The sequence below is a fragment of the Eschrichtius robustus genome, chromosome 5 (assembly GCF_028021215.1).
Source record: "Eschrichtius robustus isolate mEscRob2 chromosome 5, mEscRob2.pri, whole genome shotgun sequence".
Classification (NCBI taxonomy): Eukaryota; Metazoa; Chordata; class Mammalia; order Artiodactyla; family Eschrichtiidae; genus Eschrichtius; species Eschrichtius robustus.
Genome location: NC_090828.1, coordinates 12,458,034 through 12,602,212, shown reverse-complemented (window position 1 = coordinate 12,602,212; position 144,179 = coordinate 12,458,034). Strand labels below are relative to the sequence as shown.

The 144,179-nt window shown below is 36.2% G+C and overlaps 1 long non-coding RNA gene across 1 annotated transcript; it reads right to left on the bottom strand.

Annotated features, from left to right (window-relative positions):
• Positions 1–32,512: 32,512 nt before the first annotated feature.
• Positions 32,513–134,888, bottom strand: LOC137764711 (uncharacterized). The gene is made up of 3 exons (XR_011074046.1): positions 134,723–134,888; positions 101,651–101,782; positions 32,513–32,669 (listed from the first exon to the last, which is right to left on the bottom strand). It is a non-coding gene; the product is annotated as an uncharacterized lncRNA (long non-coding RNA).
• Between the last annotated feature and the right edge of the window lie 9,291 nt (positions 134,889–144,179).

Genomic DNA, 144,179 nt, shown 5'->3' with positions numbered 1-144,179 from the left:
AGAGCCTGAGAAGCCCCATGATTTGCTGTCTGCAAGCTGGACACTGCAAGGAAAGCCAGTGGTGGGATTTAGTCAGTTTGAAGGCCCAAGAACCAGGAGGGTGGATGTCTGAGGGTGGGAGAAGATGAATGTCCCAGCTCAAAAAAGAGAACAAATTCACCCTTTCTCTGTCCTTTTGATCCATTCAGCCTCTCCAAGCATTGTATTATGCCCACCACATTAGTGAGGAACATCTTCTTTTTCAGTCTACTGATTCAATACTAATCTCTTCTGGAAACACCCTCCAGAATAAAATAAAGTTTTATTCATTTAGTAATGCCCAACCATCTGGGCATCCTTTGGTCCAGTCAAGTTGATACATAAAATTAACCATCATGCTCGCTAAAATGGTATACTGTCTAGAAAAATACAAACATATAATGTTTATTATACGGGACTTCATGAAACAGCAGAATCACTTTTTATACCATTTTCTGAAAACATAATCAGCAACCTTTTTAATAATTTAATTTGATGGAAATACATTCTTGAATCAAATTTCCTCACTTTAAATCATTTACCCTCTGTCTGGCTTCGGTTATATTAAAGTGATTCAGTGTTTCAGATTCTTTTCCCTTATAGGTTATTATAAAATACTGAGTATAGTTCCCTGTGCTTTACAGGGAACTATAGGTCCTTGTTGGTTATTATTTTATATATAGTAGGCCCTTGTTGGTTATTATTTTATATATAGTAGTTGTATTATGTTTTATATATAGTAGTTTATATCTGCTAATCCAAAACTCCTAATTTATTGCTCTCCTACCCCTTTCCCCTTTGATAACCATAAATTCGTTTTCTATATCTGTGGTTCTATTTCTGTTTTGTAAATAAGTTCATTTGTGTATTTTTTTTAGATTCCACATATAAGTGATATCATATGATATTTGTCTTTGTCTGGCTTACTTCATTCTTTTTTATGGCTGAGTAATATTCCATTGTATATAACTACCACATATTCTTTATCCATTCCTCTGTCAGTGAACATTTAGGTTGTTTCCTTTGGTTATTTGTTTAAACTCTCTACACCTCAGTTTCCAAATCTGTAGCATAGGGATTATAACAGAACCTAACAGCAATCTCATGAGCATAAATAAAAATATATACATACCAAAATAATGATAACAAATCTAAAATAATGTATTAGAAAAGTTAGGTTTATTCAGTAAATGCAAGATTAGTTAACATTGTAAAATCAGTCAACATGATTAACTATATCATCAGAAAAAGAAAGAAAAATCATATAGTCATCTCCACATTTGCAGAAAAAGCAATCAACACCCTTTAATTAAAAAATCAAACAATAAAAAGACAAAAAGGAGTTTTCTTAGTCTGATAAACTACAAAAACTAAAAACTTAGGGCTATCGCTATAGAGGAGACAAAACTATTCGTTATCTTTATATATAATCAAAATTGTACTGGAGGTCCTTGACAGTTCAAAAAAGGACATTTAAAAACAGAAAGAAAGAAATTAAAGGCCATTATTTTCATATGGCATAATTGAGGATATAGAGAATTCAAAATTTCAATTAATAACTAAATGTAGAAAATTATAGGATGATCAAATACAACAATTCCTATATAGCAGTAAGACAATTTAAAAAAATTTTAAAGTAACATTTACTATAGCATTAAAAAACACCAAATACCTAAAAATAAATCTAACTAACAACATGTACATTACTTCTGGACAGAAAACTACAAAAATCTACTGAAGGAAATTAGAGAAGACTTAAATAAATAGAGGAATACACCATGTGCACAGACTGGAAGACTCAATATTGTAAAAATGTAGACTCTGCAGATTGTTCTATACATTCAATGTATCCCAACCAAAATCTTGACAGGAATTTTTGTGGCAACTGACAAGTGAATTCTAAAATATATATGGAAAGGTGAAAGGCCAATATAGTGAAGACCAACATTTTGGAGGACTTGCACTACTAAACATTAAGACTTCTTATTAAATCACAATGGTCATATTCTATCACATTTCCTGTACAGTCACATGTTTTACCACAAAAGTGCCAGAGAAAGAATGTTCTCTGTTGCTTTGTTGTTGCTTTTAACAAATGATGCTGAATCAAATGGGTATTAATATGGGAAAAGTATTCATTTCAGTGCCTATTTAAACCACATAAAATCCATTCCAGAGAGATCGCAGATCTAAATTTGAATAATAAACAATAAGTTTTCTGTGAGATAAGATAGAAAAATATCTTCATGATTATGAGAGGGTATTTAGAAGACAAAGTAAAGTGACAGTCATATCTCTTATTCTCTGAAGGCAGCACAGGGCACGGACACTGGGGCAATTCATGAATATTGTCACGTATCTGCCAGCTCACTGGGTTAACCTGGGACAGCAATCAGGGCTTCAGCGCCTTCTGCTGCCACCGTCAGCGGAAGCTGATCACTTTCCTCTGGCAGGGCCAGTAATGCAGGACCATATTAAATCTCCATCCCCCTGCCATAATCTAGTCTACAAGAACTTCTAAGGCATCTTCATTTCACAAAGCATCATTATATTGATAATTCGTTACATTTATGGTATAATGCTGATTAGACCAGATCCACAGGAAGCAGGAACTAAGCTAGACTTCTTGGTAGGATACTTGCATGAGAGAGGAAGAGAGAGAAATCCCACAAAGATTCAGGAACTTGTCACCTAGTGGAATTTCTAGGGGTACAGTAGGTCTGAGGCATGTTAAGATAGTCTATCCAAAGTAAAAGACTAATCGCTGCATCTGCTTCCTTTTACTATTAAAAAAGAACCAAAATGCCTGGTGTGCCACTTTAGATTTTACAAAAACCTAAATCTCATTTGGTTGTGCCACTCTGACCTATTTATTGAGTACTCTGATAATCTGCCAGATTTGAGTAGGGCCCAGAAAAAAAAAAATAATTCTTCAGCTGCCCTACCACTTGGAACATGTGACCCTGTATGTTCTGATAATGCTTGACAAGTCTGTGGCAGATAAGGATGTTTTACAGAGATCTTATAAGTACATCACAATGCAAACATTTAGGATTTTGGATCAAAACTAAAAATTATTCATCAGTATCTTCTAAAGCTGAACATATGCATGCCCTATGATTGAGCAACTCTAGTCCTAAATATCCACCCACAGAAACAAGTACCTATGTGCACAAATATACACGAACAAGAATGTCTATAGTTCTTATTTATGAAAACAAAAAACTTGAAATAATCAAGTGCCCATTAATAGTAGAAAAGATAAACCCCATCATGGTATAATCACACATTAAAATAATGTACCTCAATGAAAAAGGACAAACTTCTGCCTCATGCAACAACGGGATGAATCTCAAGATAAAACATTGAGAAAAAAGAAGCCTAACTTAAAAGAATGCATACTCACATGAAATTTCTCAATTAGATGTAATAAAAGTCAGAAAAGTGGCTACTGTTGGGAGAAGGTACTGAGTGGAATTGGGACAAGGGTGTTTTCTGAGAGCCGATAATGTTATATTTTGTGTATTCACTTCATAAAAACTGGTTAAGTTGTACATTTAAAATTTCTACACTCTATTACTTGGATGTTATACTTGCAAAAAATGATTAAAAATAATATAACAAACAATAATAAAACAATCCTAAAATAAAACCACTACAAAACCCAAATAGCCAAAGCAATCTTGAGAAAGAACAAAGCAACACACTTTGTGATTTCAAACTATATTAAAAGCTATAGTAATCAAAACACCATGGTACTGATATAAGAACAGTCACATGGATCAAGGGAATAGAATAGAGAGCTTAGAAATAAACCCAGGCCGGTATGGTCTATTAATTTACCACAAAGAAGCCAGGAATATAAAATAAAGAAAGGATAGTCTCTTCCATAAATGGTGTTTAGAAACCTGGATAGCCACATGCAAAAGAATCAAACTGGACTCCTATCTTATACCATGCATAAAAATCAACTCAAACTGGATTAAAGAAATATTTAAGACTTGAGACCATAAAATTCCTAGAAAAAAAACATAAAGGATAAGTTCTTTAACATTGGTCCTTGTAATGATTTTTGCATTTGACATCAAAAACAAAGCCAACGAAAGCAAAATCAACCAGTGAGACTACATCAATCTCAAAAGCTTCTGCACAGCAATGGAACCAATCAACAAAATTAAAGGCAAGTTATGGAATGGGAGAAAATATTTACAAATTGTATGTCTGTTAAAGGGTTAATATCAAAAATATATAAAGAACTCACACAACTCAATAGCAAAAAAAAAAAAAAAGCCTATCTGTTTAGAAAATGGACAGATAAACTAAGCAGACATTTTTCCCAAAGAAGACGTACAAATGACCAACATGTACATAAAAAAATGCTCAACGTCTCCAGTCATAAAGGAAATGTATATCAAAACAACATTAAGATATCACCTCATACCTGTTAGAATGGTTATTATGGAAAAGATAAGACATAGCAAGTGTTGGCAAGGATGTGGAGAAATTGGAACAATTGTGCACTGTTGGTGGGAATGTAAATTGATGTAGTCACTATGGAAAACAGTATGGAGATTCCTTAAATAATTAATATTAGAAGTACCATATGACCCAGCAATCCCAGCCTGTTATATATCCAAAGGGAATAAGAAGAGGATTTTGAAGAGATATATGCACCCCCATTTTTATTGCAGCATTTTTCACAATAGCCAAGATATAGAAGCAACTTAAGTGTCCATCAATGGATAAATGAGTAAAGAAGATGTGGTATATCTATACAGTGGAATATTATTCAGCCATGGGAAAAAAAGGAAATCCTGCTCTTTGTGACAACACGGATGGACTTTGAGGGCATTATACTAAGTGAAATAAACCAGACAGAAAAAGATAAAATACAGCGTGCTCTAACTTACATGCAAAATCTAAAACAAGAGTCAAACTCGTAGAAATAAAGAATAGAAAAGTAGATGCCAAGAGCTGGCGGTGGGTTGGGGGAATATAGAATTTTAGGTATAAAATGATAAGGTCTGAGGATCTAACATACAACATGGTGACTATAGTTGATAACACTATTATATAAATGAAATTTACTTAAAAAGTGTGAACGTAAAAGTTTAATAATAATAATAATAATAATAAAACCTTACAGTCTGTGAAGTTATGAATAACATAACTCATGCTTAGGATAAGAGTTTAATAAATACTATGTAACATAATTTTGTTATTACAAAATCAGTAATTGGAATTGAAATATTGCCTACATCCAGGTAGCTATTATTGCCTTTGAGAAGAGTGATCATTTTACAGCAGGGGAAAAGTTAGACCTAAACCCACATCATTAGAGGCACAATGTCTATTGTTTATATAATATCACAACCTCACCCTTTCTAATTTGAAAGGGTATATTACAGCAAACTTGGGACAGAGCAACTGGAGATTTGTACAGGAGAGTGTTTTCAACCACAGTTCTCTATATTTCCTTTACCAGAACTCTTTACAAAAAAAATTTTTTTAATTTATTGTCTGACTTGTCTCATTAGTATGTAAACCCCATGAAGACAGTTGCCTTCTCTGTTTTCTTTATTTTTTCCCAGTACTAAGGGCAATGGCTGGCACACTGTAGGTTTCCAATAAATATTTATTAAGTGATATAGAGAGCATGAATGTCCATGAATTGGGCATAAAGAGTTGGCATGTGGCATTCGGGGCTAACTTCTGCCCTAGTTCCTTTCTTGTAGAAAGCCATCCTGCTGTAATTAAATTTTTGCTCTGTGGAGTTATGAGTGTTTCAAGTTCGCCGATTTCTGAATACTTGACATTTCTGACACAATTGCCCTTGCACTTTTCTTAATGAAATGACAACACTACAAATCCTTTCCAAATTGAAGTGGAAAATGAAGGTGAATAAATAAATAACTAATGAAGGGACTACAGTCCAACTAATTATGGTCACAATATCAGGAAGTTCATGTTAATAAGGAGTGTGTGTCTTTTACTTTGCATTTATTCATAATCCAGAAAATGGTGACAGTAAATCCTTTTGTCGTAAAAAACTCTCTAATAATCAGTGAGACATAACCACTATAAATAATTTAAATTCTATCAAGGAAAAACAAAGATTTAACTGAGTTTTGCCAACTAGGCTTGGGGCACTTAGACATCCCCACAGCAGATGGGAACTGTCAAAGCCCATAAACATTTAAAATTGTAAGACATGACTTTCAGATGACAGAAACCAGAAGAATTCATGCAAATCAACGAGCCAAACACACCTTATTTAAAGAGAGTGCTTGACAGTTAAAAGAACAGATCGCGTTAAATCTGCACCTTTGAAATACCTCAGGTTTTAATTAGTCAAATGTCACCATATCCTAAATGGAAGGTTTTCCATTGATAATCCTTTTTAAAATCTGTTAAAAAGAGGGGTTTTCTTTCTACTGATTTTGGTGCTAATTCTATGCCAAATTATGGGATTGAAAACATCATTCAAAACTTCTCGTCAATGATATCCAATAATAGAATACAGCGACCAAAAAAATCTTCCTAATATGTCTGGCCAATTTAATTTTACGAAAATCCATTTGGAATGGGTTTTGATTGCTATATGCTTGTAGCTATAAGAGACTTGCAAGTTAAGATCGCAGTGCCTCTGGAATTTCATCATAGGAGGAGCAGAAATGTATTTGGAATTAGCAGCTCAGGGCTTAGGGCAATGTATTTGCATAGCAAGCATACTGCTTTTACTTAGTTTGTATGTCCATTTGTTGTTGCTGTTGATAGTTGCTGACAGAGCTTAAGAAGTGACAACCAACCACCACTAAGTGTTACTCATGAGGCTTCAGCTGAAATGTGGACAATAAAATAGCTGACACTTACGAGGCACTTCATCACTTCAAAAAATGCTTTCATATACACGGCCTAATTTATTCCTGAAGTTAAACTAAGGAGGGTATTTTTATTGGTCCCATTTACAATTGAAGAAACTGCAGGTCGGGGAGTTTGAGTAACTCATTACAGAATCACATCCACAGTAAATACAGGACCCAAGGGCCAGAACCTCTTGGCTCCAAATCTCTTGGTCTTTCCTACATACCATATTGAGGAAGAATAAAATTCATTTTCTGAAAATATAACGTTCAAAAGGAATTTGCATGATATCCGCCATTACATATTCAATGTAGACCTTCTGTATATTAGGACCTGGCGATGCAGAGGAGAATGAAAGACTCAGTTTCTATCTGCTATCCAGGTAGACAGGTGACTGTGCTGTTATCACTGTGAAGAGTGCTTTGATGTGATTCCTGAAGGAACTGGGAGGTCTCAGCCTGGACTTCAAATGTGAGTAGGAGTTTGATAGCAGAAGGGGCAGTTCCAGGCACAGGGAACAGCATTTACAAAAGAACTGAAACAAATCCAGTTTAATCTGAACATATTGAGGAGTTAGAGAACCAGTACAGATGCGACAAGTGCGGCAAGCAAAGGCCAGACCACGGAGGACCTTATAAATCATTTTTAAAATCTAGATTTTACTCAAAGAGCAATGGGGAGCTTCTTAAGAAGTTTAAGTATTTCATGTGCATTGATAATGTATTTCAAAGTTTATATGCAATCCTAAATATAAGGGAAGATCTGTTTTGGAGTATGTTACATCTTCTTTGGAAACTTGCCAGTGAGTAAAATTGCAAATGGCCAGATGGACCTTAGAAGAAATAAGATTTCTACTCCAGGCCAATATAAATTTCATTCTCGAGGGAAACAAATATGTATATGCATAATTGGCCCTAGTAAGAATTAATAATATAAAAACACACAGGTTTTTTTTGTTTATAATGAACTGACCTATTCTTACTTGGGATAGATTTTTTTTTTTACTCTACTTGGTTCTATAGACTAAATGGTATTGGTTGTTTGAAATAACTTTAAATAATCTCTCAAACCTGAGCAAGAGCCCCTGGGCCATTAGAAGATGAGCTATTTGCATGCCAAACTGCAAGGTTCAGCATATGGTCCCTCGTATTTGCATAAATAAAATCTTAAGAAAGCATTTTCAATGAGGTGCGTTTTATACTTGTCTTTCATCCACAATACCTAAATTGTGTTTTTTCATGAATAAATTACTTCCTTGTACATTGTCCTAAAGTAATATTTAATTTGTAATTTTTCCTTATACAAACAATGCATATTTAGTGTTAAAAATAGAAATAAGCAAAAAGGAAAAGGTTAAAGTATCTCGTAAGAGGCAAATACTTCTTTTTGTTGATTGTTTTACAAAAATGAACTTATATCCTGTATCCTGATTTGTGTTGGTTATTAATATTTTTCCATTTAACCACATTTTTAACATGATTCTTCACCTAAATATATTTTAGTGAGTGTTGCACTCCATCTTATGAATAAAAGTGTTTTAATCAATCCCGTATTGCTAGACATTTCAGTTACTTTGTTTTTAAAAACTGTAAGTAACACTCTAACTTATGAGTTAGGATTAAATAACATCTAGTGGCATAGTAAGACTAGAAATATACTAGCCACCAAATATATTTATCAGCCCTAAACTTATTCCAAATTAATATGATCAGAACAAAGGAGTATCCTTTGGTTGTGAGTAAGCCTTCATAGAGAGATTAATATCAGATATTTAGTTATTTTAAGAAATTGTATTTGTACATACTCTGAGGTCATCTAACTCCAGGGCAAACCTCTGTCAGTCTGTGTGAATTTCTGTGGCTGCCATAAACAATCAGTGCAAGCAAAGTAACCTTTAACATTGCTTATGGGGCTAAATAAATAGACTAAAAAGAAAGAGCTCTTTTTCTTTTAATATAGTCACTTAGTTCCCAGCATAGAACATCTTGAGCTTCAGGACAGATAAAAATTTCCCCAAAAGACAACCCTGAAACCACAGCTAGAGGAGTAAACAGGCTGTTGGAATTTGATCTAAATGGACGTCCTCAGTCTTGGCTGGAGTCTGCAGGAGTCTCTTGCAGTGGAGAAATGTGGCCAGTGGTCACAATGAAATGTGTCTGCAGGCCATTGCAGTGATCCAGAAATACTGGTTTCCCACCTGCAAAGTTGAAGTACTGAGCCTCAGTGACCTTGACTGGATGTAGTGTCCACATTTACAGTCTGGTCTCTGAGCTCAGACCACTTGCATTTGAATCAGAGCTCCACCTCTTCCTAACTGTTTGACCTTAAGCAAGTTCTTCAGGCCTCAATTTCTACAGGAGACTGTAAGAACATCTTATTAGGCTTGTTGAGAGTCTTAAATAAAATAATCCATTTAAAGCACTTAGTTCAGTACCTGGCTCATCATGCATACTTGGTAAATGTGTTATTAATTTCTGGAATTTGTGAAGCCACGTAGGATCAAGAACCACATGCTAACTCTCTATCAAGACCATTTTTCATTTATTTCACTTGTTACCAGTTCAAAAAGGAGGAAGACAAAATCTTCAAACACCTTGGTATGTCAAACCTTATTTAAAAAAGAATTTGTGTGGGTGTTTATTTAAACCATTTAAGTGTGTAATTCTGAGAGCAGAATTCTACAATTACCTCCAAATGAAAGGATATGTTTATAGATTTTAACAGAGTGAAGTTGTGAAAGTAGAATTTTTCCTCCAAAATTAACTGGTGGTTACTTGCAAATGAACATAATGACGAGGATTTATTACTCAAATAACTTTTAAAAACTATAACAAGTAAATATGGAAGAAGTATACACATGTAAAATATGGTTCCTCGTGAGATATGGGTTAAAGTCCATTTATCACCAGGTTTTGTCTGAAAAGAAGAGGGGAAAGATACACTGGTGAACAGTTTGTAGTGTTAAAAGATGATGACTACATATGTGCATTAATATGTGATATTTGTTTTTCTCTTTATGTGGAATCCAGAAAAATAGTACAGATGAACCTATTTGCAGGGTAGGAATAGAGACACAGATGTAGAGAAGGACATGTGGACACAGCGTGGGAGGAAGGTGGGGTTAGGATGAATTGGGAGATTGGGACTGACACATATACACTACCATGTGTAAAACAGATAGCTAGTGGGAACCTGCTGTATAGCGCAGGGAGCTCAGCTCGTGCTCTGTGGTGACCTAGATGGGTGGGCTTGGGGGATGGGAGGGAGGTCCAAGAGGGAGGGGATATATGTATACATATACAAAGTGAATCTGCTGATTCACTTCGCTGTACAGGAGAAACTGATACGGCATTGTAAGGCAACGATACCCCAATAAAAAATAAAATAAAATAAAGTAAAATATATAATCAACAAGGACCTACTGTATAGCACAGGGAACTCTACTCAGTACTCTAATAACCTATATGGGAAAAGAATCTGAAAAAGAATAGAAATATGTATATGTATAACTGAATCACTTTGCTGTACACCTAAAACTAACTCAACATTGTAAATCAACTATACTCCAGTATAAAATAAAAAATTTAAACCCCCCTCCCAAAAAAAGATTATGACCAAAACAAAGTGTTCATTTCTATTTGGATGAAAGGAAAAATGTTAAATGTGTACAAAAAAAGTGTTCTGTGTTTTTCCACTCCAGTGTTGTCTCAGCTAAATTAAGAAAGCCCTAAAATCCTATTGGAGAGAAAACAATTATTTAAGTTGTTTGCTACCATATCAGCCTAAATATATTTTTTTCATTCTGATATGATTTGCCTTTCTTCAGTGGATGGTTGAAGGAAGTGACCTTCGGGATAATAAAAATGAATTAGGAACATTATCACAATTCCAGACTTTCTATTGAATTGATGTGTTTTAACAAATATTTGGAATTGTTCATGACTATGTAAAATAATTCTGACCGGTGCTTCCTTGTAATATATAATATGTGGAGCTAGTTTCTGAAATTTAGGTCTTTCGATGTTGCATCTATTTTTAAATGTTCATTATTACATGGTGCACAAGTGGTACTCCATATACTCCACAAATATTTTCCTTTCTGTATTATTATGAAAACAATTCAATACATTAGAGTAATTTTTTCAGTAATTAGTAATTTTAGCTTGAACTGAAGATTATGCAGAAGGAACAAGCTTATCACAAAGGACCATCATCAGTATGAGCCACATCTGGTTCAAATACGTAAAACTTAGGAGATTATTCATCCTTTGTTAATGTTATGGCTCTATTGTCCCCTTAAAAGAAGAATAAATAGTTTCATTCTAAAAAAAAAGGAGAAAGAAAAAGAAGGGAAGAAAGAGGAGGAAAATGAGGAGCAGGAGAGGAGGACAGAAAGAGGAGGGAGAGGAAGTACATTTGATAATGTACAATTGCTTTTAGATATATTAGAATGTAAAAATGCCTAAGAATCAATCACAGCTGTTGAAATACTGTCATTGAGAGCAGAAGTATCTGAGATCCTAAGATAAATCACAGTATACAAAACTACTTTCTTCTCAAAAACAGACCAGCTTGAAAGTGGTCTTTGGTAACCTAACATCTCTAGGTCTTCGTCGTATCATTTGAAAAGTGAGAGATTCAGCTAATTACCTTTTAAAGAATTTAATTATCTGTAATGCCTATGATTTTATGAACAATATGAAATATGATAAATTTCAATAAAAGCAAAGAAATTGGAGCACCTCTAGGACATTTTTTTTTACTAAAAGTGTGTTTTACTTAAAGAAAGATAAGAATAAGTATTTTTTCCTTCTGCTTATATAAAGATCAATGAAGTTAAGATTAGCACTAATTTAAAAGAAAAGTTACATCAAGGGAAAATGGTAAGGAAATGAGAAAACGTTGTATGTTACAAAGAAATGAGAAAATTCCATAGAATTTCATATCTGAAAACAGGCGATATACATAACACTCAAATCCATTTTTGTGTGTATTGCCCTTTTATTATAAAAAAAATACATTCTCACTGCAAAGTAATCCATTTGGGAAGTGGAAAATAAGATGGTAGTTCAGAGTTCTAAACACTGTAATTAAATATCAAACCATTAACAATTTTCACTTGTAGTGATTAGAACATTCCTCTGTCTGTGAAAAAAATCATTATTCTCTAAATGTAAAACATATATTAAAAAATGAAGTCATCTATGGTCCCACTTTCCACAGATAATCATTAGTAAGAGTTTTGTGTATATCCTGGAGCTAGCTTGCTTTTTTCTCTCTCTCTTTCTCTCTCTCTCTCTCTCTCTCTCTCACACACACACACACACACACTTTTTTGTTGTGAATTCTTACTTTTCATGAAACCTTTCAATTACAAGTAAATTATTAACTTAAAGAGATAAGGATTTTTGAAAAATGGATATTCCAGAAAACCCAAGTGTAAAAGAGCAGGTGGGTATCAAGACATACTGGAATCAAGAAGATCATCAGAGACCCCACCATATTTTTCTCTTTTTCTGTGGGGCCATTAAGTCTCATGTTTGCTTCTTTCTGCACATCTGCTTTTTTATTTCCCTCACAGTTTTGGCTTCCTCACAGTTCTGGAGTTTAAAAGTTCAGTTCTTGTAACCATCCCAAATAAAACTAGCATCTCTTAAACTCAATTCCAAACTCTTGGAAAAGAGAATCTTGGCTCTATTTGTGTGAGTTGGATAGGGCATGCTGTAGTTCTCAAGAAAAGGGGCATGTGGGTTGGGTAGACATCATAACATTAGTCTGCTGTACTATGGACATCTTTTGTGTCAATAAATATAAATCTACCTCACTATTTTAGAGGCTTCAAGATAACCCCATTACTTGAATTCTTTACTTTCTTCTTGATAGGGTATTTAGAATGTTTGGGCATCTTTGTAAGCACAACTTTATTTCCTTAGGAATAGTACCCTTAAATGGTTCAAAGAGTGTATATATATATATATATATATTCTTTTTGCCCAATTACTTTCCAGAAAATTTAAATCAATGTTGTGCTTAGTTGGTGGCTGATGATGAATGAAAGTGCTTATTTTTCCAATCTCACTATATAGTAAAGGTGAGTTCTATCCATGGAAATGAAAGGTTTTAAGTGGGAAATATTGGTAAGCAGTAACCATTTACTTTTTTGCACATTCTTTCATTGAAATATAATTAACATAGATTAAAATTCACCTTTTTGCGTATAGTTTAACAAGCTTTAACAAGTGAATGCAGTCTACTGTACACAATCAAGGTATAGAACAGTTCTGTCACTCCAAAATGTGTCCTCCAGATCTTGTGTACCCTTCTCTACTTTAGCCTCTGGGAACGACTGATCTGTTTTCTGTGCCTACAGTTTCGACTTTCCAGAAAGTCACATAAATGGAATGATAGGATAGGTAGCATTTTTAGTCTGGATTCTTTCTCTTAGCATAATGCATGTGAGGTTTGTTATGGGTCGAATTGTATCCCTACAAATTCACATGTTGAAGTCCTAACCCCTCGGTACCTCATAATATGACCCTGTTTGAAAATAGGGTCATAGTAGATAAAATTAATTAAGTTAAGATGAGGTTATACTGGAGTAGGATGAGCCCCTAGTCCAAAATATATATCAGGTGTCTTTATAAAAAGAGGAAATTTGGACATAGTCAGGGAGAATACCATGTGAAGATGAAGACAGAGATTGAAGTGATGCTTCTACAATTCAAGAAACACCAAAAGTTGCCAGCAAACCAGCAGAGGCTAGGAGAGAGGCAGGAAACAGATTCTTCCTCACAGTCCCCACATGGAACCAACCCTGCTGACATCTTTATTTCAGGACTCCCAGCCTCTAGTATTGTGAGAAAATAAATTGTTGTTTAAGCTACCCAGTTTGTGATATTTTGTTAAGACGGCCCTAGCAAACTGATACACGTTATTTTTTCCATGTCATTGTATGCATTCACAGTTTGTGTCTTTTTATTGCTGAGTTTTAGTCTATTGTATGAATGTACCACACATTGTTCACCCATTCATCAACTGAAGGGCATTTGGTTTGCTTCCAGTTTTCACTGATTATGAATGAAACTGTGGAAAACATTTGAGTACATATTTTTATGCAAATGTAATTTTTCATTTCACTTAAGCAACTAGGATTGCTGTGCAATATGATAAGTGTATGTTAAAGAATATAAGAAATTGCCAAACAGTTGACTAAAGAATCTTCCACATTTTGCAGTCGTACCAGCAATGTATCAACATTTTACTCACTCTGCACCTTCACTAGAATTTGGCATTATCATTCTATTTTGCTTTGTTTTGTTTTTAAATATCATTATAGGTGTGGAGTGGTATCCCACTTTGGTTTTAATTTGTTTTCCTGTATTTATTAATGATGTTGCATATCTTTTCATATGCTTATTTGCCATCTGTATTATCTTGGGTAAAAGATCTGTTTAAATCTTATGCTCATTTCATTATTTGATTGGTTGTTTTCTCATTGTTGAATTTTGAAAGATCTTTATATATTCTGGATATAAGTCCTTTACGAGATATTCAACTTGCCACTGTTTTCTCCTACTCTGTAGCATGTCTTTTCATTTTCTTAAGAGTGTCATCCAAAGAACAGAAGTTCTTACTTTAATAAAGTTCAACTTGTAAACTTTTCTTTTATGGATTGTGCTTTTGGTCTTGAATCTAAGAAATCTTTGCCTAATTTAAGGTCACAAAGATTTTCTCATGTGTTTTCTTGCAGACATTTCATAATTTTTAGCTTTATATTTAGGTTTATAATCCAATTGGAGTTACTTTTTTACATGGTGCAAGGTATGAATTGAAGATTTTTTTGTTTTGGAGTTTTGTTTGTTTTGCATATATGTATGCAATGGTTTTAGCACCATTTCCTATTAAATTTTAAAAGTTTTGTCATCTACCTTCTTGTTAAATAGTGGTCTGTGCTTTTCTTTTAATGTTTTTGTTTGGTTGTAATATCAGACTCATAAAATAAGTTTGGAAATACTTTCTCCTCATTAACTTTTTGGAAAAATTTGTGTAGAATTGGCATTATTTCTTCTCAAATGTTACGAAGAATTCACCAGTAATGTCCTCTGGGTCAGAAGTTTCCTTTCTAAGATAATTTGTAACAGTAAATTCAGTTTCTTTAATAGATACAGGCTGTTCATGTTATCTATATTTATCTATCATTTCTTTCTCGACCTCAATATGTCTATCTCTATCTTCTTGGGGTGGGATGTTCTAGTAGTTTGTGTCTTTCAAAGAATTTTTCCATTTTAACTAAATTATAGAATAAATTGACATAAATTTGTTTATATTATTTCTTATCATACTTTCCCATCTCTGTAAGTTCTGCAGTGATCGTCTTTCTGTCATCCCTGATACTGGCAATTTGTCTTATCTTTTTTCTTGTTTATCTGACTAAGGATTTATAAATTTTATTGATTCTCTCTGAGAATCAGGTTTTGATGTCCTTGGTTTCCTCTATTGTTATTGTTTTATGTTTCATTGGTTTCTTTTCTTATATTTATTATTTCCTTTGTTCTGCTTACTTTAAGTTTAATTTGCTCTTTTTTTTTTAAGTTTTAAAAGATGAGATAAATTTTCTGAGGTTTTTTTTTAATTGCTATAAATTTCCTTCTAGGAAATGTTATGGCTTCACAGCACAATTTTTGATATATTATTTTAATTTTCATTCAGCTCAAAATATTTTCTAATCTTCCTTTTGCATTACTCTTTAGCTTTTACTCTTTGTAAGTTATTTAGTTCCCAAACTTTGGAACTTTTTAAAGATATCTTTCTATTATTGATTGTTAATTTAATTTCATTATGGTCATATTTTGTATTATTTGAATAATTTAAAATGTATTGAGACTTGTTTCATGACTTGGAATATGGTTTGCTTGAAAACATCTGTATGCACTTGAAAAAATGTATACCTGCTGCTGTTGGGTGAAGAGATAATCTCTGTCAACTAGATTAAGTAGATGATAGTATTCTTCCAGTCTTCTGCATTCCTATGGATCCAATTTTCATTGTATATTTTCTACCAATTATTGAGAGAGTGGTGTTGACATATTTGGCTATAATTTTGAATTGGTTTATTTATCCTTTCAGTTATGACAGTTTTTGCTTCATGTATTTGGAAGTTTGTTGTTAGGAACATAAACGTTATTATGTTGTATCCTCATGATTAATTGACCACTTTATCCTTATGAAATGACCTTCTTAATCACTAGTAAATTCTATAAGTTACATACAAGCATTCCAACTTTCCTCCCATTAGTGTTAGAATGGTATATCCTTTTCCACCATTTTACTTTCAACTTCCTTTTGTGATTAATTTAAAGTCAGTTTCTTCTAGGAAGCAAATAGTAGAGTATTACTTTTATATATGATCAGACAAATTGATAATCTCTACCATTTAATTGAAGTATTTAGGCCATTTATATATAATGTGATTATTGCCATGACTGGGTTTAAATCTACCATCCTATTATTTTTCTTTCTATGTTCCATTTGCTCCTTGTTCCTTTTTTCCCCCATTTTCTGCCTTGTTTAGAATTAATTATCTTTTATGATTTCATTTTATCTCTAGTTTATTAGCTCTAATTTCCTGTGTGTGTTTGTTTAGCACTTGCTTCCAGGGATTCTGCTATATATCTTTAACTTACTATGATCTACTTTCAAATAATATTATACTACTTTGTATAAAGCTGAATATTTCCGTTTCACCTATCCCAGCATTTTTAATACTATTGTCATAAATTTTACTTCTGCATTTGTTATAACCTCCCACAATGCAATGTTATTATTTTTACTTAAATAATTATCTTTTAAACTGATTTTTTAATTAAAAAATTAATTTATATGTATCTATATGCTACTAATTCTTGTGCTCTTCTTTCTTTTTTGTAGATCCAGATATCTATCTGGTATAATTTTCCTTCTACATGAAGGACTTACTTTGACATTCTTATATTGCATGTCTAATAGTAGTTATTTTTTTCATATTTTGTATCCTAGAAAAATTATTTTGTCATAGTGTTTGAAAGGTTTTATACTGGATATAAACTTCCAGATTGACAATTTTCTTTTCTTTCAGTATATTAAAAATATTGTTTCACTCCCTTCTGGCTTGCATTGTTTCCTGAGAAAAACAATTTGTCACCCTGATCTTTGTTTCTTTATATGTACAATTTCTTTTTCTCAAGCTGTCTTTAAGATTTTTCTCTTTGTCACTGGTATTATTAATCAATGTGATTAATGCTGTGCCTTATTATAGTTGTCTTAATTTTCCTGTTCTTTGTTCATTGAGCTTCTTTTTTCATTTCTGGAAATTTTTCTGATTATTTCTTTGAATATTCTTGTATTTTTTAAAGTACTCTTGAACTTTTATTTCTGGAACTCTCAAGTAATGTGGAAATAGTTTGATCTTTTATGAAACTTGCTTCTGAACTTTGCTAGGTGGGAACAAAAAGCCTTTAGTCCAGGGCTAATTTTTCTCCACTACCTAGGCAATGCCTTTTTCTAACACTTTACTCAGTCATCCGTGTTTTATACGGTTTTTCTGTCCTGACTGTTGAGAATATCAACTCTTAAGGATTTTTCTGTCTGCACTTTACAAGTAGTTTTTTCCCTGGCTTGGCAGTTTTCTCAGATTCATGCGCTGATCAGTATTTGGCTGAAAACTTAAGAGGAGGGAACACTTGATAGATCTCTGGAGCTCATTCTCTTTCTCTGCAACTTTCTCCCCACCATTATTCTTTCCTTGTTCTACCAAATCTTCCAATTCTGTCTCCTTGGTGCAAGGTAACTGCATGGTTTTGCTTGCATTCTCTCTGTACTGTGGCTTGGAAACTCCTAAGGCAGTAAGTTGGGGCAACTGTAGGACTAAGGTTGCTTATTACCCTCTTCTCCAATATCACAAATTTCACTGTCAGTTGTCCAATATCTGAAAACCATAGTTTTTTTTTTTTTTTCCCTAAACAACTAAAATTTTGTTTAAGACTGGATGGTAAAACTTGTCCCTTTCACTTCAAAGTAGAAGTCAAGACATTTACTTTACAGACACTATTCTGTGTCTTGCAAACTCTGTAATATAGAAACCAAGGAGCTTTAATAATTGATTGCACACACAATTGCTGTGTAAATGAGGCCACACACAAAAATGGGTTTCTTTTCTTAAAAATATTTTGTTAATGTCAAAAAGTTTAGTGACCAAAAACATTTCATTCATTAAGTCTGTAAACATTCTTCATGTTGAACATCTGTTTGGATTTTAGTAGAATCTTTTGGTTCCAAGGATTGAAATTTAAAATGATATTATGTGATCATTTGCAATTCAAATACAATTAATATTACTTGCAGGGAAAAAGTCTGAAATCATCTGAATTGAATGAATTAAATGTAATCTTTTACTAGTGGAAAGCAACAAAACTATAGAGAAAATTATCCCAAATTTGAGCATAAATATTGTCTCTGCCTATAACTAACTTACATCAAATTTCTTTTACGTGTGCCTCCAAATGATCCATCATATACAGTCAAGAGAATTCATTCAGGAGATGTTGGAAAAACACATAGACTCACAAGTATACTTTTAGTGTATTTGTTTTCCCCTTTTGACCAGTAGTTTTCAGAGAAACTGCTAAATTTAATTTGTTTAATTAGTAATTATGGAGCCTCACAACTTTTGTTCAGGAATTTCTTAGCTTGTTTGTTCTGAGAAAAATTTGAGAGAGATAAGTAAGGCCAAGCTCTGGAGGTGAAAAAAAAAAGACAGTTTGATCCAAATCAGGCACATTCTGAGGGTGGCTTGGGCTTGGTGAAAATGGGTCTAGCATATATATTTGGATCTGAAATGTAACAGTACATCATGTCAACCTTTCCTTTCTCAGACACAAATTTCTTTGATCTACCCTGAAAAGTCTAGTTTTGCCAACATTCCACATTGCTATAAAAAATTTTTGCCAGAATTAATGGTGAAAACATAACTCTAAATTCAGTGGGTGTTGAGTTTACCTAGACACAACTATGTGAATTGCGTTGATGATTTAGAAGTAGGCAAGAGATCAAACTTATGACCAAGTCAGTCCCCCAAAAGCTAGCTAGCCCCATACAAAAAGTTGAATGAATTCGTGAAAATTATCCATTTAAAAAAACCCAGAGGTCAGCTTGGGAATTGAAATATTGCAAAGCGCATATATTTCAACTGAGAGAATTAAGAATTGTGAGAGCTACCAGAGTTGCTTTATGATAGCGAGTCTTAGTTAATAATGCCATTTCTGGTAGCCAAAGTTGACAAACAGAATGTTAGCCCTCAAAAAGTATTTGATACTATGTCTTCTGTGTTTTCCTATTTCCCTGCTAGAACTGGATAGTCAACATTTTTAATGCTTCTTTCAAAAAAATTTAAAAAGGACAAACCTGGAGACCTTGGGATATTTATTACCTTCCTCAAAATGTAAAAAACACTTAATGATAACATTTCTGTTAGCTGTGGTGGCAGAATTATGTATTTACATCTAACACTTTTTTTCTGTATAACAGGGATTACTTAATTACATAGTACTCACATCCAAGGAAATTAAAGTTATTTTGAAGTATGAAGAACATCTTTTTAAGTGAAAGTTTCATTTACTGTTTCTGAAACATATATTCAACTCAGAGTTACCAACTTTTTAAGAATTGTGAATACATTTCATACACAGTTTAAATGTCTGTATATATAACGTATATATAAAGTAATTTTACCTTTAAAAATCTAATGAATGTATCACTTGCAAGGAAGAATCAAAAAGTATGATTCTAAGACAGTGCACTCCTTAGTTCAAATAACTGAAAACCTGTTACAGCTATAATTACATAGGTGGAAAATTGGCAGTCCGTAAACCATGGACCTAACGTGAGTTGGTATAAATAATTACATGTTTATATAGCCCAATTTAACAAGGCTACTCTGGCAAAAGTCATTTAGAAAATACAAAATAAAAAGTTCAATTCTAAGCAACTGTTCTAGTTAATTCAGTATTAAAATCCACGTTGATCACAAATGATCCAGAAATAGTATTAAAGAGCAAACCTGTAGAAAAATTACACATCAGTGCCCTTTTAGACATATATGGATGATTAAATTAGAAATTGAAAGAGGGTTTATGAATCCTGGTCACTTTTTAAATGTATAAAGCCGTATGATATCAGTGACTGTCATTAAATAATTACAATATGTGGTAATTTATATTATATAAATAATATAATTTATATGTTTATCTATGTTACAATGTTGCTGTACATTTTATAGTCCCATAGAATTTACAGACCAGTTTCACATAAAACTTCTCATTCAATTCCCTTAGCAAGTCTACAAGGCTGCTGTTAACTCAATTATTATTATTCCCATTTTCCAGTTGAGGAAACTGAGTCTGAGAGGTTGTACCTGGCTCATATAGTTGGACTTCTGAGTGGCAGAGGTTAGTAAAAATCCAATCATCTAAGCTGATTACTTAATAACAAAATAAGAGACTTCATACAAAATAGGCAATTCTATTATATGGCTGTTATTATCTAAATAGTACTTCTTAACGGAATGAAAAAGAGGAGAAAGAGCATGCTTTTGTAAATGGTTTTAATGAAGGTTCTGTTAGAAGGAATTGGTTATTTTTCTGGTTGCATTCATCATAGCACAATTAAAAAACTGACATGAATTAGAAAAAAACATTCTCTTTGTTATTGTATATTCTGCAATTAAAAAATATTTTTAAGAAGTCAACCATTGCTTTCCATCCAGGTGTAAACAAAATAAAACTGTCAATGAGCAACTTCAGAAATAGTGTTTTTTAAATGATGCCATTTTGTATTTTGACACTTCTGCAACAGAAAGGGGAGAACATTTTGGGTTAAACAATGATGATGTGTCCTTAGTTTCCTTCTCTGAGCTTTGCCATTTGAATTTGCCTTTGTTTTATGTACATACAACTCCAGACATGTGCTAAGACACAACCTTCAGACACTATTTGCTAGAAAGACGCAAATTGAAGACCTGAAATCTAACATGCAATAAATCAAAAATAAGCAGCACAAGCAGCACATAAGGGGACACCTTCTTTCCTTAATCTGTAAAAGTCAAATGTCACGGTTGATGCATCGAGCGAACTGCAATGGAAAATGTGTTCATTTCAGTTGCTGAGTCAGGAACACCAAGGCTGTGTGAGCAGAGGATGACAGATGGAGACTCCCAACTTCTAACTCCATCTTGGGAAAGGAATAAATGGAATTTTCTCAGGACTCACCCACAAGGGTGACTTTTTTTAAGGCTTTGGGAGATTTAAAAATGGAAGTTGAAAATTTCAGAAAATGCCTCCCTAAGAGTTGGGTATAGGACATCCAAACCTACAGGCAACTGTAAATGTGTTGCTTTTGCTGGAATTAAAGTTTAGGGGCTTCCCAAGGGATGGTCAAAATAAAGCAATGCTTTCCAGCATGTGAGACAGGTCCACTGATGAACAATTATTCTAAGTATATGCGGAAAAACTTCATTGTTCGTTTGCTTGTTTTCATTTTACTTGCTAACATTTTGAGTATGCATTTGATGAATATAAAATCCTTCGGTATCTGCAGGAGATTGGTTCCAGGACCCCCAGGGATACCAAAATCCATGGATGCTCAAGTCCCTTATAGAAGATGGCATATTACAGTCAGCCCTCTGTATCCTCAGATGGGGAATGGGGGATACAGAAGGCTGCCAGTACATAACAAATATAGCAAGCATATTAAACTTGTAAGATTGGGGGTTATTAGGACAAAAGTAAAATAAAGGAAAATAGTAAGAAATAATGATCCAGATAACACAAGGATTTGATTCCTTTAGACTTCTTGTATAGACACTAATCCCATCATGAAGGGTCCATCCTTCTGACCTAATTACCTCCCAGAGACCCCATCTCCAAACACCATCGCATTGGGAATTAGGGCTTCGGTATATGAATTTCCGTGGGGCACAAACATGCAGTCCATAACATTGCCTGCCCAAAGGTACATAAGTAGTAAGTGACACAGCTCACGGAAAGGCAATCACTCTTAAATGCTAGGATATTCTGCATAAGCATGGAAACTGGGCAGTCCTACTCCATGCTGATCTCTTCATCAGAATCATCTGACTTGTGAAAATGCACTGACTTTGAATCACAAGGGATATGGTCAGGGTATCCACATTTTTATTTAAGTGTATTGGGTACTTCCTATGTTTAAGACTCAAAGCTATAGACTGTATCTTTACAACAGAGATACATGTACAGCCCCTGAGAATAGAGATTGTTCAAAAGTTCAAATGATTTAGTTCCCTTTCTGTGAATGTATGCTTTCTTGGCTTTTCCAGAGATGTTTTCTAGATCAATGAATTCAAATTAGCTATTAATACAATTGTAACCCCACACCTTCCACCTGCATATTATTTGGTAGCTGCTAAAGAACTTTTGTATATATTCTCTCATCTAAGCCTGTGAGACTTCCCTGAGACCAGCAAGCCAGGTACAAATTTACAAGTGAGAAAAGGAAGGCTCTGGGACATGAAATTACTCAGTTATTAACACATAGAAAGTAGTTGGTCAGCTGTCTAGAGAGTCTAATTCTTAGTCTTGTCTTATTTTTGGCAGCTTCTCCAGTTCCATCAAGAGTTGAAAAAGTATACTGTAAGCCAAACCTTTGAGACAACTTGCCCTGAGCAAATGTCCAGCTGATATCTGAGAATTAAACCTGAGCAGAGGTAGCCATTGCTATAGTAATTCCCCCAGTTCACGTTTGGCTGTAACCTCAGAATTGTTGCTTTCACCTAAAACTCTCCTTTAAAATCAAAAGTTGGAGCCATGGTGATATAGAGGGAAAGGCCTGCCAAGGTGAAAAGGGAGGGCTTTTCGCCCATCTTTTATCATCCTTCACCACACATGACCCAGGTCAGTGTCACCTGACATCTCTAGTCAACTACAGGGGCAGCCAATGTAGCAAACATGGAGAATAAACTCTCCAACACACTGGGATATAATTCCTGCCATTATTTTTTATTGATTTGAGTTTGCTTTAGTTTTATTGTTTTTCTCCCTTTCTTTTTTCTCTTTCCCTTTCTTCCTTTCTTCCGCTCTTTCTTTCTTTCTTTCTCTTTCTTTCTTTCTTTTTCTTTCTTTCTTTCTCTTTCTTTCTTTCTTTCTTTCTTTCTTTCTTTCTTTCTTTCTTTCTTTCTTTCTTTCTTTCTTTCTTTCTTTCTTTCTTTCTTTCCCCCTTTCTCTCTTCCTCCCTTTCCTTTCCTTTCTGTTTATTTATTTTCTTTACTCTTTACTCCTTTCTTACAATGAATTTTACTTTTAGTGGAACAGGATTTTGAGATGTGCTAATTAAGAGTTTTGAAATTAAGGATATTATATTCACTTTCAATCCTCTATTTAAGATCCAGAAACATATGAAAAACCCACTCCTTTTTATTAAAGTAGAAAAATGGTTTATTTTGTAAGTTATTTTAGATTGTATTTTATCATAGAAATTTAAACATCAATTAAAAGCAAATTATTTACATTATGAATTATCACAAACCTAAAATAAACACCTCTCTAGATAGCATTTACATATCTCCCTTGGACAAACATGTAATATACAATACCAATAGGAGAAAGTTTGTATTCAAAATAGGCATTGTTTATGTTTCTTACTGTCTTTAACACATCAAAATTAGTTTGTTTCCAACAACAAATAAGTAGCCATATATCTTCAGAATTAGAGGTTGAAAAATACTGTCAAAGGATGTTCTCATTAATTCTCTCAGCTCCTGCTAAAATTTACAGGAGTAAAAATGTGAAAATTGAATAAGAGAATATCCCATGGAACATTCTTATAAAAAGTGAAAGTGCCAAAGAAGAATAGTAGCTATGTTATTTTTGATTTTTAAAAATATATTAGAGAGATTGTTATTCCCTCATCACCACAACATCTGACTACATTCAAAGAGCTTAATGAAAGAGATGAGTCTATGTGTTACATTAAAAAAAGAATTTTGTACAAGCATGTACTGTGAAAGAGATAAACAAATTACTTTCACACAGTGCTCTGTCAAAGAGATTAATTCTGGCACAGATGTACTTGTTGGCACTGGCTATAATACAAGTATTGTATATTTCCCTCAAAATTGCTAGTATTCTACCAAATAAATAAATGCCATTTTTAAAAGGCCAAGGACCTTGAGGAAACTAATAAACATCAGAAAGCAAGAATGCATGTATTTATCTGGTCGTTTATCTTAAAACTCAGAGTTAACATGCATTACATATTAGGTAGTATCACTGTTTAACTGTTTTTATAGGTCAAAGTGGGTAACTATCAGCAATTCATATGGTTCAACCTAATAGAATATCTATATCAGGTAACAGCATTCTTGATTAATTGTCCAAGTAACATAGATGACATAGTACAAGCTCAAAACTGCAAAGTAATAGGAGGTTGACCTACAATATTCAAAAGTGTTCCAAGGTAGAAATAAATCTTATACTCTAGTTCCAAAATCTTTTATTGGATATTATCCACTTTGTTGGTTTCTTGCCTGTTATTCGATTGTTTTGTCCAAATCAGGTTCACCTGTGGCTTAAAACATTTATAGGCATACATGTGATATCATGTACACAACAGTAACTTTCTTTTAGTCATGGTGATACCAATTCCATGTTGGTCATGGCTTCATAAAAACTTATTTCTGTTTCAAGTGGTGGTGCTATGAAAAAAGTTTCCGTAAAAGGAAAATTACATTTTATGAGTTGTCCTTAATGACATATGTTCTTATTAAGTCATCTCACCTCCCTAGTTTAGTGTGGTATGGAAAGCATCTAATAAAATAATGATTAAGGGTCTTACTTGAAATGAGAGAACTAAATTCTGTTAGGCTATCTAAAAGAGACAAAGCCACAGACATTAAAACAAGAGGAGTTATAAGTTAGGGACCATCTTTACACAATATGAAAGAAAGGAGGTGTGCTGGGTGTTCTCTGAAGCTCTCTCACCTACCTAAACTCTATCTGGCAGAGTACTCTCTACTCTTTTCTACCCTGCTCTCACCAATGTCCTCGGGTTTCATGTTGGTTTAGACCCATGGCAGGCATCGGGAAGAGACTAAAGGACAGTAATGTGGGAGAGGGTGAAGGAATTATCTCTCCACGCCGCCTGCTGCTGGTCCCTTCCAGGCTTGCTGCACTTCAGCAGAATCTGTTCTCTTCCATGTCTCAGCTTCAAGTGAAAGGCCCCTCTTCCACAAGTTTAATTTATGTAAGGTTCTAATGACACTGTCCCCTGCCCTTCCCACTTCAGCCCTAAGAATGATAATGGCTTCATTCTGGTGCGAGTTTCTGAGTGTGTCACCAACCTTTGTTTGTTTCCTTATCCCTACTCATACCTCTGTAATTTAGATTCTTTACAGCTAAACTCTTTGATGATGTTATGTATTTATTTACAATACTTGGAAAGCACAGCTTTTTATTTGTTTGTTATAAGCTTCGAATACTGTTTGCAATATTTATAATATTATAAGTAAGCAGGCAAACAAACAAATACATACATTAAAAGAAATTGACATTACAAGCAGTTGAGAAGACTTCTGGAAATGCTTTAGTCTGACATGTGGGAAAACTTTTAAAGCAGTGGTTTTACTGTATTATTTTCAGAGAATTTTTGGGTTTAATTTTAGTAATATATTTTATTTAACCAAGTATTCCAAAAATATTACTATTTCATCATGTAAAAATCAGTATAAAATTATTAATGAGGTATATTACATTTTTTACATGAAGTCTTTGAAATCCAGGATGTATTTTATACTTACAACACAACCTCTGGAGGGCTTGGTAAGACAGTTGTATTACAGAGAGAGAAATAAATCCTGAACATTGAGAAATTTGCCATTTCAGTTTTGGAGGTCCACTGGTCAGAGGTATACCATGACATCCCCTCCGAAGCAAACAACAAATTGCTATATCCTGCCTCCTTTACCACAAAGTAAAAAATATCAACACCTACTATGCCTCAGAGTAATGTTTTTATTGAAGTATAATCGATTCACAATATTAGTTTCAGGTGTACAACATATTGATACAATATTTTTATAGATTATACTACATTAAAAGTTATTACTAAATAACAGCTATATTTCCCTGTACTGTACAATATATCCCTGTTGCTATTTATTTTATGCATAGTAGTTTGTGTCTCTTAATCTCATACCCCTATCTTGCCCCTCCCCAGTTCCCTCTCCTCATTGGTTACCACTAGCTTGTTCTCTATATCTGTGAATCTGTTTCTGTTTTGTTAAATGCATTTGTTTGTTTAATTTTTAGTTACACATATAAGTATTAACAAAGAGTATTTGTCTTTCTTTATGGATGAGTAATATTCCATTTTGTGTGTGTGTGTGTGTGTGTGTGTATATATGTGTATATATATATATATATATATATATATATATATATATATATATATATATATCTCACATCTTCTTTATCCATTCATCTGTTGATGGACACTTGTGTTGCTTCCATATCTTGGATATTATAAATAATATAATGCTGCTATGAACATTGGGGTTCATGTATCTTTTTGAATAAGTGTTTCCATTTTCTTCTGTTACATACCCAGCAGTGGAATTGCTGGATCATATGGTACTTCTATATTAGTTTTTTGAGGAACTTCCATGCTGTTTCCCATTGTGGCTGCATAAATTTACATTCCCACTAACAGTGTACTAGGATTCTATTTTTTCTACATCTTCACCAACATTTGTTATTTGTAGACTTTTTGATGTTAACCATCTTGACAGGTTTGAGGTGATATCTCATTGTGGTTTTGATTTGTATGTCTCTGATGATTAGAGATTTTGAGCATTTTTTTTTTTTTTGGTATATACTGAATGTATACTTTATTTATTTATTACAAATATTACCATGTATACGTCTTTATTCTTAATTAATACTTAGGGCATTTTTTTTAAATTTTAACATCTTTATTGGAGTATAATTACTTTCCAATCGTGTGTTAGTTTGTGCTTTATAACAAAGTGAATCAGCTATATATATACATATATCCCCATATCTCCTCCCTCTTGCATCTCCCTCCCTCCCACCCTCCTTATCCCACCCCTCTAGGTGGTCACACATCACTGAGCTGATCTCCCTGTGCTATGCGGCTGTTTCCCACTAGCTATCTATTTTACATTTGGTAGTGGATATGTGTCCATGCCACTCTCTCACTTCGTCCCAGCTTACCCTTCCCCCTCCCCGCGTCCTCAAGTACATTCTCTATGTCTGCATCTTTATTCCTGTCCTGCCCCTAGGTTCTTCAGAACCTTTTTTTTTTTTTTTTAGATTCCATATATATGTGTTAGCATAAAGTATTTGTTTTTCTCTTTCTGACTTACTTCACTCTGTATGACAGACTCTAGGTCCATCCACCTCACTACAAATAACTCAATTTCGTTTCCTTTTATGGCTGAGTAATATTCCATTGTATATATGTGCCACATCTTCTTTATCCATTCTAGAGATTTTGAGCATTTTTTATGTGCCTGTTGCCATCTGTATGCCTTCTTTGGAAAAATGTCTTTTCAGGCCCTCTGATCATTTTTTAACTGGGGTGTTTGTTTTTTTTAATATTGAGTTGTATGAGCTATTTATGGATTTTGGATATTAATCCCTTATCGGTCATATCATTTGTAAATAGTTTCTCCCATTCAGTAGTCTGTCTTTTCATTTTTTCAATAGTTTCCTTTGTTGTGCAAAAGCTTTTAAGTTTAATTAGGTCCAGTTTGTTTATTTTTGCTTTTCTTTCCCCCACCTTAGGAAACAGATCCAAATAAATATTGCTACAATTTATGTCAAAAAGTGTTCTGCCTATGTTCTCTCCTAGTTTTATGGTTTCAAGTCTTACATTTAGTTCTTTAATCCATTTTGAGTTCATTTTTTGTATATGGTGTAAGAAAATGTTCTAATTTCACTTTTTTCCCATAGCGGTCCAGTTTTATCAGCACTACTTATTAAAGAGACTGTTTTTTCTCCATTGTATATTCTTGCTTCCTTTGTGGTAGATTAACTGATCCTAGGCATGTGGGTTTATTTCTGGGCTCTCTATTTTGTTCCACTGATCTATGTGTCTACTTTTGTGCCAGTACCATGTTGTTTTGATTACTCTAGCTTTGTAGTATAGTCTGACATCAGGGAGTGTGATTCCTCCAGCTTTACTCTTTTATCTCAAGATTGCTGTGGCAAGTCAAGGGTTTTCTCTTGTTCTTTCACCTGAAACAAATTCCTCTATCTTCTCATTTCGCTTAACTTTCTCTGTCTATATGAAATTAGGTGGAACAGTTACCCATTGCAGTCTTGAACGGGTGTCCTTGTATGGGAGCATCCTTATGCAGTCTGTATGTGCCCAGTGGCTTTGGTAGGAGAGCTGGATTTGATGTGAACAAAAGTCACGTCTTTCCTCAGAGTGTGCTGGCGGCTATCGTCTTGGTAGGACGTGGGGCTGGAGATGGTGAGGCTGAGGTCAGAGCTAGGTAGGAACTGGAGCTTCTCCTCTGCCCAGAGGCCATCGCTGCCTATTGGGTATGGGGCCAGGTCTTCAGAGTAGAAACCTTGAGGGTCAGGTCTGAGCTGGTTCTATTCCCTTTAAGTGTGTGCTCTCCCACTCCCAGCACCAGCATCCTCGTCCCAGAGGGAAGCAGTGCTGGAGCAAGAGGGGCTGGTGTGGCTGTTTGGTGTGGGTATGGGTATGGGCTGTGTGGCCCTGGCTGCAGTCAGCGACCCACACTGCTTCTGATGCAGTGCCTGTGTAAGTACCAGTATTGGCTTCCCCCACCCTATTCAGATGTCCCTCTGGGTCTGAGCTGCTTTTGTGCCTCACAGCTGCTTTTAAGCCTCCCCTTAGCCCCTGTGGCCTTCACCCTAGTGTGGAGCTACAGTCAGGAAGCAAGTGGGACCAGAATGGTTGTTTGGGGCAGGCGGGTCATGTGTCAGGGTGGTCACCAGAAACCTACTAGCAACACATGCAGTTTCAATCCTTCCTCTTTGCCCTATTTTGGGAGTAAGGAAGTATGTGTGCACTCCTCACAGCAGAGTCCAGGCTTCCCGCAGCCTTCCTATTAGTACCCCTGGCCCTCCAACCAGAAAAGGAGACTCATATTCCCCCAGGGCTAAGGTGCCCAATATCCCAATATGTGGCTTGAACCACTTACTCCCCAGACAGAGGATGTCTACCCATATAACCCTTCTTCTTCTTAATCTCTCCCCAGGGCACAGGTCCTCAACTCATCACTTCTCTTCCTTTCCTACCTGATCCCATGTGTATCTTTCTTACAGCCTGGGTTGTACAGGAGTCTTTCTTCCAGTCTGCAGTTAGTTTTCAGTGAGAAGTGTTCCACATGTAGATGTATTTTTGATGTATTCATGGAGGGAGGTGAGCTCTGCTTCCTCCTAGACTGCCATATTGATCTCCCCGCTCAGTGATTTTTTTTTTTTTTGATTATAAGATTAGTCAAGAAGTTATCAAAAAGGAGAAATTTGATTATAGTATCTTCATTCATTCAAGAAATAACTAATAATACAGCTGTAAATAAGGTGGACAATGCCTAGCCTCATGGAGGTTATTATCATGCTGGCAATTAAGTCTTTAAACAAATAACTACACAAATAATTACACATATGGCAATTGTTATATGTATTAAGAGAGAAATACAGTGGAAACTAATCTGGGTAGAAGGCAATGACTCATAAACTGAAAACTGAAGGATGTATTAACTAGGTGCAGAAAAAAAGCAAAAGCAGCCCAGATCTGCATGAAGGCTCTGTAATGTGAAGAAGCACAAGGTAAGTGAACCACTGAAAGGAGTCCAAGGTGACTATATCACAGAGAGATAAGTAAGATATGGTAAGATATGAGACTAAGATTGCAATGAGAGTGATATAATTTCAAGACCTTGTGGTTAAAGATTTTAGAGGCTATTCTAGGAGCAATGGCAAACCATTGATGGATATTAGAATAGGGGCAACATGATAAAATCTGAGTTTGTAAAGACAACTGTGGCTGCTTAGAGAAGAAAGAAAAAAGAGGCAGGATGTTGAGGCAGCAACAGCGGATAAGAGGAGACCAAGTAAAATACAATATTGATTTAGAATAGGATGTTACATATGGAGAGATGTAGGTAAAACTGAGGGAATGGCGGTTAACTGAGTATGGTTGGAGATAGAAGGAGACACCAGAGATGATAACCAGGGTTCCACATTGAACAGAATATTTGATGATGGTGTAATCTATTGAGATGGAGAATCCTGGGTAAAGAGCAGGTTTGTGGTGAAAGAGAACTGATTTGATTTTGAAAATTTGAGTTTGAGGCATTTAACACATGGACCAAGTCAGCAGTTGAGTTTGAGAGATGTAAGGATAAGACATTACCTAGAAAAAGAGCACTGAGGGAAGGGTCAAGCTCAGGGTGGAATGTCAACCTTTGAAGATTGAGCAGAAAAGGAAGAGACAGCCAGGGAGAGCAGCAAGGAGTGACCAGGGAGTTTAATGAAAATGAGAAGTTTCTGGTGTCAGTGGAGTCAAAACAAGAAATTCTTCCAAGAACGATCAAATGCCTTGAATGTGGTTGAGATTTTAACTAAGATAATGAAAGATTACTTTTTGGATTTTGTGATACTGCAGTCATTGGTGGCATTAGCGTGGTCAGTTTTGGAGAGGAAAGTGGAAGCAGAAGACAATTTGCAGCTCAGTAAGTGGAGACAATAAGTAGAGACAACTCCTAAAATGCTTGACTGAGAGAGAAGAGTAAAGAGCAGGAGTGGGAAGAGACATAAAATAGAGGGAGGTTTTTTTGGTTTTTTTTTTAAGATAAGAAGTAAGTTTATCTGAGATAAGAATGTTCAAATAGGATAACAAGTTGAAGACTCTGGAGACACCAGGTAATGTAAAATACAGTAGATGAAGTAAAGATTTCTGAGATGGCAGGAAGGGAAGGATTTGAACAAAAGTGAAGCAACTGGGCGTGGACAGAAGATGGTGTATTACCCTCATTGTAATAGATAGGTACATTTGGTTTCAGGAATTGAAAGCCTTCCTCTCTGGGAGCTTATACTTTATCTGTAAGGCAAGAAGTAATCACTTACTGAGAGTGAAAAAGGGTGGAAGGCTAGAGGTTTGACAATACTGTGCAGTAATGAAATAAACATTATGTTAAATGGAATTATAAGTCATTTAGAAAAAAGTAGCAGGACTGCCAAGCAACGCTGAAGTTTCATTTAACTTTAGTGACCATGAATTTAGAAGTACCAATCGGATAAGTTTTGTACAGTGCTTTTTCAACAAAGTTCAGTGTGCCCAAGAAGGGAACACTGTTGCCCCAATGACAGAGGACCTCTCATCTCTTGCTACATCTCTGTGTGAATTTGTGTATATCCCTGTAAATCACCACACCCATCCATGCACCCATGTACTGACACCATATAAAGATGAGTCTCTAAGAGTCTTATCCTCAAAAAGAGTCTCAAAGCCACTTTCCCTAACCCATTTCTTATTCACAAACTATTTATTGGACCTTGGGATCATTTTGTTTGCAGCCATGGTTCATCTCGCAAACACTAATTTACATTGCTTCCACCTGTGATGATCATTCAGATTGTCCTTCAGCGTGTGCTATCTCATGCACCCATGAAGGAAATAGTTTTCATGTGAAAACTAGGAGTGCTCTTTAGTCACTGACTTAAGCCCATGAGCAGGGTAAATAACTCAGTTACACTGTCTGTACAACCCAGACTTCTTGTTTACCTTCTTCCAACACATCTTTCCTGTTATCTTAGGGTTGATAATGTTATTCATTATTTCTAACAGCAAACCCCCCATAGAAATGCCCTATCTAATGTAGATTTTCCAATCCTGAAATCAAATTTGTGACCAATTCAAAGCTTGTCTAATATCGAGTGAGGGAAGGAGACTCTATAGAGGATTTGAATCAAGTTATTCTGAAGTGATCCTCTGGGACTTCACTCACTAAATCCAAGGACTAAAAGGGACCAAGAAAGAGGAGAGCAGGTAAACCTTGTTTCAAGTAGACCCAAATTGTACAAATGTTAGCTTTTCAAGCCTTCTCAAGAAAGTGAACTTTAAACATTTAGGCACCATGGTTTCCTTTTGAAATATGATGAAATTTACAAATACTCTCCCTGAAAAATACGCACACAAACTGCATATGAATTTTTATTACTGTTTTAAGAGTTTCCCAGACATCTTAAATATCATTCATGAGTATTGGTTCATAGCTCTCCAAGCAAATGATCAGTATTCAGAGGAAAATCAGCACATACTTTGAGATTTCTTCAGTCAGGCATTCTAGACCCTAACCCTGCAAACCACTCAGAATTAAATTTGTCCCAAGGGGTGTGGGGGAGAAAAATAATCACCCTCCACATTTTAATAATACCTGTCCTAACAAGGTAGCATGTTTCTCATAATCCAGAACTCAAAAATTAGAGTAAACCTTTACATTTTTTAATGATACATATTGAAATTTTAACATGTTATTTAAATTAATTATCATAATTCAGGAGTTACTCCATTGAAAAACTTGTAGAGATGGAAATGAAATTAGAGAATCACAAATTCATGCTGGAGATGTAGATTCTGGGTAGGCTTACCAAGCATCTTGGTTTGTGCAGGTATAAGAAGTGTTCCCAGGAGATAGGATTTTCAGCACTAAACCCAGCAAATCCCTGGAAAACAGAGATGAACCGGTCATTCAAATAGGTAGATGACTTTGTTCACTCTTAACCAATGCAGCATGGCACAGAAAACTAGCCTCTGGCCTAATCAATTCAAATTTGTGCTTAGGAAAAATTACAAGGGGTAATAATAAAATTTATTGTAAGTTTACTTTGTGATAGGCAGAGATTAACACTTCCATGTGGAATATCACTTTTAAATCTAACTTATAATAGAGGTATTATTATTACTACATCTTAAGGATGAGATTCAGTAATTAGTCCAAGTTCATGTAGTGAGCAAGTAGAGAGTCCAGCATTCAAACACAAGAAACCTGACTCCTGGGCTTGAGATTTTTTTTTTAACATCTTTATTGCAGTATAATTGCTTTACAATGTTGTGTTAGTTTCTGCTGTATAACAAAGTGAACCAGCTAGATGTATACATATAACCACTTATCCCCTCCCTCTTGCGTCTCCCTCCCACCCTCTCTATCCCACCCCTCTAGGTGGTCACGAGGCACCAAGCTGATCTCCCTGTGTGATGCAGCTGCTTCCCACTAGCTCTCTATTTTACATTTGATAGTGTATATATGTCAATGCTACTCTCTCACTTCGTCCCAGCTTACCCTTACCCCTCCCTGTGTCCTCAAATCCATCCTCTACGTCTGTGTCTTTATTCCTGCCCTGCCCCTAGGTTCATCAGAATCTTTTTTTTGTTTAGATTCAATCTATATGTGTTAGCATACGGTACAGTACAGTATTTGTTTTTCTCTTTCTGACTTACTTCACTCTGTATGACAGTCTCTAGGTCCATCCACCTCACTACAAATAACTCAATTTCATTTCTTTTTATGTCTGAGTAATATTCCATTGTATATATGTGCCACATCTTCTTTGTCCGTTCATCTGTCGATAGACACTTAGGTTGCTTCCACGTCCTGGCTATTGTAAATAGTGCTGCAATGAACATTGTGGTACATGATTCTTTTTGAATTATTGTTAGATTTCTTGACTATTATTGTTTGAAAATACAATAACTAGCCTATTAAAAACCCAAGGTTGTTTTAAAAACCTTTGAGAACACATGAGGTTATCTAGGTTTGTGCTGAAGACTGGACAGTTTAAATATAAGGACAAAGGTATTCACCTCTATAGAGACAGTAGAGACTATTTCTAATTAATTCTCCCCCCAAATATTTTTTTCTACCAAACACAGCATGAATCTCATGTATATTTTGAAAAACATGTTATTAATGTCCAAGCATAAACTGGACAACCATCTATTGGGCTGTTATATAGTAGATTTATTCATCATGTGAATATGAGTTGATGACTACTTATAACCTTTCCAATTAGAATTTCTCTAAGTCTGTGAATTTCTAAACTTATACAAACTCTTAATTTTCAAAATGTCATTTCCAATTCTGTACATAATTTAAGTGCAGAATTAAACCCTACTGGCATTTATGAATCAGGCTAGGGCATTCCACTTATTTCTACAGCAGCAAGTATTTGAAATGTTGGAAAGGCTTGGGAACTGTGTGAGATGAGGAGCTTCCCCCGACGCAGATAAAATATAAATGTTCTTTTAAAGTAAGGCCAACCAAAAGAAGACACCATCTGTAAAATTTTTAAATCAGGTATTCATCATTTCAATTTTAAGAATATAAAGGCAACCCAGATGGATGATTCATTGGGACAACATCACTGAAGGCAATCTGGTCTTATATTGAATACACCTGCTGGAACTGGAAGGGAGACAGAATAAGTAGAAGAATTTTTATCTTCCAATATTATCCAGAAATATTACAGTAAAAATAGTTGGCAATTTCTTTCTATACAGTCCAAATTGAATGAAGATGTCTGGCTTTGTTTCATTTTATTTCTCTTTGTAGGATGGGTCCACAATGGAAATATCCAAACTGACCTTTCTAGCTACAATAATGGTTCAGTCAAATGGTATGATTCACTAAATAAAAGAAAACAAAGGTTTAAAAGTGTTTGGTTTAATCATTCAAAGATTAAACTCATCAATCACTCAGTAGAATCAATTGTTTATGCATGTAAACATAGCTTTTATTTTAAAAATTCGCAAAGAGAATTGAACTTACATGAGGAAAAAGGATAGGCAACATTGATTATAGTCAAGAAAAAATGCAACTTTTAAGATGAGCAGTAAGTAAAATTATTAGGAGGTGAGAAGGGGGAAAAGGAGGAATTGATTTTAACTTCCAGCTCTGATTTGACTCTCCAATCACTTACCATTTCTCATACTCCTTTCCTTTTTCTATTATATGGAAATTAGAAGGAAAAAATTATAGGTTCAAAAGGAGTAAAGAAGACAAGGTGTCTAAAGAAAGAAAAGGATAAATAAAGTTGGAGCCTTGTCCTGGAGCTCTCTTCCTACATGAAAAGTTTGAGGAGCATCATTTCCTTCAAGGAAACAGGGCATTTTGTCAGCATGGTGCTCCCTGATTTTTTTACTGTTAGAATTTCACTCACCACTGGCACCAGCTGGAGTCAACCCAAAGCATGCTTCCTCCCCAGAACCTGCTAAACTACCATGATGTTCCCAGCATGGCTCATTCTCCTACCATCTCCCTCCATCCTGGGTGTAGATGACTTAGGAGCTTTGGGAAGCTGGGATAGAACCACATTTTCAGTTTTGTTCCTGCTAATCCTTTAAATGATGTCAGTTTACCTGCATTTTCATCTCCTTCTCTTGTGTCAGATTCTTGCTAAAAATGCCACATTCTCAGGGAGATTTTCCCTGACATTTAAAACATCAGCATCCACCACTACTCACCTTCCTACTCTTCATTCTGCTTGTTTTCCTCTCACATTGATTATTATTGAATGTATCATGTATGTTCATAAGTAAGTTTATAAGTAAATTTACCTATTGCTTTTCTCTCCCTACCCTGCTCATTCCATTAAAATCCACAAGGCAGACACTTTCATCTGTCTTGTCTATTGTTGTGTCTGTGAACCTGGCACATAGTAGGCACACAATAAATGTCAATTACTGGAATTAATTATTTGTCTTGTCCCCTATATCTGGGTCATAGCAGAAGCATCCTACTTTGGTTACCTCTATCTCTTTGAGGGCAACAGATAATATAATGATGAATATAGGGCCCATGTGTGACAGTGAGATACAGTCTGGATTTTGGAGGTTGGAGACCTGGTTTTGTATCACTACTACAACCTGAGCTTTGAACCCTGAGCTTTAGCTTCCTCTTCTGTAAAGTGAGAATTAAAATCATACCCTCTTTTCATCTCAAATAATGTATTTGAAAAATGCATACATAGTAAAATTTTATAGAAATATTGGTTATTTCTGTTTAACAAGAAAATCTGCCTGCTTTATCTGAAGTAGTAAGTAGCATATGGGAGCCTACAAACTGTATTAAGACATATCTTTCTTGGATATGATCTATGGTACTAATTGGCTGGACACCTGAAAGAATTTACTTATGTTCCCAAGCAGTCCTCTTTCTCGAGTCTCTAAGTTTAGAGACTTAGTTGGCCATTGTAGCTAAATCATATAATATCATCTATCTTTTCTACATAATGCTATGATGAACTAAAATACTTACAACTTTATATGCAGTATGCATTTTTCATATCATATAACCTGTTCTTTAGCAAATGCACTTTAAAATTTTGAGAAGGAAGTCATTCTTTGGTATGTTTATTGTCACTTGAGAAAAATTGGTGTGGTAAGCTTATTGTCTGGAGAGAAAATTGTTATTTGACGTTATAGAATATCCTACTTTTCATTCCATGGGTATAGCACTTCATTTTAGAAATGTGGCACTCTAATATTGTAGGAGCATGAAAAGGAGGCAATGTCAGTCACTACTTAAGAAGCATGAGCTCAGAGGACATCTAAAAAGTCTTTAAGGAACAAAAAACCTGGAAATGGGGGGGGGCAAAATGGCTGGATTTTTTTTACCTTTTATTTGAAGTCCTTCTGACTTCCCTTCTCACTTGATTTAGATTCATTGCTCAGTATTAATTCTGAGGCTAAGGAAAAATAGGCTGCAGGAGAAGTTACAACAAGCTGAGAAGCAGATAAGTCTATACAACTACACTCTAAAGCTCATGGAAAATTACAGTGTCATTTGCTTTCATGAGTCATGGTGTCTCCTCTGCAAGTTAGTCCCTCAAAACCTGACACAAATAGTGCCTTGCTAGAGCTGTTACTTCTGCTGAGGACTGAATGTAGACTCATTTGATTCTTACCATTATCTTAGTCACTCTTTCTTATTGCTCTAGAAGCTCCTTTCACAAAGCTGATAGAGGCTTCCCATTCTGCCTTGTATTAATCTGAATGGATACAGAGTGACTCAAAGAAAAACAGCCACAGATAGTAGCAGTAGGGTATATAGAGGTCACTGATCCAATCCACTCACCATAAAGAAAAGAAAACTAGGGTCAAAGAAGGATGAGTGATTTGTTCAGAGTGAGACGTGGAGACGAAATGAAGAATGATGTGTCTGTGTCATGTCTAACACTCTTTCCAGATAATATTCTCTACCTTGAGTGTTTCTTTTGACCTACTTGAATATTTCTAAATGTTAGATTGGAGCAACAGAATAATTCGTTTCATATTCATCAAAGAAAGGGCAAACTACAGAGTTGGCGTAATTAGGGCAGACATTTATTCTTTAAATGGGAAAATACGCAGGAAGTATTTAGATCATTGGTTGGCACTTACCAATTACTCAATTAGTGTTAATCAACATACATTTATTAGGTGTTAGATCTGAGTTATTTGTGAACTGTCTTAGAATTGAACAACGGGAATCATTTATATAACCAGGCCTTAGCTCTTGTGACATTGGAAAATCTACATAACTTGTGCAATTCACTTTCCTCATCTATGAAAAGGGAAAGCCAATATGAATCATCCAGCGTTGCAAGAATAATACCTGGAATTTAAAAGATGTTCATAAATGGTGGTTGTTATTATTAAAATCTCTCATATCCTCAGCATGATAGCAACTAATGACTCACTATTTTAATCCATCTTTGATAAATTGAGACAGACTGCAATCGACAAACATCTCACATCCCTCTACCTCCTACCACAGGGAAAGACCATTTCCCTGCCCCCTTGATGTTAGGTGTGACCATGGGACTTTCTGTGACATATTAGCAGAAGTGATATGCATCATTCCTAGGTGGAAGCACATAAGAGCCACTGCATGATTTTTATACTGTCTTTCCTCTATGCTTTGACTGGTATTCTGGATGTTCCCAACCTACATCAACCTAGGGGCCTCAATGAGGACCGCATGGAACAGAGGGACCTGCCATTGAAAGATGGACATGTAACGTGAGCAAAACACAGCTTGTCTTATTTTCTGTCCTTGTAACTTGGAGATTTTATTTTCCTTACTGCAGTATAACCTAGACTATCCTGATAATACAAGAAGACATTTCAAAGTTAAATCTTTGATAATTATTCACCCAATGACATCTATGTAATTCCTTACTATTACTGAACTTTTCCTACAACAATTCCATATAACTTATTAATTCTGTCCCTCATATATGTCAACAGATTCATTCAATAATATTTTCCGAGAGCACACTGTATTCCCTCATTTCTAAGACAGTAGCTTTTGCATAGTAGCCATGTAGTAGATGCTTGTTAAATTAAACTGTCAAATTGAATTAGATCATGCCATTATTACTCAGAAGACCACATATTATTGTTTCTTTTAGGGTAAGTAATAACCAGTCTGCCATTCTGGATCTAGAAGAATGAAACAGATATCCATCAACCTAAAATGTTTAAGCCCAGTTTCACCTGTAGATAGGTACTACTGATGTCCATCAGAATTCCCCTTTGTAAACTTTGAGTGCTATATATGATTGGGCTGAATGCAAAGTGGATATAAAAAACTATATATATATATATATATATATATATATATACACCTTAGGTCAAAGTATGAAATTTATGTTTGGCTCTTGTCTGCCCTTCCAGTGTCACATTCTGCCTTCCTAGTACTCCCCAAACAACTTTGGATGTATATGTAATGGATTTTAACTGTCCATAAAACTATATGGTATTCCAGTTTTTCTTGTCCCTGATCCCCCATTTCAGTCCATGTCATTCAGCCCCAGGATTAGCCAATCAAAGGTTTCTATCAACCTAATCTACATGCTTGATTTAGGAGTGGTCAACTAGAGCCAACCAGAGCCAGTCAGAACCAAGGAGCATAAGTCCTGGGACTCCTGCTATAGTAAACAAGAGTAAGAAATTATCTCTCTGCTGGGGACTGAACTGAGCCTGAAGCTTCTGCTGGCATCTTGCCACAGCAACATAAGAGCCTGCCTACCAAATAAACTAATACAGAGAGAAAGAGAGAGAGAGAGAGAGAGAGAGAGAGGGAGGGATGGAGAGGGAGGGAGAGAGACATTGAAATTATCCTTTTTTAATCTTCTCTCCTTTTTCAGGTCTCACCAATTCCTTTTCCAGACTTGGAGACCTGATGGCTTGGCGATTCTATTTACTGTACAACTTAAATCATTTCCTCTGGAGTCCTTTTGAGAAGTAGGGTTACTCTTCTTGCTACTCATATTGCACAGTAGGAAGGCTAAATTCGAGTCTCACGCCCTCCACTTTCCTGTGACGTTGGCTATTAAGAATGTCTACTATTCTCTCCAAGAACCTCCTTTCTAATTTCACACCTACCTCTCCAGTCCCAGAAAATGGTTTTCTCTCCTAATTCGGATAAAAATATGAATGATTAGGAATGAATTCTTACAAATACCTATTCCCACATTGGATATACTTATGTTTAACCCACCTCTTTTCTTCCTGCCTCAGTGAAAGAATTGTCCCTTCTATTTCAAGTTAATTCTCCTACATGAACTCTAGATTTTATTCCCTCCTATTATTTCTAGGACTCCTCTTGTATTCATATTCTCTGTCTCCCTGTCTCTGTCTCTGTCTCTCTCCCTTTCTCTATCTCTCTCTCTTTCTCTCTCTCAATCTCAATCTCTCTCTGTCTCCATTCCTCTATTAACACATATGCACTCAGCTGTTGTGTTGCTAAACTTAGCCAGTAAAACTAAAAGATCCCCTAGTAAATTTCAGGTAAGCAATGAAAATTTTAATATAAGTATGACCAAAGTATTTCATGATATATTTATACAAAAATTACTTGTTTTTTACTTCAAATTCAAATTTGACTAGATATTCTGCATTTATTCTGGGAATTCTACTTAGCTACAATGCACCACAATCCACAAAAGCAAGTAAGGCAAAGTGTCTCATTGCTTTTTTCTCATCTTCTGTATTGAGTCATTCTGAAAGAATGGTCTTGGCTTCAGTCTGGTATAATCTTACATCTCTACAGAGCTTTCGCTCACAAATATCGACCTCTCAGAGTATAACTGAGGTGTCATCATGTCAAAAGATTCTTTGCTTTTTAGGAATGAAGACTGATAGGAAAGAATAAGGAGACTGAAGGAAGCAGAAAATGTCCTAATGTACATTTACATGCACTCTCTCACTCCACATATAAACTCTCATCATCTCTAGATCTCATTCTGGTCATTGCCCTGTTGTTTTCCTCTTCACAGAATTTTCTTTTACATCATTCAATTCTCAACCCTATGTTATCTGCCATCATTCCCATCATTCTAATGAGTCTAATGAAAATAAGGTTATTAACCAACTTCCAATCATGAAATTCAGCAGGCATATTTAGTCCTCACCTTACTTGTTCTCTGCTTTGCTTATTATGTTTTACTCACCTTTCTTCCTGAAACATTAATTATTATGAATTGAATTGTGCCCCCCCCAAGAAGATATAATGAAGTCCTATTCTCCAGTACCTGTGCCTATCACCTTATTTGGAAAAAGGACTTTGCAGATGTAATTCAGTTATGATGAAGTCATTAGGGCGTGTTCTAATCCAATATGACTGGTATCCTGATAAGAAGAGAGAAATTTTGACCCAGACATACACACAGAGAAGAACACCATGTGAATCTACAGACACAGAAGGTAGACGGCCACATGAAGATGGAAGCAGAGATGGGAGTTATGCAGCCATAGCCAAGGAATAGCTGGAGCTTCCAGAAGCTGGAAGAGCTAAGGAAAGATCCTCCCCTACAGGCTTCAAAGAGAGCACGACTCTTCTCACACTTTGAATTTGTACTTCTAACCTCCAAACTGTGAGAGAATAAATTCCTCCTGTTTTAAGCCTCCCAGTTTATGGTACTTTACCAAGGCAGCCCTAGGAAACTAATAGACTCACCTACCTTAATGCTCATGACATTATTAGATTATTTTCTGATATTTTCTACTTTTTTCAGATTTTTTTCCCTATTCTTCTATTTAATACTTAAATGTTGTTATTCACCAGAGTTGGATGTTCAGCCCTTCTCATTTTACATAATTTATCTAAATGACCTTATCCCTCACAAAGCTTTAACTACCATCTGTGTGCTACCTATCACATATAAATACAACAATTTATTATGATTAATGTTAGTATTATTAGTCAATAAAGAGTTTTTGGTTTTTTTATACCTCTGGGTCCTAAACACAAGTAACACTATCTTGAAAAGAGGTCACATTGAATTCCTCTTGAATTCGTGGAGGAATCCATGACTCAGGAAATGGATGCACCTTGAAAAGCTGTCCATTCTCCTTTTGTGTCCAAGAAGTGTTCCGGTCAGCTTCCTCCACCCTAACTTTCCCAACAGTCATTAAAATATTTAATTCTGAAGTCAGTGTAAATACTTATTCTAACAATTATTGTGGGGCATAACAAGTGATAGAATGAGAAGCTATTGAGAGAGACTGATTCTGGTTTCTTCCTAATACGCAGAAACAGCTGAATTAAGCACCAAAGAATCCAAGTACTAATCATGATTATTTTATTACCACTACCTAAGCAATATTTGTTTACTTATTTACTTATTTTTTATTCTTTTTTTTTTTTTTTGGTGGAGATTTTCCCTCCATTGCCAGGTTTATTTATTTATTTATTTTTTTAGAGTATTAGTCATTTTATTTTATGTATTTATTTATGGCTGTGTTGGGTCTTCGTTTCTGTGCGACGGCTTTCTCTAGTTGTGGCAAGCGGGGGCCACTCTTCATCGCGGTGCGCGGGCCTCTCACTATCGCGGCCTCTCTTGTTGCGGAGCACAGGCTCCAGACGCGCAGGCTCAGTAGTTGTGGCTCACGGGCCCAGTTGCTCCGCGGCATGTGGGATCTTCCCAGACCAGGGCTCGAACCCGTGTCCCCTGCATTGGCAGGCAGATTCTCAACCACTGCGCCACCAGGGAAGCCCTATTCTTTATTTATTTATTTAATTTCCATTTTATCCCTTCAAGGTTTTGAGGTGATTCATAAAAAATATATAAAATAAAATGATAAAATTAATAACCTTATGAAATGCACTTACTAACTAAAGTTCCCAAGAGTGCTATGTTGCTTAAATGAGAAAACATGTGAAACTGGGCTTTATATTATAAAGTAATAAAAACATGTAAGGTGTTATTATTTTGAGAAAAAGAAAGTTGTTTTTTGAAGAAATAAACTATTATCAATGTATTACTACATGAGTTTCCAAAATCTAGTATGTTTACCCAATGTGTGAATCTAGCATGAATTTAACAAATGGCTCAACCTCTCCATTCTTAAAAGACAGAGTGGAACAACCCGAGATCGGCTAACTTCTGGAAATAGGTGGAAGAGAGAATGCAATGAGAACAAACAATAGCCAGATAATGATTCTCTCTTTTGTAGACAACATTCTTGTATTACCACGTTTATGAGGATTATAGAGGCCTCCATAATCCCTAATAGATCAACCTGTTTTTGATTTTTTTTTAATTTGAGGTGGTACTTATTAACCTGATTTATATTTGAAAAATACCATCATAATGGAGCTGATGCACACGAGTCTTCACGGTGGATGCATTCCATCCCAGTCCCCTACTCATACCCCCAAGCACATGACTGCATTGTCTCTGGTGAAACACACCTGTGACTTTCCCGGCATTTGGCATGGAACTTGCCTGGTATAAGCCCATTTCTGAATGGCACATTACCCCTTTGCTCCTTTTCTCTCAAAATGTCTTCTTTTAGGAAAACAGAAAAACACACCTAGACAAATAACAAAGCATGCTGCCATAAAAGACCTTCAGCATGCATGAGGCAGCCAAGATCTGTACGTGTTTGATTACTGCCAGTACATTCATCCAGCAAACAGATGCAAATGGGACTTGAAGGGACACAGAGCAATAAAGTTTTCCATTGTGCTATGCTGCACAACACTGCAATTATAGGCACATCTGCAGTAACTCATATTCTGGGAATCTAATAGAAAGTCTTTGATTTCATTTTTCTACCTGCACTGAAAGCCAAATATTGCTATTTCATACATTTCAGTATCCTGGTTTTATGTTGATCAAAGCTGGTGACAAGGTGACTTCCTATTTTCACGGACTCCCCTCTGTCACTCCCCCATCCCTGTCATGGCCAGCAAATACTGGCCTCTGATCATCAAACCTCTGTTCACAGATTCGGAGAAAATCTGCTGACTGGAGGATATTTCTTCTACAGTAGGCCGAGGAACAAAACAACATAGAGGGAAATAATGAAATAAAGGATAAAGGAATTGGCAACCAGGAGCTTGGCCAGCAGAAAAGAATTTTCTAGTTAATAAATTAAGGTTGAACATGACAGAGCTGAAATGTAACCTTTACAAGTAAAATCCACAAGAATTCAAACTTGAAATTTTGGAAAATACAATGACAGAGCTGTCTTTGTTTAATGGTAACCTCAATGATTTAAGGAGAATTTTAAATTCCAGTGAAACTAGAAGAGAAGGAAAGAATAAAAAGAGTACTTTTTCAATGTTTCTAGAATAAAATGGATTAGAAAAATATTTGTGAGAATGCTCAAACAAATGAATAAGACACATATGTATCTACCTTGAATTGACTTTCATAAAATGACTTCTGAAAACTATACAATTCAAATATATTTCAGATCTGCCTACATTTCTAAATTCTAAAAAATCCTTATATACTAAAGTCAAAGTGTACAGACTTTGAATTACTTAAGCAACTCTTCAGCCTGCTTCTCTTATGTATGGGTTTCCTGTCGACTTTAAATTTGTAATTTTTGTAGATATTTTCCTGCCATCTTGAATAAGTTATAAAGGAATAAAAGAAGGAATTTTAGGTAACAGTCCCTTTACCAAGTGGAAAGATTATATTAATTAATGTTAATCCCATTACTTCACTGTATTAAATCACTGCATATCTTGTCTCAACTGTAAAATCTAAAGTTAATATCAGAACCATGGAAACATGTAATAGTTCATCAGAAGGAAGCAGAATCTATAACCTAATACCTTTATTTCATAGAAGGGGAACGTGAGGCCCAAAAAGAATAATTGTTACACAATACAGCACAACCTCAGACTTGGATATATTTAAACAAAATTGTCCCATCACAGATCCTTCAGAGACCTTGTCCACTAATCTCAGGTTTTATCTGTTTTACTCATGAACTGACAAAAATAAAGATGTCTTAGTATCTCAGAAATGGAAGGCCAATCAGAGGCCAGCTTATCCCGCTGACTAGTAGATGGAAACATGAATAGTTTCAGAAACAAAAAATTATTTCCTATGCAAATCAAAACTACACTGAGGTACCACTTCACACTGATCAGAATGGCCATCATTAAAAAGTCTACAAATAACAAATGCTAGAGAGGATGTGGAGAAAAGGAAACCCTCCTACACTGTTGGTGGGAATGTAAGTTGGTGCAGCCACTATGGAAACCAGTATGGAGGTTCCTCAAAAAGCTAAAAATAAGGTTGCCATATGATCCAGAAATCTCACTCCTGGGCATGTATCCAGACAAAACTATAATTCTAAAAAATACATGCACCCCTATGTTGATAGCAGCACTCTTCACAATAGCCAAATCATAGAAGCAACCTAAATGTCCATCAACAAATGAATGGACAAGGAAGATGTGGTACATATATACAATGGAATACTACTCAGCCATAAAAAATAGTGAAATAATGCCATTTGCAACAACATGGATGTAACTAGATATTATCATACTAAGCGAATTAAGTTTGAAAGACAAAGACAAATATTATATGATATCACTGATATGTGAAACCTAAAATACGACACAAATGAACCTATCTATGAAACAGAAACAGACTCATAGACATGGAGAACAGACTTGTGGTTGCCAAGGGGGAGAGTGAATGAGGGAGGGATGGAGTGGGAGATGATTGGGGTTAGCAGATGTAAGCTATTATATACAGAATGGATAAAAAACAAAGTCCTCTGTATAACACAGGGAGCTATATTCAATATCCTGTGATAAACCATAATGGACTAGAATATAAAAAATAATGTGTGTATAGGTACAACTGAATCATTTTGCTGTACAGCAGAAATTAACACAACGTTGTAAATCAACTATACTCCAATTAAATATTTTTAATTAAAAACAAGAAATTATTTCCTTAAGGCTATGTAATTAGTTAACTAGTTAATAATGGGAATTCATGACCTTTTACCTTCTATTCTGTAGTTCATCTAAGCAAATACAGTTCAGTCTCATTCTAAGTCCAATGAACTCTGGGAAATGTGCTTAGTTTATATGGGGACTTACCTACCTAAACTAGGATCAAAATGCTTTATTATATAATGTGAGACAAAGGGTTCTACCCACCAACTTTGTGGATGACAAAGAAAAAGGGACTGTGGGTGGTAAATCCTCCTTCTTTCATACACACACACACACACACACACACACACACACCCCGAAGTCCTGAACTCATTAAATTGCAGTGGAGAGAGATACTTCATTGAATGCCCTCAAGTTCTTCTTTGTATTTAAACTCCTGCACTGGCACCCTCAACTTCCTCTTTATCAGGTTTGCAGTGCCTCTGCACTGATATCGCCACATATACTCTCAGAAAAAGGATTGCTATTATTCATATCTTAATGGACTTTTAAATATCAGGGTCCAACTTTTTCCAAAGGAATTTGCATTTTAAGCCATATATGTATTTGTAGAAAGAAAGTTGTGGTGTTGTTTTATTTTTTTTTCTCCTAGTAAAATCAGCGACAATTAGGTAGGAAAAGCATTTGGGAGCACGTACAAAGTTTTCCCTGACATCCTCAAAATAACACCATATGGCCCACTTCCTTCGTTGCCTTTGAGTAAGCCAAAATCTGATCCCATACCGCCTGCTGGCTCACCAAGGCTCAGTCACATGGCCACGTATTTGTAGAGTACATCTTCCTAGGTGTGGCCTGAAACCTGAAGGGTCATCTGTTTTTAGTGACCCTCCCAGAATTCCCTTTGTCAATATGTAACAGGTGACTGACTAGCACTGAAGGATTAGTATGACTGCACAGTTTAATTCAACTTTTTTCTTAAAATATCGCTGGAAAGTTTGAGGTGAATGCCTGAAATTCTGTTATAATTACTTTCTGTACAATAACGTATTTTTAGTTTGCAAATATCAATAGCATACCCTTCAATTTGCAAACTACAAAACCGTTACCACCTTATTAAATATGTAAAAGAGAGGCATGTTCTAGAAATATTGTGTTACAATTTAGTTCCAGCTTTGCAACTAATGTATTCACTCATTCATTCGTTCATTTATTCATTCAACAGCCTGTATTGAGCTCAAATTACATCTACCCTGTGGAAGTTGCATTCTAATAGAGGTGACAGCCAACAGAAGTAATGAATAATTAAAACCCATTTTATGTTACAAGGTGATACGTGCCATAGGAAAAAAAAAAAAAAAATTTAAGTACATTAAGAATAGAGGAATGAAGAGAGTCCAGAATTTGGCAAGGTTTCAGGGGAAGTTAAAATTGCAATAACCAGGAAGGAAGGGGTAATTGTGGAAGACAAGACTTAAGGCATAAGTATGAGCTATACTGACAAAGCTCTGAGTTTTCTAATTTTTGAAAGGAGAACATTTAACTTAAAATGATGGCTGAAGGAGAGTAAGAATTATAATTAACATCTATCTATGTAAACCATGTTATGGAATGGGAAAGCTGTAGTTTTCTATCCTCACCAGCCTTACTCCATACCCCACTTCATTTTTAATTATGTGCTTCAAATTTTTTTGTCCCTTTTTTAGTCCCTTTTTTTTAACTCTTTCACTTTATTCTGTACTCAGTGGTTAGATTTACGCTCTTGAAAGATGACTCTGCACATGATTCACATCTTCAAAATGCTTCCATTGCTCCAATTGCCTATAGAAATTCAAAAGTCTGAACTAGTGTGTAGGGTGTCTTAATTGCAACCAAAAGAACTTTGTAAGAAATGCCGCCCATGACTTTCTCAAATTCTGTCCAATTTGGACTGACCACACTTATAATCACCTATGGACTGCCTTGTCATAGAACTTGTTCCATATCCCGCCCACCAAAAATCGTAGCTCAAGTACCACCTCCTCCTAATAAATTTTATGATTTCCTTTGCCCTTAAAGCCAAAAAAACTCTCTCCCTTCTATGAAGTTTGTTCCATTAGACTATTAACTATATTTTGCTATGTAAAATAATTATTTGTGTGCGTGTACATTTTTTTTATCCTCCCAGAGTAAAACATGAAAAAACTAGGCCAAAGTTTGCAAAGCATCTATTTTCAAACTAAGTTGTATAGAGTTTCCCAGAGGGTAATCTGAGAACTACTGAGCACATAACATATTCAATGAAGAGAAAAGGGTGTTATAGTTAAAAATGATTAGGAAATAAATAGATTCAATATGTTTAGGCCCTATGGTTTAAATAGATACACGGTGTATACTTCCTAATATTTATATAGTAGTGCATAAAAAGTTCTGAGTTAGAGTCTTGCTTAACTATGTATATTCCTAAATTCATCTGATCATGGAACCTTTTTTTTTTCTTTGCCTTACTTATATGAACGTATTTTGAAACTATTGTTCAGATAAAAAATTTTTGATAAATATTAAGGTAAAAATCATGAACTATGAGTTACTACACCTCCCATCTCCTTTTGTCTGTTACTTAATTTCTGAAATGCCATACAAATAAAAAATTTTAATTCAGCTGTCTTGAAACTCTGTGTTTCAAGATGACATCAAAATTTCCCAGATGTTAAAACACTCTGTGATCATTTTGTAATGTATAGAACTATTGGGCCACTATGTTCAGCACCTGGAACTAACATAATACTGTGGGTTATTTACACTTCAATTAAAAAAATTAAAATAAATAAAGAAAAATAAAGGAAAAAAGTAAATGAAAGAAAAATTGTAAAGTAACCATCAGTGATAACATAATGCAGTTAGTTTTTATTTGAGGCTCAAATATTGGGTTAAGAATTTTATGTACTTATCATTTGGACACTGAAGTATACTGTCTGAGATTTATAATTTAGGCAATAATAATGTGTCCTAGTAAAATTTCACTGTACAAAGTCTAAGATAGAGGCTCTTTCCAGGGCCAATTTTACCAATAAATTAAAATATATTCAATTTAAAAAGAAAGCACGGCCTGGGCTCTCTGTTTGCCAATGATGACAGGTTGACCTGGTAGATGTGGCTACCTAAAGGTGTTTTATTGGTAAAGACAGCCTCCCCAAAGGATATTAAGTCTGCCAATTGGAGCCAAACACATGCCCAAATAGTGAGAATTGTACAAGTGAATGTAGGAATGAACAAATAAATGAATTCTCTGTGTTTATAAGTGGACAGAGGGGAAGAGGATAAGAAGACACTCTGCTTGTCATGAGTAGTGGCTGATCACTGAGCTGAAAGAAAAAAGTATAAAAAGCAGAGAACAGGGATAAATAAAAGAGGACAAACTTCAGATGTCCCATTTTTGCCTACTTCAGCAGCTCTTAATCAAGGGCAATATTGCCCACTAGAAGGCACTTGGAAATGTCTGGTGAAATTTTTGCTTGTTGTAAGTGGAGTGGGGTAAGGGATGCTACTGACATCTGCTTGTAGACGTTAGAGACGTCATTCAACATCTTCTAATGCACAGGACAGGTCCCCACAGAAAAGAATCATCTGTCTCAAAATGTTAATAGTGCTGCTGTTGAGAAACCCTTGACTATACTGAGTTCAGAAGTTGTGAATTGAGGTATATTTTGTGTAATGGAGAAGGTACATATAACATTGCTTCATGGAATGTATGAAGATTTTCCCTTTGTTTTAGTGTTTCTACACGGCATTTTTTGTATGAAGAGGCTTCTTCTCCAAGGGGATCATTGTTAGAATCAGCACAACCAAACATAAGGGCAAATAGGCACAAAGCAATTAATAATATGAGATACATGCAATGATGCCAGCAGGTTCTCATGGTGATTACTCACAGCTTTGAGGAGAGGTTTTAAATGCTCAGTGAGAGTTTTATAATTCTTCCTTTAATTCATTGCCATTTCCTCAGATTTTCTCCTAAAAAAATTAAAAATGAGTCCTTAAATAATCTTATTGAAAATAAAATATATTTGCTTAATGTTTGTCAAAAGTCTGAATAACATGATCTCCCTTATTTAGGTATTGTGGATGTGTATGAATATGCTATCCTTAAAAATATACCTCTCTTCTCTTGAGTCTTCTAAATTGTTTCATGGTTGAAGCAAAAATTATAACACTGTCTGATGTGTTTCTAAATGTATGTAAAGGGACTCTTTATGACAATTATATTTTAAATAGGCAAGGATACAGAGATGAGGTAAGGTTACTATACTTCATTTGAACTGGTAGTATGGTGACACTAGTAGACTGTGTTATGTATAAAAAGTAATACCGAGAACAACCATTATAAAAGACACACAAAGAGATACTCAAAAATACCATATATAAATCAAAATATTTTTTTAATGTTCAAGTAGTTCACCAAAAGGAAAGAAAAAAAAAAAACAGAGGAAAAAAGTCAGAAAAAACAAATAGAAAACAAAAAATAAAATGGCAGATTTAAGCCCCAACATTTAATTATATTAAATGTAAATAGTCTTAATACACCAACTATAAGACAGATTGGTGGATCATATTTAAAAACATGATCCAACTATGTGCTATCTACAAGAAACTTATTTCAAATATAACAATATAAGCAGGTTGAAAGCAGAAGTGTGGGAAAGATACACCCTGCAAACACTGATTGAAGAAAGCAAGAGTGTGCCTACTAATATCAGATAAAGTAGATTTCAGAGCAAAGAATATTACCAGAGTGGCATTATTATAATGCCATAATGCATTATCATAATCAGAAAAGTGTCAGTCCCCCAAGAAGACATAGCAATCAAGTGCATATGAGCCAAACGACAGAGCTGCAAAATGTGTGAACCAAAACTGATCGAACTGAAAGGAGAAATAGACAAACCTTATACTTGAAAACCTCAACAATCGCCAGAACAACTAGATAAAAAGTCAGCATGGATACAGGACTTAGAAACACCATTAACCAACCGGATCTAATCAACATTTATAGAACACTCCATCTGACAGCAGAATGCACATTCTTTTCAAGCAAGAGAGACCACATCCTGGGCCATAAAACAAAACAAAAAATTTAAAAGAATTCCATTGTGTCTGGACTATATTCTTCAAATATGTGAGATGAAACTAGAAATCAATAACAGGAAGATAACAAAAATGTCCAAATGTTTTATGAATAAACAAGCACTTTTAAATAATGCATTATCAAAACAGAACTCTCAAAGGAAATTAAAAAATACAGTTAACTGATTGAAAATGAAAATACAACATATCAAATTGTAGGACACAGATAAAGCAGTGCTGAGAGAGAAATCTGTAGCACTAAAGGAAATTAGAAAAGGGGAAAACATTGAAATTAGTCATTCAAGCTTCTACTTCAAAAACCAAGAAAACAGAAGATCATAAAAAAACTAAAAGCAAACAGAAGGAAGGAAATAATAAAAAGTAGAAATCAATAAAATTGAAAACAGAAAAACAATAGAGAAAATCAATGAAGCAAAGAGTTGGTTCTTTGAAAAGTTTAGTAAAATTGCCAAGCCTACTATAAGACTGACACAGAAAAAAAAAAGAGTGCAAGAGAGAGGTAACACACATGTTACCAATATCAGAAGTAAAACAGGAGATATAACCACGACCCTGAAGATAGTAAAAGGATACTTCAGGAATACCACAAACAACTCTACACAGGAATTTTAAAATTTAAAATACACAGGAATTTTAAAATTTAGAGAAAATGGATCACTTTCTCAAAAAAAAAAGAAAAATCACAACTCACCCCCTATGAAATAGGTAATTTGACTAATTCTTATAACTATTAAGGAAATTGTATTTGTAATTTAAAAATCCCTGAAACAGAAATCTCCATGTCTATGTGGTTTCACTGTGTAATGTGAGCTATAAAGTTTTTGCAGATGATCTTTATTAAGTTAAGAAAATTCCCCGGTATTCCTAGATTTGCTCTTTGAAAGACCCTGTTAATGAGATCGAAAGACAGGATACAGAGTGGGAGAAAATATTTGCAAACCATAAACCTTGATAATCATCCTATCCAGAATATATAATGAACTCTCAATACTCAACAGCAAAAGAAACCAAACAACCCAACTAGAATATGGTCAAAAACATGAAAACATGGTCAAAAACATGATATACAGATTGCAAATAAGCATATAAAAGATTTCCAATATCATTATCCATTAGAGAAATGCAAATTAGAACATCAATGAGATGTAGTTACACACCTATCAGAATGGTTAAAATTTTAAATATTGACAACACCAAATACTGGGAAAGATATGGGGAAACTAACATTATCCATACATTGTTGGTGGCAATATAAAATAGTATAGCCATCTGGAAAACAGTTTAGCAGTTTCTCAAAAATCTATCATATGCAACTACTTTATGACCCAGCCAATTGCACCTTTAGGCTTTTATCCTAGAGAAATGAAGACATGTGTTTACACAAGTCATGTAAACTACTGTTTATAGCAGTTTTCTTCCTAATATTCCACAACCGGAAACAACTCATATGTCCTTTAATGGGTGAATGATTAAACAAACTGTGGTACATCCATACCATGGAACAATACTCACAAAAAAGAATAAACTATTGACACAGAAACAACCTGAATGAATCTCCAGAGAATTATGCTGAGTGAAAAAGGCCAATCCCAAGTTATATACTGTAAGATATATATATCTTACATTTATATAACATTCTTGAAATGACAAATGCTATAGAAATGGAGAACAGATCAGTAGTTGCTATGGATTAAGGAGGGGGTGGGTATGGGAGAAAAGTGTGAGTGGCTATGAAAGGGCAACATGAGGGATTCTTGGGTTGATAGAAAATTTCTTGTATCTTAATTGCACCAATGTCAATATCTTGGTTGTGATATTGTACCATAGTTTTGCAAGATGTTTCCATTGAACTAAATTGCGTAAAAGGTTCATGGGATCCCTCCATATTATATCTTATAACTGCACATGAATCTACAAATAAATTAAAAGGTTATTTTTTTTGAAAAAGCCATATTTGCCCTCTTTTAGGTTGTTTCCCTTAATCCAATTAATATTTGTCAGGTTTTGACCATCTGTCAATCTCTACTCTTCAGAGACAGTTCAATGACTTACCGGCAAGCATTTATAATCTCCCAAGCCAAATAGTCAGTTAGTGGTGGTTCCCTAGAGTAATTTGGTGAACTGTGTAGCCATCCCACATAGGCCAAGCAGGAAGAAGTGCCATAATTGATTATCAGTGTCTACAGTGGATGTGGAGATAAGGGATGGCAGAAGACATCTTTGATTTGTTGAGCAGCAGAAACACATAAACAGAATATTTACAGTATTAGAGTGTAAATAGCAATAAGCAGAAGTAATAAATAATTCCGCCTGGTGATGTAGAGAAGACACCAAAATCATAGAAGCATTTTAAAAAGGCATAATATAAGGGAAAGAACTTTCCATAGAGAGGAAATCATGCACACAAGCAGAGTGAAAAGCACTCGTTGATTATAACATAGCAATCCTACATAAGGATGGCAGGAAGTGAAGCAGAACAGACAGCTTGGGTTTACCTGGTCTTGGGCTCCTTACAGCATGCTAAGGATTTCAATTATTCATAATTTTTAATGGTACTTAGAATTTAATGGTACTTATAATTTCAAAGATTTTTTTTTCTTTTTAGAAATGTATAGACTAGGTGTTCTTATCTGAAATATCATCATCATTTTTATATACATAAGCAGCATCACTTGCAGAAAATCAGATGGAGGGAATCTACTTCATCCTGGAGTACTGGCACCATTCCCTGAAGAGTCAATCCTTTTTTGAGGACTGCTGGCTTGTTTGAAACTATCATAGGTCAGAAAAATGCTTGAGAAGAATTAAACTGAATTAATTTTTACAATTGGTGCATAAAGATGCAAACACCATGCCTTTGAAGAGTCACATATGGTGCGTCACACACATTAGTCTGGATTTCTTGGTATGCAGCATTTAGATACATGATAGAACAATAGCTCCTAACCTGGTTGACCATCATTCTTATCCAGGGAACTTTAAAAATCTAAACTCCCAGGCCATACTGCCAATTTACTCAGTGAATCGCTTAAAAAGGACCTAACTTCTCAAGTGGTCCTAACTTTGGGCAAGTTTGAAAAGCACCATATTAAAACTTAAAGCTTGTTATGTATGGGCTGAACTGTATCCCCCAAAATTCGTATGTTGAAGCCTTAACTCCTAGAACCTCATAATATAACTGTATTTGGAGACAAGCCCTCTAAAGAGGTAAGAAGTTAAAAATGAAGCCATTAGGATGGGCCCTAAACCAATCTGACTGGTGTCCTTATAAGAAGAGGAAATTTGATGGAGAAACACCACGAATAAACACACACAGAAGGACAACCATATGAACACGTAGCAAGAAGGCAGCCATCTGCATATCATGGAAAGAAGACTAAGAAGAAACCAAACCTGCCAACACCTTGACCTTGGACTCCAGAACTGAGAAAATTAATTTCTGTTGTTTAAGCCACCCAGTCTCTGGTATTTTGTTATGGAAGCCTTAGCACACTAATAAAGGCTGGTTTATGTTGAATAAAATGATGTTAGAGTACTTGGCCTAGTAGGAAAAGTGAAGCTCATGGCAAAAGTAGAGACGATCTAGCAACAGCCAGAAGATAAATGAATAGGGAATCATCTACTAGAACCAGAATGTGCAAACTACAGCCCACTGGACAAATCTGCCTCATCACCTATTCTTGTCAATCAAATTTTATTGGAAAACATAGCCATGCTCATGAACGTCTATGGATGTCTATGGCAGCTCTCAGGTACAATGGCAAAGTTGAGTATTTGAAAAAGAAACCATTTGGCCAATAAAGCCTAAAATATTTACTATTGGGCCCTTTACAGAAAAAAATTTGTCAACTTCACACTAGAATATAAACTACAGGAGGGCAGGGACTTTCTGTCTAGCATAGCATTGTCAATAGAACTTTCTGCAATGATCAAAATATACTATCTGTACTGTCAACCTGGTAGTCACCAGACACATGAGGATATTTAAATTTAAATCAGTTATAATAAATTAAAATTGAGAATTTAGTTCCTCAGTCTCATTAGCCACTATCAAGTTTGCAATGACCGTGTATGTGGCCAGTGGCTACCATCTTGGATAACACAGTTCTAGTCTCACTCCTTATTGTATTCTTGGTGCTTAGATCAGTGCCTGGTAAATAATACACAGGCATTCCAGAAATATTGATAATTGATAAAGGAGTAAATGAATGAATCAGTGAGGAAGGAGAGTTTCTCACGCATATATAAGCATTAAAATTCACACTGAATTAAATTCCAAACTATGCCACTGTGGTAGGCAGAATTATAAAGAGATGTCCCCCAAAACCCCCATCTCATGGTTATTCAACCCTAATCTAGGTACTTTTTTGAAGGGACTTTCCAATTGTAATAATTAAGGTTATAAATCCTAAGATAAGGAGATGAAACTAGAACATCCACGTGAGCCTAATCTAATGTGAATCCTTAAAAGCAGAGAAATTTCTCTAGCTGGAGTCAGAAGGCAGATGTTGCAGAAGAGGAAGGCAGGTGAGATGAGGCAGAAGGGGAGCCAGAGAAATTAGAAGTGTAAAAAGAATTTCTTAACCTTCCATTGTTGACTTGAAGGAGGCCACAGCCCTTCAAATGCAAGTGGCCACTAGAAACTGAGAACAGCCTTCAGCCAACAGTTGCATAGCATTGAATTCAATCAGTAACCTGGACTCAATGAGCCTGGAAATGAATTTCCCCCCATAGCCTCCAGACAGGGACACAACCATGTTCTGAGGCTCTAAGCGTGGAACCAATAGAGCCACCTGTGCCTGAACTTCTGACTCACAGATACCGTGAGATCATAAAGCTGCTAAACTTGTGGTCATTTGTCATTTATATAGCCACAATGCAGGAATTAAGTCTCCAAAAATTAGGTTCTTGGAGTGACTATAAAGAAAGCATGAATAATTATACATCTGAGAGGAAAATAAACCCCCAGCCCATTCTCCACATATCCCTTCTGAAGGGATTTGGGGGAAAGGCAAGTACTCAGCTTATGTAAGGCAACCCTTCCTGGTTCAAAAATACATCTTTGGAGCCAGTGCATAAATCAGCTGTGCTGGCCAAGTCAGATGGAACACAAGAGCACCAGAAGACACCTCCTCTCAATTCCCACACCCCACCAAGTTCTACATTGACTAAAGGCTTTGTAAAGAAAATTTCAAGCCAAACTGGACTGGAGCACCTCTGTCTAAGGTGACGCACGCACACACACACACACACACACACACACAAAATATCACAAGCCATGTAACTATGCCCCCATCCTATCTTTTATCTTAATTTCCTCTGGAGTAGTTGATTTTCTTTCATATATCTCTTGAGATATGCAGTTAATCATGTTTAACACACAATTATGTCATTCCCCAGGGACACCAAACAAATATACATATGACAAAATTATCAAAAACACTTAGCATCTAGTAAATTATTTCCAAATACCTTTAAGGTAATGGCATATATTTAGAAATAGAAATGGTCTTAACGATAATCTGTCACTCTGATTCTAATTCCCCATCTTTCTCTTCCAAACACACAAAAACAAAGGGTGGTGGGTATGGAACTCTGCCGCTGAGGGGAACTTTGCTCCTTGTGAGTCTATGAAAAGGGCATGTGAGCGGAATATTGGTGGAATTTGTAGACACCCAAAGAAGTAGAAGAAACCACTCATGTTGGAAACAGGGGGGGCCTAGGAAAAGATTATCCAGCATCTCCAGCCTCTGTAATGGAGCATGAGTTTGTCCATAAGGAAGAAAAGAGAGGGGAATGGTTATCAAGTACACAGCCAAGAGGATCTAACCCAGATACATGTGTAGTTTAATTAATGTGTAGAGAGTCTTATAGTGGTTTCCCAGTTGTCTAGAGAATCTTAGAGTGAACCATCATCCAGCTCCCTGAAGAGAAGGTAAAGAAGTGGTAGATCCTTAAATCCTAATATTATAAAAGGAAAGGAGAGGGAAATAAATGTTTTACAAAGCAACAGAGAAAAATATAAACAAGGGGAGAAATGGTATATAAGACTGAAGCCAGATCATGGGAGCCTGTGTACTAGATCCTATTAGTGGTCCCCCCACACAGATTCCCTTTACTAGTTTGGTGCACTCATCCTCTAGCTGGCATGACTATTGACGATAAAGGCTCACAGCCTCACCAATCTCTGGAAAATTGCCCATGGCTAAAGGGAGCCACCTCAGCTGAAAATGCCTAGGATCTGCAGTATTTGTGATGGCCTGCAGGTATAAAAGGTGGTCTCCTTACCTCAAGATGGAAAACTCACTGGTGCCATTTACACTTCAGAGCTCCCCATGGGATCAGGCTAAGGTTAGATGTCAGCTGAAACCACATCTTTGCTTAACTTCTTCCTTTATTTTCTCCTGCTTCCTTCTCTTTCTTACAGTTTTCTGCTAAAAACATCTCCTTAAATATTATTCAGGCATAAAAAAGAATGAAAAATGCCATTTGCAGCAACAAGAATAGACCTAGAGATTATCATACTAAGTGAAGTAAGCCAGACAGAGAAAGACAAATATCATATGACATCACTTATATGTGGAATCTAAAAAAGTTTTTTGAATGATACAAATGAATTTAGTTACAAAACAGAAACAGACTCACAGACATAGAAAACAAATTTATGGTTAATAAAGGGGAAGGGGGGAGGGATAAATTAGGAATTTGGGATTAACAGATTTATATATATAGTATAGATAAACAATAAGGATCTACTGTATAGCACAGGAAACTATATTCAATATCTTGTAATAACCTATAATGAAAAAGAACAAGGTAAGTTTTATATATATATATAGGTAGATAGATAACTTATCTATCCATCTATATAAAACTGAATCACTTTGTTGTACATCTGAAATATTGTAAATCAACTCTACTTCAATTTTTAAAAAAAATCTCCTTAATCATTTATTTGCAGAAGAATTCTTATCTCATATTTATTTCTAGGGGATCTGACCTAAGATAGGCAGGAGTGCCAAGCTAAGAAGTTTGGATTATATTATATAAATAATGGGGAGCTACTGAAGGTTTTAGAGAAACTGTGCTTTACAATGATTAGCCTGGAAACCAGCAGCCTGTAGAAAGAATTAAGGGAATAAATCCCCCTCCATTACTAATTATCACACAAAAGTCATGGTCTTAAAATTTATTAAAGAGAGAGAGAGAGAGAAGAAACACTCAAAATCCCTGCTTTATGACTATATAGATTTACTCAAAAAAGAGTTATAATATTTTTATTACAAAAATCTCTGATAAGAATTTCTATGGCTATTATTTGCCAGAAGTTTGTAGTTTGAAAGTTTGCTTTCGTGCCTTGTGTATAATCCTGAAGTACCTTTTTTTTTTTCTTCCTGTGACATTGCCCACCCATATCCACTAAGGACTAAACAGTAGAAAATAAATTTACCTTTAGCAAGAATGACTTAAGCTAGATATAGATTTTTTAAAGGCAAGATTTAAACTCAAGAGTGAAAGTAGGCCCTTGTAGATTTTCTGACGCTGGCTGGGAAACCTTAAAAAAACAAGGCTAAAAATCTACCTGTGTTTGGTGGTTTGGGTGTAAATTAACCTAAGTTCATGACCATTACCAGAATTCCCTCAGGACATTTCCTCTGATGGCTGATTCCAGATAATCAGGGCTTAAAAGTCACAGAGCTTAAATGTCAAGCATAAGACAGATGAAAAAGGAATATATGTGACTTTCATGCAAAATGCTTACCGTTGATATGCTAAATATCTCTAAATAATGTATTTGCCAGAAACCAATGGAAGATAGAGATTTTTATTCATGTTCAGAGGGGTCGCAAACAAATTCTATTATTGTAAAAATCTAAAAATATACACCAATTTATTTTATCTCCCCTCAGTGAGATAAAACTAACTATGTAGCAACAAAATTTAGGTCTTCTACTTATATCACGAAAGACTGGAAACTATTTACTAACGTGACCCTCTATTCAGATAACTTTCAACCCCATTGTCCTAGGAACAAGCCCTGATAGAAAGAGGAAAAACAACAAAAACAATAACATTCCCTTCTCTTATTCACTCAGATAGTCATGGAGTGTGATATTTAAGGTAATAAAGCATCGTGCTTTTGGTCCACTCCCTAAACAAAATTTTACTAACCCCCTAATATGTACATAGTCTTAAATCTGGTGCTGTGAGTTTATATTACAGAGACTTACATATAGTAAGTACTTAAAAATTCACTCACTGGCATTAAAACATTATACATATACTATAAGGAATTTTAATTTTCCAAGCATGATGCAAAGCAAAAGAACTTTTTGATGATTCCAAATCTCCTGGAACTCCTAGTTTTGTAAGACATGGTAGTAAAATGAGTTCTTGTTCATTCCTATATTTATTGCACAATTTTTTTTTAAGTTTCTATATATCTTAGGCACTGTTGTAGTCACTAGAGATAGAGCAGTAAGCAGAATAGACAAAAATCCTTGCATTATAGTAAGGGAAACAGACATCAATGAAAATGAATAAGGAAAAAAATATAAATAATATGATCAATAGCAACAAATCCCATTGGAACAAATATAATAATGCAAGAAAAGAGTAGGTTATGTCTGGGTTTGAGAGAGGGGAACAGTTACATATTTAAAAAAACAGTCAGGGAAGATCTCATTAGGAAAATTAGATCTTCTCAAATGAAATACCTAAGGGAGATAAAAAAGTAGTCAAGCAAATATCTGGAGGAAATAATTATTCAAGCAGAAGAATGGTAATTTCAAATGCAAATGCCTGGAAGCACAAAAAACAACCAGCATGCCACTAGGTCTTAGGCGAGTGAAAGTGTAATAAGAGAAAAGTAAGAGAGGTAATGATGGCAAGATCAAATAGGGCATTGTCAGCAACTTTGACTTTTACTTGTGTCCTATAGAAGCCATTGGAGGTTTTAAACAGAGTCATGACTTATCTTTAAAAAAAAAAAAGAAAGAAAAGAACTTCAATGACATTAAAAGATACCAACCCCACAATTTTGGCTGTAATCAACTAAAAAGATAACAGTGACATTGACTAGGGTAGTGGCTGTGGATGCAGTGAGAAACATGGAGATTCTAGTAAATTTAAAGTAGATCCAAAAGCATGTTTCAGATGGTTGGATATAGAGTAGGAGAGAAGTAGTCAAAGATGATGTCAAGGTTTCCTGCCAGAGCTTTGGAAGAATGGAGCTGGAAGGATTAACTAGGATGGGGAAAATGATTAAGGGAGCAGGTTTGGAGAGGATATGAGGAGTTTAGATTTGGACATTGTATTAGTTTGCTGGGGCTGCTGTAACAAAGAATCACAAAAGATGGCTTAAACAACAGAAATTTATTGTCCTAGAGGCTAGAAGTTCAAAATCAAGGAGTCAGCAGGGTTGGTTCCTTCTGAGGTTGTGAGGGAAGTATCTCTTCCAGATCTTTCTCTTTGGCTTGTAGGTAGCTATCTTTTGTCCACATCTCTTCACCTGTCTTCCCTCCTTGGGTATCTCTGTCCAAATTTCCCCTTTTTATAAGGATGCTAGTCACATTGGACTAGAGTCCACTCTAGTGATCTCAGTTCAGCTTGATTACCTCTGAAAAGATCTTAATCTCCAAATAAGGTCACATTTTGAGGAATTAGGATTTAGGAGTTCAACATACTGTTGGTAGGGACACAATTTAATACATAACAGACATGGCAAGATCAGGTTGACAAAATACTATGTTACCTATGTCCACTCTAGGTTAAATGTTAATATTATAATGACATATTATATATTCTGGAAACAGAATGTCCCAAATAATGTCAAAATACATTTCTTGAGGACAGGATTTGTCATTCTTTTTGTTTGTTTGGTTGGTTGGTTTTAAACTCTACATGCTTTTTAGCATAGAGGCTTTAATATATTAGAAAATATTATCTGAGAAATTCTTTAGCAGCAATTCACAGCTAATTGAGGCTTTTTAAATAAGAACATTTATAATATTCCCTAAAAAGAAGTGTGATGGCAGACAGATACAGGATTAAAGAATTCAGCCACTCAGTTATGTCACCAAGAACTTTGGGCTGTTCATTTTTCATTTCTGCCATTCACAGAACATTGTTATCATTATATGACTATCCCCTCATCACCCCAAGATGGCTGCCACAGCTCCAGGCATTACATCCTCATACAACCATGGCCAAAGAGAAGGAGAGCTACTTCTAACAGTTTCTTATTCATCACAGATTCAATCTTTCCCAGAAAACTTATATCCACCAGCTCTTACAGGCTTCCTGTCAGAGACTCAAGACTGTATCATGTTCTATTTTCAGTGGAAACAAGGAACTGAGATTCTTGTAGTTTCCATTTTTAACAAGGAAAAGAGACTTTGCCTTTAAATTGCAAGAAGGATGGGAAGGACAATGTCTTCCACAATAAGTCTTCAATAAATATCTAATGGGTGAATGATATACAGTCATGGTTATGGAAGGTCAGTGATGTCAATGATTACCCGCTATTTTCTTAGAGTGAACTCTAGACTCCATAGGCTACCTCTTTAATATTAGATATTTGACTTTATAATTTCCAACTAAAGAAGAGTAGCATAAGCACTACCTCCAGTTCACTTTACTTAGATTCCCAATTTAGAATTTCCAAAAAAAATTAGCATAGGAAAAGAGTCAAAAATGAAGCAAGATATCATACAACAAATAGAAAATTTGACTAGAAGCAGTAGTACCATGATGTTTCTAATTATACTACCATCTGATAAGTAATTGTTAGTCAGTAGGTAATACCAAAAAGAATGGATGAAAATTTTATGAGAAGGAAAACTTATGTACAGTATGAGAGTTGTGAGAGTGAACTGGTGGTGTTATCTGAAGTCCTCCAAGTAAGAAACCAGATTAATTGACTCAAGGACCTCTTCTTAAATTTTATAGTATGTTTTGGCTGTCCCACTTAGCATTGAATCATCTTCTTAATACTGTTACTGACTTAACTATTTAATAAGTGTACTATTTCTTTTCCCATTGAGTAGAAAACTCTTTGAAGATAAAGGATATATCTTTTACAGCAGCATCTCAACCAGAGATGATTTTGCCCCTCAGGAGACATTTAGAAAAGTCTGGAGACATGTTTGGTTGTCACAATTCAGGATGAGTGCTATTGGCATGTAGTGGATAGAGGCCAAGAAGGCTAATAAATAATCTTCAGCGCAAAGGATAGCTCCCTCCAATATCAACAACAAAAAGCTGTCTGAACCATAAGATAAGTAGTGCTGAGGTTGAGAAACCCTCTTTTTACAGTGATCCTCAAAATTCCTCATTTAATATTATAGACATTTGAATTGTGCCAATTCTTATAACTAAGAATTCAGCGAACAGCCACTAATGTTTTCTTCTAACACCTTGTAATGTGAACAGTTCAGGCTCAACAGATTTCTCCATGCATGGATATTTCAGTGCTCTCCAAGAATGTGGAGCCCTTCTGCATGCATAACTCAGTTCTAAGCTGACTGTAGATGTTCTGGAAATATTTGCTGAACAGAATTGAAATTAATTTGATGTTCAGACTAATAAAACATCTTTGGGCCCTTGCAACTGTCTCAGCTTGTGGTTCAAACTAGTTGAAAGGGCTTAAACTGAATGCAAAATTATGTTGTGAAGTTCTAACAGCAGTGCTTTTAAAAACTGTTAAATGATTGCAGATGACACATCTATTTCAGTTTCAATGAGAACATCTGAGAGAGATAACAAAGTGGTTTGAAGCAATTTCCACCAACAATTTGAGGAAATTAGAAAATATGCCAGAAAACTATACTGCAACAGAGGGAGATGAAATGCATGACTTCCCTGAGAAACCAGGAAAGGGAAAGTGCTGTGCTCTCTTGCTGTTCTAAAGGTCCTTTCAATGATTGGCCCCATATGTTGTAAGTTTCATGCAAATAGTATTTAGATATCTCATTCTGACCAAGCGTTACTTGGCTTTTTTCAATTTCCAGTGGAAGACATTAAGAAGGATGTGTTGCATGAGTAGCTGTTCTGTGTTAACGATTTCTAGTAAAAGTTGTTGCATTTGTTTGCAATTTTCTTAAATTGTGAAAAATAAAAGGAAGAAAGATACAAGTAGAGCTTTTCTCCATTATGTTCAAGTGTTTGGCCAGAAGCTCCCCCGAGATTCTGTGATAGTTCATCTATAATATGGTACAATTGGATCATCATTATACTTACATACCATCTGCTCACTTCTCTAATTCTGCTTTTTTACCCATTTGTTTCCATTTCAACTATTTTCATCTGAAGTGATACACATTTGCTAAGAAAAATCCCAAGCATATTGGATGTAGGAGGACTTCTGGACAAGTGGCTTTCAGCGTGTTAGAAGATAGAATTTCATTTAACATGCCTGTATCTATTTCATTTAGAGCTGGTTTTTGAGGTCCTATATTTGGGAAGTTCATTAAACTGCACATTTCACAGTTTTGCTGTTCTTTTCTCTTTAATGATGCTATTTGGATTCAGGCACACATTCAGGAGAGTTGGAATGGAGCCAGTTTGTGAAATTTGGTATCTGAATTTCTAATCATTTTAGATTATGAATTCTGTATCACACATCACATTCTGCCCCCTGATACACATATGCTATCCTTGCAGAGCCCCCTTGCCATGGTTGATCTTTCTCAACCCACTTTCAAATAAAAAAATAAGACTAGGAAATATGGGTATCTCATCACGCTTTCTAGTACAAATCCTTTCCACCACCCCACAAGAAAAATGCTGTATTTTCCAGTTGAGAGTAGTATTTCTTTCTATTGCATTCAGTAATAGTTGAAAAACTCTAGTGTTAAACACTAAATTCATTGTGTTACCTGAAAATTGACCAGGTGACAAACATGAGAGCAACTAACACAAGGCACTGTACTCTATATACCTGCTCTTATACTAAGCACTTCATGTGTGTTCAGTGATTCAAGCACATAAGAACTTTAGGAGGTAGGTATTAGTATTTTCACCATTTTAAAAACATAAGTATATTGAGGTTCAGTGATAGTAAGAAATTCAACAAGTTTTCATGGCTAGTAAATCTTGGAGCTAGAGTAAACCAGATTTTTCTAATCTCAAAACCATGTTCTTAACAACTAAGTTCTAATTGGCTTGTGTGATACAAGGTTTCCTATCAATAGCAATAACACTATCACTATCTCAGGGAATCTGCCCCACAAGATGAGACTTACCTGGTCTCTTTCTTTCCCATTACCAAGACAGACAAGCATTTCCATTCTTCTGAGACTGAAAGCAAGTTGGTAAGAGAGGAAGTCCTTAAGGCAAGAACTGACTTAAATAAATTAGATGCTGAGTCATGTTTGTGAGTGAAAGAACCCTGAACTCAAAATGATAAGGTTATAGATTCCTCTTCAGGCAAACTACAAGAGAAACAGAGCCCTATAATTCTAAACCTGTTTTCTGAATCTATGAGCTAAATTAGTCTTAAAAGTTATTGGACACAAAAATCAGCTGTTTCTATATACTAACAAGGAGCAATCCGAAAGGAAATTAAGAAAACAATTCAATTTACAATAGCATCAGAAGAGTAAAATACTTAGGAATAAACCTTATCAAGGAGACAAAAGATTTTACACTTCAAACCACAAAATGTTGCCGAAAGAAATTAAAGAAGACAAAAATAAATGGAAAGACATTCCATATTCATGGATTGGAAGATTTAATATTGTTAAGATGTCAATACTACCAAAGTGAGCTACAGATATAATGCAATACTTATCAAAATCCCAATGGTGTTTTTTGTAGAAAAATTCATTCTAAAACTCATATGGAATCTCAAATAGCCAAAACAATCTTTAAAAAGAACAAAGTTGGAGGTTTCACACTTCCTGATTTCAAAATTTATTACAGAGCTACTGTTATCAAAACAGTGTGGAACTGGCACAAAGACAGACATATAGACCAAAGGAATAGGAAACAGAGCCCAGAAATAAACACTCACATATATGGTCAAATGATTTTTGACAAGGGTGCCAATACAATTCAATGAGGAAAGGACAGTCTTTTTAACAAATGGTGTTGGAAAACTGGATATCCACATGCAAAAGAATGCAGTTGGACCATTACTTTACACTAGTACATATACAATAGTAAACTCAAAATGGGTCAAAAAGGTAAATGTAAAACTAAAACTATAAAGAAGAGTTTTAAGTTTTATAAAACTACAAAACTTAGAAAGAGAGGTAGGGAAAAAGCTTCACAGCATTTGACGTGACAATGATTTCTTGGATATGATACCAAAAGCACAAGCAACAAAAGTAAAAATAGATAAATTGGACTAGATAAAAATTTAAAACTACTCTGCACCAAAGGCCACAATTAACAGAGTGAAAAGGTAACCTATGAAACGGAAGAAAATATTTGTATGTCATATATCTGACAACCAGTTAATACCCAGAATTTATAAAGAACTGCTACAAGTCAACAATGAAAAAACAAATAACCTGACTTAAAAATGGGAAAAGGACTTGAACAGACATTTCTACAAAGAAAATATACAAATGCCCAACAAGAATGAGAAAAGATGTTCAACATTACTAATTATTAGCAAAATGTAAATCAAAAAGACAATGAGATATCATCTCACACCCATTAGGATGGCTACTATCAAAAAAGAAAACAAAATACAAAATAACAAGTTTGGCAAGGATGTGGAGAAATTGGAACTCTTTGTGTATTTTTGATGGGAAAGTAAAATGGTATAGCTACTATGGAAAAAATTATGTCAGTTTCTCAAAAAATTAAAAATAAAATTAGAAAGTCCAGCAATTTCACTTTGGGGCATACATCCAAATTAATTGAAATTAAGGTCTTGAAGAGAAATTTGTACATTCATATTCATAGCACTGTAATTCATAGTAGCCAAAACGTGAAAGTAACCCCAGGTCTCCATTGTCAGATAAATAGATAAACATAATGTGGTGTGTACATACAATGGAATGTTACTTGGCCTACATGAGGAAGGAAATTCTGACATATGCTACAACATAAACGAATGGTGAGGATATTAGACTAAGTTAAGGAAACTGTTCACATAAAAAGAAATACTGTAGGATACCATTGATATGATGTGTCTAGAGTAGATAAATACATAGAAATGGAAACTAGAATGGTGGTTTCCAGGGGCTGGAGAGAGAAGAAAGAAGGAACAGTTGTTTAATGTGTATAGAGTTTCAGTTTTGCAAAATAAGAAACTTTTGAGATTGGTTGCACAACAATATGAATACACTTAACCCCACTAAACCATACACTTAAAAATGGTTAAAATGGTAAATTTTATAAGTATTTTGCCACAATTTAAAAAAGTCTGGGGAGTTAATAAAATACCCCCCCCCAAAAAAACCCAGTAACAATGATAGGGATACAGCACAGGGATACAAAAGTCAACTGGAAGAGCTCAAATTGCAACAATTTAAGTAACAAAATAAAGTAGCATTAGATGCTAACCAAAAGTATAAAATAAATATTCATGAGTCTATAGTGAGGATGTAATATCTACATAAATTATTTGAAATTCCTCTGTACAGGTTGTCTATTATTAGTTAATTAGTTTTGACAGTTTTGAGATATATTGGTCAGGTGCTTTGTAGAAGGTCTCTTAGTTGGGATTTATCTGATATTTTTCTCATAATTAGATTAGGGTAATGGGTTTGGGGGAAGAAAACCACAGAGGTAAAGTGCCATTCGCATTATATCATATCAAGGGTACATACTATCAACATGACTTATAACTGTTGATGTTGACCTTGATCATCTGGCTTGTGATAGTGTTTCTCTGGCTATTCCACTGTAAAATTACTCTTTACATGTAGGGACATTCTACAAAATACCTGACTAGTAGGCCTCAAAACTGTAAAGGTCATAAAAAACAAAGAAAGTCTGAGAACCTCTCACAGTCAAGAGGAACTTAAGGAAACGTGAGGCCTAAGTAAAATGTGGTATCTTGGATGGAATCCAGGGACAGAAAAATGACATTAGGTAAAAACTAAGGAAATCTGAATAAACTATGCACTTTAGTTAGCAATAATTTGTCAGTTTGGGGTAATTAAGTGTGACAAGTATTCCATACTAATGAAGTATATTAATAATAAGGGAAACTTGGTGTGGTGAAAACAGAAGCTCTCTGTACTACCTTCATAATAATTCTGGAAATCCAAAAGTTTTCTAAAATGAAGCTTGTTGAAAAGAAAAGAAGAAAAAAATGTAACTGGAGTTAAGTGTGAGGAAAAGGCAAACATCATTGCTTGTTTAAATAATATTCACTCACCTCAAGCCTTCTTTCCCAACGTTTTTGCCTACTGATTTTCTCCTAGATTCAGATTTAAGGACCATTTAAAATGAAAATAACAAATGAACAAAAAAAAAACACAGTACATAAAAAGGAAATTAATATTTTGAAAGAGAAGAAAAACAACTAAAAATGGAATAATCTGTATTTAAAGATCATGGTGGCAGGCTGATTATGAATAAGTTTAAATCATCCATGGCCCTGGGTCAAAGCCTCCATGTGTTTGTAAGTGAGATATACAAAAAGATCACCATCCCTGCTGTATGGAGCCACGTGATGAAAATCAGCACATTCAGCAGCCTTCCCACATGATTCAGCTCAACAAGGAAGGAAGGCAAATGTCAAATTTAAGCCTTGTGACTCTGGACCCTCCGTGCAGTCAGATCTCTGTGAAAAGTAGGCTAACGCGGTGTATTTCCTCCTCTATGACAACCCACAGTACACCTGCTTTCTACAAGCTATAAAGGGATGGAGTTTTGTATCAGAGCATCAACCCCTCTGCTATCTAGTTGTCCATCTTCAGTAATCCAAAGGGATGTCAAACACACTAACAACCACCAAAACAATGTCAAGGTCAGCTAATGGTCTGTCAGCTTGCAAAAGCCATAAGGACTCTATCAACTGGCATTTCTCTCCTCCCCATCTCAAGAAACAGCTGCTTTCCCATTTGCCTGGCGGCTTGCCAAAGAAACACAGTTAGTTAACACAGAGCTGTCAATAATCCAGAGTAGCTGGACTTGATAAAGTAATCAGGAGGGGATATCATTTAATCAAGGTCCTCGAAACAGGGAAAAGCAATTGGGATTGCTAATCAGGTAATTGCAGGAGGAATTGCTCAAAAATAATTTGTATTGAACTGATGGAACGGCAAGTCCAGCCTACAATCAGGAGGAAGGATTTTTTCATGCTAGTGTCATCCTTACTATGACTGCTAATCTTTGTGCACTGTGCAAATGAGATAAGAATCCATTCTTCCATGGCACTCAGATCTCTAGATGTCACATTTCTGGCTTGTGCAAGACACAGATATTGACTAGACTGTCTCTGGAGAAAACAGACTTTGCTGTACCTTTGAAGGAAAATATAGACACAGTGGATCACATTCAAAGTCACTTACATATTGACTTGATTATATCCAAATATGTGATTATGAACAACATGAACTTCTATCCCAACAGGGAATTTAACATACTGTGGATTTTTCTCAGAAATTTTGAGGAAGTGTCGTAAGTAGATTCTTCTTGATTTACAATACATCTTCAAAAAGGGTTACCAGGGAATATAAAAATTATAAATAATACAACAGTAAGCATTTCTGAATTATGCTCTGTAAATTGAATCACATGATTTGTTAAGATTGAATATAATTGTTTACAACCCCTTCATCATTACAAAGATAATTTAAGGTAGCTTCCAATTCTTCATAAGATATAGCAAGATAAAAATTAACTCAATATCAGCCATAACATGAAAAACATAAAATAAAATAAAATAGATTAACAATAGTAATGATTAAAGAAACTTCCCAGAGAGAGAAAATATTGAACACTTGATGTGTACTAGAAAGAGTACTGTTTTTCTTCACTAAATTTTTTGTGGATATTTTACAATAGTTGCTTTTACTCTTCCATTGCCCTAATTTGTCTATATTCTGTATATTGAAATTATTATAAATATGGAGTCAGAGACCGTACATTAGAAGATTAATTCACTACTTCATAGTTATGTGCTTTAAGTTCTGATTATCTGATTATTTGTTTCCTCCTTGAAAAATTGGGATAAAAACAAATACTGACACAAAGTTTTCTTGTTTTAGAATACAAAGTGCTTAGCCCACTGTGTCGTAGAATGTAATAATCACTTAATAAATGATTGCTATTAATATCTCTTCCTATCTTTTGTCTTATTTCTTCCCAAGCTGTGCTTCAGAAAACTGCTCTCCTTTCCTTAAGTAAAAGATGGAAATAATTACTAGTGTCTTGGTCCTTTGACAGGGGCCAGTTATAATTCCACAACTTGATATGACCTAGACAGGATTCTATTAATCTGTACAAATATAACAGGGAAAAATTATTTAATGTGCAAGTATCCTTAACCTTGAACTATCTCTACCTTACCCATTCCATCTGTCAAAGAGAATCTTGTACTTGCCCATCACACTTCTTCCTCCCACCCCCAATCTTTACTCTTTAAAAAAGAATTCCATCTGATTAGTTTACGAAATCAGGTGATGCATGGGGACAAATTTAACTAGACTTACTGATTCTAGTTGGCTTACAAGAAATCTCTCACTGATTTTTACTTTTATACTTAAGCTGGTTGTCATCAGAAAGAGCTATTGCACTCAAACAAAACTAAATACAACTACAAGAATAGCTCAACTGGTGCTCCGTTTGTAAGACAGGAGGAAGAGGAAAGACTGTCACTGTCGTGTAAGATATGTGTTAATAACATTCTGTGTTATTTTGTGATATATAGGCACAAAGTCTTTGAAAACAAATCTGTTGTTATGCTGGATTTAATATGCTATTCTCCTAGGATTCTGACTGCTGTAGACTCAAAGGGGGACTGATTTTAACTCCCCTTTCAAAAACTCACCCATCCATTAATAACTCTACAGAGAGCTACCCAGGCTTTAGTATACAAATATTTATTAACAGTTTTGTAGTGAAACTTTAGGAGATACATATAATTAGAAGATAGCTTCCTTAAAAAAAAAAACTGCAAACATAGCAGAAATAAAGTTATGTGTCCTTCGCTCTTCCTCAGACTGACTATTGATCTAAAGCAGAGAGCTTACCTCTAAAAGTTTCTATTTCTTTATAATAACTTCCCTATAATATGTCAGGAAGCCCTGCTTAACATTAAGGTCTCTACACTCGATAATGTATATTATTCCATACTTGTATTTATGTAGATTGACAAAAGATTCTAAATTTCATCTAAAAAATAAATGTGAAAATAGACATGAGCATTTAGAAAAAAAAAAGTACAATGAGAGTGACCTTACCAGCTATTTATGATTAACACAATCAGATATCAAATTTATTATAAATCCAAAGTAATTTTAAAAGTTTAATAATGGCACAGAATAGACAAAACAGAAAGAACAGAAGCAAACTTGTACAAGAAGGATTACATTTGAAGTCAATGGGAGAAGAGTGGATGGTGCTGAAATACTGGGTAAATATTGGCCAAAAAAAGGTTAATTTATTTTTCATGCCCTTTGTTACAAATAATTCTTGTTGGAAAACAAAGTAAAATATAATTCATAAAATTAATAGAAGAAAATAGTTTTCTTTCAGAATTGAAATTATAAAGGAAGATATTGATAGATTTAACTACATAAAAATATAGTTTCTTTATTTTGAGAGTCATTTTAAGATTTATTTATTTATTTTTTTTGGTTTTGTTTTGGCCATGCCGCACAGCATGGCATGTGGGATCTTAGTTCCCCAACCAGGGATTGAACCCTTGCCCCCTGCAGTGGAAGCACAGAGTCTTAACCACTGGACCACCAGGGAATTCCCAAAAGGCATTTTAAATTAATGCGAAAATAATGACTTATTAAGTAAGTTCTAATAGCACAATTGGCTAGTAATGCAGGGGAAAAAATGGGGCTGATCATTGCCTCACTCATCAAAAAAATCCTTCCAAATGCTTCCAAATTACAAAAATGTAATTTAAGAAAAAATGCATAAAGCAACTGAAGGAAATATAAATATAGACTTTTATTATCTTATATTGAGAATTTCTATGTATAATATCAATGGAAGTTTCTGTAAAGGACATATTTATTTCTAAAAAAATATTTTATATTATAAAACTGTAAAAAGGATCGAAAGATAAGTGATAAACTGAGGAAAGGATTTGTAATATATGTACAAATAGTCAATAACATTAATATATAAAGCACTTTTGTAAATTAAAAAGACGAATACCCCAAATGAGAAATTGACATAAAACAAACTTTTTTGCAGAAGAAATTTAAATATTCAGTAAAATTACAGAAAGGTGTTAAACCATGTTGATAGCTGATTAAAAGCTCATTAAATAATTAGATACCAATAATTGCATTTTAGTTTAAAAAATTAAAATAAAACATACTTTGTTGAAAATGGTATAAATAAATAGTTCTATCATATATTATTGATGGTAATAAAATCTGTATAGTTTTTCTTGTGGGCAGTTTAACAATCCATATCAAAACTTTAAATGTTCATATCCTTTGCCTTAGCAATTCCATAAGAATTTATTGCAAGGAGGTAATGAGATAAATATACAAATTTATATGCAAATATAAAAATATATTTAAAATATATATAACGATGTTTTCATAATCTCTTATCGTCACCCATAAGAGATTGATCAAATATATAATGTTATACCATCAAAATACCATTTAGCTAATAAAAATTACTTAAATCCATTTATTGATGGATTTCCATTTATTGATATGAAAAATTCTATACGATATATTAAGTGAATAAAGTCTGTTATCAAACATTATACATAGTATGATCTTATTGTACTGTAATTTTAATATGTTCTTATGAATAGGATACTCATCCTCATATAAAATATATTTATGAGTAGGCACACTAAACCTAAGGATTTATAACTAAATACTGATTATTCATGGGAACACAGATGATTTTCATTTTCTTTCTTATACATTTTTTGTATTATTTAATCTTTTTAATAACATGTACTACTTTTGTAATCAGAAAACAATATCCATTCTGTAAACTACTAATTAGGGCATCAAGCAGTATTTGCATTTTGTTAACTTGTATTTTAGACCTTGATTTGTTGGGACTTGGTTTTCCTCAGCCAATTTATTTGAATTGATAATACATCCTTTAATTGTATTAAGGTTTTTTAACAATAATCTAGAAGTATTACTCAATTATTTTCTCTTTTCATGTTATAAAATTTGTGACTTGATAGGAGACAAAGAGAAGCTTAATATCTAAAGTTTCCAATACACTTTTAACAACAGCAACTTGACTTTTCCTATTTATACTTACACACCTATTTTTTATTTTCCTCACTCTTCTTCCCTCCTTCTCATAAAAAAGGGCCACCATCCTGTTACACAGCTAACATTATTCCAAACATTTGTAGTCTCACTTTTTTCTGAGGTTGAATTCATCAACTTTGTATATTTCATTATTTCTTAAATCACTTTTTAGTGCTAGTCTAGTCTCTGTAAAATCATATAGCTTTGGCCTATCAAGCAAGGTTCTCTGGACTAGACGATGTAGTTCAACTTCATTGTTTTTCAGGTAAAAACACCAGAACCTGGAAAGGCTCTGTGAACTGCTATGGATCACCCAGCTTGCTAGGGGCAGAGCCAGACGTGCCCCTTAAATACGTTGACATGGTCCCCTTCTTCATACAGCTGATCCACAACACGTAACACAGGTAATAAAATCCTCAGAGGAAAGCCATCTTATATGTCCCTTTACTTTATAGATGGGAAAGTTAAAGCCCAAAGAAATAACTGGTAACTAGCTTAGAGTCAATTTATTATTTGTTGCCAGAGATAAGAAGAGAGATCTCACATTCTTTTCTCACCAAACTCACAGAGAAGTTCTGTATAAATCAGAGATAAGGCTTAGTATGGTGCAATGGAACCAAAGTATGTCTTGTGGAACACTGTTTCCCTGTAACAAATGACTTTGGAAAATTCTGAAAACTTTGTGCTGCCCTCTGGGATATGCACAGAACCCATTGGTGCGTTAAATTAAAGCTGAGAAGTCCTGCCATAAATGATCCAATTATACACTGTATAACACAGAATTGTCCAAATGTATGTGACAATGGAACTCTCTGTCTCATAAAAATTGTCATCATCTTGTAGATCTAGTGTTTCATTGAACATTTTGTGATATTTTTTGGTTGAGAGCAGAGAGATCTGAGATCAAATCTCATAACTGCCAGTCTCTGCATAGGTGTCCCCGGGCATATAATTTAATTTTCTTCATGTGTGACAAAAAGGGATGGGGGGGTGGTTAAAGTCTCTCTCATCGTTATTAGTGTTTTGTTGAACACTATATATAGTGTTATGCTGAATGTATATATCTTCAAGCTAAGATTACTCTTCAAGATCCATAAGAATGTGTGTTTATCTGCATATATGAAATATATCCTCTCTTTCTCTTTCTACCTCTTTCTCCTTCCACCTCACACCCTCTCTCCCTTGTCCTTTCTCCACCCTTCTAAAACATCTGATCCTCATTAGGAAGGAAGCATATAGACAGTGGTTATTTAAATTGAAAGCTGCAAACAACCTAAGTGTCCAAAAACAGATGAATGGATAAAGAAGACATGTTCATATATATATATACACACACATATACACACACAATGGAATATTATTCAGCCATAAAAAAGAATGAAATAATGCCATTTGCAGCAACATGGATGGACCTGGAGATTATCCTACTAAGTGAAGTAAGTCAGAAAGAGAAAGACAAAGATCATATGATATCACTTATATGAGGAATCTAAAACTGCTGGCTCATGCACTTTGAGTAGCAGGGCCAAATATACTTCACTCTCTCTCTCTCTGGTTCTAGGCTTTGGTATCTACTATTTCTGTCTTGTTTTGTTTTGTTTTGTTTTGTTCTATTCTTCCCTATCTGCTTTACCTACATAATTCCTAGATTTCTGCATGGTAGTCACTTGCTTCAGGAAGCCTCTCCTACTATTCCCTGAGTTTTAGAAAATGAAGCCTCTTTAACACACATAGGTTTTTAAATGCATAATGGTTCAAACACAGCAGAAGCTTAATTCTCACTTATGTAATAGTTTTAGTTCCTGTTTAAAGTATCCCTGGTTAGCTTTCTTATGTGGTGATTCAAGGACAGAGACTTCTTCCATTTTGTGGCTCCAACATTCCCTGTAGTCATCTTAACCCAGATGGTAGAGAGCAAAAGGGAATTGGAGATGGTGCATGACCATTCTATTCACATTCCATTGGTTGGAACTCATGCCCATGGCCATACCTAACTGCAAGAGAGCTTGGAAAATGTGGCCTAGTTGTGTGTCCAGGAAGAAAATATGGATATTAGAAGCAGGGAGTAACCTTTAACCTTCTCTGAGTAGAACTGGTATTCAATCCAATTGTGGGTCCCCATCGTAAGGTAACCCAGAGTGTCCTAACTGCACTTATCATGGGGCCTAGGGAGTGATAGATGCTTAATAAATCCTCTATAATAAACTAATTATCAAATGAATAGTGTGAGATGCTATGATTTGTACTGATATGAGACTTGAAATATTAGACTAGAATTCAGACACCTGGCTCTTTATTTCTAATATGCGATAATGCAGGAAGCTTAATCTGTCTGAGTTTCAGTTTCTTTAGATGGAAAGAGTGATAATAACTACTTTTCCTATTAAAAGAACTATTCTGAAGATCAAATGAGTTGTGTATGTAACAGTTTTTACAACAGTAAAGCAATTGTAAAGAAATTATTATGCAATCATATTTTTAATAATGGATGTAATATATTCTAGCCACATTAGTAGAAGATTTTTGGCCTTATGAACTTATCTTTGAGAAATAAATTATGAAAGAGTTTTTAATATATATCACTTTAGCAATCAGCTGGCAAAGGTTACGCTAAACTTCCTGTGTTATGTTTAGCATTTTGAGAACCTAGTAGGGTTTGTTGAGAGGATAAAATGAGCTAAGCCACATGAAGTCCTTAGGACAACACCTGCAATAGTAGGTGCTGAATAATTGTTACCATCATTAGAACTAACATGTGTTGAATATGATTTGCCCCAAGTGCAATGCTAAGCACTTTATATATTATCTTACTTCATTGTCATAACAACTCTACAATGTAGGTATTATTATCCCATTTTATAAATTAAGATAATTTTCCCCTTTATTTCCAACTGTGAGTGTCAACATTCATTCATGTTCTGAACGTCAGATGTGAAATGGTACCTATGAAGCCACATCTTCCGTCAAAGGACGTCTTTTATCAATCCTGAAGCCATTTAACAGTAGCTGACTAAACATATTATAAATACTACAACAACTTGATGCAGGAAGTTTGATATTGTTGTTTGCAAAACTTTCCTTTTTGAGTCCCAGATTCCTCTTTAGTGAAACTCAGGTTGCTTGCTCACAGCATCCTTGTGACAAATAAACTTCTTTACTTCTTTACTTTGACATTGCTTATAAACAAATGTTTTTCACAAATCAACAACCAATCCATCTAAATCCACCTAGATTCCATAATGATATATTACTGTCCTGTACTCTTTATAGTTCAGGTTATGATGAAAACAAATTCAATAGATGATCACTTTGGGTGATTTCTCAATTACTTTGTCTAGTCAAAATTCTTTATTTTGTCCTGGGTCTCTTGGAGGAACCGATAGAGGGCACAGAACACTCAAGAAGGTATCAAGTTAGTTGGAGGAGGCTGAAACCTTTGCTGATGAAAGCACTTTCCTAGGCTTCTTATGTTATGTGTAAAAGCAAACAAAATGCCTACTGCAATTGAATACGGGGAGGAATAAATTGTAGATAGAGAATCAGAAGGGAGGAAAACCTGTAGGATGTTAGATGGGAAAAGTAGTCTAGGAAAAGATTGTTATAAACAGTATGAATCAGTTCCCTAGATGGCAACTTTAAATCTCTTGATAAATCTAAAGTCTAGGGAACCTATCAAATGGTATGCTGCCCTTATGCTGGCTACATAGCCCTCCCATACAATCATGCATATATATCTAGTTTAAACATTATCTCCAGCACATAATTAAAATGTCAATGTAAGTACTTCACCTGGGGGAAAAAAATCATCAGTATACAAGACCAGAGAAGGATCTCAGGAGCTCTTGGATGTCAATGAAGGGCACCAAAGGTAAAATGTACATGAAATACGTTCAGCTGCTTGGAAAGAGCAATTGTTCCTGATAATTAGACTTAAGACTCAATGCTAAGGAGGGAAGCTGAAGGCTGTCAGCTCCTCTAGAGGGTCCCACAGAGAGGCAGGGACATGGGGAGGATAGGAAGGACATGTGCACAGCTGAGAAACACAGAATGCATGTCATGGAGTGCAGGATCCAGTGGAGCTGTACCAAATAGCTACCAGATGTGCTCTTTTGTCAACGACCTCATCTGAAAGAGCTCTAAAATGGATACAACAAATCAACATTTTTAGTGCTGTGAGGTTCATACCAGTTGAGCCAAAGAACTACCACCTTGAGAGATATAATTCTTCCTCATGGGGGCAGTTCGTCTTAAGAGATATGTACGAACAATGTCATTAGCTTTGGAGATGTGAACAGAAAGTGGAATAGGCATTGCACCCTGTTGGCAGGAGATTGGGGTCCCCAGGGCACAAGGGACAATAGAAATGTGGGTACAGATCTGGAGCACAAGTAATACATTATCCTACAGATTCAAAGACCATAGGCCCATGACATGCTCCCCTGTGAGAAATTAGAGAGCATGAGGTATTTATTCCTTTAAGCACTTAGAGGAGCAAAAATTACTGCCTAGAAAGACTTGTAGAGATGGAATTCCCATAAAACTGGTTGAAGAGCTGATTGAAAGCCAGGACCCTTATTTTTTCCCTCACTAGTAGTCTAGAAATCAAGACCTACCAATATTAAACATGTTATTTTCTCCTTCTCCAAAAAAATCTATAGAACGAAGTGCCAAATTATTATATTTTGGAAAAACTACCATTTGCAACATATGGGTAAATAATTACAGACTCAAACACTGATGTTGCCTCTATCAGCTGCAGTGCATACGTTCCTTAGGATCGACACTGGTATATATTTATTTTAATCTTTTAGCACCGCTGTATAAATATAGCCTGTCAATGTTACAACATACTTTATGCTGAATACCAGCTAAACCCCGACCTTTAGTTTGCTGACTACATGAACCATGAATGCACCATAGCATTCCAAAGTACATAAGGATGTTAAATCTCCCCTACATTTTAAAGTTTAGATGGATTTAACTTCCCCTTCCACTTGTATTCATTCCAGCCATGCAGATACTGCACAACTCAGTGGAATGTGTGAGGAAAGGGGTCAAAGAGAGTGCATCGTGGTGAAAAAAGTACTGAATGAGCTGCACGTTTTCCGGACTAGATTTTACCTTTCTCGCCATCATTTTGGTTAACTTAGGCAATCACAACTTTGGGGAATCACTTTTTTTATTTGTAAGGTGAAAAAAGGTAAACTTGGTGAGTGGGTTAAAATTCAAATTTTAATGGTCTAAATTCTCAAGTAAACAGAAATGCAGGAAGACCAAAGGAAAGACTTGAAGGAACTGAATTCTAACTGCTGGAGCAGAAGTGAGTCCGAGTAGACATAAGGTGTCAAATATGTGTTCCGTTAGTTTGCAAAACACACTGGGTTAAATAACATTGGTTAGAAAATCCTGAAGATTTTCTCCTTATCTAAAATGCTATGACCATAATATTATGCATGTCCAAGTCACTGACTCGTTAATTTTCCTGGTAACATAGGAACAGATCTTTAATGCAAAAAGATTGTGTCCCTCGATTTGTTTCTGTTTTTTTTTTTTTTATTTTAATCTGTACTTTCAATGTCTAAAATAATATCCAAAATTTGGAAGTGACTCTTTGTAAGAGAAGTTCCAAATGGGTTCTTACTTTTTCATTTTCTTTCATTTACTTAGAGAAGAAAGCTACACCCAGTCCATGCTGCCTAGTTTGCAGATACCACTCAGATTGCTCCCTTTAGGTAGGTGATTTACTTATAAACCAAGAACTCTATTTCTATTTTAGCAACCCTGGATGGTGTTTGATCTTTACTTGAAACCTAAACAAGAGGTCTGTAGAGTGGAAGACTATTCTATGTGATTTGAACATTACCAACTTGCAGATGAGCCTAACACTTTCCTTCCCATCAACTCCACTTATATCCTGGTCTTGGGGCATGGGACCCTCACAATATCATCCTTTCCCCATTTGCCCGTGTATTCAACAACTATTCATTTATTCCTTTGACATCTATTAGTTGAGAACATACTGTTTGCCAGGCACTGAGCTTCATATTGAGAATGAAGTGGTTCATAAAACACAAGACAAAAGTTTTTGCCCTCTGAGAACATGGATTCCAGTGAAGCCAGGAAACAGGCAATGACATCAACATATGATAAGAATCAAGGAAATAAAACCACAAAGTGCTATGTGCACCCAGAAGAGAGTTACCTAAGCTTCTCTTACAGGGCCTAAGTAGGCTTTCCAAAAAAAAATGATACGTAAAATAAGAACCAAGGAACAAGTGGAAACTTAATTCTACTACTACTAGGAGTGGAAGGAGGCTTTCCTTCCAGGCAGAAAAACCTAAGGCCTAAGAGTGATATAATATGTTATATTCAGAAATATAAGTACAACTTTGAAAGAAGCATAGTGTTGGGGTATAGGGAGAAAAACGGATGTGGTTGATGAGATGGGCAGGGCGTAGCTAACATAGAACCATTTAGGTATGACATGATATATGTTATACGTTAGATTCTACACAAGGTTCCACGAGACTATTCATCTCATATTCAATGTAAGTTATATATTTCCACAATAATGCTGAGTAACCAACTGTCCCAACTCTCAGTGGCTTAAAACAATGAATATTTATTTTGATCATGAATCTTCAGTTGGGTGATTTAGTCTGCGCTAGGCTGCATAATATCCTGGTCTCAGCTGGACCTCTTGACATGTCTAAGGGTTGACTGGACATTACGTGGCTGATCTAGGATGGCTTTGGCTGGGGAGGCTATTTCAAATGTCTCAATTCTGTCCACACCTGTTCTCATGAGAAGACAGAGGAACCAAAGGAGAAGCAGAAATGTATAAGAGTTTTTTCAAGTTTCTATAAGAGTCATATCTGCTAACATTCTTATGTCCAGAGCGAGAAACGTGGCCAACTGAGAATGAAGAGCTTGGGGAAACATGTTCCTCCTATTTCAGGAGAAGCACTGCAAGTCATGCGGCAAAGAGAACAGTTACAGGGATAGCTGAAGAATCATGACCACTAATGCCATCAATCAATCAAATATGCAATTCCTGCTGGGCGCTGGAGTCTTTGCTTCCCAAGATGACGACTAATCTAAAAGATGACAATGATTTCATGGGATGAGATCATTTCCTAAATGGACCACTCACCCACACCCCCTCACCAGCACACACATGCCCTATGAATCTATATGCTTTGTCTTCAACTTCTCTGAGACAGTACCCTGCCTTCTCCTAAAAGAATCAAGTAATGGTTGCACTTGGAGGAAATTTGAGGAGAAGAGAAAAGTAAGATATAAATCGAAGGGAAATATATTCATACAAATAGATGTTTTAGCAAACTTTAGAAAACTATTTAGTGTAATTAAATCTAAATTAAAAAGTGCATTAGTTAAGAATAAATAATGTACCAAACACTGCTCTAAGTACTTTTACCAAGATTTTCTCAGTTCTCTCTTTCTCTTTCTCTCTCTTACACACACACACACACACACAAACACACACACATTAGATAAATACTATCATCATATTATCCTCCCAATTTCACTTTTGAGAAAACTGAGTCTTAGTGAGGTTATAAAACACATAGCACCTGAATTTTAAGCCCAGCAGTTCGATTCCAGAACCCATTTGTTTAAATAATGTGTGCCAAATTGTCTTATCCCCAAATGTTCTAAATCCTGCCCTTAGAGAAGAGTATGCTTGAGAAGACATTCCAAAGTCTATTTATTATACATTTTTCCTAAAAGTAAATGCCAAGACCCATGAAAACTTCCTATAAATGAATAATGCAGTGAAAACCTCAGAAATGTATAGATTGGTGTCATGGAAAGTCTGCTTTCCTAACAAGTTTATCTTTGATTAGTGATTCATTTACATAGATTTTGTCTGTGTGTCAATCCTCATGATTTGTGGCACTGCATATTTTAGACCTTGACATATGCATTCTTTTCACAAGCCATGTTTCACAGCAGTCTCCATTGTCTATGATAATGAAGAAAGCACGTCAGTAATATAGAAAGCCCAGTTTCTTTCCAAACTACATTAGGACAATTATTCAGACAAGACTAACAATTGCCCTACCCTCCTGTGTGTTCACTAGACTGCCATGTTGACTGGCCCTTTCCCTGTGGATAAAATAGCCATTTATTCAAGAGCATATCTACTGAGCATCCACTCTGTGCCATGCACTGAGCCTAGTTTAAGAGGTACAATGGGGAACAAATCACTATTTTACAGTTAAGTAGGGGAAACAGACCCAAAAAACCCCATAACTAAGAATAATTACTATTTAAAATAAAACCTATAGAGGCCAACCTATACTGTACACCTATACCTGTATGCCTGTAACAACCTTATTTTTTTTAGAATGGTCAGGGGAATCCTTTCTAGAGTGGTAGCATTGAGGCTCACTCTAACAAGCTCAGAAGAATGAGAAGACGTGTGTGCAAGGAGTTGTCTTTAATCAAGATACTGAGGGGATGTCGAATCTGGGATATTCAAATGCTGTGAAAATTGAGCTGACCAGGAAGCAACTTTTGTTTCTGCCCTTTTTATGGAAGTATAATAGTCCTCATTCCTTCCTTGGTTACATGTACTCAATCAAGATGAATTGTGTTCTGGTTAATCAGGACCCCACAAGGCCCAGTGGCATAGTTCCCCTCCTAAGTCTGGGCTTCGTGCTACCTTCGGGTTTGAAATGGGGCACACCTACCAGGAGGAGGAGGTGGTGTGAATAAAGGCATAGTCGAGTGGCTGAAAGAGTTTGGAGCCCTCAGACCTATAGGGCAAGACCCCAGGACAGGGTCTGGCACATAGCTGACACTCACTATCAGCTAAAAATAAAGAAGGAATGGATGAAACATCCTGAGAACCAATCCCCTCACTTGTGATGTCAGACGAATAATAAACAACTGATAAGTTTGCACAAGGCTTAAATTAAACTAAAGTGTTTAGTTTAGGGCTAAGCTCATGGAAAGTACTAAAGAGACAGTAGCCACTATGATGAAGAGGCGGAGACTAGGAAGACGTTTATGATGTCATTCATATGTATTTCTCTGCAGTGAGAAGCACATTGCCCTTGCTTGCAAGCTAATTAGGTATTAGCACTTACAAGACATATACATGGGGTTTGAGGATTTCATTCCTTGTGGACAAGCCCTCCAGTATATTATTCACTTTTGTGTCTCAGGCACCTACATACACTACATGCTTAATAAATATCTGACACATAATTAGTTTATTTAGTTCTTTCCTGGTCCCTACAGAGTATCACTCTTCTGGAAAGTGACCTCTGTAGTTCTTTTTTTTTTTTGGCTGGGGCTATGTTTTCTTCATCATAGTGAAAGTATGTGAAAAGCATGGGAGTTTCTGTCCCCAAATGGAATTCACTTACTTCAATGTCATCGTCCATCAGTGACCAAAATGTACCTTGTAACTGCCACAGCTTTCCCCAAGCCCAGCTAAGGAATGAGTTACACTTTGGGTGGGTTGTGCAAGAAGAAAAGCCTGCCTGTTCCAGGAATAGCCATATCCAGGAGAAACGGCAGCAGCTGTGGGTGGCTCTCAATGACTTGACTCTGGCCGTGAGGAAGACCGAGAGGCATAAATTCTGAGGCTGGTTTTAGAGCCAGTTAAGCTCCTGAAGGGGAAGCCCAGTGGATGGAAAAGACCATGATCTGTTGCTGCCTGATAAGAATATGAGTTGGGCTCCTTAGAAACTAGAACCCTGCTTAATTTACCTGTCAAATAGCCTGATGGATTTGTCCATAGAGTTTTTAAATAGAAGATATAGCTCTTCACTCTACATGCTTCTTCCCTGCAGTGGGGAACATATCCATCACTTGCCCAGATCGATGTGGCTAATTCAGGGTTTTAGCCCCACCCCATAGAGTATCTCTACTGTGTAAATATCATTATTTGGAGTGGAATTTAAAGATGGCCCATTGTGCTCTCAGTTTGTTTTCCAATGAAGGTTCTCGGGAGCCAAATCCACAGTCGCCTCTCGTTGGTGGTTTGCTGGCATGCCCAGTGGTGGCAGCCTGGAATGCCACCATCAAAGAGTCCCAGACATAAAGACCTAGAAGGGCTCGGGGAGAAGGGATTGCTTACAGAGGTGGAATGCTCAGCCCACATCATGGTTTCTCACTAATTTTCAAACTTCTTTAGTCCACTCCCCTAAGAGTTCTGTACATTTTTATCCTCTTATTAGGAAGCATGCTTTGAGGGCAGGGATTAAAAAACAGACAATTCTTAGAGATTCCTAGTCTCCATGGAATATAAGGAAAAGAAACATGAACTCTGGGTGCAACATATCCATTAATTTGCAACTCTTGGACTATGCCTTTCAATAGAGACTGAAGAATCCCATGTAAAATCACTAATAAATACTGATTTTGCCTGTTTGATTCATGGTTTTATAGCAACTGTAACTGTAAGCATGGATGTGAATTTATATAACATCCTAATCCTTCAGTTGCCAGCAATAATGTATAATTCTATTTATTTCAGCAAGGTGAACTGAATATAAAAATTTACCTATTTAATAGAATATTTATTTTGTTTCTTTTAAAAACTGCTTATTTTTTTAACAATGGAAACAAATAATAGAATTCAAGTTCTTCTGGCAGAAAATAATATTGAGAACAAAACACTTATATTCATATGACTGATGAGTAATTGTTTTCAAATATCGACATTGATAGAAAATGAAAGAATTCAAAGTACTTTTTTCTCCTCTTTAAACAATAAATTTAAAGTTTCAAGGGTTCCCTACAAATTGTTTAAGCTTTAAAATCTTATTTCGATTACAAATAAAAAGATACCTGGTTCTAAGATGGCAATTTGAACTCAAATGCTCATATATTTAGCCCTCGTACCACTAATACGCTCCAAAACATAAGCATATGTTCTTAATGCAATATAAGTATGAACTAAGATGGAATTTTTCTTTTATTTTTTTTAACATGACACCAATACCAGAAGTCATAATGGAAAAGACTGATTACATCGAAAATAAAAGTTTTCTAGTAAAAAAAAATTACCAGAAAGAAAGTCAAAAACCTAATGACTCACTAGAAAAGAATTGGCCATTTATGGTAGAGTGATAATATCCTTAATATACAATTAATTTTTATATATCAAGAAGAAAAACAACCTAAAATTCACAATATAAAAATAGCACAGGAAGATGAAAAGGCAATTCACCAACGGAGGGCAAATCATCATTATATTCCTGAAAAGATGTTTATACTCACTGATAATAAAGAAGAAAATCAAATTAGAGTTCAGATTAGCAAAAATGTAAAAGAATGATATTATACAATATTAGTGCACATGTGGGGAATCAGTTATTTTCACATATTCTTGATACAAGTATAAATTTGCTACGTTTCTGGAGAGCACTTTAGAAACATGAAATAAAATTTTACCTATCCACATTGAAACAGAAATTTCACTTGTAGGAATCTATCCTTAAAATAAATATTTAGGCAAATAATATTCAAGGATGTTCAGTAAAGTATTGTTGAGTACATCATGAGAAATAATACAAATATCCATTAAAAATGATTTAGTTAATTAATTGTGGTGCTATATAATGCTACAGGGGGATAATAGGTAGCCATTTGAAATGTCATGAATATATAGATATTGAAACAGATATTTCTGTAGGGTTGTGACATAAAAATGCAATTAAGAAAAATCATGTATTGCTTTTAGTTTTGCTTTCTACTTACTAAAAATATCCAAGAACTTTAAAGAACATTGAGAGAAAATGTCACGATGCAACTGATTTTTTTGTCTCTCTTATAGCCCAACCTTGAATATATATGCATAGTTATTTGCATATGCAATTTGTGTTCATTTCTTAAATACCTTATTTTAAATATATTTACTTATCTTTGGGGCTAAGGACAGATTTTTAAAGGTGGTTTTTATTTATTGCTTATGTATAGTGAAATTTAGCTTTTATTTCTCAGGACCACTAATGACAGTGCTGTGCTTTCTATTTGAGAGTAATATGGCTGAACTTCCCCACCAAATTCTACTCCTAGGAAAGGGAAATCACCATGGATGCTATCTCTACTTGCAGATTAATGTTGATTCACTCACAGTTTCTTAAATATACGCATTCATGCATAAGTAAGCAGATAAATAGATAGGATGTAATTAGGTGATTCATGTTATGGGAAATAAAAGTGAGTGAAGGATGTGGGGACTCAGGGATGTGTATGGGCAATATTACGAAAGACTGGCTGATATATTCCCTTGCTTTGAAACTGAGAAGGCCTTAAAGCAAAAATACCCCCAGAGCAACAAGTATATCCAGAGTCCAGATCTTGGTTTCTTATCCCAGTCTTCAATAAAAAGGACCAAAACTCCTTTGAGAAATAACTAACTCTAGGGCTGGGGTAGAGAATACACGAGATAAGACTGGAGCATATTATTGTGCCAAAAAGTAAGGAAGTGTTAAGCATTCCAACATACACACACACACACAATGATGGACTTATCTCAAAGGGACACAGGAGCTAACTGAAATAACTCCCAATGGCCAAAGCTGGAACAATTTGAGCCCAATAAGTAACACAGTATCAGATTATAAGCCATAGTATAAAATACATATAGATGAGTTCACTCAGATGTAAATATATGATCAAATAGATAGATATACAGATAATCTCCCACACAGAATTCCAGATAATTTATGTAGATACTCTGTCCTTAAGAGGATAGAGCATAACTCTTCACTTCTTCAGTGTGAGCTGAGTCTAGTGACTTCCTTTGGAGAATACTGTTTGGAAGGCAGGAACAAAAGAATAATTCTACACTGGAGAAACCTGACAAACAAGACCTTCACCAGGTGATGGAGTCAACATGAGAAGTGGTAAGTCATGTTGGTAGTATGTATCTGTGGTATGATGTGATGAAAATGGAACTTTACCTCTGTGGTTTTCAACCCCCCAAAAAATTACTCCAGCCTAGTCATGAGAAAAACAGCATAAAAATCTCAACTGAGAGACATTCTACAGAGTACCTGACCAGGATGCCTCAAAACTGTTAATGTCTTCAAAAACAAGGAAAGTCTGAGCAACTCCCACAGTCAAGAGGAGAATCAGGAGACATGCGGGCTAAATGTAATGTGGTGTCCTGGAGGAGATTCTAGAACAGAAAAAGAGCCTTAGGTAAAAATTAAGAAATCTGAATAAAGTATGGACTACAGTGAATAATTGGTTTGTTCCTTGTGACAAACTACCGTACTAATATAGGTTAACAACAGAGGAAATTGGGAATGAGGTAGGTGGGAACTCTGTACTATCTCTGCAACTTTTCTGTAAATCTGAAAACTGTACTAAAATAAAATGGTTGTTTTGGTTAAAAAGGGTGGTCAGGGTAGACCTCATTTAGGCAATCATATTGAGCAAAGACTGAAAAACCATGAGAGCGCCAGTCATGTGGGCATCTAGGGAATAGGCTGCATAAAGGGAGCATGCTTGGCAAGTTCAAGGAAGAGCAAAGAGACCAGTGAACCTGTAGTGGTCGGAGGTGAGAGAAGCAGGAGAAGGTAATGAGAGAAGTCAGAGAAGACCTAGGGTGGAGGTGGGGCACAGCATAAATATACAACCTGTAAGATACATGGGACTGTAGGTCATTTCAAAGTCTTTGACCTTCACTCTAAGATGAGCAGCCATTGGAAGGTTTTGAGCAAAGGAACCTAATCCTTTTGAAAGACTCACTGTCTGATGTGACCATGGGGGCAAGTATGAAATAACAGGCTGTTTCAGAAATTCAGGTCAGAGGTGATGGTGGCTTTAGCAGGTTGAACAGTGGAGGTGATAATAAGCAGTTGTATTCTGAGAAGAGTTTGAAAACAGAGTCAACCTAGTTTTCTATCAGATTAGATGTGGGGTAACAGGAAGAGAGAAATCAAGAATAATTCAAGAAACTGTTATGCTTTGTGTTATGTATTTATACCTTCACTTATATCAAAGAAACTTTGAGGATTTGCCTCACTTCATGATTCTGTATTGTTGAAGCCCATTAATAACCAGCCGGCAGGTGCATTCCCACCACTATTCCACCTCGAGTTTCAAGATGGCCTGCATTTGGTCTTAGAGCTTTCTCCTGGATGGTCCTTCTGTCCAACCTTTTACCTTGAGACTTCATTCCAGCTCACCCCTCCATCACTGCCACGAGTGGGCAGAAAGCAACTTTCCCACAAAGGGCAAAGCTTTGGGGTGCAAGGAGATCTTACTAGCAGGAAACTGTTCAGTTCCGAGGAAGGGAAATCACCATGATGCAAAAAACATGTTTTCTGCAAAGTGTCTCCAAATAAAACAATAAGTTAGATGTTATATTTTAAAGTGCAGAAACTTATGGATGTATAATTCCAATAACTATATTTGTCCATCAAGCACCCAATTGAGATTAATGACATCCATCCTCATCTCCATTACCATTATAGTAAATTTTCCCTTATTATTATTGTAAGTAATGGAACTTTTGTTTTTTCCAATTACTATTTTTATAAGCTAAATTAAAAGTAAAAAGACATTTAGAATTACACAAATAAGCACTGCTATATACACGAAAATGAAAATGTTCCGGAAATTGAACCATAGACATATACTTGGTACCACCATATTATAGTTCAAAACGTTCATTGACCACTGAGAAACGAAAGTCTTAATTCAACAAGTGAAAAGTGATCAGAGGCATCAGTGTAAGATGTAAAAAGTAGGGATTGCACAAAAGGAAGGTGTATAGAAGTTGAGGATCGCCTGTGTAAATGCTATAGAGAAGTTTATCTTTGATAATGTCAGGTGAATCTTGGCTCTTTGCTCTGGCGTATTTGCTTCCCCTTGGGGGTGCCTGACAAACAATGAGTAACAAATTCACACTTCCTACGAGTACTTTAATACTGATCACCTTAACATAGAGAAAGTTATTTAAGTTTTCAGCCTAAATATAGCTTCCATACTTTGGAAATACAGGAAATGATACCTAGTTTTAAAATTGTTGTAAGGATCAAATGACTTCAAGCATTTAACACTATGTCTGCTACACATTCAACAGATGGTGACTTTTATCACTAATAGTTATTGTTTGTGAAATTTAGAGCTCCTTGGGAAGCCCAAGAAAGACTTTCAAAACATACTGTATAGATAAGAACACACCTCTGCTAATTAAAACACTATCTTTAATATAAACTACACCTCCTTATTCAGCTTTGCAAGGACATCACAGGAACAGTAATATGAGAGACAAAATTGTTAAGGCATTGTAAACATGGCCATTGAAAATCCTAATTCCAGGCATTCTCTTTGCTTGTTTCCATATACAATATCTTAGTGTCAGCATCTCCCAGCTTGCCTCTGACGCAAAATTCACATAAAACATCTTTGACAGATCATATGCTCCAATTTCTAGTTGTCAAATAATTGTTCCCCATAATATTAAGTTTGATGATTACACACCAAGTCAAATCACCTAACATAAATGTATTTCATTTAACACCCCATGGCCCCTGCAATGCAGAAGTAGACTCCAAGAAAGAAAGGAAGTCAGCCCACATATCCCAGCTTCCAGTCCAAAGACAGTGAGTGCAGTGCAAGCAGGAAAGGCAGCATGTTACTCACAGCCTACAGCAATCAATGCAAATCTATGCCACAGTTAGAAAGTGTTTTAATTCCAATAATAGACATCTTGTGACTGATGAATCTTTCACAACTGTTTTCTCTGTAGCTGCTTAATTCAAGCCTTCTGGCAGAGGTGGTCTGATGCTTCAGTAAGTTGCTGACCCCAGTGTATCATGCTGGGCCTCCAGCAGGTTGAAAGGAGTGTCTGGGCCATGAGTTGGGTCACCTGAATGTTGATGTAAAGTCAGTGAGCAATGTGATTGGTCAAATTTCATCAGCTTCCTAAAAAACACCAATCAACTGACAAATAGAGCACTACTGGTGGCTGATTCTATGGTCATTTCTGTCCAGCCTCAGACATGGTCACCTAGAAATGCTTTGCCAGTGACCACAGATTAGTCCCACAGGAAGTCCTTGTCAAGAACTTCAACTCACCTAGCCTTGGATAATATCATAACCTCGTCCCAGGGAGATTCTGTTTTCTTTTAAATGACTATTGTTTGCATATAAATTTATTTGGAAACTGTCCTGTGTTTCAGATGGGAGAAAAAGTTCATATAGCCATTTTGAAAAACAAATTTGAAAATGTGTATGCTTCAAACCTTAGAAATTCCAAATCTTGCGATTAACCCCAAAGAAAATTATTTGTGCTGTAAACCTGATAGTAACAGAGATTTGGAAACACTCTTAATGCTTGTCAGTAGAGGAATAGGTAGAAAAAATGTGGTATAATTATACCATGGATTACTACACTGCAGTTAAAAGAATCAAGTTACATTGATCAACATAAACAGCTGCCAAAAACATAATACTGAATGGGAAAAAATCAAGTTTCTGTGTGTATAATTCACACCAAATAATCTATTTGTGTCAATTTTAAAATTATATATTGAGCAATATTTATATGTTGATGGACATTTACATATTTTACGTCCCTGGTTGAAGATGGATGGAAAGGACAATGCAGGGGAAAGGGATAGAACTGGGAAAAGGGCCAAAAGGGGACAAATTAGTCATGGAGTTATGATTTGAACAGTAGTAATATTGTGCTAATAACAGGGGATATAATTGATTGAGCCAATTCAACTCTGCACCTGAAGTCTAGCATGGTCACAAAAAGTTAATGAATGTCTTGTGAAGAGTACGGCTTTAAGGACAAAAGCAGTACAAGAAACTCAAGCTCTGTCTAGGTCATTCCAACCACTTCCCTCCTGTGCCTCCTGCAGTCTGACCTCCGAAAAGGATGCCGGTGGCTTAGACTTTAAACACTGTTCAAGCTTTGGCCTCTCTGTAGACAATGCCAGCGAAGATTCCAGTTTCCAGGAGAGCTGGGTACTGCAAACACATCAAAACGATCTACTACCTAACCTATTAACACTGAGGACATCTCAATGCCTATTACACTAGACCTAGGCACTTCCTACTAATCCATCACACCATCCTGTCCTCTGTAATGTCCACCCCTCTTTCTCCTAAAAAAAAATGAATGAATGCATGTGAGAAAGCAAAGATGCTTCAATTTGCTTCAATTGACCTAATAAAAGATACAGCTCTTCTAAAAATGACCACAGTGGTCAGCAGCTGGCTTTATTCACCTTTTCAGCTCAGTGATGCAGACTAAATGCAGCTGACAATCATGTTGAGATAATTGGAATGTAAATTATTTTCAAATACTTCTTTCTTAAAATAGAGAAGGGTCTGTCCTTCATATTTGAAAATGACATTAATTATGGTTACCCTCAAGGCTGTGTGGTGAAATGACTTTATAACACTTGTTATAGTTTTGTTTAAATATGTCTTTAACAGTTATGTTCTTGTACGAAATAAAGGCCCTTTAATGGAAATTTGTTTGCCTCCAAACCAAATTTGTAAAGTGGAACAGTAATAGTGCTGACTGAAAGCACTCATTGGGGCAAATCTCCATAGAAAGGAAAGGGAATTCAGAAAAGTAACCACTGGTCTGTAGCTTGTGTGTGTGTGTGTGTGTGTGTGTGTGTTTGCTTGGTTTTGTTTTGTTTTTGGTGACTCCCTGAGTTACTTCATGCATTAGGTGAGTCACTCAAGATGTAATTGTTCAATACAATGTGGTCTTATGCAAAGTCACCTCTTCATAGCTAGGCTTCTAAAAGCCTGCCTACTCTCCAGTCATTGACTCTTATCTAGCCTTCTCTCTTGTAATCACTCTATGACTACTAACTTATTGGACTATTTCCTAAAATGAGACCAAGGAGATCCCCGTGTTAACCAGACCGGTAGAAATACTTACACAACAGTGGCTACTCTTGCTTCATCCCCTTGATCCCTTCTCATTCTGATAAAGTACATGTGACCTCATGGACCAACCTCTATTATACCCACACTGTCAGTTTCCTTACCAAAAATGACTGAGCTGTTTTTCGTTTCTCCAGATTAATGGTAAGTAAACTCAGACCTCGATGGTTTCAATTGATCTAGGGAGAGGTGTAGAATTAAGGCAGGCAGAGTTGAAGGGAAAGGCATGATTGGCCATAAGATTATGGCCAGCTATGGATTCTTATAAGAAGATGAATAGTCTGTTGGAAACCAGAGTAGAACATCCACAGCAAGACGAAACATCTGAGAAATGGTGAAATTAGCTCTGCTCATTAAAAATAATAATGAAGATAATGGTAATAGTATCAATTTAATCGTTAATTCTGAATAATGGTCAAATCATTAGTTCTGAATGATAATCAAAATAACAAGGCACTATAGGGACTTCCCTGGAAGTCCAGTGGTTAAGACTCCATGCTTCCACTGCAGTTGGCACAGGTTCGATGTCTGGTTGGGGAAATAAGATCATGCATGCTGCATGGTGCAGCCAAATAAATAAATAAATAAAATCACAAGGCTAAATTATACAGATTAATACTAAGTCAATTGTCTTTCACAGTCATCAAATACATTTCAGCAAAAAGAGAATAGGGGTAGAGGAATATTATGATGAAACTGTGAAAAGAAGGAGAGCTTGGGGGGATACTGAAATCAACAATGAAACCTCCTTCCAAATTTTGCTCCATGCAACCTTAGCTTCATGGAGTTCACGATATTCTTTATTCTCTTTAAGCAATGTCCAAGAAATTTATTCCCATTGACCATGAGCAAGCATGTGAAGGTGTATTGGAATAACCTAAAATGGTTTTCACACAGAATCAGGAGCTCCTTGGTCATTTCCAGTCAGACCCACAAAACTGAAAGATTCCTGAGATTGGTCATAGCTTGCATTATGGGGCTCATTTATTGTAACCTTCTCCAAACAAATAAATGGCTACAATTCTGTGTATATTACAGAACTTTTCCATCTGTCACATCTAGGACAGGCATATTATCAGATAATGTTAATTTTTGTTAATGCATTAATTATTAACAACATTCAATCATTTTAATAAAGGTCCTTTTGAATTATTGAATACATATCATCCCCCAATACCTTTTAAGGATGCTGGATGACGTTAACCAGAGGGCATTTTGCTGAGCACTGTAATAATTCAGGAGAGGCGAATTCTACATATAATAGAGGGGTGAGAGACTTGGAGACCTGGAGAAGCATTTGAGAGGAGGAGATTGTATTTAGGGGAAGGTGGGTACTTTATGGAAGGAAAGATGAAAAAGGACTAGAGGAACTTGGGAGAAGAATACAAGTAAAGGCCAATCCATGAACTTTTCTAAGTTCTAAATGGTTTATTCTATAACCCACTCCTCTTTTTCTGGCACATCTTAGTAGATTCTACACTGATGAATGTTTGATTTTCTCTTATTAGGATGGGGGATGACATGGACAGATAGTTTCAGGAGGACAATGAAGGGACAACTGACATCTGGGTCACCTATGATGTATTTCAGTAGTTTCAGCCACATCCCATGTATGGTATTAAGCCTATTTTCAAAAAAAAAAAATACTCAAAACCCATTAATTGATGGATACTTTTTTCTTACCCATTGTCTTTGCATTGGCCAACAAGCATCCCTTACATATTCATTCAACAAATATACATTGGACACCAACTCTTTAAGAAACACTTAGCCAGATCTTTGAAAGATTTAGTGTTGAATCAGATGTTCTCCTTGCCTTTAAAAGGAACTCAGTTCAATAAGGACAATAAGACCTGGGCACTGTTAGCCATAATTCAGGGTAGAAAGCAAGAAACCCTACAAAAATGTAAGATTAAAAGATTTGCTCCAAGGGAAAGGAATTAAGAAAGAATATGTAGAGGGGTTACCACTTCAATTGAATCTGAGAAGAAATTTAAAATTAACCAAAATAGATTACTCAGATGTTTCCAAAAAAACAAAATGTGATCCACAATTCAGAATTTTGTTGTGCTGATAGTTACCATGGTAAAGGATTTCACCTCTTTGTGAGGTTCACAGTACAAAGAATAAGATTTGGGTGATGTAACAGATCCATTATGCAATCCACACTCCCTCCTATAGGAACCAAATGTGACATGAAGAATAACAAGAAGAAAACCCATGTACTTGTGAGATGTTAATTGTAATACATAGTCCAGAATTATTTGACAATTTGTCTTTCCTAAGGAACAGACGGATAACCAAATTGTTGCTGAACCATTCATTAGTTTTAATCACTACCTTTAGAAAGAGAAACACTGCATGTTAGATCATCCATGCTATACCTTATAAAGCCAGAGTCCCTGTGACCCAGTTAACTCATTCTCATTAAAGATATTCTCTATAAGGTCATCTGAAATATGGTGTCTCTTCCTTCCAAAACCATGACTTGCTCTTCAAGAGTAGGGGTCAAAATGGGCAATGAGGACTCATAGAAGTTGAAGGTCAATAACTTGGCCCCAAAGATATAAAGGCTGATAATTCTCCCAAGAAATTTTAAAAACATGTTTTACTCTATCAACTGAATTATGAAACAAAAGAAAGAATTATATTCCACAGGAAGCCACAAACTCCAACAGAAAATATAACTGTAATGAGGGGAAAGCAGATTTTTAACAAGACTATTACACCAGTCCCATATCCAATAGTGAGAACACTTAGATTTCTTTATTGTTGCTTAATCTGGTGCTGCTTTATGGAAGTATTCCCATCTCTAACAAGCCCTGAGCACCATCCACCAACAGATCCAACTACAAGTTAAATCTAATAACTGAATATTAATGAAGTTCTTGTAGGAGGAGCTATTGAGTTTTCACACGTTTTCTTATTCAAAGCTGTGTCAACATCAGCAGAACGCTACCATCTGTCTTGGTACCAAATAGGACTGATCATTAGATAAAGAAATGATTGAAGAATTCATCAGGTTAATTCCTTCTGGGCTTCCCACATGGCAAGAGTCAAGCCAAGCCAATGTTAGTTTGCTACTATCTCTAACTTTCTGTTGTTCTCATTACCACTGCATTCCTGATAATTACATATTTCCTTATTTTGTTAGATCTAATTTTGTGCTCATCAGTCATGCATCCTGAACTACAATTAAAGACACTTAAGGTCATTCAGACGTGCCTCACATTGTATGAACTGTAGATAAATTTGAACTGATAATTGAGGCTGCCCCCTCACCAAACACACACACACACACACACACACAAACACACACACACACACACTATAATTATTCACTACATTAAATAAAATAAACAAATTAGGTCAATAAAATTTAAGTCCCTTATTCCTCTGAATGGGACTTAGGAGTAAATAATATAATAAAGGATAAGCTTGGACCATGGGAGTATCCTCCCTTGAGACCTCATATGAGCTCACCACTTTCACTGAATTACATTTAGATATCATGCCCTGGGCCTCTTCTGATGACACTCCTTGTTTTTACCACTCTGATGTTTTGAGAATATTTTTCATAATATTACATCAAGATATTGCTCTGAGGAACCACTGGCAATTTTTTTCTCATTCCAAGTTCCAACAATAATTGTGTTTTTCATAAGTTATTAGCTTTGTGGCATTAATCATGTTTCCATTTTTGTATTTATTGCTATAAAACCCAGTCTAGACAAGTTCATGACCATATCTTCTAGGAACAACCTCAGGATCAGAGCTATGGTGAGGCCAGTAAGAGGCCTAGAGCACAAGAAGCAAGGAGCCACTCAGGATGCCTCACACTAGCCCCGGCCTTAAAGTCTTGCAGCAAGCAGCATGGTTATAAGGTTATAATAAGGTCAACCCTTAGTTTACCTTATTTTTTCTTAGTTCATAATTTCTTCACTTACATGTATTTTTATCTAGTATGAGTTTTAATGTATCTATCTTTAACCTAAAGAGTATAAGTAGATAAATAGTCTAAAGCTATAGAAAACCTAGTGCTAATCAAAATTGCCCAATAAAATTTATCTGCTATACTATCAGGAATTTCAGAGAGGTCATAGGTCTGACACTGGTATTTTTACAATGTTTGCAGATTTGTGCACATTTGGAAGTGTTTTGCTAACAGAGGAGAGACTTCACAAAGCAACATTTAAACAAGCAGATTCTGGAGGCAGTCTACTGGGATTAACTTCCAGCTCTGCCTTTTAATAGCTGTGAGACCAGAAGCAAGTGGCTTAATCTCTCTGTGCCTCAGTTTCCTCATCTGTAAAATGAGAATCAAAGTAGTAACTACTTCGTAAGGTTTTTATGAAGATTAAATGGATAAAAGGGAAGTATTGAGCATAGTTCCTCATAGTTAGTAAATAATAGGAAAGCATCTGTATCTTTGGTATACTAAAGCTGAATTCTTCCTTGTGTTGTATCTCCCATATTTAAAACAACTTGCCTCCTATGGGAGTATTGAGTATCCCTATGGATAATTAAAATATGGAAGTAAGATGAATGCAGCAAAAAAAAAAAAAAGCACATGGACTTCCATATTCAGCCCCAGCATAATAAAGACCTTGGAAGTTGTCACTACCATCCTTAGAATAAAAGAATGAACAAGTTAAAAGTGACACTTTTTTCAGACCCATCAGAAAACTGAAGTTACATAACAAATCATCACTCCAAAAATCTGGAGAGAAAGGTGAATTTAGAGTCAGAGTTGCTTCCCTAGAGCAGATAGATATGACCACTGGAGCCATAAACTAGGAAGAAAATTAGAGGATAGTTTTGATAAGTTGCTGGAGGCTGAATGTGAACTAGAATGAGAATGAGAAACTCCTGGGGGATGCAGACTTAAGGGGATCCCCACACTTTGGTGAGTTGTACTTCCAGGAACCATACGAGGTACTCACTGTGAAGATCCCAGAAAGAGTGCCTCCTGACCTTGGCAAGGGAAGGGAAAGAGTAATCATTGTGAAATTCACCCAGAGCGTACTCCACAAAAACGACCTACTCCTCAGAGGAAAACAATTACCAGAACCTTATCCCAGCTGGCATTCCTCTCACTCTAATCCTCTATAGCTTTCCTGTCTCACTTAACAGGGGGCAACCACTGGAACAACAATTGGGAAGGTCACAGCCCAGAGAAACAAGTCCACTAAAAGACTGAGATTTATCATAGATTAGAGAAAGTTAAACCCACCCTCACACTAACCACCAAATTATAATGGGGCTCTAGGATAATAACAGTGCAAGGTGCATACTCTCTCTGAGGAATAATGCAGAGGGAAGCTCAAAATACAAAAACCAAAGCAAGTAATGTAGAGAGAATTAAAACATCTGGCACCAAAGCTACAACAAACAAAAAACACAGCCCAATTCTTAACCATATCAACATAAGTCCTCACAATGAAGGCCTATTTACCTCAGGTTCTAATACCCAAAGCAACATATCCAGCTCTCAACAAAAAAGTATAAAGCATTCCAAACAAAAAGGAAAGAAAGAAGGAAGGAAGGAAGGAAGGGAGGGAGGAAGGGAGGAAAGGAGAGATGGAGGAAATAACAGTCTAAAGAGACATAGCAAGCGTCAGAAACAGACTCAGATATTACACAGATGCTGCAATTATCAGATAGATCTTTAAAATAATTATGATTAATATGCCAAGGGCTCATTGGAAAAAGTAGAAAAGATTCAAGAACAGATGAGTATTGTAAACAGAGAAATGAAAACAAAAAAATCAAAGGGAAATGCTTTCTTGGGCTCATCAGTACACTGGCTATCAGGAGACAGATATGCTAACATCATATTCAACAGTGAAAAGATGAAAGCTTTTCCTCTAAGATCAAGAACAAGATGAGGACGCCCACTCTCACCACTTTTATTCAGCATAGTACTGGAAGTCCTAGACAAAGCAATTAGGCAATAAAAAAGGCGTACAAATTGTAAAGAAAGAAAATTTTCTTTATTTGCAGATAACATGATACTATACATAGAAAACCCTAAAGACTCCACACAAAACCTGTTAGAACTAATAAACAAATTCATTAAAGCTGGTCTTGGCAATGATTTTTTGGATTTGACACTAAAATCAAAGGCAATGAAAAGCAAGAAATAAACAAGTGGGACTACATCAAACAAAATCTTCTGCACATCAAAGGAAACTATGAACAAAATGAAAAGACAACCTATGGAACAGGAGAAAATACTTGCCAACCACATATCCAATAAGTGGTTAATATCCACAATATACAAGGTGACAAATACTTCACTTATGTGTGGAATCTTAACCAAAAAATTCAAACTGATAGAAACAGAGAGTAGAAAATTAATTGCCAGGGGCTGAAATGTGAGGGAAACAGGGAGAGGTTGATAAAAGGGTACAAACTTTCAGCTTTAAGATGAATAAGGTCTGAGGATTTACTGCACAGCATGGTGATAGCAGTATTATTGTATAACTGAAATTTGCTAAGACAGTAGAACTTAAATGTTCTCTCACACACACAAAAAGGAAATACGTGAGATGATGTATGTGTTAATTAACTTGATGGGGGGAATTCTTTCACAATGAATACGTATATCATGTATATCAAGTCATTGTACTGTACATTTTAAATATCTTACAATGTTATTTGTCAATTATACTTTAATAAAGCTAAAAAAAAACTAAACAAAAACTCCTTGGCAGAGTGCAAACTATCCCACCTTCAGCTCTCCCTACCTCTCAATCCCTCATAATACATATCACTACCTGGTGAATACAATTATTATATAAATATAAAAGTGTTCCTTTCCTCTCCTCTGAGCCTGAAAAATCTAAGAAGGGACCACACGATATCCACTGGAATTTACCAGAATCTTTTGGTATTAGACAACCTTGGACCTGAAAGGATGAACAGAGAAAAATAAGCAAACACATAAAAAGAGACACTAATTCAAAAGAAATGAGCCAATCGAAGAAATCAACCAAATATTCCTCAACTTCAGCAGATTCAGTGCAATAAAAGGGGAAAGACTTGGTGAAAAGTTAAAGAGAATATTATATTTTTGTATCTGTACTAGTCAAGCACTAAGTCAAGCCATCTGAGATCTGGAAGAAATGCCTATTTGCAAATTTAAAGTTGCAATGCTGGCAGTAAAACCTTCATTAGAATCACCTGAAACCTTAGTCTATTACAGCAGAAGATGTGCTTCACAGATTATTCAATAACTGAGAGTTAAGAATAAAGATATGAAAATGATGAGAGAAAAGATAAGAGACATGGAAAAGGTACCAAAGAACAATGACACACGTGTAACAACAGTTTCAGGAGAAAACAGAAGAGAAGGATGAGAGGCAATACTCAAAATAACATTTAAAAAAAAAAAAAACTTTTCTTGAACAGGTTTGAGGTTTTGGGTCAAAGGGGCCCTTGATTGCCAGATAAAACAAGTGAAAAAAAGCCATGTATTTTATGACATGTTTTTATTTCAAAAATAAAGGAAACAAAATTCTGCATGAACAGTGGCAGAATAATAAAGAGGTTGCCTACAAAAAAATTATATAGTAGTTGTATATTAAAATTCTTTTCATAACATAAAATGACAGAAGGCAACGAAGCAATGTCCACAGAGTTTTGATGAAGAATACTGTGAAACAAGAAAGTTATAGTGAGGTGAGAGAAGAGAAACAGAAAGATATCAAACATGAGAAGTCTCAGAAGGTATTTCAACCAAATATATTTTCTGAAAAAAAATGAGTCTAATAACCTTGAAAAAGAAAATAAAACACAAATACAAAGCCTTGGGGACCTGGGTTCCATTTCTTTGTCTCTATTGTGTAAAAGCAGTCTTACCTCCTCATTCTGCCCAGGGTCAGTTACCCCTGGAATGAAGGCACCTCCTTACCTGCTGGTACCTGGGCACACAGAGTCCAAGGTGCCCTGGAGGCAGGCATAGCTTATATTTAAATGGAAACTTAGTTGTGTCTCCTAGCAAAAGTGAATGCCCTTTGGAGATCAGAACATCTAAGCCTGAAGAACCCAGTGTTGTGGGGATGAGAGTTAAAAATTATCCCATATAATGTCAATACATAATAAATATTCTTAATTTCAATAATTATAGCTATTAATTATCATTCTGTCATGTTATATAACATAATTTGACATTTCTCTTGTTCTCAATTATTTGCTATATAAACGATTCTGTAGTTGGGTCATTGGGAACAATGGCAAACAAGATCCTTTGGTTTTTGGACTCATGTATTCTTCTTTCTTTTTTTTGAATTTTATTTTATTTATTTTTTTATACAGCAGGTTCTTATTAGTTATCCATTTTATACATATTAGTGTATATATATCATGTATTCTTCTTGATAAGGACACAGCATTATAGAGAAGTCTCTTATCTAGTGCATATACTGTGTCCTGAAAGATAGCACCTCATTTTGCAAAGGACTACTATCAGACTAGCATTTCAGCTCTGCCTTCAGGAAGTAGGTTGTTCTAATGTGCTATCAGACTGCCTCTTTCAGAATGGTATGCGATTTAACCAATGGATTCATGGTCACAGGCCCACTCCTACACCCTCTTGGCTGAAATGTGGGTGCCTTGGTTGGATTCTGTGCTATGTGGTATCCCATGTCTGTGGACTAGGTATTCATAAGCCTTCACAAGTGGTTCTGGCTGAGTCTGTGGGTGAGAAAGGCAAACCCATACCAGAATAGGTCTCTGTCCCTGGAAGGATTAACCACTGGTTCTTCAGAATGGAAGACACTGAATATAGTCAATTTGCCACCAAGTTGCTAATTAGATTTTTGGAGCAAAGTGTCATATTGGGTATCAACATTAGCTCTTATTGCTAATAGGGTGAACATTCAACATACAGAGGCAGCTGTAGCTAGATCAACTATGGGAAGGAGGAGTCCACGTGTAGCCTTCGTCTCAGCCACTCAGTTCATACACCCTCATTGCCAGTTCTGGGCTTCGCCAATGATGGAGGTCAGCTAACACAAACTGGCTAAATCATCTGTCTCCTCAGTTTTCCAGTGCCTTTTCAGAGGTAAGTGCTTTGCAGTGGGCATACAAAGTCTTCACACACCATGCCCCCCACCAAATGTCCATCCACTTCCTTGTCTCCAACTTCCCAATCCTTTTCCTTACAGACTCTGACCAACTTTAGCTACTCCTCCTCTTTAGTTACTTTTTCTTCAACACGTAAGCACTGCCCACCGCTCTATCTTTGGAAAAAATTATTCTTTACTGACTCTCCAGGTTACCCTGGATTGTAGCCATAATACAGCTTCTTTTTATTTTTAGCTCACACCAACCCACCAAGCTCACCCATCTGTAAATCCAATTTGGGCTTTTCTCCTCCTTCGGCCATATAGGAACTTCCCCCTATAGTATAGTCATAGGGACAAGCTTGAGAAGAGGTGCTGGTGCAATTTTGGTGGGAGATATGGGGATCTGAGCTATCTGCTCATGCTGCTTACTATTTGGTCCGTCTACACTTCCATTCTTGATGTATGATCTCCATCTTACAATGGATTGCTGCTGTGGCCACCTGATTGTATGTCTTGGTGGTCCAAGAGGACCTAGCTTATAATGGGTAGTTCTAGATGCATGATTGCTAGGCGCACCATAGTGAAATGTTCTGCCTCTACCAGAGCCCAATAAAATGTCGGGCTGTTTTTTCAAAAGCCATATAATTCTCACTCAAATGGCATGACCTTGTTATAGAACATCAGGAGCTTTCACTGTAATCCTCCCAGTTTTTAGGCTTGCCATTTTTTCCATGCTTTATCTTTTTCTATCACTGACATTTTGAACATAGAGGTGGCTGGACTCTATGTCCCAAATAGCAGAACTGCTCACACCACAGCCTGATGTACTAAACAGAGTCCTTTCCTATTCTAAGCTCCATTCAAAGTTAGCAGCCTTCCATGTCACCCAGCACATGAAACAGAGCTGTATTCCTGGGACCTGGGTGTAGAATGCGATGCCTCCAGAACCTGAAGCAGTTTACAAGGAGCTGTGCCCCTTGCCTTCCTAGTAGTAGGGAGCACAAGCTCTAGCCAACTGACTTATACTTTGGAGGTTACGTACTGGAAATCTCCTGACAACTGGATTCCTAAATGTTTACCACAGAGATGGGTCCCTGATTCATCACTGAATTTACTTCTCATCCTCTAGAGTGCGTGTATTTCACCAAGGTCTCCAGCATATTAAGCACCTCTTGCCCAGCCTGCCACATCAACATGGCACCATTGATATATGGTAGCAATGTGATGTTCTTTAGGATATGCAGATGGATTTGCATCTTTGGATTGTATCCTGAAAGAGGAAGAGAGTTAACGTAGCCATCAGGGAAACCTATAATTATTGTTGTGTAGTCCTCATGAACGTGCACGCTTTCTGTCCTTCTCTTCTGGTTGGAATAGAAAAGAATGCACTCACCAAATCCATGGCCACTTGCAATGTACCTGAGACCTTATAAATTAACTCTGACAATCATACCATATCCTGTATAGCAGCTGTGATCAGAGCTACTTGATTGTTTGCGGTAGTCTATAGTCATTCTTCAGGATTCATCCAGTTTCTGCAGGGACTAATGAATTACATGAAGATATGATGAAGAACACCACATTTCAGGTCTTTAATGGTGACATTAATCTCCACCATTCCCCTGGGCTGTAATATTGTTTTGACTTATCCTCTTGGTGGAGGGTGGGAAAGAGCAGGAATGTCCAGCTCTAATCTTCCTCCTGTGCTCAGTCATTGGCTGAGAACAGACCAGGGAGAGCACGGCCACGTGTGAATGGTAAGGTAGTTCCCCAGTGACGGCAGCTGAGTCTGTCTGCCAGTGACTCTTTGCAGCAGGTTCTCTCAAAGGGAGAATTGAACTACAGCTCTATCACCATCTCAGCTAGATCAATCTACATGTATACATCAATCTCTCTATCTCTATCTCTATCTAAATATGTAACATTTCACCATACACAAGTAGGGTTTACCCCAAGAATTCAATATATTTATTTACACTAGAAGACATTTTAGTAGAATTCATCAGACTACCAGGTTGAAGATGGAGGAACATATAAGCAAATCAAAAGATGGCAATAGTTTCACTATTCTTTGGTGCTTTTCTGTCTATTCAAAAATTTCAACAAGCAAATCTTCTGCAACTGCATAGCAGTCATTTTGAAAGAGAATTAAGAGACTTCTCTGCTGATGCTCAGCATCTAGAAATAATGCTTTCAGAACCTACTAATCTGGACTATCTTAAGAGTTTTGGCCAATCAGATCAATCAAGTCCCCCAGTTCTGTACAATTCCATCATGTGCACCATAACACACCTGCCACTGGGCTACTTACATTTGCATCACCTCTGTAGTATCCCATCAGTTAAGGATAATGTGGAACATTTCCAAGGACCCCAGTATGATTTCTTTCCCTCTGGGCAAGAATGGAAAGAGGCATCATAGTATCAAGGAAGAGTCACATACTTTGAATAGCCAGGAACTCTAGACTCTGGAACAATATTGCCTTCACATGGACACTGAAAATATATTATAGATTTAATTTAGTGTTCTGGAGTGCAGCAAACAATTTCCCTTCAGATAAGCTCTCTCCAAACACAGCAACTGAGGCAACTTTCATATATACAAACCAAATGGACCTGGAAAGTTCAACAAGCTGGGTACAAGCTGAACCACAAGAGCAAACTAAGCACATTATAAAATAACAATAAGGATAATAAAGCTAATAATTACAATCTCTCTGGTGAGATAAAAGGTCACTGTGACCACCAGATTGCAATGCCAAATATCCTGCCTGGCATGACGCTTTCTTCGTCCTTGTGCTTTTGTAAGCCCAGGGTCAGGCTGCAGGCAGGCGCCAGCCCCAGCTTTCACTTGCTTACCCTCCAGTGATTGCCAGTAGCTCAGGTTGCAAATTTGTTTATATTTAGAAGAACAGGTGTGTGGCTCAGTTCTAAATCAAGTCAGTGCCCTGCTGGTGTCATCTTGGTGCACTTCATATAGCTGAAATAACTTAATATGGAAAAGGGCAACACACCTACCTTGACTTAGTAAGGGCTGCACCGAGCACACAGGAATTTTATGTCATGACTTCTGTTCTCTTCAGATTCTCTTCACTGTCGCCACTTTGCACAAATCTGCAAATTTTTTTGTGTGTGTTGGTTGGTGTTTTCCTGTGAGAAAAGAAATCAGAAGCCCTGGATTCAAATGAAGTCTCATTAGAAGATTGAGTTATCTCTTACCTGTGTGACCTGGGGATGATTTATAACCTCTGGTCTTCTGTGGGCCCCCTCTTTAATACAACAAGATTTCTGTAAAACTCAAATGCCACCATGAAGGTGAATGTTCTTCATAAATGGTAAAGTACTCCACAAATGTAAAATACCATGATGCATGTAAAAGATCTGTATGATGTTAAATATGCTCTATAAATGCAAGTTTGTAGAATGGATGGAAGTGTGCAGTGAGCAATGTTATAAATGTCAGATCCATGACGGAATCCAAGACCAGGTGTTCTTGAAAACAGCAGCTTGGCAGTCATCTCCTTTAATCTTTATTTCTATTAAGAATTCTGATGAAAACATAACGTATTAAGAAATGGAGTTATAATGTAAAGTTATCCTGCTAGTGAATTTAGCTCTGATACTTGTTTAGGTTTCCATCTTAATTCTGTTCAGTGTACAATGGGACACTGAGAGACCATGCATCATTTTGTGGCATCCCTAAATGAAGTAGGTACCAAGTAGAAGGCTTTTCAGTGGAAAAGGAAAAGGGAATTTTGTTTCCATTTCACTTCTCTTTATACTGTAATAGGGTGGATTGGGTGTTATTAAAAGCTATATTGATAAAATAAAATATTTTATAGAAAATAATAATTTGTACTTTCCTTAAGTAGCTTCATCATAAGTATTTTTTAATAAAAAGTTTCCTGTCTACCAATTGCATCTTTTTCCCCATGGTACACCGGACATCCACTAAATAAGTAAACAAATACAGATACATGCTTTACCAAACACGAGTGACAGTACAAGCACCTAGAATGGACTTGAACTTTCTCCTGAATCATTTTTAAGGTCTACTTAGTTGCTCTGAGATACAAGCAAGAAGAGAGAAAAGTGTCCAAATATGTCAACCTAAAAGATACAAGAATACCACCATCATAATATTCCAGAAGAAAAGCCATGGGAGGTTCTCTTGTTCTCCTCTTCCTAGGACAAGAATTGTTTCTGCCACGTGCCTGGCCATGGTTGCCATCCAGCCTCGACTTGGTCAGCCTTGCTCAGTGGTTGGAGCTGCTTTGGGGATGTGGCCCCAGACTATTGTGCACAGCCCAGCTTCCTGATTGTGTGTTTCAACTGCAGGTGCTAATCTATTACACCCTGGACAAGCCCTAATTTAGATCTCTCTCTCTCTCTATTTCTCTCTCTCTCTCTCATATTCTTTCTCTTGTTCTCTCTCTCTCTTTACAGTTTCAAAGCTAGGAATCCACTGATGTCTTACCATGGTGGAATAGAAGACAGCTTTGTTTGTTGTTGCTCCACAAATAACAATATCCAACCAAGGCAATGACATGTATAAAATAATTTAAAATAGTTTTAAGGACTTTATTTTTCAAGGTGTAAAACACTTCCCTTGCTAATTTTTTAAGTAGAAATATGAAAATGTTAGATTATTTGAAAAGAGTAAGTAATTAAAAATGCATTTTAAACAGAACATAGCTAGTGGAGAAAGGACACTAATGAGGTTGATGGGAATGGGAAGAAGGTGGTGGGGAAAAATCGGGGTGGGAAGATTGAACTAAATGGAGAAGGCAGAATAATAGAGAGAGAGAGAGGTAAAAGGAAACAGAAAAAGACAGAATCACACTCAGAGAAGGAGGAAGAGAGAGAGTGGGAGAGAAGGATGGGAGAAAGGTAGAAGGATGGAAGGGAGGGAGGAAGGAAATGGGGGGAGGGATGGAGGGAGGGAGGAAAGAAACAAGGAAGGAAGGAAGAGGTTTGAGGTGAGTGTACTGATCAGAGATAAATTACTCACTAGTGTCCAGGCTGCCTGTGCCCTGTGACCATACCAGCCATAATCATAATTGTTAATAATAACATTTACTGAATGTTTACTATCTCTTAGGCACTATTCTAAGTACTTTCTATGTGGTCCTCACCAGAACCCTATGAGTTCATTTCTGTTATTATAGTCAGAGTCATCTCTCTCAGACAGGAGAAATCTGCACTCTACAGCTCAGAGGCCATGATGGCAGGGCCAGGATTCTGGCTCAGGTAGGCTCCACACCATGGGCCACCTGCCTCTCAGCTCCTGAGACTTCTTCTTCTTTTATTCTCCATGTTGACTATTAGCCAGTTTCCCTCTTTGTTGAGATTTCTGTGAGCCTTACAGAAGTTAAAAGCAATATGTTCTGCATCTAGAAACACTGTATTTAGTACTATTAGTAAATTGCAAAGTCTGTTTTAAAATTAAAGTGTATTTTCTTTGATGATGCAAACCTTTAGAGGCTTACAGATGCTTGGCAATTTTCTAGCAGTTTCAAGTTCCTTTGATAGTTCCAGAATTTATAATTGCCTTATTGTTTTGCTTAGAGCGATCAGAGTTGCTTTATTCCTGTTAACCAAGGGTTTTAATGAAAACTAGCATTTATGTCTGCTTCCAATCAAATCCTTGTTTTGTAACCTGGTTAATACTAGGTAAGAAATAATAAAAGAAGCAAACTATGTAAAAGCTACGAATAAATTTTGCATGTAGGTAATAAGTACAACACTGGGCGTGTCAATAAATAATTAATGAGTAAATGAAATTGATTAATTATTGCTTAATAACAGCTTTTAAATGGCTTTTAGCATACCTCTAGAAGCCCTTCTAAAAATATTCACCAGTGAAAGAATGGTTTCTAAGTGATATCATTAAAATTAAAGAAGTATCCTTTATTTTCTATGAGTTTGCTGAAATTAAGCTCAGCATCCACTCTGGAAAATGTAATTATTTTAAGTACTTTAGACAGAGGAACATTAATACAAGAAATGAATTGTTTAAAGAGGTGTTGAACAAATATGAGATGGAGAGGCAAAAAGGAAACAGGGCTGATACCCAGAGAGCAGAAACACACCACTGCCCCTGGGCTGGATTTCACAGCCCCCACAGACTGCTGAAATGTTGGAGTTCCTGTCAGTTTCCAGAGAGCTAGTGTAGAACATAAGTGTGTTACTACAAGCCCTTTAGAGCTAACCTGAATAGATAGTCCCTAAATAAGGGCATTACAACAGCAGGTATTTACCTGAAATCTCTTGGTTTGACCTCATAAGCACCTGCACAAACCAACTGTTCTACCAGAAAAATAAAAGAAACAGAGGAATTTGGTTAGAGGCATTCTATCATTATCTAAGTATTTTAAAATAAAAGTAGGAAGCATTGTCCATTGTCTGTAGGAGATTTTAAACATCTCTTTGTTCTATTTTCTCCTCTGTTTGCTTTTTAACCATCTTTATCTTTTTTTTTTTTTTTGCCTTAACTAACAACCCCTTTTCAAATTTAGCTCTTTGCTATTTTTTCTTTGGATTATAAAGGTAATAATGCTTGTCTGCCCATTAAATGGATTGTGAAGGTACTTACTGAGTAAGGGGTGGTAAGTTGTGAGGAAAGAGTTTATTAAAGAACAATTCCAACTGTAAAGTGCCACCACGACTCTAAGAATGTCATACTAAGTCACTTACAGAGGAAGGAGGTGATGTTCACAAGTCTTATTATAGCTCTTACACATAGCAGTTATTTCAAGGAGATTGCTTTATTCTGATCCCCACCGTCAATTTTGAGGTTAATGCCATTTAATTTTACGTATGCATTCAGAAAGAAATGAGATGGCTTGATGGCGACATCGATTTCAGGATTTCTTTCGTTAGATTGAAAAAGCAGGTATTTCGACTTGCATTACTTGTTTGAAGCCAAAAAAAATTTTTTTTTAAATAAAAAAATAAAAAGATCATGATCAACCCAAGCTTCATGTTAGGTAAAACAGTGACATTTTTAAAATTAACGAATGTTATCTGGATCTCAGCTGCATTACATTAATTTTGATCAAAATGCCGAATGCCATATACAGCCAAGCTAATTCCACTGAGGGCCAAGAGGCTAGTCAAGTGAATCTTGTCCACCAGCGTGGTGGGGAATCTGTTGGGCTCGTGGATTTAAAATCCTCAAAGCAGCTTATCTCCTGAGAGGTTTCCTGAGTACTGTGAGCCGCCTGATGGACAGATTCATGCTGAGATTCCGCCTCCATGAATCGGGAAAAGGACTTTCCCTCTCCCTTCTTTGGCGGTTCTCAATCTGTGTGTTCAAATGCATTCAAGTACATGTGATGGGAAGGGTTCCATTAGCTCATGGAAGGCATTTAAGAAGAATCGTCCTTGCAAGATTAAGTTCAGGAATCACTTTCCGTTTGGGATAAATATTGGCTATCAATCAGGAAGTAGGCAACATTAATAAGGTTATATTTAAAACAGACCAAAAATCCCCTCAGTAACATAAAGTGGGGGTTATTTTCAGTCAATTCTCAAAAATTCCTTCCAAGCAGCATAGCATCATGGTTATAAACATGAAATCTATAGACGAGTAGCTTGAGTTTATACCCTGACTCTATCATTTAGTAAATGCAAGATTTGGGGCAAATTACTTCACCAGTCTGGGGCCATTTCCTTACCTCATGAAATGAAAATAACAATAGTGCCAATTTCATAGGGTTATTGCAAGGATTAAATGGATTAAAATTTGTAGAGCTTAAAATGGTGCTTAACACATATTAACCACTACATATGTGTTTGCTAAAGAAAGAAATTATTTTCTTGAACCAGGAACGTCAGTCCCAGCTCTGTACACACAATGCACGTAAGCCCCAGTGCTGAAGCAATAAATCCTTCTGAGAAGGAAAATCATAGTCTCCCAGAGCCTTATTTTCAGAATGGTTCGTGTTGCTTCCAGACATTGGCTATTTAATCCTTCCAGAACAACCAAGGGAGAATTTATGCAAATAAATTTCTCCTTTTACAGAAGAGAATGCTGTTGTCCAGGAAGATCAAGTGTCTTCCTTGAGATGACCCAAGGAACTCAACGCCTGCCCCATCTTTGTTGCTCTTTTAGATTGACTTGCTATAAAACATAGGCAATACTAAATAGGTAGGCAATCAAAAACTTAAAAGTGTGACGTGCAACCCAATTTAAGAAATGAGTACATATAGAGAAATGAATCCACTGTATGAAGTTCATGAAACATTTTAGAAACTGGACCTTTTCTGATGGCTTCAGGAAACGAACAAAGTACATACTGCTGAATGGACTTAAGGTTCCATTTAAATTTCCTGAATGAGGAGGAAACTAAAATATGCAGCTGGATTTTAAAAAAAATAACCAGTTATGCATGTAAGTAATATTCAAATACATACAAATATGATTTGACTCTGCCAGGCCAGGAAGGAAAAAATATGATTAAGGTGAGTTTAGGAGAGTAGATAGCATGAGAGCCCTCACTATGGTGGGATGTCTTACCTGGTCAGGGTATATAAAGGGAAGAAATAAACGCGAGAAGTGGTTTGGGTGGAAATGATGGATATTTTCAGTGCCCTCTCCCATAGCCCCTTGATGAGGTTTGAAAAACAATAGTCTTTGTCCATAAAATTTTCTTCATGCTAAGTCTTGTCTGTGAAAGGATCCTCGGACTTTACCCAGTCCAGTGAAGTGTCTCACAGGAGGGACAGAGGGAGAGAGAGGGAGGGAGGAAAGGAGGAAAGGGGGAACAAGAGAGTGGGAGAGAGATTTTCAATTATTCCCATGTTAAGGCATGGCTTGAAAAAAATGGTAACTTCTAGTATTTATATTTTTTTCTGACACCAAAGCAATAAATGCTTATTGCACAAAATTAGGAGAGTTTTAAAAATATACAAAAGAAAATCAAACTATGTAATTCTCTTATTCCACTGTGTGTCTGAGTATCTTGGGCTACCTCATTACCCCCCCACACATACACACACACACTCACCCCTATGACTATAAATTCATATGGATTTTTAGAAATCAAATTAGTATCTAAGTGTACAGCATCTTGACTTAGTTTTACACCTTATTATGTGTCTTTTTCTATACCCATAAATACTCTTCATAGATTTTGATTGTTTGGCTCTGCCATAATTGTGTAATGAGCTACATACAACTAATGGATGCTGTTTCTATTATTTTCCCAACATAAATAATACATATATTTGTGACTCTTTATGCACTTCTGTGATTATTTCCTCACAAGAATTTTCTAGAAGTGGAAATCTTGAATCACAGCGCAATAGTGTTTTAAAGCATTTAATACATAACATTGTGTTTTGTGTTTTCTCCAGTTTTTGCTAAACTTGAATATTAAACATTTTTGTCCAATATAAAAATGTCTTGAGTTTATCAAGTGAACTGCTTTTCTGTTTAATTCATAGTTTTTGCTTTTATCTGCCTTATACCATTTCCCGTGCTTTCCTTATGATTATTTTCTATTATTATTTGATTTTATTTAAGGATTAAGTGGTTCATTTTTCTTCTTTCTCTAGAAAGAGTGATAAGCCCTTTAAATGTAATTTCTCATTTAACCCTAGCAGGAACTCAGTAGAGGCCATTATTAGCTCCATTTTACAGATGAAGAAAAAGGACTCAAATGAAGTAAACAATTTACAAAGATCACAGAGCTAGTAGATGGTGAAATGGGTCTGACTTCTCTATATCCTGCAGGGATTGAAAGACAATGAGCTTCCTTACGTGTGAGCACAGCTCCACGGCCACATCCCCGGAGATGGATGTAACACCCTCAGAAGTTACAGTCCAAGAGTAAACAGTGTGCTCTGCATAGGACAATGTTTTCTCTTTAAAGCGATTAAGTGACAGCAAACTTTCATTGGAAATGTAACACAAATTTCTCATATTATTGTAGGAGAAAATTTATCAAGGAGTTTTCTGTTGCATCTCTTGTTCCTATGAATAATTCTTATAAAGGTTACAGGAATGTTTGGAAAGACTGCATTTATTTTTGTTGTTCCTTTTACCTATAATGCTCTTGCTGTACTTTTTTTCTTTTTTCTTTTTTTTTTTTTTCTGCCTGGCTAACATTTATTTCCTTTCCCCAAATCATTCTCCTCTAGAAGCTTTCTCCAAAATACCCTCTGAACCTCGTAATGTATTCTAATAGCACTCTGCATGCTCTTCCTGGGAGCTCTACCAGAATACCTTTTGCAAGAATAAGTTTATAAATTCTAAGTAAGTGAACGTTGGGGAGCTTTCTGTTTATATTTGCAGTATTTCCTCATAAGAGATTTAGCAACTTGCTAATAGAAATGTAGAGCTTTGTTTTAAACAAACAAAAAAACAGCTGCTGTCATTTGGGCTTCCAAACAACACGGTTCTATCAATTCAGACAAAGGACTTGATCATAATAAAAACCATGAACATGGCAAGGCAGTGATACACACTCACTTCCGTGAATGTATAACAAATAGCATCCCACATTCATGGGAATGGACTTGCAAGGCCACCTGTCCATCGAAACAATATATTGAAGTCCATAAAATCGATGTTCTACATTATCCTCAAATAGCTCCACTCCACTTAGTCACCAATCATTCTAACAGTCATTCGGCTGCTGTGTCAGAGGTGGGTAGTGAAAAATTACATCCATGCCAATAGCTTGGCTCCAGGATAAACAAGGAAGCCCTGAGAAGCCCTCTTTTAACTTTTTCTTTCCTAGTTCAGCCACGGCTCAGATCATGGCCTCAGCTTGTCAAATCACTTTCTCAAAGCAGAGGCCGGGATCTGTAGCAAAAGTGATGGATAATGCTAGGTCCCCAGGCAGGCAGTCCTTGCGACCCAGGCTGCTTCAGACAGGGGCTGTCTGCACACACAGCAGGCACATGTGCCTTTATGCACTTGACTCCCTTACAGCAAAGTAAAAGAGACATTCACAAAGCTCCACAGCCTGAGGGAAACAACTTGAAGAGTCTCACCAACTTGGCAAGCCAATCTCACAATGCTGCTTTGCTGACAGATAACACCTCTCTCTGCACGATTCCCACTTCTCAAAGCAACAGTGAGAAACATTTGCAACTTTCGAGAGAGTGACAGTAACTGTCAAAGCAGGCACAGGAAGAGTAGGGAGACAGTTCAAGAAGCCATAACAGAGAACACCAGGGATTGGACACAGTCAGTCTGAGTTGGGGGAGGGGATGAAAAATAGAACACCAGACACACTGTGTGGCCTCTGAAGAGGAGGCAGAAGACGGTACTCACTGTGTGCACCAGGGCAGAACTTGCATTAGCAGAGACCAGGCAGGGGACTCTGCTGTCCTCACTATTTATGAGTGAAATTCCCCCTCTCTCTCTCTCTCCAAATTACTCAGAGTTCTTTTGGTTGCAAGTGACAGAAACTACAATTCACACTTAATCAAGCCAAAGAAAAGGGAAAAGAAGGATGAGGAAGAGGAGAAGGAAGAGGAGAGAAAAGCAGGAAGGAAGGGAAAAGAAAGGAGACTCATTCAACTGTAACACCCAGAATTGGGGTCAGATTTGGGACACAAGTGACATCACTATGGCTCAGTCTTATTCTCCTCCCTCCTCGGTTCTGATGTCCTCTGTGTTGGCTTCACACTCTCCAAGCTCTTTCCTTTGTGTGAAAATTAGACTTTCAAGAGTTATACCCTACATTCTTAGCAACCTCAAGAAGATTAAAAAAAAAAAAAAAATACTTTTCATCGAATACATCCAAGAAAAACCCTGAAAACTCCTTGGTTTGAATTAACCTGGCTGGGGTCTCCTATGCACACCTGGAGCTCCACTCACACCAAATGAATGTAGAGAGCGTTTCCCCCAAAATATGGGGACACTGATACCAAAAGGGAAGGTGGGTTCTAAAAGGCCAAAATAACAAACTTTTGGTCAGGTCACTGTGGTTGGAGGATGAGCTTACATGGAGAGTTTAGAGGAAGTTTTCTGGGTTATCTGTCCAGCTTCCTTTTACTGCCTTTTGGTAATAGTACCATCTTTATTTGTGGAACTTTCTTACTTCACATGGTTTAGTGGAACTGCCAATCACAGGACCCTGATCACAGGGATGAGCCTGTGACTTGTTAGCCAATCAGATCTGGTCTCCTGGGACATGTAATCTTTAGCTCTGAGGTACAAAAAGTGGTTGGAGCTGAATCAGCCAATGGTGGAACCCTAAAGTGGTAACCATAAGAGCCTGTTTCTAAGATACCCAAAGTATCTTAGGGGCCTTGGTTCCTGTCCTTCCAGACATCTTGCTGCTCAAGTCTTCCTTCAATTTTGTATGCTACTCAGTGCATTCCCATAGCTTTGTTTTACTGCTTACATTAGTCGAGGCATTTCCATTGAGTGCAGCCCCAAAGTCTGGATACAACTGAGTTAGTTTCAGAAATCCACATTACCTTAGATGCTCAGGACTGGATTTAAGTTCTTGTCAAAATCTATATCCAGTCCTGAATGGAAATAATCCAAGAACATTGCTGTTTCTGTTGTAGAAGGAGGACTATGAAAAGCTGTGGTCCCCAAATATACAGTATACTGACTGACCTCAAACCTGGACTTGTGCTAAATATTCCTTCTGAGATATTTGTTCCCTAGTGTGCTGAAAAGGAAAATTAACCAGTCAGAGGTAAGGCAAAACCCTCAGTCATTTTTCCATTCTTACAACCATATACATATTAATTAGATGATGATTTAATTTTTTTGAGCACCTACTCTATGTCAGACATTAGGAAAGGCATGGAAGACACCACGCTGGGCAACAGTAGACACAACCCTTAACTCAAAGGGTGTGACAGAGAGAATCCAAAAATTAAAAAATCATAGACTTCATACTGGTTTCCTAATGCTGCCATAATAAAGTATCACAAACTGGGTGGCTAAAACAAAGAAATTTATTCTTTCACAATTCTGGAGGACGGAAGTCTGAAATCAAGACGTTGGCAGAGCCAAGCTCCCTCTGAAGGCTCTAGCAGAGAATCCTTCCTTGCTTTTTCCAGCTTCTGGAGTTCCTCAGCTTGTAAGACTTTTCACTCAATCTCTCTCTCCATCTGTGTGTCTCTGTGTCCTCTTTTCTTATAAGGACAGCAGATACTGTATTTAGAGCCCACCATAAATCCAGGATGATTTCTTCTCAAGATCCTTAATTAATTACATCTGCAAAGGCCCTATTTCCAAATAAGGTCACATTCTGAGGTTCTCGGTGGACATGAATTTTTGGGAGACACTATGCAACCCACCACACAACTTAATATATAATTAGAAACTAAACAAGACCAATGAAAGGAAAGAATATGATCTTATGGGTGGATAAGAAAGGAGTGTGAACTAGACTTTGGATGTAGTAGTTTTCTTTTGCTATGTAACAAACTGTCATAAACTTAGCAGTTTAAAACCATAACCCCTTAATATCTCAGACTTCTGTAGGTCAGAACTCAGGCACAGTGTGGCTGGATTCTCTACCCAGGGTCTCAGAAGCTGAAATCAAGGTGTTGTCCAGACTGAGTTCTAGTCTGGAGGCTCCGGGGAACAATGCACTAATAAGTTCTATTCGGGTGGTTGGAAGAAATCAGTTCCTTGTGGTTGCAGGACTGAGGTCCCTGTTTCTTTGTTGGCTGACTGCTGGGGGCTGTGCTTGACCCCTGGAGACTACCCACATTCCTTGTCACAGAGTCCCCTCCCTCTTCAAAGCCAGCGATGGAAAACCTCCTTTGTATTGAATCTCTCATGATTCAAAGCTCTCTCTTCCAGAAGAACCCAGTCTCCGTTTAGGATTTACTGGACTGGGTTTGGCTCACCAAGCTTAGGCTCCCCATCTTAAGCTCATCTTATTGGGGACCTAAATTACATTTGCAAAATCCCTTCACAGTAGTACCTAGATTAATGTTTCATTGAATAATTGGGAAAAGGTGTATATATATACACCAGGGACATGTATCTCAGAGGCCATCTTTGAATTCTGCTACCACAGTGGGTCAAGGAAATCTTGCCTGGGGAAGTCTTCGTGAAGTTGCGACCTAAAAGATGACTCGGCTAGATGAGGAGGGAGAAGGAGCATTGTGGACAGAATGAGAGTGAAGAGGAAAGAGCTGCTCTCACAAAACTGAGAGAAGACCCACGTGGCAAGGGGACAGGGAATGAGGGTGAGGCTGGAGAGTGGTGTAGAGGCTGGGCCACATCATCCAGGGCCACATAAGCCACAAGAGGACTGGAGTCTTCCCCTCTGCACCAGGCAGTTACAGCCACAGGCTGAGGGAGAATCTCTCTGAACCATCTATAGAGTTTGAAAATCTGAAAAAGGCCAAACCTGTAAGGATAAAAGTCAAAGTATTTACTAACTGATTAGGGAAGGACACCAGCTTTAGTGCTGAGCCATGCTCCTTTCTGCAGACCCTGGTTGCATTGTCATTAGCCCATTGTTGCTGGTTTATAGGGAGGTCCAAGGGGTTCTAGGAAGGGAACAGTGGCAGGGTGACCATATAATTTATCACCCAAACTGGAACAGTTTCAGGAATGATAAAGGGCACTATATTAATTACACTAGATATCAAGGGTATAGCAGGACTGTCCAGGCAAAGCAGAAATTATGGTCACCAGTCTTTTGGAACTCAAGGCAGTGACTATTTACCAACCAAAAGGGAAATTTTTAAAACGTATGTTAACAAAGCCTCCTTCGTGCATACTGACTACGTATCAGCACTACACACTAGAATTTAATAGGCTGAAATTCAGTAACTAATCTAGCACTAATTGTCACTCTGAGAAATTGTTCTCACACCTCCATTTCCCCTACTTTGAAAGTAAGTTTATCCCTGTTCCTCCTTAATTCATTCCATGTGAATTCCATTTAAACGGATTTATGTATAAGCATGTCTTTCTTTTTCAATCTGTAAATTGCAAAATATTTCCTGTGGCTTTCCATTGTGATAGCACTGGAGAGAAATTTGATAAGACAAATAAAAATTCCCAAATGAACAATAGTGAGTATTGTGCCGAGAGATGCCCTGTCTCTAAGGTCTGAGGTAGCTTAATCCTAGAGCCTAAAGCTTGGACTTCGTCTTCCATTCCTGTGTACAAAGCCTGTTCTCTGCAGGAAGTCAGCCAGCTGTCGCTCTGCTCTGCTCAGGCAGAGAAGAGAAAACCTCCACTCATTCCACAGGGGAGCATTTCTCTCCCTTCTCCATTTACCACCATTTTACCTGTTCCTCAGAGCCCACCTCAAATCCCACCATCCTTGGGAATTCTTGACTTATGATGCCAGCAGGTGACTCTTTCTTTCTCAAGTTACACATTTTATGTCTTTTGTGTGCAACACGTGATGGGAATTTTATCACATAACTCCCTTTCAATAAGTGCCTATTTTTCACAAGGTCCCAATTTAGTTTAGTGTAACTTCTCACAACCAAATCCTAGAGTATAACAAATTGGGCTAATCAGTTTGAGCCCCTCACTTTGGGGGGCCCTCACAGCTCCTGGTACCAGGTGGCTAAAGTTTCACATGACAGGATTGAATGGTAAAAGCTGCCAACTGGTTGGAAAACAGATCCAAGGCTGGTATACATCCATTGAGCGAATCATAATGACCCTGAGGGCAGCAGCCCTTTCCACGTGCACCATTAGGACACATAGGCTTTTCTTCTTTTTGCCTTCAAACCTACCCTTAAAGTTCAGCTTAATTTCAATTTTTCCTAAAAAGCATGGGAAGAGCTACTCATTGTGGTCTACCCTATGCCTATAGGTCTTTAGGAATACCTCTAAGTATTGCAGCCTCTAACTCTCTAAAGCAAGTGTTGGCAAACTTTTTCTGAAAATGGACAGATAGTAAATATTTTAGGCTTGCCGGCCATATGGTTTCTATAGCAATTACTCAACTGTGCCATTACAGTGGGAAAGCACCCCAGATAGATAGTATGTAAACCAATGAACATGGCTTTCTCCAGTAAAATTTTATTGACAAAAACAGATGGTAGGCTGGATTTGGCCCATGGGCCAGAGTTTGCTGACCCCTGGTCTAAAGCCCAATCTAACATAGTATCCTACCAGTATGTAAGCATGTGAAACACAAACTGCCCAAATCATAAAATGCTTTAATTTTTTATTTTTTTAAACTCTCCTCTTTCTTTCCCTATATTCAGTCTTTAGCTTCTCAATAACAGTAACTATAAATTTTACAGTGTGTCCCGTAATTCCAGCCTCACAGGAAAAAATGTGTACTTTTCCATCCATAAGTTACACTTTCCTATTTCTACAAACCTTCATGTCTCTTATGAATGAAGAAGTAATACAAATTATTTTCATCATTGGAGCCGTTTGAAAATGCAAACATATGTAGAGAAAATTGCAAATTTTGAGCATTTGTTGTAGCACATTAGTGAGGGATGTAACCTCATTACTGCTGACCTGATTCACCATGTGTTTGTTGACTAATCACATCAGAATTTGTATGAATGAAAGCTTTGTTTGCTGTCTTTTTAATAGTAATTTTCCTATGATGTTGGGCTTATGGGAAAATCTGAGTTTCTTTTCTCTCACAGTTGTTTCTAGATTTGAGTAAGTTTTCGTTTCTAGATTGTAGTAGAAAAATAAATGTTGGATCTCTGCTAGACCTCCATATAGTCAGAGAACTTTCATGTTCTTCCTCTCCTAATAGAAGTCTAGGAAGCAATATAAATGAATTGCTGACTTTCCATCAAAGCCTTCAATAACTTTGTCTCTTCCTCCATCAGCCTGAATAACCCAAGTCCCAGCTTTGGAGAGATTCATTGACAAGGAAATGAAGAATTCATGATAGCTTTCCTGTAAATCTAACAAATTTGTCCTTGTCATATGATATCACCCTATTTACTTTCTACCACCCTTGCTGATCTATATATTTTGTCCTTTTATTCTTTTCTTGCATACAGCATCTCTTTCAACTCTGTTTCTAGACCTTTTTCCCCATATTAACCCAATTCCCATGAGATACTTTTTCCCTGCTCAAAAAAAGTCTCCCTCCACTTTAAGATTTTTTTCCTCAAAACCCTGGTTGTGTTTTAACTTTCAGAATTATGCATATGTTAAAATTCTCTATAAAGACTAACAGTCAAGGGTGGAATGGGATTTTTAAGGGAAGACCATGAGCCTCTGAGCTACATGTTACATGTTGATGTAACAGCTAAAGAACTACACAGAGAATCTGCTAGTCACTACATGACTCTCTAAACTGTCCCTCACTGTGGGAGTGCTTGGTTGCAGGGTCAAAGTTGAGACATCCAAGTCACCCCTGCCTTTGGCAATCCATGCTTAATTCTCCCTGCCAGTGAGCAGGCCAAGTGCAGAACCTAAACTCAGCACAGCAGCACCTTCAAACGTGAAGCATGAAGGTCAAAGCACTTTGAACTCCCTGTGGGAAAAAGTGTTACTGAGGTCAGATGGGTTTTTTTTGGAACCATAGCAACTTACGTTTTCTTGAAAGACATAGAAGAAGTTGTAATAGGAAAAGAATTCCATAAATAAAGGTTATTAAAATGCCAGAAAATAGTCAAATGATAGTCATACAAGACAGAGCCCGTGTTTAAATTTTAAAACAAGCCGCCTTCAATGTAATAGGAAAAATATGTGTTTGTTAAGCCCCTGGGCCCAATTCTGCTTTCAATGAAAATCCGGAATTCCTGCTTAAGTCAATAAAGTGTGTTTGGGGGGCTGTTTTCAGGGTAACGGAGAAAACAGGGATGGGCAGAGGAGCACGATAATGTTTAGGGACCAGATTAGAACCTGGAATGAGGACCAGCCTGTATTCAGCAAGTACCCACCACATCAGTATGACTGTATAACTGTTGTGGAAGGGCAGGATCCATTCTGATTGGCCAGTGCTCATGCATTGTAGTCATTACCTATTTTTTTTTGAACCTTTGAATTTTATTTTATTTGTTCTTTTATACAGCACGTTCTTATTAGTCATCCATTTTATACACGTCAGTGTATACATGTCAATCCCAATCTCCCAATTCATCACACCACCACTCCACCCCCCGCCGCTTTCCCCCCTTTGTGTCCATACGTTTGTTCTCTACATCTGTTTCTCTATTTCTGCCCTGCAAACCGGTTCATCTGTACCATTTTTCTAGGTTCCACATATATGTGTTAATATACGATATTTGTTTTTCTCTTTCTGACTTACTTCGCTCTGTATGACAGTCACTAGATCCATCCACGTCTCTACAAATGACCCAATTTCGTTCCTTTTTATGGCTGAGTAATATTCCATTGTATGTATGTACCACAACTTCTTTATCCATTCATCTGTCGATGGACACTTAGGTTGCTTCCATGACCTGGCTATTGTAAATAGTGCTGCAATGAACATTGGGGTGCATGTGTCTTTTTGAATTATGGTTTTCTCTGGGTATATGCCCAGTAGTGGGATTGATGGGTCATATGGTAATTCTATTTATAGTTTTTTAAGGAACCTCCATACTGTTCTCCATAGTGGCTGTATCAATTTACATTCCCACCAACAGTGCAAGAGGGTTCCCTATTCTCCACACCCTCTCCAGCATTTGTTGTTTGTAGATTTTCTGATGATGCCCATTCTAACTGGTGTGAGGTGATACCTCATTGTAGTTTTGATTTGCTTTTCTCTAATAATTAGTGATGTTCAGCATCTTTTCATGTGCTTCGTGGCCGTCTGTATGTCTTCTTTGGAGAAATGTCTATTTAAGTCTTCTGCCCATTTTTGGATTGGGTTGTTTGTTTTTTTAATATTGAGCTACATGAGCTGTTTATATATTTTGGAGATTAATCCTTTGTCCGTTGATTCTTTTGCAAATATTTTCTCCCATTTTGAGGGTTGTCTTTTCATCTTGTTTATGGTTTCCTTTGCTGTGTAAAAGCTTTTAAGTTTCATTAGGTCTGTTTATTTTTGTTTTTATTTCCATTACTGTAGGAGGTGGATCAAAAAAGATCTTGCTGTGACTTATGTCAAAGAGTGTTCTTCCTATGTTTTCCTCTAAGAGTTTTATAGTGTATGGTCTTACATTTAGGTCTCTAATCCATTTTGAGTTTATTTTTGTGTATGGTGTTAGGGAGTGTTCTAATTTCATTCTTTTACATGTAGCTGTCCAGTTTTCCCAGCACCACTTATTGAAGAGACTGTCTTTTCTCCATTGTATATCCTTGCCTCCTTTGCCGTAGATTAGTTGACCATATGTGTGTGGGTTTATCTCTGGGCTTTCTATCTTGTTCCATTGATCTATATTTCTGTTTTTGTGCCAGTACCATATTGTCTTGATTACTGTAGCTTTGTAGTATAGTCTGCAGTCAGGGAGTCTGATTCCTCCAGCTCCGTTTTTTTCCCTCAAGACTGCTTTGGCTATTCGGGGTCTTTTGTGTCTCCATACAGATTTTAAGACTTTTTGTTCTAGTTCTGTAAAAAAATGCCATTGGTAATTTGATAAGGATTGTATTGAATCTGTAGATTGCTTTGGGTAGTATAGTCATTTTCACAATATTGATTCTTCCAATCCAAGAACATGGTATATCTCTCCATCTGTTGGTATCATCTTTAATTTCTTTCACCAGTGTCATATAGTTTTCTGCATACAGGTCTTTTGTCTCCCTCAGTAAGTTTATTCCTAGGTATTTTATTCTTTTTGTTGCAATGGTAAATAGGAGTGTTTCCTTAATTTCTCTTTCAGATTTTTCATCATTAGTATATAGGAATGCAAGAGATTTCTGTGTATTAATTTTGTATCCTGCAACTTTATCAAATTCATTGATTAGCTCTAGTAGTTTTCTGGTGGCATCTTTAGGATTTGCTATGTATAGTATCATGTCATCTGAAAACAGTGACAGTTCATTACCTATTTTTAATATCACACCAAACAAGGGTTCTCTAAAATTTCTCAGCACCATATAGCTTAATTTGTCTACCAATTTAACTTGCTAGAGAGGGTCTCAAAAGAGACTCATTATTTAAAGAGGGTTCATGGCACCATTTCTAGAAGCTATCTCCCTTATTCTCTTTCTGAATCATATATTCATTATCTTTATTTTACGTTCTCAAGAAAAAAAAATTGAGCACTGGATGGTTAAATGACAAAAGCATATAAATATTTATTTGTATGATATCAAAGAAAGAAGATAGTTTGGAGTATAGTCATTTGATATTAATTTAGGTATAATTAGTAGTATTATATCAATTTATACAAAGAAAATCTACATTTTAAGAACTGAACTATTCTAAGAATGAGGAACTCATGCTGTCATATATTCAGAGTCGGAGATAGAAAAATTTTAACTCCCTCAGTTGTTCAGTTTAAAAAAAAAAAAAAAGGACTTCATGGCTTAATATAGTCAGATATTAGAAAGGCAGAGGGGCCTCTAAACTAAAGCATGACAAGGATTCAGATCTGGAACACAGTCAGTTCCTTCTCTTTCTTCTCAAACCTCAGCTCTCCATCTGTCTGCAGGCTGGGTCCCTGCTCTCACACTTCTCCACTTGGTGGCACATGGCCACTGACAGCTCTGAAGTCACATCCTTACAGCCTTTGGCCAAAGAGCAAAGATTTCTCTCTCTTTCCCAGATTCAGTTTTTAATATCCAAGTGAAGGATGAGGATTGGCCTGAATACTCTCTCATTTAAGGTGTTACATTTGAAGAGCACTCAAAAGATAGCTTTCTAACTTAATATGTGACATTTAACCATCATATCCATTAAACCTTTGAACTTTTTTTAATATTGACTAATTTTATTTATTTATTTTCCAGCTTCAAGGAGATATAACTGACATACCATTGGGTAAGTTTAAAGTGGATGACGTGTTGATTTGATACACTTACATACTGCAAAATGACTACCACCGTAGCGTTAGATAACACCTGCATCACATCACATAATTAACATTTCTTTTTTCTGGTGAGAACGTTTAAGATCAACTGTCTCAGTGATTAGTTTTCCTGTATATTTTCTATAATTTTAAAGCAATATATATTAATTTCCTTATAATTTTAAAAGCAACACACAAGTACTCTAGAAAATGTTTAAGCAACGTAAATATAAAAACATCCATTATTGCTCTACCATTTAGAGGTAACTTCTATTTCATGTTCTTATATTTCCTTTTAGACCTTTTATTTTTACAGTTAAGATCATACTCTTCTGTGTGTGTTTACAAAGAACAATTTTTTTCATATTCATGCCCTTTTTTAATTTTTATTTTTTAATTTTAAAATAATTTTTATTGTATATTGGAGCAGAGTAGATTAACAATGTTGTGTTAGTTTCAGGTGTACAGCAAAGTGATTCAGTTATACATATGAATCCTTTGGTAAATATCAGTGACTTATCACTAAACAAAACAGTCTACTATATCAGCTAAGGATGCAAAGGAATAGAGGACCTGTCTGGAGAGGCAGAACATTAGAGGTTAAAGTGTAGCCCCAGGAACCAGACTTCCTGGATTTGAACTTGACTTTGATGCTCACTGGGTGTGTGTCTATGGGACAAGTCCATAACCTCTCTAAGTGTCAGAGCCTTCAGATAACAGATGCTGCTTACCTCAAAAAGGGAGTTGTAAAGATTAAATTTCAGATCAGTATCTGACACTCAGTAAGACATACTTCAAAATTTCAGAGTTAATCTTCCTCCTTTATTACCCAACATAGTGTTAAATCATTGGTCGAAAAGAGCTAGTCAAAGGCAATTAGAATATTCCCCTCCAGGATAAAATTTAGCAACCCTCAGCAAGCGTATAATACCCATCGTGTTCTGACCACATCTCATCTCCCACCAACCACTTCACATGACCACACAGATTACTGGCGCTTCTCTGAACTAGACCTATGTTGACTCCAAGCCCCTAGGCTTTTGTAAAGTTCCACTGCCTGAATTGTCCTCCCATGCCCATTTTCCCAAGAATATATCTACATAACTTTCTTTTTTATTGTATAAGAACACATTTTAAACAGAAATCCCAATATAAGCAGTTATTATCACATCCACTCAATGAAATCTTTTCTAATAACCATTTAAGCTCATTACACTTGCATACCTGTCAATTCACAATTTAACTTATCTTTTAAACAATTTGCTTTACAATTAACAGGCCAAATAAAATGACCTCTTAGAATATAATCACCGGAGAAAATTACAAAGATCTTATCTAGGAGCAAGGTAACACTTAAAGGGATTTTCCAATGGCTTTATTTTTATTGGAGTATAGTTGATTTACAATGTTGTGTTAGTTTCAGGTGTACAGCAAAGTGATTCAGTTATACATGTACATGTATTCATTCTTTTCCAGATTCTTTTCTCATATAGGTTATTACGGAATATTGAGTAGAGTTCCCTGTGCTATATAGTAGGTCCTTGCTGGTCATCTATTTTATATAGAGTAGTGTGTGTATATTAATCCCATGCTCCTGATTTATCCCTCTACATCACGTTTCCCCTTTGGTAACCATATGTTTGTTTTCGATATCTGTAAGTCTGTTTCGGTTTTGTAAGTAAGTTCATTTGTATCTTTTTTTAAAAATAAGAGTCCACATATGAGTGATATCATATGATATTTGTCTTCCACTGTCCGACTTACTTCACTTAGTATGATAATCTCTAGGTCCACCCATGTTGCTGCAAATGGCATCATTTCGTTCCTTTTATGGCTGAGTAATATTCCACTGTATACATGTACCATATCTTCTTTATCCATTCCTCTGTCGATGGACATTTAGGTGCTTCCATGACTTGGCTATTGTAAATAGTGCTGCAATGAACATTGGGGTGCATGTATCATTTTGAATTATGGTTTTCTTTGGATATATGCCCAGGAGTAGGATTATTGGATCATGTGGTAGTTCTATTTTTAGTTTTTTAAAGAACCTCCATACTGTTCTCCATAGTCTATGTAACTTTCAGGTCCTAGCTCCTGTGATTTCTTCTGGTTTCCCAAAGGAAGTGTGGATTTCTTTCCCCTCTTTATCTGACTCAATTATAAAACTCATCATCTTGTATTATAATTGTTATGAAATTTGTTTCATTCTCCTAGAATGTAAAAGGAGGTAGTTTTTAATTTAATTTGTATTTTATTCCTAGAGTCAACAATGACCAGAATATAGTAGAGTTCAATAAATACTGTTGAATAAAGGGGAAGATTCATATTCTTTTATCTCAAACTTTGCTGCATTGAAGCATGAAAAGTGATGGCATTTTTCCCAGACAGAAAAATATCACAAGATTTTTGGACCCAAATACATTTTTGTCCTCAAAAATTTGAGCATAAAGGTATTGCTGGGCAATAGACATTGTCATGCAGTTACCCTCTCAAAGTCAAGGCTTTTTCTAGAAGTTCACATCTAAGGGCTTAGGACATAATCCCACCAGTCCTAAAGGTAATATACTCTTTCAAGTGAGAGGAATTTCCCCCTTGTTTTAACAAGTGTGATCAGCCCCCTGGAAACATTTGCAAATCGCAATCAAAAAGGGAGCTTGTTATAGCACACAGCAAACTGCCACATGCATGATATCACGTAGAGTACAAAGGAAATATTATAGGTCTGACCAGCTCAAACATCTCTGCCCTAATATTTCCAACAGATGTGGGGAATCTTTCCTCTTTTCATAATGTGGTTTAGATGAATGTGTTATGTTATTCCTTAGAACAGAAAGATGTTTTAAACTTTTAAAAGATGTATGTATATATATGTGGGTATATATATATATCCTTAGGAAGATATAGATATATGTATATGCCTGTCTTGCATACAATAGATTTACTAAACAATAAAATGATCTGTTATTTTGACACTCTTACAGTTCCTTGCTTTGTTTTTTGCCTGTCCATACTCATAATCTAGGATTAAATATGAGACCTTTCAAATAATTGCTCCGAGAATACTTTAAAATTTTCATTTTCTCTAGACAATTTGAGAACGTAATATCTTTATAAGGTAAGTTTAAGATCTTACAACATTTGTCTAATGGATCTGAAGCAGAGAGGAGTAAGCAGCCCACAGAAGTACCAGAGTGTTTTACAAAAACTTTCCTTTCAACATCTCCAAAGCAATTATACCTGAAAATACCCCTAAGCTCAAGGAGTGTGCATTATGTAAAAAACCTGAAGGAAAAAGTTTAAAAAATACTAAATCCCACATGTGATTTACCAAGTGATACTGAATGACCATCTATTTTCTCAGACTTATGAGAGTAAAATTATTTTCCTCTACCAATAAAGCTTTATGTCTAAAAGTAATGTAATGCCACATCCATGATTAATGAAATAAAACTTTAGTTTTATATCTATAACTTTCTTTTTGTATACATGCAAAAATAATTTTAACCAAATGCTTTGAGATACAACATTTCATTCATTCACTACTTGGTTTTGTACAAGAGCTACATACAAGATGCCATGCCAGATGTTGCTATTATGGCTAAAATATACAGTCTACAATATACAGTCATGGTTACCAAACTTTACAGATTTTTAAAGATCAGATATAAGACATATCCAATAATAATGATAAAACATAGGATTTTGTAAGAATCAAAGAAGAGGCACAGACAACAAGCCCTACAGGTACTCAGAAGAAGCTGACAGAGCAAGGAAGAGTCCATAGTGGCCTTTGCACTGGACACTGAACTATTGGGAAGATTTCTGATAGAATGAGATGGCAACCAAGCATTATAAGCAAAAGGAAGAGTATGAATAAAAGTACATGGCTAGAGGAACACAAATCATATTCAGGAGTCTGCACATACTTTGAGAAAAAGACATCTCCAAATAGCAGTTCACAGACCAGATTCAGCCCACAGATATATTTTGCTTATTATCCAGCACATTATTTTTTTAAATCAGTTGACAACACTTAACACTTGGTAAATTTCACATAAAAGTCCAAATTACTAGCATTTTGTTAAAAATTTAAAGATCCAGCAATAGTCAGCAAATATTTATTTCCCCGTGAACACCATTGGCTGGAGCTTAGTAGAAATATTTAGACACCCTCCTATTTACCATAGTCCTCACCTCTCCCTGTAGTCTCACAGTAGCCAGGATACTAATTTCCATTACCCAAAGGGTACTATACATGAATAGATGACCTCATATATAAGCCCATTCATCTGAAGAGATGTTTAGGGAAATAGTGATAGATAATATTTGGAAGTAAGAAAGAATCCAAATTATGGAAAATATCTAATACCATGCTAAGGAGTTTGGATTTAATTAACAGAAGTCAAAAGAAAAAAACTTCAGAATAAAATGATCAAAGTAGAGTCTTAAGGAATTGTATCTGGGAGCGAGGGAGGATATCTTAGCACACAGAGAGAGGAAGCCAGTAATAATAACCAAGGTCACCATTTATTGAGATCTACTGATGTTTTTGGAAACTATTAAGACAATATGCATCATGCTCAAGATTTGAATCTTAGCTCCACCTCCTTCTAGCTGTGTGAGTTTAGTAAATTATTTAACCTCTCTCAGTCTCAGTTTGGCACACAAGAAATAATACCTAATAATCAAATAAAAATATATATATGGAGCATTAAATGAATTAACCTAGTTAAAGTGCTAAGAACAGTACTTGACACATAGAAATAGCTCAACTAATGGTAACTATGATTTTTTAATTCTCAAATTCAAAGATATTATTTTTTTCCATTTCATGGGAGAGGAAACTGATGTTCAGTAATGTTAAATATTTGCTCAAGGGAAATAGACATCACATGAAAGAACCTTATCTCAAAAACAGGCTAGAATCTGGACTCTTCATTATATTTGTACTTCCTACTGAAGAAATTTACAAGAAATCTCCTTGGCTTCTCTGAGTCTCTTTTTCCAAATTCGAGATTGAACTGGCTCATTGAATGAGTCCTTCACAACCACCCCACCACCTAGTTAGAGGGACCCTCCCCTACGCTCTCTCCTTTGTCCACAGAATCCCCATCATGACAGCCAGGACAGGCTGTGTAGTTGACGCACATACATACAGCCCCCCCACTTGCTGACCACTCATCTATGTGTATGTTAATGAGGGGAAAATGTACTAGTCATTCCTATTTCCTGAGAATCTTAGTTCACTTCCTTGCACACACCCAGTATGCAATAAATTTGCTAAATTAAGTGAAATGATCTTTGGAATGCCAGGTTCCATCAACCATAGAGTAGAAAACAAAAAGGAATATTTGCGGAGAACAGAAGTGGAAAGAGAATTCCAGATTTTTATAATGCTTTATCCCACTAACATCTAAACATGTATTTAAATACTTTTTAGATACTTAAATTGATTTTGAATAACATTAATAATTATATCAAAATTTTTAGCAACGATAAGGGGATACAACCTAATAAAAATCTTATGTGATTTGTTAAATCCATTTCATTTCGGTGGAATCATGCCTTCTCTACATGAGCTAGGAGCATGTGCATGTGTGTGTGTGTATGTTTGCACAATGATAGGTACAATATGTTTTATGACTCATATGGAGAAAGTTGCACCTATGAACAAATTGGATCAGGCACACAGATAAATGTTTTAAAAGGTATTTTCAATGCTGTCCTAGAAGACATACACTGAGACTTCAGCATCATCTACCCTTCAAAACAAATCTTGGAGTGAAGTCAAGAGAAGGAAAAAAATTAACCTACCAGGAGAAAATCATAATTTGAAGAGATACATGCACCCCAATGTTCATTGCAGCACTATTTACAATAGCCAAGACATGGAAACAAACTAAATGTCCATCAACAGATGAATGGATAAAGAAGATGTGGTACATATATACAATGGAATACTACTCAGCCATAAAAAAGAACAAATTAATGCCATTTGCAGCAACATGGATGGACCTAGAGATTGTCATACTAAGAGAAGTAAGTCAGACACAGAAACACAAATATCATATGATATCACTTATATGTGGAATTTAAAACAAAATTAATACAAATGAACTTATTTACAAAACAGAAGTAGAGTCACAGATGTAGAATTGCCGAACATTGAACATTCTTATAAGAGAGGATCCAATAAGTCCTACAATAGAAAAAAAAACTGGGTTCACTTGGTTTGACCTGATATTTTTCAAGCATGTTTAACCATAGAGCACTTTCTTTCTCAACTATTTATTTGTAATTAATTAACTAATTATAACCAATTGATCTTCCTTTTCATTTTTTTCTTCCTTTTCTCCCTTCCTTTCTTTCTTCCTTTCTTCCTTTCTTTCTTTCTTTATTTCGTTCTTTCTCTTTCTTTTCCTTCCTTCCTTCCCCTCTCTCTCTCTTTTTCTTTCTAGCATCTATGAACATCCTGGCAAGATTTGTGTTTCTCAGGTCGCATGCTGGGAAACACTGCTCTCTGTTGGATACTAACTCTTCAAAGTTAGATGTTAGCATCCTCTCTGCCTTCTCTGATTCCCTCCATTCCCCAAATAGAATACAATCAATTACCATTTCCAAATAATTCCAGCAAGACTACCATTCTTCCAGGCTTTAGTTTAGAAACCTTGACTCTCACTGTTTAACTTTCCTGGATTCAATTTCTCAACGAGCCTTACTTTCCCCTTATTAAAAAAAAGATTTTTATATTTATTTTTTATGTTTATGCTTCATATTTATATTAGATTTCTACTTTCTTTATTTCTAATTTTATATTTCTATTCTCCCTTATATAAAATGATTCCCTGGACTCCCCTTTTTCCTCTCCTTCTTGTGAGCTTTCATCCTCTCATCAAAGCCTGCTAGTTAAGGTGACAGTGATCCCACAGAAGCTGTTTGTCCTGCTCCCAGCAGACTCATCTGGAGGCTCAACTCCTCCGTGTGTCTTCCTGATACTCCCACCCAAAGGAATCACACCCAAAGGTAACTGAGATAAACCTAAATTCCTATACAGATATTAACTTGCCTCTAATCATTCTCTGATTGAGATGTTGGAGGGCTGAATTTGACATCTCAGAGAGATTACAAAGTAATGTACCAGATCTTTTATTTTTCATACTTCACAATGTAGAGCCCCTCAGTGGGCACAACTTCTGTGTATGATGAAGATAATCAGTGGTTAAAAGGAATAAAAATTGAAATTCCATTAGGCAGGAGAATTAAAAATTCTCATTTAGTATATTTTCCTTCTTCCTAGACAAGTCGGCAGCATCTCCCTTATTTAGGCACCCTCCTGGGCAAGGCCAAACCAGAGTGGTGAGAGGCCAGCTCAAAAGCCAGAAGTCTCAGAGGTCTGATATTAAGGAGGGCTTCCCACAAGGGCATTCAGACTGAGAAACTTCTGGGCTCCAATTTCCTCAAAGGTGATAAAATGAATAGAACTTGAAGCGGGTAATAAGGATAAATCTAGAGCCAGAAGCAGAACACACCAGGAATCACTCTAGGGGGATACATGGTGATCCACAGAAAATTAATAGATTTCAAAGACATTTCTTGGAAAGTGGCACCTGAATTGCCCTGACAGCCTATTAAGCTGTTCCTTGTACTCCTTAGCCAGCCCCAGGGTCCTTATTGCCCACAGGTTCTGGGTGCCTGTGTCAGACACCAATGCTTTTCTTCTAAACCTATGGGTGTATCAGCCTAGATTAGTCACTTCAAATCTCCAAAAGCCTCTGTCTCACAATTTTTCTTTAATGAAATTTTAAGCTCTAGTAACTGGTCTTATGAACTAAGTTCTGACAATGACTGTATAAGAAACAGTCCAGATCGATTGAGCTCATATTGAAATACTTTAGTTCCCTTTGAGTCAGAGATTCTACTTTACTTAAAACCAACAAGAGCCTATAAACATAAGGAGGAAAGGATTTTATAATTAAAAGTGAACATTTCCAATTCAAGTTTATCATGTTCTCACAGTTTGCTCTGTTTTGTTGTTCCTCCCACGAAGTTCATTCACCTATTTTATGCCAGAAATTATCCTCAAGGACAGAAGCATGAAGTTGAATACAAAATAGTTCCTGCCCTTAACTCACAATCAAGTAAAAGTGTCAAGAAATCTCAATAAAATATAAGTCGAACCACAGAAAAGTGCAGATGTACAACCATTACTGAACTACAGAAACAGCCATTTTTATGGCTTAGGCTCATATGGGTGTTTGCTTTAATAATAAAGGTGTATTACGAGTGCTGGTTGGTGCAGGGAATGGGGCTGTCAGTTGCCTTTTTTCCCCAATTTGGCTGCAAAACAAGGAGTGAGCAGAAAGGCAGTAAGAGGTGCTGCTAAGGAAACAGATAAAGGGCAAGAGTTTCGAGAGCCCTACATGCCATAATAAGAAGTTTGCACTTTATTCCAACAGGAAGTAGGAAGTCACTGAAGGGTTGCAAGCAGAGGAGTAGTATTAACAAATATGTTTTTAAGAGATCCCTCCAAAAAATGTTCAGGACCAATCATAGGAAGTTGAGACAGGAGACAGGGAGACAGGAGACTTGACAGTAATCCAGGAAAAGCATGATGAGGACCTAAATTAAGGCAGGGAAAGTTGATATGAAGAAGAGGGGAGAGGTTCAAGTGGGATTTAAGAGGGAGAATCAGCAGGATTTACTGACGAATTAAAGATGAAGGAAAGAGTGAGAGAAATGTGTGAAAGGAAAGAAAGAGTCAAAGATGACCCCCACCCCCCAGGCAAGACTAGCTATGTAATTTATGGAGCCCAGTGCAAAGTGAAATTGTTCAAAAATTATTAGGAATTTCAAGACAGCAACAGCTGAGCGTTAGGCAAAGCATGGGGCACTTCTGGAGTGGCATTCACTCCACACAGGTCACACATCTGTGAAGCTGGCCCTGTTCCTAGGTTCTGACTAGTACTCGAGTAGACGATGGGACCATTAATTAGGATCCGGAACATGGGAGAAGGAGGAGGTGGGGGAGGAATAAAATGAGATTTGTTTAGCTATGTTGATTTTGAAGTTCCAGTGGTGCATCTGAGTGGGATGTTAGTATAAGGTGGTGATTAAAGCAAGCACGTTGGAATCAGAAAGATCTGGGTTTAGATCACAGCTGTTCCCCTTGTAAGCCATGAGATCCTGGACAAATTATCTAGATTTAATGTGCTTTGGTCTCCTCCTCTGTAAACTTCACAGAGTTATAGATCAAATGGAATCCTATTTTAAAGTTCTTATTCTAGTTCCTGATATATGCTGTCTGTAAAGTCATTCATAAGTGACACTTCTTATTATCATTAACATTATTATTATTATTATCATCATCATCATTATTATTATATCCAATAGACTTGGTTGTAAGTCTAAAGCAGTAAATCAGGTTTGGAGAATCATCGACGCACAGGTGGCCCAAAATGAAAGCAGTGAAAGAAAATACACAGAAGAGAAGATCACAGTATTAACCCTGAAGAACACTGATATTTGATTGGGAAGGGAAGAGAGGGAGATAGAATGAGTTCTGGACCCTACAGAAGCACAAAGCTTAAACACAGAAATGAATTGCTAATGGTGGAATTTCACAATAGAGACAGGCCTGTGGGGAAATACTTGGGGACAGGATCTCCCAGGCAGGCAGTCATTTACTCCACTGACAGATCTCTCAGTCCCTCCCTGCTCTCCAGACATATGCTACAAAGGTTCCAGATGTTTCTTTTTCCCTCAAGTCATTTCTGTGAAAATTTCCAGCATGATTCTAAATTGTAAAAATCTGACTCTGTTTCTAAGAGAAAATGGTATCTGATTAGTTTTACAGCACTCCACAACTCCAACTGTTTAGGGAAAGTAGTCCGCCTTTCATTTCATCAAGAGTATCAAGTGATGAATCTTTCATATTATATCAAACAAGTATCATTATTCAAAGGTTGGCTCCTTTTATTGACAATTTAACTTCTAATCTTTAAACTGAAAAATACATTTTTAATTTGTTTTTCTGAATCACCTTAGTGGCTTATGAATATATTCATTTTTCCTAAGTAAAGGGAAATGGAACAAAAATCTTGAAATGCTCTGCTAACTCCCTTAAATTTATTTAAGAACATAACTTGGGACTCTATTCTGTAACTCTATTCTGCTTGAGTTCTTCGATTATGCAAGTACATAGTCTTCTGGGTTCTTTAGCAATTTAGCATCTGGTTTTCAAGTTATGTGATTTTTTTCCATGAATAAAAAGAAATTAAAGTTAGGTATCAGTTCACAAAATCCATAAACTTAACCGTCAAACTTCGATAGGATTCTAGTAATATTTTCCACTTAATGGCTACAACAGACAATGGCTGAGTGAAGTATGACCAAAAATAATATGCAAATGGAAAGCACATTGCTAGATCAGGGCAGAAACAGACATTTTAATTGATTTTATTGACAGCAGTATTTCCATTCCCTACAGTGGGTTACCTCTCCTTCAATCCCACAGTTCAACCCCACTGCCATATTCCTTATCCTCAGCACATAATTTGGCCAAGAAACAAGTATAAAGAATTAACTCCTTCCATTTCTCTTCCCTCACCTCCACAGTTATCTGATAGCCACTCATCTCTAGTATTATCCTCTCCTTCAATTTCATCTTCACCGTGTGCCACTGACACTTTCTGCCCTCCTCCTCTGCTTTCTTTTTCTCCCTAACACTTATCATTTTGTAAGATGCTATATATTTTCCTTACCTTGTTTATTTTCTGCCTCCACTACCAGAATATCAGCTTCATAAGATCAATGATTCTATCTGTTCTGTTCATCACTGAATTCTTAGCACCTAGAGCAGTGCTGGGAACCAATTAAGAACTCAAAAAATATGTGTTGAATAAATGAATGTCTGGCCTCCACCTGCAACATTTTCCCTTCACATCCTTCAGTTGATGTTCACAATGCAGCTTAAAATTAGCTTTAATGATGCCTCTTCTGGCCTTCCTATCTGGAATAAGCCTCTCCTAGACTGTTAGTCTTTATCTTAGTATCTTGCTTATGTCTTCCCCAATTCTGTAGAGTAAAATTACTTCTTTTCTTTGTTCTCTTATTCAAAAGGTTTTTATTAAATGTCTACTGTGTTCCAGGGCATGTGATAATCACATGGGATACAACAGTGAAGCCAAGCAAAGTTCCCTGCCCACATGCAACACCAACAGTAAGGGGAAACAGATAATAAGTAAATTATACAGTATTATAGAAGTTTATAAGTGCAATGGAAAAAAACAAAGCAAGTTAAAGAGGGTCAGGAGTAGCAAGGTAGAGAAATGGGAGAGTTGCATTTAAGTAGGGCAGTTCAGGTAACCTTAGGAAGGTGATATTTAAGCAGGACTTGAAGGATTAGCTATAATAACTAGGGAAGCATAGTATAGGCAGAAGGAACAGCCAGTATAAAAGTCCTAAAGTGGGGCACAGCTTTTGTGTTCAAAGAACCCAAGGATGCCAGCATGGCTGGGACAAAATACAAGTTGGGGAGACTAGTAAAAATTAGTTCTGTGAGTAAAGAGGTCAGGAGTGGACTTTGTAGGGGCTCATAGGTCTTCAGAAGGTCTTTAGCTTTTATGTCCAATTACATGGGAAACCATTGGCAGCTTCTCAGCAGTGTGGCATGATCTGGTTTATGTTTACAGTGCCTGTTTGCTTGTTTATCTCTTGTCTCCTTCAGTATATGATGGCCTTTTAACTCACCACTCAGTATTCATTGACTAGCGTGCTACCTGGTATAATACATAAATATTTAAGTGAGCAGGTAAACACATGATGTTACCATACAATGTTTGCCATACATGGAGAACACAGAGTATATTTAGGTGAGCGATGGGAGGAGAGACTGAAAGAGAATTTAGGGATTTTTTAATGAGCACTCTGTGTAAAATGAAGTTACATAATTAGCATGAGATAGATATATACAAGTTAAGTTAAAGCATGTTAAATGTTTACTAAGACGTATTAATTTGCAGCAACAAGAAAATATTCAAAAGTATATAAACAATATATATTTTCCAAGTCAACTAGATAATAGATTTAGTTGGGTAAAGGACATACATTTTTGTATTTGTGTCCGTGTGTGTACCTGTGTACGTAAATACGATCCTTTGCTGAGTGCTTTTTATGTGTCATGTGTGTTCTGAGTTCTAATTACATTATCCCGTTTAAGCTTCTTAAGAACTCTGAAAAGTAGCAATTTTTATCCCCATTTAACATATTAGGAAACTGAAGTTTGGATAATTTAAATAACATGCCTAAGATCAGACATCTAATAAGAGGTAGAGCCTAGATTTGAATCTGGTTTTATATGATTCTAAATCCCTTCATATTTTCAAATTCTTTTCACACACATCTCATTGGACTCCCCCAATAATAATGTGAGGCAGAAAAAAAAGGCAAAATATTATTCCATCTAAGTGTATGTATGCACACAGATACACACACACACACACACACACACACACACACACAGAAGAGAATACTAAGGCTTGATGAGCTTAAATGTTCATGTCTTGATTTGAACCCAGACCTTCTTACTCCAAACACATTTTGATTTTACTAACTACTTAAGAAATTAGACATTCTTTTATAACACAATCTACACGAAGTCAAACAAGTATTGGCTGTAGCAGACATTTTTTATTCCTTCAGGTCATCTGTGAACCAATCATCCTTTTATGTACAAGTCCCATGCCTATCTTATGGAAAAGACTACCTCCCAGTGTATAACTGGAGAATGCCAGCCTCCCCTGAAGCTAGGGCAAGACCTAGGCTCCTCCAGTCACATGTGCCTTCCCTGAACTTTGAATTTTGAAATGGGGATGCAAGCAAATAAAGTGCATATATGATCCATTGTAATAAGGTCGGGGAGGCAGCAGAATTAGCGACTGCATCCAGTTCACAGGGACACAAGTGCTCAGCCATAGCGTTGATGGTACTGGCCACTTTGGCGGTACCCTGTGGTGATAGTTTATGTGTCATTCTGGGGCACAATTTGAGATATTCTCCCTGGCTGCCTTCCCCCAGGCCAGTCCTGTGGTCCTCTTGGAGACTCTATGACCAGCCACCTACTCCGTAATAAATTTCTTTACTACTTAAATTAGTTTATTTCAGTTGCTTGCAATTCATTACACCATTCAATGTACCCATCATTGGTCTAAATGATAGGTATTTTTTCTGGGGGTCATATTTGACTGTTTAATCAACCTCAATCAAAGACTGTGTCTTTCCTGAGGTTAGATATATTTCAGAGAGCCCATTTTTTTTCAGTGAAGCAAATGCTTGGTCAGAAGGGACTCCAGCAAGCTAGCAGGAGAAAGGAATAAACATATCACAAAGCAACCAAGTCTTTCATCTCACAGATCTGCTGCAGATGTTTAACAGACCTTCACTTCATTCCTTTTGTAACACTGTCTTGAAAAATAGGTTATTTCTATGGGGAAAACTTTAGGCATGAAATGATTGGAATGACTACAGGATTTTATGACATCTTGAAAAAAATAACTGAAACAAAGAGTATTTTGAAGTTAGCAGTAACAGCCAGTCGCCCTCAGGATATCTGTTTCCTTAATCTTCTACCTTCAAAAACATGACCTTTGATGGTCTACTTTTTATATATGGGTGTGTGTTCATTTTATATGAATGTTTAATCAGCTTCAGGGATGCACTTCAGTTGGAAATCTGGAATTTTTCTCTCTGGATGCTTTTAGAATTTTTTATTAGAAGCTGTATTTTCCAGAATGTCTAGGCCTAGAAAAACATCATTACGATAATTTGGCAGTAAAATTTAAACGTTTCGTAAGGGACACTAATCTTTATTTTGTTAATGAGCAGAAATGTACACAATGTTTTTTTTAATGAATGCATTTGGAGGCTCCTGAAAATTTCACTCTCTATAAATAAACTTTATTGTTCTCAATATTTCAGCCCCAGATCCTAGAAGATTAGTTTTTTTTTTTTATTTGGTTCGTTTTTGTTTTCTTCTGTTTATGTGTGTGTGTGTGTGTGTGGAAGAAGTAAAGAAAAGAATGAGAAAAGAGAAAGAAAATAAAGAAATGTAAGCTCCAATCAGAGTAGAATAATGGCTCTCTTTAAAGTGCTACAGGAGATCCTGGGCAAGTTTGTGTTCCTCTTTTGGCTGGACCCTGATAACCAACAAGACCTTCCTTATTCCACCATCCTCACAGGTTTGCTGACTTTGCCCTACCAGCTTTCTATTCTTTTTCTTTACCATGGGTTATAAATCAAATTAGTCTCCTGGTACCCGAACACTTGCATTTGGCCTAGGGACCCACATTCTCTTTAACAACTTTCCAAGAGGGACAGCTGTTTATTCATTCTTTGTTCAGCAAAAGGTTTTCAACCACCAACTATGAGCCAGGCATTGCGCTAAGTGTTCTGTATCTGATGGTGAACAAAACAGACATGGTCTTCACTTTTACAGGATTTACAACACAATAAAGAAGAAAACTTTTCAGTAAAATAATACGTAAACAATGACATATGTATTGGTACCTTCTATGAAGGAAAATAACAGGGTAGAGCAACAGAGGAAGCTTCATTTATGCTGAAGATTAGTGAAGGCCCATCAGAGGAGGTCAAATGTGAGCTAAAATCTGAAAGATGAGAAAGAGCCAGCCACGTTATGAGTTACCACAGGTGAAGGTCTCTACAAGGCCAAGAGTTTGATGCTTGGGACTTAAAATAAGGCCAGTGGCTAGAGCAGTAAAAGAAAGGGTAATCAAAGCTGAAGTTCTAGTGTAAAGCAAGGAACACACTACTTCAGGCCTGGTAGACCAAAGCTAAGAGTATAAAATAAAATAATAGGAATAATAAGGGTATAAAATAATGCAAAGAGTAATAGTAAGCTACAGCAGGATTTTGAGCATGCAAGTGTTATTTTCTAATTAATATTTAAAGACTATTTATAATGCGGAGAATGTATTATAAGAGGAGCTGGTTTATCTATGAACTCAAAATTTAGTAAGTATTGTGCGAAATTCTACCCCCGGGAAGATTTCTTTTCCCACACTGTCCCTCAGGGCCACCCAGGCAGCAGGTTGTAATGCTGGTGCCAATATATTATGTATAGTTATCTTTAACTAGGCTCTTTTTCTCATTTTGTCATAGGAAATTGCTCCTGAGACCATAATAGTATTTTGCAGAAGAAGCAGATATTATAGGGATGTTAGTCACCTGTGCCATCAGGACATGCTTCCTTTTGATGAGGAAGTGCCCAGGGGAACCCTTGACTCCATGGCTCAGTCAATCAGATGATGGTGAATTGATGACAGAGAGAGCTTGGACAGCGTCGTAACCCTGTGTTTAGTCTCTTTGACGTCCCAGGAACAAGCTAGGGTCTCCTCCTTAAAATAAAAAGAAATTTACTTTCTGAGAAAGTATGTCTTTCCTCCAAAACTCTGTGGCGTTTGTCACAAGCTCAATACAATAAAGATATCTTCCACAGATACTGCATCAGATAGGCAAGGCCATTCCTATGATAAATAATCTCCAATTCTCACTAGTTTAACACAATATAGATTTACTTTTATGTCCCTTTGCAGTGCTGATCATTTGGGAGCAGTGGAGGAAGCAGCCTCTACTCCAAGTTCCTCCCATCTTGTGATTTCCCAAGTCCTCAGAAACCTCCCCATTCATCAGACATTAGGGAAAGAGGGTTTTGGAGGATTTTGTCTGGTAGACGCATAAGTGATCTATACCATTTCCATCAATCCCATTGAGTAGAACTCATTTATATGAGTTTGATATGGATCTAGCCACAGGGAAGACTGAAAAATATAATCTAGTTGTGAGACCAGGATGAAGAGAACATGAATATGGATGAGTACTAATAGCTATTTGGCAAATATTTAAGCCCATTAGATCCAATGGGTCATAAGGGATTGGTGGCAACATCTTGATTTGGTTCCAATTACATTGTCCTTTATACCCAACTCTGAGCTTTGCCAAGTTGAAACACTTCATTTTATCAAGGTTCTATATGTAATAATGAGCAATGGCTGCAAATTGCTGACCAGACCACATATAGAATAAGGTCTTTTCTAAGGCCCAGTGTTCTGTTGGCACAAAAATAATTTTACATCAGAGTTCCATTCCAAATCTTTAGACCATTCAATGCCATTATCTCTCGCAATGCCAATATCTCCCTGATATTTTTGGCTTCTATCCAAAATGCAAATCCTTTTGTATTCCACTCCTTCCCAAACTCTTACTCAGACCCCATTTCTTCCAATTCATCATCCTTTTGAGGCCCTCCCTGCCAATCCATTTAAGGTTATCCTCGGGAACGCATGTTCCAATAAATGTTATTTCTATCATCATCATCAATTTGTTCACAAAAGAGTCCCTGCGCCTAAAATTGTTCCTAAGTTCACATTTCACTCTATTTTTCCTTAAGATAAAATTTTTCTCCTTAAGATTTTTCCCATCTTGCTTTCAGTCCACTCAATTGAGAGCCTGCACATTCTCCCACTCCAAGTTCTTACAAGGCTAAGATTAGAGAACGGGGGTAGAGACTAGGAAGTGTGTGGAAATTATTCAATAATTGCTTCTTGCCCATTGCTACTGTACAATATTATTAAACCTACTCCCTAGAGTAACTATATCTCCTTGGGACCCTTGTCTCTCTCCTCATCACTGTCATCTATTTGCATTCTATTTCCTTCTCCACGTTCACTAATGATTTTTTATCAGTAGGTCATGGTCTTCCATGAGGATAGACCCATAGTCTTGCCATCATCCTAGCTGACATCCATGTTCATTTTGATAGTTTTACTATGTTAGACAACTGCTCCTTGATCTCCTCCATGTCAGTAATTTTCTTACCTTCACACCATCAGTTCCTATAAACGTGGCTGATATTTTGTAAAGTTCCACATATTGTTCATTAAATTCCAATATTCCACTCTCCCACTACAAACATCATTTCACAAACTCATCTTTCCAAACCTCTCTATTTCTTACCCTCATAGAGACAGTCTGGCTCTTGTACCCATCAATGCTTCCTAATTGCCTGTACTTTCCAGGTCTTACTTCCATACCTTTCTAACCCATTTTCTTAGGCTTATCACATAAATATTTCCTTGTCCTTTCCTCAAACTCTTGTTTTCTTGCTTTCTCCACCTCATTTGCCCTGGAATAGTATAGATCTGGATAAATCCAATTGCCTAACTTGCCTGTTCTTTATTCCAGATGACTGAACCCTGCTAAAGAATATCACTCAGGGATCTTGATGATGAAAGCCCATATTAATTAATAATTTCTAAGCATGTACATTAATAATCCCACCAGCCCTTCTATCTATCCTTAGCCCATTCATCTTTCCTTTGCTTCTCAGCAGATGCTCTAAACTTCACTTCTTTCCTCAAAATTTCCAACCCATTACCTGCTAGCTTATTCATGGAAGCTTTGACACTAGCTAGCCAGGAACGATTAAGAAGATCTACTGTTCATACAGAGACCTTCATTCCTTCATGAGAACATGGGAACTATCAGGATAAAAAGAAAAATTCTACTTATTAATTTGAAACTTTATTCCTCATTTCCTTTTGTCTCTGAAGGAAAAACTAAAACTCCAACCTTCCCTCTCCATAGATATTTTTCATTTACTTTTACATACAAGCAATTTTACATAAAAGCAAACATTTCATTAGCTTTAGGATGTGCAATACTGGCACTCTTCCAGTATTTTATGTATATCAGCTCCTTTATCCCTCACAAGAACACCGAGAAAGCATAATTACTCCCCTTATTTTACAGATGAAGAAACTGAAGCATGGGGTAGTTAAATGATGGGTCCAAAACCACTCATCCAACAGAAAATTTCTCCTATGTTTAAAAACAAAATTGGCCCTAAGTTCGCATTTCTTTCTATTTCTTCTCCCTCTTCTTTCCTTTACGAAATAATAAATGTTTTTAAAATAAAAATCTATATTCATACTATCCACTACCATAGCTCTTATTCGTTAACATACTGCTATTCGCTTTTGTCCTCCCCACTCCAGTAAAACTGCTCCTGCTAAGGTCACTAATAACACCCATAGTATCAGATCGGTGAAAAGACTCTGTCCTTCTCTTCTTTGCTTTCTCTTTGGTAGTTGGCACTGCTGACTGCTCCTTACTTCTGAACCCTTTCTTATCCAGTGGCCTGCATGTCACCTTTCCCATTTACTACTATCGTTTTACTTATTTTCTCTTGGTTGCCCTTGTGAATTCCTCTTTCTCGCCTTGCATTTATGTTCGTGTTCCACAGGGATCAGCTGTCAACTTTCACTCCCTTCATTCAATTATCTATCCTTCAGAAAGACAATTGCCAACTTCAAGAATTTGTGTGACCGTTTGCTTAAAATAATCTCAAAACTATTTTTATGTATATCTTTATCTTTCTGTGACTTTCAAGAATGTATGTAAATGTGCTCTTTTGGCCAGGCTAAACAGAAGGCCTCTTATCCAGGGATGACCATCAATAGATCATCTTTAGACCAAAGGTGAGGATAGGAATATCATCTGAGACATGATAAGTAATATATGCTTATACGTCACATAGAAACCCTTGTCATTTTAACCCATAACTGGGTTCCGGTCCTCTGAGAAATAGATGCCAAGATGGGATTAGATGTGTAAGAGCTTTATTGCAAGAAAGGCCTATGAAGAATTAAGATAAAGGAAGCAGGAATAGACAGGAAGAGCTTTCCAACCACAGTGCAGGTCAGACATTTGTGCAAGAAGAGTGGGAAGAGAATTGGATAAAAAAAGTCTCAGACTATAGTGAAGCTTTGAAAATGTCTTGGTCAGGTTAATAGGAAGCTCGTGAGCAAAGAATGTCCATGAATTGACTCCCACTTATGGTAGGACTGCTATATCTAGCACTACTGCCATGCTTAGTCATTGGCCATGGTGTGAATGCCCCTATGGAGCCCAAAGTTGTGGTAACTGGAGATTGTTAGGTAGGCAGCTCTGTTCCTCACAGCAATTTTCTTGATGGGACAGATGAGAAATGCAACTCCATGGCCACCACTTTGGTCTATCCAAATTCTGGTGTCTCCTCTGCTTGTCTCTAAGAACAGGCAACACAGAACTCTGCTTCTGCCTTATGCCCACCCCACATTAATTATGTTATATCTAAACTGCTTCTGATTCCATTTATGGTACCAATTAAGACGAACAACTAAAGTCCTCTTACCTGAAACCCTGTCTATAATTGGCCAGTGAAGCATATCTCCACAAAGAGTAGATCAGTCTTTTCGAATTAGAAAATTGTTGCCTTGGGAATCTGATTCTATCCTCAAGGGAAAATACAGCTGATATTAAATGCCCTAGAAAGATCAGAAGTGTGACTCAAGGGGAATGTCCACTTGAGACAAAAGGGGGTTAAGAGAGACACATCTAGTGTTTCAGGGGACCTCTTCTCCTTGTCTAGTTGAAGGTTAATCAAATATGCCAGAAAATACTCTCAAACATATATCTAAATCCCAAGCTACAACCTTGAATTCTAGACACAAACAACCCAATCTTCCTGAATATGCCCACTTCTCACGTTTTGTGTCCTCTATCTTAGTGATCCCACCATCCATTCCCAGTTGCCAGACTAGAATCAAAGGAACCATTCAAGACTATACCCTTTCAATCCTCCCCCACCTTTAATCAATCAGTCACCAAATCAAAAGGATTTCATCTTTCACAACTCTTCTATCCATCCTCCTCTCCAGCCCTCATCACAATTCACCTGGATTAGGAAAAATTGCTTCTCTCCACTTCTACCTCCAGGATGGCTGGCTTTCCTTTACTGTACCATCAGAGTGATATTCCCAAATTGAAAATCTGGTAATGTAACTGTTATAAGTCCTTCAGTGGCTTCCCACAGTTTTCATGATCAAGTTCTAACAGTCTAGATAAGTGCCCAAGGCTCTAAATGATCCAGACCTGCCTCTACCTCTAATTTTGTCTCTTCTTACTCCTTCATACGAATCCCTCATTCCAGGCATACTAAATACTTCAGTCCCTTGAACCAACATGAGAGTTCTTGTGTCCATTTTGTTGTATACGCTGAGTCCTTCAACAGGACAGTTTTCCACCCCACCCTTCCCATGCTAAGCCTTATTCTTCTCTAAATGTCTGGGAAGACTGTTTTGAAGACTCTCCTCTTTCCTATGAAAGCACTCACCTATCATCACACTTACCCCATTGCAAGTTATAAAAAACTTAAATGGTTTTCTGCAATCATGCTTAACTCTTGAGGGAGTTAACTCATTCTACGTATCTTTATGTCACAGTACTCAATAAAAAAGGTCAGACAGATACTGGTCATTAAATAAGTGTTTAAATGAGATTCTTTGAATTGTCACCACAACAATTCACCTTCTGGTCAAACTGTTAGTGGTAGACCTTTCAAATTTTCTGTAGTTATCAAGTACATAACAATAAAATGTTTCATAAATAGAAATGAGTCAAATCAATTATTTGAGCCTAAAAGCCAAAATATTTATTATAGTCTAATTGATTTTAGAAAATATAAATTCAGTCATTACTCAGCAACTCCTGAGGATCTCCAAGTTTTTAAAATCATTTCATCTTAACTTGAACATTAGGGTTTTCACTGACTTCTGCTATCAACAAGAATAGAAACAACAAAGACAAGCACATTTTAAGTGCAGCAGAAGCAGGATGCAAATGCCTTGTGTTTTGTGATCATTTTTGATTCACAAAAGTCTCTTTGCAGATTACAAATACTTAACCTTAAGTTAGCCTATGGAATCTTAAAGATCACCTGGCAAAAAGTATATAATGATTCCTATGTTATAGTTGAAGAAACCAAGACCAGAGAAATCACATTTACAGAAAGTGACATATCTAATCAAGTGTTTTATGTGCTACTCTCCATGCCTACCTTCTTCACTTTTGATTGATCATGATTATATATATATATAATCTTCAGTCACTCATTAAATGTTCCTCAAACATTTAATACACAGCTAATTTAGTAGAAGGAGTAGTCCAACAGGACACCTAATTATTTAAAAAAATAGGGTTCAGTGGTTACTAGCACAAACTGCAGAGATCTAAAGCCAGAAGTTCCTCACTAGCTATGTGGCCTGGACCTTAACCACTGAGTGCCTCAGTTTCCTTATCTACTAAACAAGGATGGTCCACAGTGCCTTCTCCATAGGGCAGTTCTGATTATCAAATAAGCAGATAAATATAAAACACTTAGAATGATGCCTATGCAAAGTAAGTGTTAACTATCTTCATGTGATATCAAAAACTAATAATTCTGTGGAAGTGACAACACTTGAGATCAAATTGCATCCCACAAAAGTCGTGTTTACAGGATAATTCAATCTTTTTCCAACTGAACAATGCCCCTTAATGTAACCATGCATTCCAAACCAATGACTCTCATTAAATCACGTTTAACTATAGATACAAAAGGTGATCACTTAAACCCCCATCTTAAATATTATCGAGATCTATTAGTTTTTAAAACATAAAGACTTTTTAAAAATCTTTGTTTATATTTTGAGAAAGTTTTATTTTTCCTTTCTTGGCTAAATGGGCGATTAATATGTTGGCTGTACTTTGTTTCATATATTTTAGGCATGTGTAAGAAAAGTGAAAAGATGAATGTTTCATTTATGGAGCTTAATGCTTATTGACGTAAGTAATAATTATCATAATTTATATTTAGATGTGACAAGTATCATAAACAGAAAAATAAAAGATTCTGTGCAATAAGATTTTTATTCTTTTCATCACCCATGTGTATGTATACACTTAAGAGCTATATGTAAAGACTAACATTCTACTTTATTAAATATTATAATAATTTTTCATGATGCTATACCAGTTCATAAAGATTAATTAAATCAAATTTAATATTATCATAACATAATAGAAAATATTTTATCATAAAATAGAAAGCATTATTAATATTTCCAAAAATACTTCTATTACAACCTTAAAACTCAAATAATTGTACATTTACTTAAAGTATAAGCAAGAATAATCAGATTTGGGATATTTATTTAATTTTATAACATCTACAGTATGGAGTAAATGATAAGGATTAAGAAAAATGAGTAGAGAGATCATAGCTTGGACAAGTCTTACCTCCTTTTGAGGGGACAGGAAGAAGGTGATGGGAAAAAGGCGAGGCAGCTAAGAAAGGAGGCAAGAGGGCCGAAGGAGTAATGGGAGCAAACAAACATCTGTTTCAAGGAGTGTATGAGCTGTCCTAACAACTCTACAAATATTTCTACCAAGCAACGGTTCAATTCCCATGAAGTCATGGCCAAAACACCCAGGAGGGAGAACGAAGAAAAGTGAAAGATATTAATCAAGACATTCCATCACCAGCAATGGGGAAACGGCAGCATTTTACCCACAAGAGGACCAATCATTATGAATAGCTATCCTGGAAATGCTTGCAGAGCATCTAGGCTATTTAACTGACCAGTGAACACATTTCTTCACCATAGTGATTTAAACAAATGATTCCCATTAAAAATATGTCTCCCTGACACTCTGGTTTTAGTCATCTAAATTTGGTTATTGGAGACTTTGTTGGGCTAGACGTGAAAAGCACGTATATAATTGTTAAAAAAAAAAAAAAAGTAATATTAGCATTCAGGAAAATGAACAAGCCTTTTTGTGAAACAAGCAAGGACTTACACATTTTTTGTTTGCTCTTTTTCATACTGATTGCTTTGAAAAAGCCATCTCCTTTTGGTCAATATGTTCCTTCCACGTTGTCCTGCTGGAAAAATCCTCCTTATTCTTTAAAACGTGGTCCAAACGTCACTCTCTGACAAAAGCTTTGTCTAAATCCTGCAGGCAGCGTTAACCAAATCCTTCTCTGTACATTGTCCACATTTTTATTAGGACATTTGTCATACCACTGTAATTATTTCCAGGTTGGTCTGTCTCATAGACAATAGGCCCCTAGAATGTATGAATGAATAGTGAGAAATTGAATGGTTAGGATGTGTTTCAGAAGGGGAAATTATGCTTTTGGTTCATTTAACTCCAAAAAAAGATCTTTCTATAATCTGAGATTTCTAACACTTTGGGTTCACTTTTTGAAAAATAAAATAATTGGGGACAACAGGTGGGTTCAGTTTAACTAACCTAAAATTCACTTTTCCAAGTCCATGTATTCATTTTTCTTTCTTGTTCGTGTCAATAGCATGCTTTGGATCAGTGACCCTTTTCCTTTAAGAAGGAAAGATCATTCAGATTTTTATTAAGTCCTGGCAATTTGCTATTTAGTTCTCTTTGTTGTTCTGCTTGCTAGAGTCTTATGAATAGTGGATGCCTGCTCTTCTGGGAAAAAACACTTCACAGAGCTCCCCCATCCTGCTTGACATGTTGAACAACCCTTAATTTGATTTACTGGAAAGAAGAAAATGCTGTTCAACATGTTTTCCCTCCTGAGATTAATCTAGTTAAGTATGAGAAAGAAATGGGGTGCTTGGCACTCAAAAACCTCAAATTATCCTGAAAAAAAATGAAATTTATGGAAATTTTAACTCATGTAAAAAACAAACCTTTTCCTCCTACTTCATAGTCTAGAAACAAAGAAGTATGGTGATCAAAAGAATAAACAAAATTTCTCTCTTCTTCTTTAATGAAGATTTAAAAAATAGGAAGCATTTTGTGTGAGATCATTAAACTATGTACCCATGGAAACCTTTTTTTTTTAAATGCTCTCTTTTCTATTCATCAGAATCTCGTAAGGTTGACTTTTTGCATGCAAGCTAATTTGAATATCTTCTTATGGACTTTTTCTCAATTCCCATTCCAAAGGAAAAATTGTAGTGTTTAACACATACAGTGAACACTAATCAATGACAAAATTAAGTTCCAAAATAGTGACTGATTTTTTTAATGAGAAATCATAGGCAAATATTGGTCCTGCTTTTCTGATAATAGATTTAATGAAAAAAAAGTATCTAGAAATTATATATGTAAATATTCATTTGCTCATTCAACAAATATTTATTATATTTCTACTATGTGACACACCATAGACACACAGGGAGCAAAACAGGCAAAAATAGAAAAATTTTCTCATGTGGAGCTTCCAATCTACTGAAGAAAAACAAAATGAAGATAAATAAATAAGGGATGTGTGTGTGTGTGTGTGTGATATCAGATGCTGATAAATTGGTAAGTACCAAGGAGAAAATTAACATGAAAAGAGAATAAGAAGGATCAGATTTCTTATCCTATTTTAAATAGCGTTATTAAAATATATCATAAGAATACATAGTGTGATCAAATATAGGAGGCGAAAAAAGCCAGTTGTCATCTGTTTGTCTTAGTCACTTGAAATCTGGGCTTTGAATTTGAACTGTGGAAAAAATGAAGAGTAGATATTGAGTCCTTTCAAAGACCCCTGATCACTCAGAGTGAACTGGAGATTCAGTAACATCTCTTGAGCTTAACTTCAGTAACACTAAGCCAGATTTGATCAAGTCCTGACAGAGCACAGCCAGAGATGATAGGTGTCCTTTTAAACAGTGGTCTTTTTTCTTCTATGCCATGATGTCAAGTCAATGTTACAGCAGAAAGGAAGTATCCAAGAGAGGAAAAAATATAAGGTAGGAAAATTTCCTCTCAAAATCCAAGGAAAACA